General features: G+C 44.7%; 3 protein-coding genes across 3 annotated transcripts; 1 reads left to right on the forward strand and 2 right to left on the reverse strand.

Annotated features, from left to right (window-relative positions):
- Positions 1 to 19,590: 19,590 nt before the first annotated feature.
- On the forward strand, positions 19,591 to 25,138 carry LOC127335864 (uncharacterized). The gene is made up of 6 exons (XM_051362599.2): positions 19,591 to 19,809; positions 19,898 to 20,089; positions 20,178 to 20,354; positions 20,455 to 21,487; positions 22,267 to 22,574; positions 24,811 to 25,138. Exons 1-6 carry the CDS (start codon positions 19,706 to 19,708, stop codon positions 24,863 to 24,865), a joined length of 1,869 nt encoding a protein of 622 aa, XP_051218559.1. The 5' UTR covers positions 19,591 to 19,705; the 3' UTR covers positions 24,866 to 25,138.
- LOC127335865 (probable pectinesterase 68) lies at positions 24,952 to 27,133 on the reverse strand. The gene is made up of 5 exons (XM_051362600.2): positions 26,694 to 27,133; positions 26,426 to 26,615; positions 25,798 to 26,004; positions 25,458 to 25,696; positions 24,952 to 25,371 (listed from the first exon to the last, which is right to left on the reverse strand). Exons 1-5 carry the CDS (start codon positions 26,951 to 26,953, stop codon positions 25,218 to 25,220), a joined length of 1,050 nt encoding a protein of 349 aa, XP_051218560.1. The 5' UTR covers positions 26,954 to 27,133; the 3' UTR covers positions 24,952 to 25,217.
- A 20,837-nt stretch (positions 27,134 to 47,970) lies between these two features.
- LOC127335866 (serine carboxypeptidase-like 19) lies at positions 47,971 to 89,688 on the reverse strand. The gene is made up of 13 exons (XM_051362601.1): positions 89,430 to 89,688; positions 89,145 to 89,290; positions 88,694 to 88,770; positions 88,506 to 88,628; positions 88,286 to 88,388; positions 88,046 to 88,083; positions 50,505 to 50,606; positions 50,332 to 50,415; positions 49,047 to 49,229; positions 48,773 to 48,966; positions 48,518 to 48,631; positions 48,384 to 48,429; positions 47,971 to 48,293 (listed from the first exon to the last, which is right to left on the reverse strand). Exons 1-13 carry the CDS (start codon positions 89,585 to 89,587, stop codon positions 48,210 to 48,212), a joined length of 1,452 nt encoding a protein of 483 aa, XP_051218561.1. The 5' UTR covers positions 89,588 to 89,688; the 3' UTR covers positions 47,971 to 48,209.
- Between the last annotated feature and the right edge of the window lie 54,491 nt (positions 89,689 to 144,179).

Raw genomic sequence — 144,179 nt, forward strand, 5'->3', positions numbered from 1 at the left:
TGTAGACAGTGTTGGGCCTCCAAGAGCAGAGGTTTGTAGAACAGCAACAAGTTTTCCCTTAAGTGGATCACCCTAGGTTTATCGAACTCAGGGAGGAAGAGGTCAAAGATATCCCTCTCAAGCAACCCTGCAATCACGATATAAGAAGTCTCTTGTGTCCCCAACACACCCAATACACTTGTCAGATGTATAGGTGCACTAGTTCGGCGAAGAGATAGTGAAATACAAGTGGTATGAATGAATATGAGTGGTAATAGCAATCTGAATAAAATATGGCAGCGAGCAAACATGCAACATAACAGTAAACAAACGGAGATTCGATGTTCGGAAACAAGGCCTAGGGATCCTACTTTCACTAGTGGACACTCTCAACATTGATCACATAACTGAAACTACTCTACACTCTCTTGTTGGATGATAAACACCATTAATTGTGTAGGGCTACAAGAGCACCTCAATGCCGGAGTTAACAAGCTCCACAACATTCGATGGTTATATTTAAATAACCTTAGAGTGCATGATAGACCAACGCAATTATACCGAGTACTAACATAGCATGCACACCGTCACCGACAGACTATGAAAGGGGGAATAGCTTGCATCAATACCATCATAGTAATAGTTAACTTCATAATCTACAAGAGATCACAATCATAGCTTATACCAAGTACTACATGATGCACACACTGTCACAATTACATCATGGAGGAGGAATAGACTACTTTAATAACATCACTACAGTAGCACATAGATGATATTCAACTAGATCACAAAGAGAGAGATGAACCACATAGCTACGGTAGAGCCCTCAGCCCCGGGGGTGAATTACTCCCTCCTCATCATGGAGACAGCGATGGCGGTGGAGATGGCGGTGGAGATGGCTTCCGGGGGCAATTCCCCATCCCGGCAGGGTGCCGGAACAGAGACTTCTGTCCCCGAATTGGACTTTCGCGATGGCGGCGGCTCTGGAAGGTTTTCTGGTGTTTCGTCAATCCGTATCGATGTTTTAGGTTAGGGAGGCCTAAATAGGCGAAGAGGCGGAGTCGGAGGGGCTGCGGGGCAGCCACACAGTAGGGGGGCGCGCCCCCCCTGGGCCGCGCCGCCCACACGTGTGGTGGCCCTGGGCCTCTCCTCTGGTGTCTCTCCGGTGTTCTGGAAGCTTCGTGGAATTATAAGATGTTGGGCGTTGATTTCGTCCAATTCCGAGAATATTTCCTTACTAGGATTTCTGAAACCAAAAACAGCAGAAAACAGCAACTGGCACTTCGGCATCTCGTCAATAGGTTAGTTCCGGAAAACGCATAAAATCATCATAAAGTGTGAACAAAACATGTAGGTATTGTCATAAAACAAGCATGGAACATCAGAAATTATAGATACGTTGGAGACGTATCAGCATCCCCAAGCTTAGTTCCTACTCGTCCTCGAGTAGGTAAACGATAAAAGAATAATTTCTGAAGTGACATGCTACCAACATAATCTTGATCATACTATTGTAAAGCATATGAGATGAATGCAGCGATTCAAAGCAATGGTAAAGACAATGATTAAATAACTAAATCATATAGCAAAGACTTTTCATGAATAGTACTTTCAAGACAAGCATCATCAAGTCTTGCATAAGAGTTAACTCATAAAGCAATAGATTCAAAGTAAAGGCATTGAAGCAACACAAAGGAAGATTAAGTTTCAGCGGTTGCTTTCAACTCGTAACATGTATATCTCATGGATAGTTGTCAATACAGAGTAATATGATGAATGCAAATATGCAAGTATGTAAGAATCAATGCACAGTTAACACAAGTGTTTGCTTCTAAGATGGAGAGAAGTGGGTAAACTGACTCAACATGAAAGTAGAAGAATGGCCCTTCAAAGAGGGAAGCATGGATTTCTATATTTGTGCTAGAGCTTTTATTTTGAAAACAAGAAACAATTTTGTCAACGGTAGTAATAAAGCATATGTATTATGTATAAGATATCCTACAAGTTGCAAGCCTCATGCATAGATTACCAATAGTGCCTGCACCTTGTCCTAATTAGCTTGGATTTACATGGATTATCATCGCAATACATATGTTTTAACCAAGTATCACAAAGGGGTACCTCTATGCCGCTTGTACAAAGGTCTAAGGAGAAAGCTCGCATTGGATTTCTCGCTTTTGATTATTCTCAACTTAGACATCCATACCAGGACAACATAGACAATAGATAATGGACTCCTCTTTAATGCATAAGCATTCAACAACAAATAATATTCTCATAAGAGATTGAGGATTGTTGTCCAAAACTGAAACTTCGACCATGGATCATGGCTTTAGTTAGCGGCCCAATGTTCTTCTCTGACAATATGCATGCTCAAACCATTCAACTCATGATAAATCACCCTTACTTCAGACAAGACGAACATGCATAGCAACTCACATGATATTCAACAAAGGATAGTTGATGGCGTCCCCAGAAACATGGTTATCGCACAACAAGCAACTTAATAAGAAATAAGATACATAAGTACATATTCAATACCACAATAGTTTTTAGGCTATTTTTCCCATGAGCTATATATTGCAAAGACAAAGAATGGAATTTTAAAGGTAGCACTCAAGCAATTTACTTTGGAATGGCAGAGAAATACTATGTAGTAGGTATGTATGGTGGACACAAATGACATAGTTTTTGGCTCAAGGATTTTGGATGCATGAGAAGTAATCCCTCTCAATACAAGGCTTAGGCTAGAAAGGTTGTTTGAAGCAAACACAAGTATGAACTAGTACAACAAAACTTACATAAGAACATATTGCAAGCATTATAAGACTCTACATTGTCTTCCTTGTTGTTCAAACACTTTACTAGAAAATATCTAGACCTTAGAGAGACCAATCATGCAAACCAAATTTTAGCAAGCTCTATGTATTTCTTCACTAATAGGTGCAAGGTATATGATGCAAGAGCTTAAACATAATCTATATGAGCACAACAATTGCCAAGTATCAAGTTATTCAAGACATCATACCAATTACCACATGTAGCATTTTCTGTTTCCAACCATATAACAATTAATGAAGCAGTTTCAACCTTCGCCATGAACATTAAAAGCTAAGAACACATGTGTTCATATGAACCAGCGGAGCGTGTCTCTCTCCCACACAAGCATGAATTTATTCAAACAAAACAAAAATAAAAACAAACAGACGCTCTGAGTAAAGTACATAAGATGTGACCGAATAAAAATATAGTTTCAAGAGAAGAAACCTGATAAATTGTTGATGAAGAAGGGGATGCCTTGGGCATCCCCAAGCTTAGATGCTTGAGTCTTCTTGAAATATGCAGGGATGAACCACGGGGGCATCCCCAAGCTTAGACTTTTCCACTCTTCTTGATCATATATCATCCTCCTCTCTTGACCCTTGAAAACTTCCTCCACACCAAACTCAAAGCAAACTAATTAGAGGGTTAGTGCATAATAAAAAATTCACATGTTCAGAGGTGACACAATCATTCTTAATACTTCTGGACATTGCTCAAAACTTCTGAAAGTTAATGGAACAAAGAAACCCATTCAACATAGCAAAAGAGGCAATGCGAAATAAAAGGCAGAATCTGTCAAAACAGAACAGTCCGCAAAGACGAATTTTTTAGTGGCACCAGACTTGCTCAGATGAAAATGCTCAAATTGAATGAAAGTTGCGTACATATCTGAGGATCACACGCAAAAATTGGCAGATTTTTCTGAGTTACCTACAGAGAACCCTGCCCAAATTCGTGACAGACAGAAATCTGTTTCTGCGCAGTAATCCAAATCTAGTATCAACCTTGCTATCAAAGACTTTACTTGGCACAACAATGCAATAAAATAAAGATAAGGAGAGGTTGATATAGTAGTAACAACTTCCAAGACTCAAATATAAAATAAAAGTGCTGTAGTAAAATAAACACATGGGTTATCTCCCAAGAAGTGCTTTCTTTATAGCCATTAAGATGGGCTCGGTAATTTCAATGATGCACTCCCAAGAAATAAGAGTTGAAGCAAAAGAGAGCATCAAGAAGCAAATTTAAAACACATTTAAGTTTAACCCACTTCCTATGCAAAGGAATCTTGTACACAAATGAATTCATGAAGAACAAAGTGACAAGCATAGGAGGATAAAACATGAGTAACTTCAAGATTCTCAACATAAAGAGGGGAAACTTAATATTATTAAGATGCATATAACCATGTTTCCCTCTCTCATAATAACTTTCAGTAGCATCATTGATGAAATCCACAATATACCCATCACTTAAAACATTCTTATCATGGTTCATATGCATAGAAGTATCATTAATTTTGGCATAAGAAGAGTTCTTCTCATTAATGGTAATTGGAGCGAGATTATTATCAAGAATTTGAACATGGTAAACAAGTTGCATATTAAGGGAATTGTTTTTGGCAATCCAATCATAACTATGACAAGTTTCATAAGGATAGTTATAACCTATATCATAGCATTCTTTATAATAATCATTAAAGGTCGGAGGCACAGTGTCATTATGAGAAATAGATAGTTATCTTTCACAGTAGGTTCATCTGTGACCATACCATCATTGTTACTAGAAGGAGATGTATCAAACATATAATGATCAGTAGCAAAAGGATTTTCAAACACCTCATCCCCAAGCTTAGAGCTCTCTATATCATTATGGGAGGAAGCATGGATAGTACTGATACTATGGCAATTATTATCATCATCATTTTCAGAATTAGTTTCCCAGAGATTTGCAATATCAAAAGTAGTGTGCTCTTTCAAATCATGATCACTAATGTATGTAAAGGGCATAGTAAGATCATTGTATTCAGATTCATTATCATAATAGTCATTAGGAGCAACATACTTACGGTTACCTATCATTATCTCATTCACGCGGGGATATGCTGTTACCTCTTTCTCTTTATTCCCCTTCTTCTTCGTTCCCTTCTTCTCTTCCTTCTCCCCGTTCCCTTCTTTAGGAGGAAGAGGCTTGAAGGGAGGCTTCTCCACATAACCTGATTTATTTCTAGAAACAATAGAAGAAACTTGGGGGATTCCTCCATTTCATTAATAAGTTCAAAACACAAAGCGGTCCTATCATATTTTGGCAAGGTATCATCTTCTAAAATATTTTGTATGTAAGTATTTGTATGGCAATTATCAATGCAATAAGAAAAACACCCATGCAGGACATCATCAATATCAAGATCGTTAATATCTAACAAAGAAATTTTCCTTGATAACTCTTCACACCACAAAAATAAAGTAAGTTCATCATGCTGATTAGGAGTAATTTCATCATCACAATACAAATTTGCAGCACTCATGGGGTTCAAATTATCATTGGAGGAGCATTGGAAATTAAAATGACCCACTCTATGGCAAAGTTCACAAATAAAAGGATAGAGGGCACAATTTTTTTTACCAAGATCATCTAGAGCCATAGACCACTTTCTAATTTTTTCATTAATATGATGGATACAATATTCATCTTCGATTTGATTAATTCCACAAGGTCTATGCATTCCACAAAAATTAACATGCTTATAGGAAATAGCATTCTTAGGAGTTTGAGCATGTTTATTGCAATCATTAACAACAAATTCGTCCTTCATGCAAGCATCTTTAAAAGGTTCATGATACTTATCAAAATTCTTCTTAGGCAGTTCAAAATGAGAGGCAAAAGCTTTATAAAGATTTGCAGCAACTTGAGAGTCAAGACCATAAGTAACACTCATATTTCGAAATTTACCAGTATCCATAAAAGTTTCAATGCATTCATAATCATAATTTATACCTGACTCTTTACCTTTGTTGTTCTCCCATCCTTCAGTGATCTCCTGAATCCGATCAAGAAGGTCCCATCTAGCTTGAACCTCCTTGCTTGTGAAAGATCCCTCCAAACAGGCATCTAGATAGTCCTTGTGATGTCCTGAAAGCCTTGCATAAAAATTATTAATAAATAATAACATTACGGGGGAGCTCATGAATGGGACATTTGAGCATTAGTGACTTCAATCTCCCCCATGCTTGAGAAATACTCTCTCCATCATGAGGATAAAAGTTATAAATGTAATTTCTATCAATATGCACTTCATGAGGAGGATAAAATTTAGAATAAAAGAGAGGCACAATTTCCTCCCAACCAAGAGAATGACTATTCTTCAGCAATTTATACCAATGCGCCGCTTTACCAGACAGCGACATAGAGAATAGTTTCTTCCTCACTTCATCCATAGAGATACCTGCACACTTGAATAACCCTCATAGTTCATGCAAAAACAGTAAATGATCTCCAGGATGGACAGTTCCATCCCCTTCATAGTGGTTATCCATAACACGTTCAATAATTTTCATGGGTATCTTGAAAGCAGTACTTGCAGTAGGTGGATTTAAAATATCACAAGCATCATTAAAGTTATTGCATATGGGAGATAAAGTATTATCAGAGCAAATTTTCTCCCCTAAAGATGGGAAGCCAAAAAGATCATAAAAACTAGCTTCCCCAAGCTTAGACTTCTCCATAGCATTAGCAGTGATTGCGTTCATACTAATAACATTGCTACTAGCATGCAAATAAGGTTCCATAGGTTTTTTAATTTTCGCATCACACAATTCATATCTTAGCTTAGGAAATAAATTAAAAAGCTCACAGTTGTTTTCCATTATGCCTTACTAGTGTAAAACAAGAAACAAAAAGATGCAATTGCAGGATCTAAAGGAAATAGCTTCGAGCACTTACCCAGAAAATAGCTTAGTTGCCAGGATCCGGAGTGTGAGTGCCTTTTACCTTTCCTCCCCGGCAACGGCGCCAGAAAATAGCTTGATGTCTACGCACGCTTCTATTCCTGTAGACAGTGTTGGGCCTCCAAGAGCAGATGTTTGTAGAACAGCAGCAAGTTTTCCCTTAAGTGGATCACCCAAGGTTTATCGAACTCAGGGAGGAAGAGGTCAAAGATATCCCTCTCAAGCAACCCTGCAATCACGATACAAGAAGTCTCTTGTGTCCCCAACACACCCAATACACTTGTCAGATGTATAGGTGCACTAGTTCGGCGAAGAGATAGTGAAATACAAGTGGTATGAATGAATATGAGTGGTAATAGCAATCTGAATAAAATATGGCAGCGAGCAAACATGCAACAAAACAGTAAACAAACGGAGATTCGATGTTCGGAAACAAGGCCTAGGGATCCTACTTTCACTAGTGGACACTCTCAACATTGATCACATAACTGAAACTACTCTACACTCTCTTGTTGGATGATAAACACCATTAATTGTGTAGGGCTACAAGAGCATGATACGTCTCCGACGTATCGATAATTTCTTATGTTCCATGCCACATTATTGATGTTATCTACATGTTTTATGCACACTTTATGTCATATTCGTGCATTTTCTGGAACTAACCTATTAACAAGATGCCGAAGTGCCAGTTGCTGTTTTCTGCTGTTTTTGGTTTCAGAAATCCTACTAACGAAATATTCTCGGAATTGGACGAAATCAACGCCCAGGGTCCTATTTTGCCACGAAGCTTCCAGAAGACCGAAGAGGAGACGAAGTGGGGCCACGAGGTGGCCACACCCTAGGGCGGCGCGGCCCCCCCCTTGGCCGCGCGGCCCTATGGTGTGGGCCCCTCGTGCCGCCTCCTGACCTGCCCTTCCGCCTACTTAAAGCCTCCGTCGCGAAACCCCCAGTACCGAGAGCCACGATACGGAAAACCTTCCAGAGACGCCGCCGCCGCCGATCCCATCTCGGGGGATCCAGGAGATCACCTCCGGCACCCTGCCCGAGAGGGGATTCATCTCCCGGAGGACTCTACGCCGCCATGGTCGCCTCCGGAGTGATGTGTGAGTAGTCTACCCCTGGACTATGGGTCCATAGCAGTAGCTAGATGGTTGTCTTCTCCCCATTGTGCTTCATTGTTGGATCTTGTGAGCTGCCTAACATGATCAAGATCATCTATCTATAATCCTATATATTGCGTTTGTTGGGATTCGATGAATAGAGAATACTTGTTATGTTGCTTATCAAAGTTATGTCTATGTGTTGTTTATGATCTTGCATGCTCTCCGTTACTAGTAGATGCTCTGGCCAAGTAGATGCTTGTAACTCCAAGAGGGAGTATTTATGCTCGATAGTGGGTTCATGCCTCCATTGATATCTCTGGGACAAGGATGAAAGTTCTAAGGTTGTGGATGTGCTGTTGCCACTAGGGATAAAACATTGGTGCTATGTTCAAGGATGTAGTTACTGATTACATTACGCGCAATACTTAATGCAATTGTCTGTTGTTAGCAACTTAATACTGGAGGGGGTTCGGATGATAACCTAAAGGTGGACTTTTTAGGCATAGATGCATGCTGGATGGCGGTCTATGTACTTTGTCGTAATGCCCAATTAAATCTCACTATACTCATCATGATATGTATGTGCATGGTCATGCCCTCTTTATTTGTCAATTGCCCAACTGTAATTTGTTCACCCAACATGCTGTTTATCTTATGGGAGAGACACCTCTAGTGAACTGTGGACCCCGGTCCAATTCTCTATACTGAAATAGAATCTACTGCAATATCGTTTCTACTATTTTCTCGCAAACAATCATCTTCCACACAATACGGTTAATCCTTTGTTACAAGACAAGCCGGTGAGATTGACAACCTCAATTTCGTTGGGGCAAAGTACTTTGGTTGTGTTGTGCAGGTTCCACGTTGGCGCCGGAATCCTCGGTGTTGCGCTCGCACTACATCCCGCCGCCATCAACCTTCAACGTGCTTCTTGGCTCCTCCTGGTTCGATAAACCTTGGTTTCTTTCTGAGGGAAAACTTGCTGCTGTGCGCATCATACCTTCCTCTTGGGGTTCCCAACGAACGTGTGAGTTACACGCCATCAAGCTCTTTTTCTGGCGCCGTTGCCGGGGAGATCAAGACACGCTGCAAGGGGAGTCTCCACTTCCCAATCTCTTTACTTTGTTTTTGTCTTGCTTAGTTTTATTTACTACTTTGTTTGCTGCACTAAATCAAAATACAAAAAATTAGTTGCTAGTTTTACTTTATTTGCTATCTTGTTTGCTATATCAAAAACACAAAAAAATTAGTTACTTGCATTTACTTTATCTAGTTTGCTTTATTTACTACTGCTAAAATGAGTAATCCTGAAGTTGAAGTTCATACGTTTAAGCAACGAGGGGGAGAATGTTTAAGAGATGCTTGGTATAGAATTAGTGATGCCCATAATAGGTGCACTAAGAAACACTCCACCACTATCTTACTCAGGAATTTTTATGTTGGTATCTCTAGCTGGAATAGGTATGTTCTTGATAGTCTCGCAAAAGGTAACTTCCTAAGTACTCCTGCATTAGAAGCTAGTTGCATTATTGAGAGTCTATTTGGAATACCTCCTGTTGATGAAGTTAAAACTGAAATCTCTCTTGAAGATGTTATGAAAAAATTGGAAACCATAGAGAAAAATTTTCCAAGTATTGAAGCTAAATTGGAAATGTTACTTGATAAAACTGATGAACTTGATAAATCCTTAGGAGGAATTGATGAAAGAATTAGTGTCCTAGGAACTTGTGTTGTCCATGACGATCAAAGCAATAGGATTGACGAACTTGAAAAAGCTATGGGAACCTTGGGTTCAACATTTTCTTCTCTTAAATATAAGGAGAAAGCTTATGTGGGTAAGGAGCAAAAGTTTATGTATGTCTCTAAAGTGCCTAAACCAAAGAAGTATTATTATAGGCCTAAAATTGACAAAGCCCTTATTGCCACTACGAATGGGGGAGCTCATAATAACGACACACCTTCTCTTGATAATACTTGATACACACTTTCTGCGCCTAGCTGAAAGGCGTTAAAGAAAAGCGCTTATGGGAGACAACCCATGGTTTTTACCTACAGTACTTTGTTTTTATTTTGTGTCTTGGAAGTTGTTTACTACTGTAGAAACCTCTCCTTATCTTAGTTTAGTGTTTTGTTGTGCCAAGTAAAGTCGTTGATAGAAAAGTTCATACTAGATTTGGATTACTGCGCAGAAACAGATTTCTTTGCTGTCACGAATCTGGGCTGTTTTCTCTGTAGGTAACTCAGAAAATTATGCCAATTTACGTGAGTGATCCTCAGATATGTATGCAACTTTCATTCAATTTGATCATTTTTATTTGAGCAAGTCTGGTGCCTCGATAAAATTCGTCAATACGAACTATTCTGTTTTGACAGATTCTGCCTTTTATTTCGCATTGCCTCTTTTGCTATGTTGGATGAATTTCTTTGATCCATTAATGTCCAGTAGCTTTATGCAATGTCCAGAAGTGTTAAGAATGATTGTGTCACCTCTGAACATGTTAATTTTTATTGTCGCTAACCCTCTAATGAGTTGTTCTAAGTTTGGTGTGGAGGAAGTTTTCAAGGATCAAGAGAGGAGTATGATGCAACATGATCAAGGAGAGTGAAAGCTCTAAGCTTGGGGATGCCCCGGTGGTTCACCCCTGCATATTCTAAGAAGACTCAAGCGTCTAAGCTTGGGGATGCCCAAGGCATCCCCTTCTTCATCGACAACATTATCAGGTTCCTCCCCTGAAACTATATTTTTATTCCATCACATCTTATGTGCTTTGCTTGGAGCGTCGGTTTGTTTTTGTTTTTGTTTTGTTTGAATAAAATGGATCCTAGCATTCACTTTGTGGGAGAGAGACACGCTCCGCTGTAGCATATGGACAAGTATGTCCTTAGTTTCTACTCATAGTATTCATGGCGAAGTTTCTTCTTCGTTAAATTGTTATATGGTTGGAATTGGAAAATGATACATGTAGTAAATTACTATAATGTCTTAAGTAATGTGATACTTGGCAATTGTTGTGCTCATGTTTAAGCTCTTGCATCATATGCTTTGCACCCATTAATGAAGAAATACATAGAGCATGCTAAAATTTGGTTTGCATATTTGGTCTCTCTAAAGTCTAGATAATTTCTAGTATTGAGTTTGAACAACAAGGAAGACGGTGTAGAGTCTTATAATGTTTTCAATATGTCTTTTATGTGAGTTTTGCTGCACCGGTTCATCCTTGTGTTTGTTTCAAATAAGCCTTGCTAGACTAAACCTTGTATCGAGAGGGAATACTTCTCATGCATCCAAAATACTTGAGCCAACCACTATGCCATTTGTGTCCACCATACCTACCTACTACATGGTATTTTCCGCCATTCCAAAGTAAATTGCTTGAGTGCTACCTTTAAAATTCCATCATTCACCTTTGCAATATATAGCTCATGGGACAAATAGCTTAAAAACTATTGTGGTATTGAATATGTACTTATGCACTTTATCTCTTATTAAGTTGCTTGTTGTGCGATAACCATGTTCACTGGGGACGCCATCAACTACTCTTTGTTGAATTTCATGTGAGTTGCTATGCATGTTCGTCTTGTCTGAAGTAAGAGCGATCTACCACCTTATGGTTAAGCATGCATATTGTTAGAGAAGAACATTGGGCCGCTAACTAAAGCCATGATCCATGGTGGAAGTTTCAGTTTTGGACATATATCCTCAATCTCATATGAGAAAATTATTATTTGTTGTTACATGCTTATGCATAAAAGAGGAGTCCATTATCTGTTGTCTATGTTGTCCCGGTATGGATGTCTAAGTTGAGAATAATCAATAGCGAGAAATCCAATGCGAGCTTTCTCCTTAGACCTTTGTACAAAGTGCATAGAGGTACCCCTTTGTGACACTTGGTTAAAACATGTGCATTGTGATGATCCGGTAGTCCAAGCTAATTAGGACAAGGTGCGGGCACTATTAGTATACTATGCATGAGGCTTGCAACTTGTAAGATATAATTTACATGATACATATGCTTTATTACTACCGTTGACAAAATTGTTTCATGTTTTCAAAATCAAAGCTCTAGCACAAATATAGCAATCGATGCTTTTCCTCTATGGAGGACAATTCTTTTACTTTCAATGTTGAGTCAGTTCACCTATTTCTCTCCACCTCAAGAAGCAAACACTTGTGTGAACTATGCATTGATTCCTACATACTTGCTTATTGCACTTATTATATTACTCTATGTTGACAATATCCATGAGATATACATGTTATAATTTGAAAGCAACCGCTGAAACTTAATCTTCCTTTGTGTTGCTTCAATGCTTTTACTTTGAATTATTGCTTTATGAGTTAACTCTTATGCAAGACTTATTGATGCTTGTCTTGAAGTGCTATTCATGAAAAGTCTTTGCTTTATGATTCACTTGTTTACTCATGTCATATACATTGTTTTGATCGCTGCATTCACTACATATGCTTTACAAATAGTATGATAAAGGTTATGATGGCATGTCACTCCAGAAATTATATGTGTTATCGTTTTACCTGCTCGGGACGAGCAGAACTAAGCTTGGGGATGCTGATACGTCTCCGACGTATCGATAATTTCTTATGTTCCATGCCACATTATTGAAGTTATCTACATGTTTTATGCACACTTTATGTCATATTCGTGCATTTTCTGGAACTAACCTATTAACAAGATGCCGAAGTGCCAGTTGCTGTTCTCTGCTGTTTTTGGTTTCAGAAATCCTAGTAACGAAATATTCTCGGAATTGGACGAAATCAACGCCCAGAGTCCTATTTTGCCACGAAGCTTCCAGAAGACCGAAGAGGAGACGAAGTGGGGCCACGAGGTGGCCACACCCTAGGGCGGCGCGGCCCCCCCTTGGCCGCGCGGCCCTGTGGTGTGGGCCCCTCGTGCCGCCTCCTCACCTGCCCTTCCGCCTACTTAAAGCCTCCGTCGCAAAACCCCTAGTACCGAGAGCCACGATACGGAAAACCTTCCAGAGACGCCGCCACCGCCGATCCCATCTCGGGGGATCCAGGAGATCGCCTCCAGCACCCTGCCGGAGAGGGGATTCATCTCCCGGAGGACTCTACGCCGCCATGGTCGCCTCCGGAGTGATGTGTGAGTAGTCTACCCCTGGACTATGGGTCCATAGCAGTAGCTAGATGGTTGTCTTCTCCCCATTGTGCTTCATTGTCGGATCTTGTGAGCTGCCTAACATGATCAAGATCATCTATCTGTAATCCTATATGTTGCGTTTGTTGGGATCCGATGAATAGAGAATACTTGTTATGTTGATTATCAAAGTTATGTCTATGTGTTGTTTATGATCTTGCATGCTCTCCGTTATTAGTAGATGCTCTGGCCAAGTAGATGCTTGTAACTCCAAGAGGGAGTATTTATGCTCGATAGTGGGTTCATGCCTCCATTGATATCTGGGACAGTGACAGAAAGTTCTAAGGTTGTGGATGTGCTATTGCCACTAGGGATAAAACATTGGTGCTATGTTCAAGGATGTAGTTACTGATTACATTACGCGCAATACTTAATGCAATTGTCTGTTGTTAGCAACTTAATACTGGAGGGGGTTCGGATGATAACCTGAAGGTGGACTTTTTAGGCATAGATGCATGCTGGATGGCGGTCTATGTACTTTGTCGTAATGCCCAATTAAATCTCACTATACTCATCATGATATGTATGTGCATGGTCATGCCCTCTTTATTTGTCAATTGCCCAACTGTAATTTGTTCACCCAACATGCTGTTTATCTTATGGGAGAGACACCTCTAGTGAACTGTGGACCCCGGTCCAATTCTCTATACTGAAATACAATCTACTGCAATACTGTTCTACTATTTTCTGCAAACAATCATCTTCCACACAATAAGGTTAATCCTTTGTTACAGCAAGCCGGTGAGATTGACAGCCTCACTGTTTCGTTGGGGCAAAGTACTTTGGTTGTGTTGTGCAGGTTCCACGTTGGCGCCGGAATCCTTGGTGTTGCGCTGCACTACATCCCGCCGCCATCAACCTTCAACGTGCTTCTTGGCTCCTCCTGGTTCGATAAACCTTGGTTTCTTTCTGAGGGAAAACTTGCTGCTGTGCGCATCATACCTTCCTCTTGGGGTTCCCAACGAACGTGTGAGTTACACGCCATCAGAGCACCTCAATGCCGGAGTTAACAAGCTCCACAACATTCGATGTTTATATTTAAATAACCTTAGAGTGCATGATAGACCAACGCAATTATACCGAGTACTAACATAGCATGCACACCGTCACCGACAGACTATGAAAGGGGGAATAGCTTGCATCAATACCATCATAGTAATAGTTAACTTCATAATCTACAAGAGATCACAATCATAGCTTATACCAAGTACTACATGATGCACACACTGACACAATTACATCATGGAGGAGGAATAGACTACTTTAATAACATCACTAGAGTAGCTCATAGATGATACTCAACTAGATCACAAAGAGAGAGATGAACCACATAGCTACGGTAGAGCCCTCAGCCCCGGGGGTGAATTACTCCCTCCTCATCATGGAGACAGCGATGGCGGTGAAGATGGCGGTGGAGATGGCTTCCGGGGGGCAATTCCCCGTCCCGGCAGGGTGCCGGAACAGAGACTTCTGTCCCCCGAATTGGAGTTTCGCGATGGCGGCGGCTCTGGAAGGTTTTCTGGTGTTTCGTCAATCCGTATCGATGTTTTAGGTCAGGGAGGCCTAAATAGGCGAAGAGGCGGAGTCGGAGGGGCTGCGGGGCAGCCACACAGTAGGGGGGCGCGCCCCCCTGGGCCGCGCCGCCCACACGTGTGGTGGCCCTGGGCCTCTCCTCTGGTGTCTCTCCGGTGTTCTGGAAGCTTCGTGGAATTATAAGATGTTGGGCGTTGATTTCGTCCAATTCCGAGAATATTTCCTTACTAGGATTTCTGAAAACAAAAACAGCAATGACAAACAATCGGCACTTCGGCATCTCGTCAATAGGTTAGTTCCGGAAAACGCATAAAATCATCATAAAGTGTGAACAAAACATGTAGGTATTGTCATAAAACAAGCATGGAACATCATAAATTATAGATACGTTGGAGACGTATCAATCTACCTTGCTGGTAGAGATAACGTCCTTCATGGGAGCCGCTCTTTGAAAGTCTGTTTGACAAGGGGGTTAGAGTGCCCACTACCATTCGTTGACAACAACAAACACCTCTCAAAACTATACTTTTATGCCCTCTATATGATTTCAAAACTTAAAAAGCTCTAGCACATGATTTAATCCCTGCTTCCCTCTGCGAAGGGCCTATCTTTACTTTATGTTGAGTCAGTAAACCTATATCCCTCTATCTTAAGCAAGCAATTGAGTTGTTGTGATCCAACCATTTATATTGTGATCTATTTAATCATGTCTTTTATTCTTCCTTGTTTAGTACAGATTTTATCTGAATGAATATGACTTTGAAGGTTATCAATGATTATGAGGAGATTGTTATGATTGAGCATGTAAGTTTTGCCATATAAGCTCTAATATAAAGGCTCTACTTGGAAGATAAGTACAATCTGTTCATTGTTCTTTGACCAAGAACGAAGTTTGCCATCACCAATTATGATTTCCTATGCACCTTTAGTTGTGATTTCCCTCTACTTGTTTCAAGTTGAGTTATATGAGGAAGTTGTTCACTAGAATGTCTTGTGTGAATTAATGTGATGCTTCTTGTCCGTATTTCATTTATCGACTCTTCACTCCATAAACATGTGGTCTTGTTTACTGAGTTCAATTTCGCTTGGGGACAAACGAGGTCTAAGCTTGGGGGGAGTTGATACGTCCATTTTGCATCACTATTTTATATCATAATTTACTGTTATTCATTGATATATTTCATATTTAGAGATGATACTTATGTTATTTCACCTGTTTTGCATGTTTCATGATTATTGGAGAATTACTCACCGGAGTCAGGATTCTGCTGGAAAAAGCACCGTCAGGATACAATATTTCGGAAGATCAACAATTGACGGAAAATATACCGAAGCTCTTATTTTTCCAGAAGACGGAGCCAGCCAAAAGGGGAGGCCGAGGAGGGCCGCCGTGGGCCCTCCCCATAGGCCTGCGCGACCACCAGGCCAGGCGCGCCGCCACGCGGGGAGGGGGCCCACGACCCCCCTCGGCCATCTCCCTTTCGCGTACTTCATCTACCCGAAACCCTAAGGTGCGGAGAACAATCGAGAATAGACACAGCCGCCTCTGCGGGGCGGAAAACACCAGAGAGAAAAGAGCTCTCCGGCAGGCTGAAATCCGCCGGGGAAATTCCCTCCCGGAGGGGGAAATCATCGCCATCGTCACCGTCATCGAGCTGGACTTCATTGGGATCATCATCATCATCTCCACCACCGACACCGTCATCTCCACCGTTGCACCTCGTTTCCACCGACACCGTCATCTCCACCGTTGCACCTCGTTTCCGCTGTAACATCTAGGGTTGAATCTTGATTATTTCATAGGGGAAACTCTCCCGATGTTGATTACTCCTTGTTATTGATGCTATTGAGTGAAACCATTAAACCAAGGTTTATGTTTAGATTGTTATTCATCATCATATCACCTCTGATCATGTTCCATATGATGTCTTGTGAGTAGTTCGTTTAGTTCTTGAGGACATGGGTGAAGTCTAAATGTTAGTAGCGAACTATGTTTAGTAATATTTAATGGTTTGATATTTAAGTTGTGGTGTTATTCTTCCAGTGGTGTCATGTGAACATCGACTACATGATACTTCACCTTTATGGGCCTAGGGGAATGCATCTTGTATTCGTTTGCTAATTGTGGGGTTGCCGGAGTGACATCAACCTGAACCCCCGTTGGTATATCGATGCAGGAGGGATAGCAGGATCTCAGAGTTTAAGGCTGTGGTTAGATTTATCTTAATTACTTTCTTGTATTTGCGGATGCTTGCAAGGGGTTTAATCACAAGTATGTATTAGTCCTAGGAAGGGCGGTGCATTAGCATCGGTTCACCCACACAACACTTATCAAAACAATGAAGATTAATCAACTATATGAAGCGAAGGCACTAGACTAAATTCCCGTGTGTCCTCAAGAACGTTTGGTCATCATAAGTAAACAAACCGGCTTGTCCTTTGTGCTAAAAAGGATTGGGCCACTCGCTACAATTATTACTCTCGCATTTTACGTACTTGTATTTTATTTATCTGCTATATCAAACCCCCCTGAATACTTGTCTGTGAGCATTTACAGTGAATCCTTCATCGAAACTGCTTATCAACACCTTCTGCTCCTCGTTGGGTTCGACACTCTTATTTATCGAAAGTACTACGATACATCCCCTATACCTGTGGGTCATCAGTGTCCCGGTCATGGCCCGGTCACAGGCCCGGTTTGGACTGGCCTGGTCCGGCATATGGCCCGGTCTGACCGGCACCTGGACCGGACGGCCCAGCCCCAGGCCCGGTTGACCGGCCTCCTCGAGTGTGCTGAGCTGAAACTCACCCAACGGTTATATTTCTCCCTAGACTATAAATAGGCCTTCTTCCACCTTGGGCTGGATAAGTTCTTCCACTCTCTTTCCTCCATTGTTGATTTTGAAGAACTTGCCCTCTCTCTTGATTCCCCTCATGATTCTTGCTCATTCTTGAGGGATCTAAGAGAGGAGATCTAGATCTACAATCCCCACCAATCCATCTCTCCTCTAAGTGAGGGGAACTCTTTAGATCTAGATCTTTGAGTCATTTGTTGATTTCCTCTTTGTTCTTCCTCTCTAATCTAATCCTAGCATTTGTTGCTTTGGTGGGATTTGAGTGCGAAGGATTTGGACACCTCTAGTGTTCTTGCTTTGCATCATTGCATAGTGTTGAGCTCTCCACCACGATTAGTTCGTGTGAGAGACCGTGAGCTTGTTACTCTTGGAGGGAGACCTCCTAGTTGGCTTAACGGTTGGTGCTCCGGTGATCTCTTCAAGGAAGATTGTGAAGAGGCCCGGGCTTCTCTCCTTTGTGGAGCTTGTGAAGTGGTTGTGGAGCTTGCCATCTCCGGAGTGGAGGAAAAGCTAACCATAAGGAAAGGGCCATTATCCTTCGTGGGTTTGGCTCGGAGAATAGGGCGAGCCTTCGTGGCGTTGGTAATCCTTCGTGGGACCTCCACTCCTCCAAACGTGACGTACCTTCTTGCAAATGAAGGAAACACGGGAATACATCCTCGTCTCCGCGTGCCTCGGTTATTTCTATACCCGAGTTTTCTTTCCTTGTGATAGCCATCATGCTTGAAGTACATATATCTTGCTATCACTTGTGCTACATATATGTTGTGCCTATCTTGCTTAACTCTAGTTGTTGTTGTTGCACTTAGTTGAGCCTAGCATATTTAGGGGTTGTGCTTGTAAACTAAACGTTATTTTAATTCCGCATTCTTACAAGCCAAATTCGTAAGAGTTTTTAAACACCTATTCACCCCCTCAATGCGACATCTCGTCCTTTCAGAAACATTTCAAAAAAATGAAAAAATGTTCGGATTTAAAAAGTACAAAAAAGTTAAAAATTCAAGATTTGAAAAAAAGTTCGAAAACTGGTCAGAAAAATCGGAAAACGAGTGAAAACCGAAAACCAGAAGAAAAACCTGAGCAAACCGCCTAAAACAGAAGAAAATCTGGGGAAAAAACACACCGCTGCCGCTAATGGGCCCGCCCACCCCGTCCGCCGCTTCAGGCGGGAGCGAATCGCTCCCGCAATGAGCGGGGAATAGGGATCGCCCCTGAGCCCGTGTGCCGACACGACATGGCACGGTAAGTTGTGGGCCGGGCCAGGCACGGGACGACATGGCACGGTAAGTTGTGGGCCAGGCCAGACACGACACGCGGCCCGTTAAGCGGAGAGACCAGATTTGGGCCAGAATATGACCGTTTAGGGCGTTTTTTTCGATTTTCTGGCCGTTGGGAAGCCTATTTTGATCCGAATTTAGTCAATTTTTGCTATAAAAAAGCAGCTCACCCGTCCCATCTCACACAACCACAACACCTCTCTCATTGAAGATTTAGTTCTAGACATGGATGCTCCTGTAGTGGTTGCTCGTCCCAGACGACGGAGCCTTGTCTGGGTTAACTTCGATGAAGAAGCATACGAGGAGCATGGTGTGCAGAAAATAAGAGCTAAGTGCTGAAGGTGCAACAAGATGTTTATCTGCACAACGGCAATGGGAACTGGGCATTTGCATCGCTCATGAAGGCTAGGTGCAATGAACTAATTAGTTGTAGTCGTTGTAATTTTCTATTTCTTTTAGAGCGAGTTGTACTCTTTTCCCTTCTGGGATGGAAAGTTTTGATGAGGCATCTATTAATAAAGGTTATTTTAAATCCCATAGAACAATTAAACATATTTTTCTTATTTTTCTGTAGTTTTTTTTAAATTTTCTGAAACTATTTGGGCCAAAACACACACAACGTGCCAAAACGGCACAACAGTGCTAACGTGCCGTGGGCCGGCACGATAAGGAAAGCGGCGTGCTCTGGCCTGTATGTCAAGCCCACGTGCCGGCATGGCACGGCCCATTATCTTAGCGTGCCCTGGTGGGCTGTGTTGTGCCAAGCACGGTAACTCCTTATCGGGCCGTGCCGTGCTGTGGGTGGGCCCGTTGGCCATACCTGGTTCGACCTGACCTGACATATAGGTAGCCAGCCATCCGAGTCGCATTAATTTCGCCATCCGAGTCGCATCCAATCCCCACTTCGCCCGCCCGCCTCCGCCTCTCTCCCGCCGTGATAACCGAACGCAACAAACCAAATCCCCAAACCCATCGCCACCCCAACCCTCTCCAGCCATCGCCGCCTCCATGGCCTCGGCCGCCGCCTCCGTCGACGCCGCCGGCGACCACAACCCCCCGGAGATCACCCCGGCGGACCTCACCAGCCTCGACCCCGCGGCCGATCCCCAGAGGTCGGAACCTATCCCACCCCCATTCCCCCCAAACATCTCGAGCCCCGCTACCAATCCGCGTAACCCTAACGCTTGCTCCCTTCTGCAGGAACGGCGAGCCCCCAGCCCCGCCGTCGGGCGACGACGGCACGTCGGCGATGGGGGTGACGGAGATTCCGGACCCGGCGCGGGCGGAATGCGGGGCGAAGCGACCGCGACCGCTCCCGTCCCGGGCACCTCTGTGCAGCAAGTGCGCGCGCAGGAAGGCGATCCTCCGCGGAACCGATCCTGCTCCCCAAAGGTTGGAATCTATCTACCCACCCCCAAATTAACCTCGAGTTCCTTCCTCCACCAATTCGCGTGACCCTAGTTCTGCCTTCCCTCCGCAGGGACGACGAGCCATCAGCGTTGCCGTCAGCGTCGGCGTCGCCGCCGTTGACGGGGACGGAGCTTGCGGACCCGGGGGCCCTCGGGGCGAAGAAGGGGCCGCCCTCGCCCACGGCGACGACGTTGTGCGGCCGGTGCGAGTTCCGCGAGAAGATACGCAACGAAATGCTTCTCCGAAGGTCGGGATCTTCATCTGCCCATGCCCAGAGATCTCTCGAGGTTCCACCACGAAACCGCGCGCGTAAGCCTCACGCTAACTAGCTCTCTCTCTCTCTGCAGCACCAGGAACCGCGAGGCCCCCGCGCCGCCGCCACCAGGGACGCCGCGTTTGCACATCCCGCCTGACGCTGACATGGGGTGGGTGATGCGGCAGCTGCACCTGTGGGAGCCGGAGAGGGCGCCGAAGCTGAAGCGGCGCGCGAAGGAGCGGCCTGCCCCGGGGAAGCCTCTCACGGCGGAAGAGGAGAGGGGGTACCGCGAGTGCGACGTGGGCAAGAAGCTGATGCGCCATAAGTGGGATGGGCTGCAGCACAAGTGGGGCGGGATGCGCCGGATCAAGTGTATTCCAAGGAGCCGCCGCCAGGGCGCCGCGGATGGAGGAGCCAATCTGCTCGCGAAGATCCAGGCTGCGCAGGAGTTTTTCAAGGAGCCGCCGCCAGGGGCGGAGGAGGTGATGCGCAAGAGCTGGGCTGAAACACGCGGTATGCTGGATAGGATGGAGCTGTCTGTGAAAGAGTTTGTGGACTTGGGCGATAAGAAGCTGCAGCTGCGGCAAGGGCCGCAGAAGGTGCCGAAGCTGGACGACTTGGACTTCACTTGTAGAGGAGTTGATCCGCTGCCGAGCACGAGGCTGGGTGTGCGGAAGCCGTTGCGCGTCGACGATGCGAAGCTGGCGCCGCCACAGGGGGCGCAGAAGGGGCTGCGCAAGGACTCAGTGTGGGAGATGGCCCGCTTCGGCGCCATCTCGGCTGGACGACGCAATCCGCTGGAGAACACGATGCTGTCTGTGCAGAAGGCGTTGCGTGTTGATGATGCGAAGTTGGCGCCGCCGCCGCAAGGGCCACAGAACCCCAGCTCCAGCGCAGCGGCTAGAGTGGATGTTTTGCATGACAAGTTGGCGCAGATGACCAAAGTACTAACAAAGGTACTCCATGAGGCGGGCGTCCTACAGGTCTCAATGAAGCTCCTGCGGTTGCTATGCCCAGGTGTCGGTTCTAGCGCCGCAGCTGGAGGCGCTCTGGATGGGAACGATTGGGGGCTGGTTGAGGAGACGATAGACAATTTGGTGAATCAGACCGGGGAGGGCATGCAGGTATGTTGTTTTCTTGTATACGTTTCATGGAGATATGAAGTGATACTGGGGGAGAGTTTTTATGTTGTGCAGCTCTGTTTTGCCCTTTAACTCTTGCAGTGGAGTCAGATTATATGCTATATAATGCGCTGTGGTGAAATGCTGAAATCCAGCATCTGGAATCAACTTAATCTTTTCAGGGAAATGTCTTTGTGATATATTGAGAAGGACTTTCTTGCCCTGTTCTGGTATATGTACAAATTGATGGTATCCCTGTTAGATTCTAGAACAATTTCCTAGATGACAGCCACAAGAACAATTCTCTACTGCTTAAAGGAAAAGAATAATTCTCTAAGTTTACATTTATAGCATACAAAGAATGTGTTGTGATAGTACATAGCACGGCTGCTACTTATCTGGGAGAAGCATAATTGACCTGGCATGTCAAGTAGATAGGCTTCTTCTGACATTTGAATAAGTTTTTTGTACTTTTGCTAGACATCATGGCCTTTGTTTTAATATGGACAGTGTTTGCTTACTTCAGTCCTATAAAATAAATGGCTAATTCTTCCGTCCCTCAATAATTACTTTTGCTTATCTACACATTTGTAAGTTCCTTTTTGTACAATAATTCTGTTAGTAGCATTTCTGTTTTAAGTTTTCACTCGTTGCCTATGTTGCGGATTTCTATCATAATTTTGATTCTTCTTTTATACATAAAGTCCTATATTTTCAGAACTAGTCTTTGAGTAATTTAGTATACTCCAGGCAGGACAATGACATATCATGCAACTTTGTAGGACATTGTCAAGACAGTGATACCAAAAGTTTTTTCCAAGGAGATTCTTTATGACCTCATAATGGCGTGTGTTGGACGATACCCAAAGTTGTTAGAAGATGATAAAGGCAAGTTAACTGCAAAAAAATATGAGCAGTACCAGAAGCAGCTTGACCTCATGGTGAACCTTACTACGGTTTATGATAACGATCCTGAGAATTTCCCCAAGATAATGAAACTCATGTGCAAGATCGGAGGATGTGGTCCACTTCCCAGTGAAGTCATTGATGATATATCTCCTGGTCTTGATCTGAGTACCATGGAGCAACTGTAAGCATTTAAGCTATTTGCTCATTTTCGTCATGCTTGACTGTTGGTTGACTCTATGTTACTATGGCTTAATGCTAGGAGGGGTTTCACCTCTGTATTTACTATTTAATTTCGATTTTATTTATGCAATAATTAACTTGAGTTTAGTTGAATAATTCTGGTTTGTAAAAAAATTATATCCCCATCAAATAGCAGTAATAAAAATAATATTTCTGGGAACAAATATGGTCCATACCAACCTTAGTCTCTCGGTAGTAACTACATTACCTGATCAGCAGCCTACAATCTTACTTTCTGGAATGAAGGCTTTTCACCTGGCTTTATAAATAAGTCCTTGTAGATAAAGCCCAACTGCAATCTTACTTGCAATTTTTTTTTCCTGAATAACTAGGATATGCTTGCCAGCTTAGTTTTCAATAAACTGTATTTATTGAATGTGGCGTCGGGATGCTACGTAGATTTGTGGAATTACAAAACTCAAAACTTGCTTCTAGTGAGGGTTATTGTACTGTTTAGCATTTTCTAATGGCTTGGTCATACTTAGGTTCTACCAAACTGAGGCTGGATTTATTTTCTGGGAATATCTGGCTTACCAAGTTTTTCGTGACCTAATAACCACATATCGTGTTACAGAAATACTTGACAACAATAAAGCAATCTTTGCTTTACACTATTAGTTTTTGGAGGACCAGAGTAATTGACACACACTTAGGCCTACCTTGTAATGGGTGTAAGATTAGTGTGGTCAACTTTGAACTAATTACCAGTGTCCACACTATTTTTACATCCACTTCAAGCAGGCCTCAGGCTTTCGCAGATTGTTTTTACTGTATTGGCTTCTAGGGAAACCAGTGCCAAACTGCCAATTGCCAAAACTTTGTTGTAGCAAAGCACCTAGGTTGTGATAAGCTAATCCCTATGGCTCGTTAAATATATGAACCAGAAATATAGTTTCGATAAATTTGAAATGCCAATTGCAACAATAGTCGCATTCATACTATGTTGAGCATATTTGTGAATACCTCTGTTCAGAAATGCATGGCCGTTTAAAATATGATGCATTCCAACTCCTAATATTGTTAAGTAAAAATGGTATTATTGGATTGCATGACTCTCAAACTTTTTATATAATCTTGATTTCATACTAACTTATTGAATCTATCTACCCATCACCACCAAACAGTTATCTGGTCTTTTAATAGAGTACTTCGCCGAGGGTTGAATATACTTATTCGAACTCCATCCCATCGAATTTAAAGGGATAATTTCTAAATTCTTGGTTCAACTGAAGGGATTGGGTACGATTAGACTGTATCCAAACTAGCCATAATGGGTTCATCTCACAATCACAATTCTCAGCTGTGTGAGACCAAACTATGATGTGCAGCTTGCTATCATGCATGTCAGCAAAGACAACAACAACAACAAAGCCTTTTGTCCCGCCACTAATTGGTATTCAAGAAAGTTGTGCCTCACTCCAACCTACAGCGCGGTTTTATTCTCTTTTGGGCAGGGGAAGAAGAATCATGTGGTCTTCGGAAATTTTTGTTTACAGTGGGGTTGTGCTCAAGAGCACCATTGTTTTCCTATTTTCTTTTCTTTTTCGTGAACATAAGACGTGATCGAAGATGAGTTAATACGTCTATTCATTTTCTAGGGACACGTGCTGATGTTTATTCTTCTTAATAACAATGGTATTAGTCTGTACTCCAGATATCAAATATAACCATTTACAGTTTGGCTTCACCATATTGAGGGCCAGAACGTACTTGTTTCAAGTCTTAGCGTTTATAACTAAGATTCACCAAATTCAGAGCCATAGGTTTATTTTATTTAAGATTTTCTATCATACTTCTCTTTGTTCTTAGAAAATTTTCCTCGACAGTAATAATAATTAATACTAATCTATAATAAAGAGGCCAAACCTATCAGTTTGTAACTAAGTGTCCATCATATTGAGGATGAGGGGGTGTAGCATGGGTGTATGAAGTCTGAGACCTGAGTTATTAGAGTCCAGTGAATTTGGCCACCACGAACAGATATTAGATTGATTTCACTGCTTTGTTTTCTGTAAGTAGATGAAGCATCCGTACTCTGAATGCTCTGTTTGCTAGGTTGCGCTAGCTTATGTCGTGCTTTACATCATGGTACCTTATTAATCACATATTACCTACAAACTATAGTATTTGTGCGTTACAGTGGAACTGACTTTCTAGGACCTCCCCCTACCTTGCAGGTATTCTGGGATGCTGGAGCTGCTGCATAATGTTGGACAGAGAGTCCCCTGTTGATACCAATCCTTGCTCTGAATGAAGCAGTGGCGACGTGCACCATTGAAAGAGTTACTGTCCTCTGTAAAGCATCATACGCAGACGAATAACGAATTCATTCTTAGTTTCCTGTTTAGTTCAGAAATTGGTACATGAACACTTTTGGTTAGCACTGCAGCTCTGGCACACAAATGTGTTTCTACTGAGTACTAGTAACTAGCGTTGGAAGTATGAAGTGACGAAATGAATCTGTACTCTACTATCTCCTTTATATCTGTGCTATTTTCTATGCTATGTTTCTATGTTTGTGATGTGTATCTTGACTATCTTGTGTGGTGCAATCTGGTGGTGCTGGAAGCAGTTGTTTGAGAGTTCAGGCATCCGGTGAGAGCCAGTGGAATCCGTTGACGAAGCTCTTGCCAAGAAATGGTCGGGCGGTGAAGTAGTCGAGCTCCCTCGCCCACGGCACGCCGTGCACGGCATCCGCACCGGGGCCCCAGTTCTTGTACATCCCGAAGAAGGCCGTCCTGTAGGTAACAAGTGCAGGTTAGTTTTGCTCTCTAAACTAGTTCACTGATTACGAGCCTGATGAATATGCAGTTAGCGTTGTTACATGCTCTTGTTGCTGGCGTGGTCCCAGTCGTCCCACCCGCGGGGCGCGATGACGTTGTCGAAGTAGGTGTAGGCGTAGACGATCCGCGAGTACTGCCCCATGGCTCGCCCGACGTAGAGCATCCCCGTGCCGGTCACCCGGCAGTTGACGAAGGCGAATCCGGTGCGCTCGCACGGCCCGTGTCGCCCGTGCGCCGCCACTGACCCGAACCGCTGCGCCGTCGAGTGCAGCTCGCAGTCCTGCAAACATTTTCAGAAGAAAAGAAGACCCCTCGTCGTCAGTATTGACATAGTACTAGGGACGTATATGTGCGTGCGATGCATTGTTGAGGCGTTTGTACCTTGTAGAGGGAGCGTCCGTTGCCGAAGATGAAGTCGATGGAGCCCTCGATGTAGCAGTCCCGGAAGTAGTGCCGGCCGGCGTCGTCGCACAGCGTGTCCTGCGCGCCGTAGAACCCGCAGCCGAAGAAGAAGGCCTTGTCGCCGGAGATGCGGAACGCCACCGCCTGCCACCCTTCCATGCCGGGCATTGGTGCTGGAGATGTGTTCTGTCATGATAGAGGAACCCAAGCGTCAGTCAGTTGACAATAGATGTTCAGTGTACATCCAAAAAAAAACGGGATGCATTGCTCGGCCCATTCTCCGGTCAGCAAGCTCTCGCCGTAGCCAGAAAATGCCACAACCTGTTAGCTTGTCTTTGGCCTGCTACAAGCAAAACTCGAAAAGCATGTATGTAAAAAATCAAAATCTGAAACGAACAAGGATAGACAGGAGCAGCAGCGGTTGCAAGATGTGGCTTGTGACCCCTGAAGTTTTCTGTCACATTGTCCGCCTCTGCACAGTGCACTGAGATGGTGTTGCATGCACCACGGGCGTCGCATCTGTCTGTGCATGCACCTTGTGACTCGTGTCGCGTTCGTTCATATGGACCACCAGCTGGGGTATAGACAGTGACGGCGCGCGGCTCACCTTGAAGCTGATGTTCTTAGCGGTGAAAAAGTTTGAGAGGACGGTTACGGAGGCGGTGTTGTAGGTGCGCAGCAGCTGCCCGTCGGCGCCGCGGTCGCCCGCCCTGTCGTGCCACTCCACCACCGTCGCGTCGCGCCCGGCGCCCTCGAACGTGATGTACGGCTTCGACGCCGGCACCACCACCTTCTCTCTGCATAATGCATGCACCCCAGTCAAAAAACTAGTCCGACATTGATAACTTTCAAGATCGAGCTAGCAATGAGCTTACATGTAGGTGCCGGCGTTGATCTGCATGATGACGCGCACGCTGTTGTTCACCGGCACGGAGTCCACGGCCTTCTGGATGGAGAGGAAGTCGCCGCCGCCCGCCGCGTCCACCACGATCCGCCGCACGCCCACCGGCTGCCGGTACTGGTGGTGCCCGCGCCTCGTCCCCTCGCACGTCGTCGCCGCCTGGCACGCCGACAGCGGCAGGAGGCTCGCCGCCGTCGCCGCCAGCACCAGCACTCGCACTAGCGCGCGAGCCATTCTGTCACAAGGTTATCTGGTATCTCCGTGTGCGCCTGTGTGTCTCTAGCTAGCTACCCTTGCCACTCTCTAACTAGCTTTCACTCGCACTGCTCTCTAGCTATCTCTTTCGCTCACATGCATGCGGTGTACTATATCGTTGAGTCCGTGAGAGCAAGATAGCTAGATAGGCTCTTTCCCACGGCCGAGGGGCCTCGAATATATAGAGCTGCGAGGGGGAGGAGCGAATAATGGAGGAGAGAGTGTGGACTCTCGAATGCACACCAAAGTCCAAATGCTACTGGCCTGCATGGAGCGGCCTGTTTTGGAACTTCTGTCTTGGGCGGACGCCAACGGTCATGCTCTGCCTAGGTCTCACCATGCTTTCACAGCCCATCTGTTTGTTTTACAGCCACCAGATCAAGCAATGCGCCTACTTCATGTGAGATGGTTACTCTGTTGTCAACCTTCAGCACGTAGTCAACATTAAATTAATTCTTAAATGAGTCTCACACTATTGGAGTGTGTCGTCGTTCGCTAGATATGAGCTGCAACCCATATTTTCTGGGCTGCACATGACCTAGGTAGCAACTGGAATTTCTGGTGCTTCGTGATCCATGCTAGCGATGAGTTGAAACTTAGAAAAATGCGAAATGTTGGATTGCTTCGTGCTAGTCAAGAGTTGCAACTGAAATTCGATTACGTCACCTTTAATTCTCTGCTCACTAAAAATCAGTTACTCCCAAAAAAAATTCTCTGTTCCTCTCCACAAAACAATTTTGGCTCCGAGCAACTTGATGCATCTCATCATACGTACGGTGGACTTCATTAGACATTATAATCTCGCCAAACTTTCGATCGATCAGCTATGTTTTTGCACATCGAGATGAGTAGGATATGCTACTCAATCAGCGTACGTATACCAAAACCAACACGGTGGTAGCAGTATGTTTTACAAGGTGCGCGGCATGTTAGCAAGCTTTTCCGGATCCCTAGACGGGAGGGATGGTCCCGATCGATGTACCGTGGGCCTCCAAAAAAAACGGCACTCCTGATTGGATGGAGACAAGAGCGTAGGCATCGATAGGAGGATCAACAGCAGCATGCATATGCACCGGCTATTGCCGATTTCCCCGCTGTGGAGGCTCGAGATTAAGGCCTTCCAGATTTCGTGTCCGTTGCAGGCATACTACAATCAACTGGGCGATCACTCTAAACTAATGGGAATTCCTTGATTAAGGCGTGGAATGCACTAAATTAAGCTAATGGGAGAGAGCCTGAAGCAGCATGCGATGGCCCAAGGACGAAACGGACGTACTGTACTACTACGATGCGCATGCCGGCGCGCCCATGCTGCATGCCATGCACGCACGCACACGCCGAGCTAAAGGAAACCTCGCGTTGGGATACGCGCATGCAGCAGGTCGTGTGTGCCCCGCCGCTAGTCGCAAAGTCGAGGTCCTTTCCCACAAGGATCCATTCCCTTTGTCCCTCCCCCGAGTGTGATTAGCATGCAGTTGATGAGAGATCAAAAGGCAAAACCTTTTCATCCTTGTCTTTGGTCAGTTCTGTGACATGGATCTATGGGAACCTCCTGGGTTATCAGAATGATTTGGTTTGTATCATACTTTTTCTTCACCACAACTTTTCGGATTTGGATTAGAGCGGACATTGACCGGTTGCGGAGACGTGCACGGATATACTTTGAACCGTGAATTGAATTTGGAATTGGGGCGAACTCGGACCGGAAAAAAAATAAGTCGGATAGATACTCCCCATGAGAAGATAGTTGTGGGCATAGCAAAGCTTTCAACCATGTAGGAGTCAATTAGTTAAGAAAATAGAGACAACTTAAATCTAGAACCCAAGCACATCGACGAGATGGTATACATAAAAATCGAATAGTTGCACCGTTGGTCTAAAACTAGAGCTAGACATGCTCACTGAGATTGTTCTTGGACTTCCACTCAAATATCAGAATATCCGGTTTTACGGATAATTTGTAATTTGTTTTAGGATAACCTACATCCAATTTTCTGCCCCACTTCGGATTCAAACATCCTTATTCGCCGGATTATTTAAAACCGGACATTGGCCTCAGAGCCGGATTCGCTGTGAAAATTGTCCTATCTTATTACAACTACAACTACGGGTCTACAACACGATACTACAGTACGATATATACAGGCTACACTATCTATATTGCGTGTTGATGAGTACCGATGGAGGATCACACATGGCGCGGTGCTGCCAAAAAGCAGGCGCGTTGCATGCCCTGAGAATAAACCCTGCCTTTTGAGGTTGGGATCCATGCATGCATGCGGCCTTACCTTTTTAGAGAGCAATTCATCAGGGACGTACGTACGAGACGAGAAAAGCTGTAGCCGTTGAGCGGAGAACCCGGCGGCGTCGATTGATGGATACATATCCCCCCGTTCAACCAGTACGTGATGTGAATGGGAAATGCGAGCAAGTGTTTCCTCAAAAAACGAGTGTTATGCATGCAGCAAGCAGACTGACAAGAAGGCAAAGTCTGGTCATGCAACGGGATCTCCTTGGAAGACGATGAGCACGAACCGCCATCCAGAGTTCCAGACCGCTCTATGTGCTGGCGCAACGGTCACTTTTACGCGGCTGCATGCGAAGGCGCTGGATCGAGGCGGTATGCATGACGCGCGCGGACGCGAGACGTGAGACCGCGCGCCCTTGCCCCGTGGTTTTGTACCGTAGCAGCGCGTCACCTTGCGTAGCTACCTAGCCTTGGAAAAGGAGACTTGGTTGGTTTTGAAACGTTTGAGAGAGTCGGGCGGCAATGCATGCATGTTAGCTAGCTTGCCGAGAATGACGCATCAGAGCTCCATCTCCGAAACAAACAAAATACAAATCATAACGATGGTGGGGCCACCAGCTTCGCTTTCCCGTTGAGCCCGTTTGCCCTGCCGTTGAGAGCACTTTTCCAATGAAAAAATTGGACAAATCACTTACTATTTCTACCTCTGTTGCACAAACTACTCATTTTTTAAGTCTTTTGCAAAGAATTACAGAGAGGTCCAAATCTAGGATTAGGCTACTTAATAGTAATCAACGATTCCGGACCACCTAAATTATGTCAAACTTTAACAGATTATTTAAGTCACATTGCTTCAAATACTAGAAAAAAAATTGGAGTTTTTTTGAAAAGTTTTTGTTCTCGTTGTATGTGGGAAAGGCTGGATGATGAGATGCGTATATGCGTATTTAATAACATATCCCTGAATAACGACCGCAATGACCTTCGACAAATTACTTATTGATCCACCACAATTAAATTTTCCATGATTATTTGTGAAAGCATAGTAAGTTCTTTCTTATCCCTCATTTCATACAAAAGCGAACTGTTCACGATATGTCACTTCTAGCCGTATACACTATCATACTTTCGAAGGTAGTTTTCTCTCATGATCTAACGCAAATATTACATGATCGACTTCATGTTATATCACGAGAGAAAACTAACACAGAATCATAATACAAAGCTATAAATCATCTTCATTCATATTAAAATATTGCTAGGGTTTCTCCATCTCAACCAAGAATGAGGTAAACTACTCGCACATGGAAATAATTAAGAACATCATCATAAGTACAAACCCACAATAACAATGGAGAGTATAATCTAATGGGATGAAAGGGATGGAGATGGTGATGGTGCAGCGGTTGATGACGAAGTGAATGATGCCTTGTCCTCCTATGATCCTGGTAGAAACTTGGATGATGCCTCCTCTTGTTCCTCCTTGAGATCTCTTCTGCTTGGATCTCAAATCCGTCTGCTTAAGGTGAGAGTATTTGACGAGGCGACCCTCCTAACACATCGTACAAGCGGATGGTACGGGCGGGACCCCCCGTACCGGTGTCCGCTAAACTTACTAGAACTTTTCCTCGCATTTCCCTTTCACACAGGTGCATGGTTAAGTGATTAATAATTTTTATCACGTTAAAATACCATAAGAATGATAGTTTTTATTGATATTTCATCATTGCCTTAATATTTTAAAATCCTGCATAGACAAGCATAAAAGAGCGCGGAAGTGCGGTAAATACAAAAATCATATTGCTGCTCAGAGATATCTAAATGAAATAACGGTGTAAAAACATGGTAAAAATACACTCATCGGTGCGTTACTTTTCACATAGGAGAACTTATTGTTGATGCTAACTGGACGTACTTTCTCATCCACACTTTCTTGGTGTGAGGTCCAATATAAGATCCAAGCAAATCACCGCCCTTCTCTATGACCCCGCATACCCACCCTTTAGTATTCATAGGGCCCTCGATCGCTTGCCAATCTTTGCGCTTGACCCTCAGCCATGATACAATCCCTGATAAACCCTATTGCACATGACGTCAACCTGGAACCGGAGAGCTTAATGGCCTCTCAACCTTATTGTGGGACCAGCACTACAACATAACTACGGCAAATAGGAATCCATTGATATGGGAGAGTAAAAATGTACAATTTACTTATCCATTCTATTAATGATCTTATGGTTAACGCGCAATACAGCCCTAGAATCACTAGAAGACATTAATTATTAATCCTAGATGATATAATATCCCTTGCAATGGAACCTCCACCATCATCAAATACCATGGTTTCATTTCCAGCCACATAGACATATTCATAATTGAAAAGTAACATTTTTTTTTATTTTTAATGCAAGAGTGATAAGTGTATTGCTTTGCAAATAAAAGGATATAAAGTAATAAAAGGAATAAGCAAGTGACGAACATGCCTGGATAGTGCGAGATAGTGTAGTTCAATGCGTCTGGTTCTGAAAAGAAAAATCATTCTCCGGTAAGGGCAATGTTTAAAGATCCAAATAATGCATGCTTATAGGAAAGTGTTGTTAACCCCCCCCCCCCCCGGTGTAATTCCCTATTTAAAGTTCATTTAAGGGTAATATTTTTTAAATGAATTTATCCAATTTCGAATAATTGGTTTAAGGATTTTCCTGAATTTCTTATTATTGTTAAATAAGTAAATTACAATTTTTAGATTATTGTATAATAGTTATTAATTCTTTTGGAAATATTATGTTACCTAATATTACAATAAATAGTATTTTGAAATTTAATTGGATTTTAGGATTTTATTAAATTCCTAAAAATATTTATTATTTAAGTAAAATATTTGCAATAATAATTGAAATTATTAAAAATAAGGCAATTTTTGTTTTGGACTTATTTTTTATAATTCCCTAATTTTATTTATTTTAAATTATTTTAAAATATTGTTTTTCTTTAATCCAAAAGAAATATATTTTAAGGAAATTTGAATTTTAGTTTTTTATTAATTTATTCCATTTTCTAGATTTTATTTGGGATTTTTAGAATTTCCAAGATTTAGTGTTTTGCAAAAAGTCAAAAATACCCCTTGGCCCCAAAGACCAACCAGCTAGTTAGATCGGACCAGCTCGGTCAGCCTCTCGCGTTCCCTCACTTGTTTCGACCCTAACCCTAATCCCCTAGAATGTTGGAGGTATGCCCAAGAGGCAATAATAAAGTGGTTATTATTATACCTTTGTGTTTATGGTAAATATTTGATCCCATGCTATAATTGTATTAACCGGAAACATTAATACTTGTGTGTTTCGTAAACATAAAAGAGTCCCTAGTAAGCCTCTTGTTAAAAATAGCTCGTTGATTAACAGATGATCATAGTTTCATGATCATGAACATTGGATGTTATTAATAACAAGATCATATCATTTGGTGAATGATGTGATGGACACACACCCATAGTAAGCGTAGCATATGATCAAGTCATTAAGTTCGTTTTTCTACAAGCTTTAAGATACAAAGTAACATAATCCTTCGACCATGAGATCGTGTTAATCACCTGCACCGGATGGATGCTTTGATGACATCAAACACTACTTCGTAAATAGGTGGTTATAAAGGTGCCACTAAGTATTCAGAAAGTATAGGTTGAAGCGCGTGGATCAAGAGTGAGATTTGTCCATCCAAATGACAGATAGATATACTCTGGGCCCTCTCGGTGAAATGTGATCCAATTAGTTTGCAAGAATATGACTGGATCACAAGGGATGTCATATCACGGTACGAGCAAATAGTATTTATCGCTAACGAGGTTGAACTAGGTATAGAGATACCGATGATCAAACCTCGTAAGGAAAATATCGCGCGACAAAAGGAATTGGCATCGTATGTTAATGGTTTCTTTCGATCGCGAAGTCATCGTTAAATATGTGGGATTCATTATGGATATATAGGTACCACTATTGGTTATTGATCGGAGAAGTGTCTCGACCATGTCAGCATAGTTCACGAACCATAGGGTGACACACTTAAGGTTCGATGTTGTTTAAGTAGATACAAAATTTGAAATGGAGACCGAATGCTGTTCGGAGTCTCGAATGGGATCCAGGGCATCACGAGAAGCTCCGGAATGGTTCGGGGAATAAGATTCATATATGGGAAGTCATATTCCAAGTTTGAGAATGGTCCGATGAATTTATACAAGGTTCTAGAATCGTTTGAAATATTTCACTATGGCAGGTGGAGTCCCTCTGGAACTCCACCAGCCCTAGCCGACCCACTAGGTGGGAAGGTGGAGTCCACTGGACTCCACCTCCATTGTCGGCCAACACCAAAAGGAAAGGGGGATTTCCTACCTTGACTAGGTTTTGACTTTTGCATATATGGTAGGTTTTCAATAGGACTCCCATGAGGAGTATGATTGGAGCCTAGGGTTTTCCACCTATATAAAGGGGAGAGGAGGGGAGGGACCGGCTACCACATTGCCGCACCACCCAAGGGCACCAAGGCCGGCGCCTAGCCCCTCTCTCCCAAACCCTAGCACCACCCTCATCCACCTCTGTCCCGCACGGCTACGATGAAGCCCTGTAGGAGATCTCCACCACCACCGTCACCACGTCGTCGTGCTGCCGGGATTCCGAGGAGGTTCTACTACTCCTGCTGCCCTCTGGAATGGGGAGAAGGATGTCTTCATCAGTACCGTACGTGTGACCAAGTGTGGAGGTGCTGCCCGATTGCGGCACAGTGAGGATCTTCTACTCGCTACTGAGAGCGGAAAGTGATCGACTACGTCATCCACGAGATTTATCTCGTTAACGCTTAGCGATCTTCGAGGGTACGTTGATCCCATCTCGTTGCTACCATTTATTAGATTAGATCTTGGCTTGTTATTCGTTCTTGCGATGGAATTTTTTTTCTATACTAAGAATCCCTACATCGAGCTCTCTCGACTCCTGTGTCACCTCCGCTGTCACCGCCATGCTCCGGCAAATTCCGGCTGTTCTGGTCGCCTCGATGGGTCGCAATCAACGCACCACTCGACGCTGCCTCTTCCTCTCCGCATCGATTTGATTTTCCTCTTAGATTTCCTCCTCGTGCCTCGGCCTCAAAAGCCTAGGGCTTCGGTGATGAAATACCTCCACCGCATCATGGCTCCACCGTGGCTGCTGTTTCCTAGTGGCCTCCTAGTGCTTGTGCATCACTCCTACTATATGGCTTCGCCGGCATAAGTGAAAGGATCGTATGCCGCACCTAGAGGGGGGGGGGGGGTGAATAGGTGCTAACCAATTTTTAGTTCTTTTTCAATTTAGGCTTGACACAAAAGGTAAATTCTCTAGATATGCAACTAAGTGAATTTACCTATATGATAAGGCTAACAACTAAGCAAGATATAGCTAAGCAATATAGAGATAGAAAAGGATAGAGGTAACCGAGAGTGGAGCACGCGATGACACGGAGATGATTCCCGTAGTTCCCTTCCTTTGCAAGAAGGTACGTCTACGTTTGAAGGAGTGTGGTTGCTACGAAAGCCAAACCAACAGCCACGAAGGCTTCACTCAGATCTCCGGTGAGCAACACCACGAAGGCCTAGCCCACTTCCACTAAGGGATTTCCTCGAGGCGGAAACCGGGCCTTTACAAGGTTCTTGGGGCACACATCCACAACCAAATTGGAGGCTCCCAAATCTGTTACAACACAACAATCAACAACAATACATCAACACAAATCAACTAGGGAACCAAATAGGAACACTAGCATGAGATCCCTCAAACAAGAGAGGGGGAAATGAAGAACGCTTCGGTGAGGATGTAGATCGGTGTCTTCTCCTTCGAATCTCCAAAGATCAAGAGCTTTGGTTGGGGGAGGAAGGAGATCTTGCAAATCTTGAGTTTCTTGAGGTGGCTCTAATGGAGGTGGCTTGGCAGATTTCTTGTGCAATGATTGAGCAAGCAACCAAGGTAGAAGAAGGGGGGTATTTATACCCCCCCCCCCCTCAAAAATGAGCCGTTGCAGCTTCCGGGGGGGCGGATATTCCGGCCTAAGTAAGGGCCGGATAATCCGCCCCCCCCCCGGATAATCCGGCCTTCGGGACAAAACCATGACATTATCCGGCCAAATGTCCGGCCCTATGCCAGACTTGTTTTTCTTCCAGTCCTTAGCCAAAATCGAGGGGCCCGGATATTTCCAAAATATCCGGCCCGGATATTCCGGCCCTGGTACAATACCGGGACAATATCCGGGCAAAAATCCGGCCCCTATACTGCGCTTCTTTTCCTCATTTGACTTACCCGAAATCAGGGGGCCGGATATTTCAACAATATCCGGCCCGGATTATCCGGCCTGACCAACTTTGCTGTTTTTCTTTCGACAGACCGACCATATCCAACACACAAGTATATGTATCTATGTAATCCCTGTACCACTTAAACAAACATTAGTGTATCACATATATTGACATCAAACACACAAAACATAATGTGAGAGATGTTCTTTCAATCTCCCCCTTTTTGGTGTTTGATGACAATATACGGATTTGCAAGAGAATCACTATAGAGACAAGCATGATGGCAAAACATAGAGGCACTCCCCCTACATGTGTGCATATAAGTAGTTTGCATTTGAATACAAATACACAACACATAGGAGTGAGGTGCCTCAACACAAGAGATATCCAACATGAGCTCTAACAATAGACATCGACAAATATGAAGTTGAGATAGGATGCAAGAAATCATACCCATGTGTAGATATATAATACGGAGATATAGCATCACACATAATGTAATATCCTTGATCTCAACAAATAGAAATCCGAAAACCATAACAATGTCTCACACCACATAGCATATAGTTTTGAACGGCACACAAACAAACCAAATAGTTCAAATAAGAGGGAACACAAGCAATATAAGAATGATAAACGCATATGCTTGTGCCCAAACCATGCAAATCCTCGAGAATCCTAATAGAACACTTCTCCCCCTTTGGCATCGAGACGCCAAAAAGGGGACAAGCGCGATGCTACACGTCCCATGGGAATCACTCGGAGGCGTCTTCATCATCGGACTGGTATGCCGCTTCCTCTTCTTCATCATCAGTGTCAGGTGCATCCGGAGAGCGGCGAGAGGTGTTGGACCTTTGAAGGCAATCATCAAGATCACTCCATGGAACCTGTGCAGAATGCCATCCACTGTAACCTTGGTGAGCTGGAGGCTGGGCGGGGGTCCTTGATCACCACTGAGCTTGTGTAGAATAACCGCATGAGTATGCTTTATCTCAGAACGCTCTCGGCTAGCCGCATAGTTCTCCTTATGGATCTCAATGTTCATGCAAAGGATGTGACGCTGAAACCAACTAAGCCAGCTCACTTGCTTCCTCATAGCCGGGACATCAGGATGGCGAGCAGGAGCAAAACCACTAGAACGAGCATCACCCATGAAAGTGTCAGGTGCAGGTACAGCAGAAGAGACCGGCTTAAGTTTGTAAGCCTTCTTGACACCGTGCTTCATCAAAGGGTACCCGCTCAAGTCTTCACCACCCAAAGCCACAGAGTTGTTGATGAGAAGCTGGATGTAGGGAGCATAAGGTATGGTGGTCCGGGAGACCATGGCATCATGGATCTCATGGAAGATGAAGTCCATGACATCAACAGTGTAGTTCCGTTCCTCATTAACATCACGAGCACACTTAAAGCTGAGGTGCATAAGGTCCACAAGGGCTCCCCGGAGAGCATCATTGTTACCACCACTTGGGCAAATGGTTGCCCGAAAGAACCGGAGCAACTGAATGTAGATGGGAAGCAGCCCCTTGGCATAACCAACTTTTCCCGCTGAGGTATAGAGATCCACCAGTGCATTCTTATCTGTCTTCTGTGGTCCATGAAGGCGACGACCCCCTTCTGCAGGAACTCCAAGAATACCAGCAAATCGGCGCAGAGTGGCACTACAGTGAGAGGAGCCAGTCATCCATTCCATAGTGTGTTCCTCATCTTTCTTGATTGCCAAAGTGCAAAGAATTGCTTCACCAAATCTGGGCTATAGTCACATTGAATCTTCATGATATCAACCAAGCCCAACCTGCCAGCTACCCAGATTGCATCTTCAAAGTGATTGTTGACAGCCAGAATGTCCACATCGATAGCTTGCATGGGTCTCAGCTTCTTCATGGGCTCATAGATGTCCCTGTAGATGAAATCCTGCTCCATGCACCAGTATCTCCTGCCCTCAATCTCTTCATCCCTTGGGAGGTCTTCATACCAGTTCTTCATGCGGATAGCGGAATAAGAGATAGGGTCCATGGCCTTGTAGTTCTCCCTCACTTCCTTGTTCTTCCGCCTTGAAGCGACGGACTTGCGAGGTGCATTGGGTGCAAACTCGTCACTAGATCGATCATGCCTTGAGCGCCTCCGACCACCCCGAGAAGCACCACCTGTGAGAAGCAAAGGCGGGTAGCAAAGAGAAGGACAGAAGGTAATGCTCATAAGTCATGTAAGATACAGTAATATACTCGAGAAACATACTATAAGTCGGTACAAATCTAGACATGATAGATTGAAGCAAAAACTGCAGCGGCGATGAAGCTCCAGGCCGGATAATCCGGTGTCCCCTGGGGGAGGATAATCCGGCCTGGCCGGATAATCCGGCCTGCGCGGGGGCCGGATAATCCGGCCCTGCGAAAATTGCAGTTTTCCAATCAAAAGCTTGTCTAAGACTAGATCGGCCTCATAGCATGCAAGAGGAGTACACTACACTTGATTTGGAACAACTAGACACCAATTCCACCAAGAAAATAGCACATATAAAACACAACATCTAGGGTTAGAGATTGTGAATCATACCCACATCCATTGTGGAAACCGCTTGGAGGAGAAGGTAGCTAGGAGGGAGATGCACCCGATCCACCCAAGAACTCCGAGAGGGAGCGGACGGAGCGTCTCCGGCGAGGAGGAAGAGGTCCGGTGAACTTGAGAGGAGAGAGAGGAGAGAGAGGCGCGTGGGGGGTGGTGTGAACCGTTTGCCCCCCCCGCGGCCTCGTCCTCAACCCTTTCAAGATCTGCCCAGGCCGGATAATCCGGCCCTAGCTTAGGGCGGATAATCCGGCCGGGCCGGATTTTCCGGGGTCTCCTGGGGCCGGATTATCCGGGGTTCTGGAAAATTCCAGAATCACCGGGAATCCGGCCCATCTTTCGTTGGTTATTTGCATGACCCATATGCGATGCAATAATGTATCACGTCACATATAAGGTGCAAATTTACCAATAAGATGGAGCAACCTAGATCATCCGACCGAAAAACCTCAAACTCCAAGTTTTTTTACCAAACATGACAAATGAGCAAGATGGAAATGGCTTATAGGAGAGAGTAGGCTTAGGTTTTAGAAGATACAAACTGTTAATGGTACATGGTCACTCAAGTTTGCAAGATATGAGCAAATAAGGCCAAACTAGAGTGATTTCCCATAAGAACATGGAGTTGTCAAATAAAAGGCGATAAGATCCAAATAACTCCAACTCTTCACAAAGAAGAGTGTGGTGGCCTAGGCCACCATATATGAGTGTTGTGGCATGGCACCGCGAAGATATATCTTGGGTCCAAGCCACTACTCATCATTGAAGCTCACATATCAACATATGATATAAAGAGAATGATTTCTTAATGTTGGCATTATGGGGGGAGGGATAGCTCAATAATTTAAACCGCACTCCCCCTATTTCCATGCCCACATCTAAACCAAATAAAGTTTTGAGACGAAGGTGTGTTTGCAAGATGGTCAAGCTATACTCCTTGAATCAATGATATTTAGCTCATTCCTCAAATAAGTGAACCTTGCTTCATCAAGAGGCTTCGTGAATATATCGGCAAGTTGATCTTTGGTAGGAACATAGATAAGCTCAATATCACCCCGGGCAACATGATCCCTAATGAAATGATTCCGGATCTCAATATGCTTCGTTCTTGAATGTTGCACCGGATTATAGGTAATCTTGATAGCACTTTCATTGTCACATAATAGAGGCACTTTGTCACAAATGACACCGTATTCCTTTAAAGTTTGCCTCATCCATAACAATTGAGTGCATCCACTTGCGGCGGCAACATATTCGGCTTCGGCGGTGGAGAGAGATATACAATTTTGCTTCTTAGATGACCAACACACCAAGGACCTACCAAGAAATTGGCAAGCCCCGGAGGTTGATTTCCTATCATCCTTGTCTCCCGCCCAATCCGCATCGGTGTATCCATTGAGAATAAAACTTGAGCCTTTGGGGTACCAAATACCATATCTTGGGGTATCAACCAAATATCGAAAGATTCTCTTGAGAGCTATCATGTGGCTCTCCTTAGGAGAAGCTTGATACCTTGCACACACACCAACACTGAACACTATGTCCGGTCTAGATGCACAAAGGTAAAGCAAGGATCCAATCATGGAGCGATATACCTTTTGACCCACCTCTTTACCATTGGGATCAAGTGCAAGATGACATTTGGTAACCATAGGAGTGGCAACACCTTTCATCTCGGTCATCTTGAACCTCTTAAGCATGTCTTGGAGATATTTTGCTTGATTGATGAAGGTTCCTCCTCTCAATTGCTTGATCTCAAAACCAAGGAAGAACTTCATCTCTCCCATCATAGACATCTCAAACCTATCGGTCATAAGCTTTGAGAATTCATCATTGAAAGCTTTGTTAGTAGAGCCAAAGATAATATCATCAACATATAATTGGCAAACGAAAAGCTCCCCATTGACCCTCTTAGTAAAAAGAGTGGGATCGATTAGCCCAACATCAAACCCACGGTCTACCAACAATTCCTTAAGGTGCTCATACCAAGCTCTAGGAGCTTGTTTGAGACCATAAAGAGCTTTATCGAGCTTGTAGACATGGTTAGGGAAGTTGAGATCCTCGAACCCCGGGGGTTTCTTAACATAAACCTCTTCATGCAAAGGACCATTAAGAAATGCACTTTTCACATCCATTTGTTGTAACTTAAAGTTATGATGCGATGCATAAGCAAGAAGGATACGGATGGACTCAAGGCGAGCCACGGGAGCATAGGTTTCTCCAAAGTCAATTCCCTCAACTTGAGAAAACCCTTGAGCCACCAATCTTGCCTTGTTCCTCACAACATTTCCAAACTCATCTTGCTTGTTCTTGAATATCCATTTAGTGCCGATAACATTGCGGCATCCCTTTGGCTTCTCTACTAAGGTCCACACTTTGTTGCGCTTGAAGTTGTTGAGTTCTTCGTGCATAGCTTCCAACCAATCCGAATCTTCAAGGGCTTCAAATACTTTCTTGGGTTCCACTAAGGAGATATAAGCATGATGGTTGCTAAAGTTAGCCAATTGCCTTCTTGTGGAAACCTTTGCCCTTATATCACCAAGAACCTTATCATGAGTGTGATCACGAACCTCAAGGTTTCTTTCTCTTCTTGCTAGACGATGGGCCTCGATCTCCTCCTTGGTTCTTCTTGGCCTTGGAGGTATCACTTGATCAACTTGATCTTTTGGGTCCCCGTCTTGACCTTCAACTTGAGCAACTACAATTTCTTGTGGGTGCTCAACATCATGTGCTTGATCTTGGACATCATTTGGTGCAGAGCAAATATCAAATGGATACTCCCCGGAACCATCATGAATTCTTGGTTGATCTTGACCTTGATCTTGTCCTTGATCTTGCCCTTGATCTTGTCCTTGATCTTGCACACTAGAGGGAGGGTTTTGTTCTTGTTCTTGGGTTGGTGCATCATTTGCTTCACTTGATGGGGTTTGTTGATGATGAGAAGATGAGGGCTCCACCGTGGTAGAGGCGTAGAGCATAGTCCTTCCCAAGACGCCACACCGTGTCCCTCAACGGGGCGGAAAAATCCCACACCCATTCCTACTATGGCATCTTGAGGTATTTCATCACCTGCACATACATCAACTTGCCCCACTTGGGAGCCATCATTTTCTTCGAACCTCACACTACAAGATTCAATGATAATCCCGGAGGCTATATCAAAGATTCTATAAGTGTGAGACTCGGCACCGTAACCAACAAATATACCATCCAAAGCTTTAGGAGCGAATTTAGATAAACGAACCCCTTTGATTTTGTAGAAACACTTACACCTGAACACCTTGAAGTATGAGATATTAGGCTTGTTCCCGGTGAGTATTTCATATGGAGTCTTGTTCAAGCCCTTGCGGAGATAGAGCCGGTTGGAGGAGTGACAAGCGGTGGAGATGGCTTCGGCCCAAAAGTTATAGCGGGATTTATATTCCGCCATCATAGACCTTGCCATATCCATAAGAGTCCGGTTCTTCCTCTCCGCAACACCATTTTGTTGAGGGGTGTAAGCATCGGAATATTGATGACGAATCCCCTCATCACTAAGAAAATCATTGAGTGTGTAGTTCTTGAACTCGGAGCCGTTGTCACTTCTTATTGCCATAATGAGGAGGTTGTGTTGGCGTTGCAGCTCGGTAGCAAAGTCAATGAATATTTGTTGAGTCTCATCTTTCGTCTTGAGAAAGTAGACCCAAGTGTATCTTGAGTAGTCATCGACAATCACCAAGCAATGTTTCTTCGCACCAAGACTTGCATGAGTGACGGGACCAAAGAGATCCACATGAAGGATCTCCAAGATCCTCTTGGAAGAGATGATGGTCTTGCTTGGGTGCGGAGAGTCATGCATTTTTCCTTCAACACAAGCCCTACAAACACGATCTTTGGCAAAAGACACATTTTCCATTAGTCCCACAATATGGTTCCCCTTGTGAAGACTTTGCAAAGTTCTCATGTTGACATGGGCTAGGCGGCGATGCCACAACCAACCCACGTCCGCCTTTCCGAATAGGCACATCGCACTTGTCGTGGTGGTCCCCGAAAAGTCCACCACATACAAGTTGTGTTCGCGATACCCAACGAATGCGACTTTTAGAGTCTTGCTCCACAAGAGGACCACAATATCATTATCAATAAAGACGGCGAAACCCATCTTGCCAAGGGCGGAAACGGAAAGCAAATTGTAACCAAGGGTTTTGACAAGCATGACATCCACAAGAGTAATGTTGTGTGCAACCACAACCTTGCCAAAACCCAATACCTCGGATGTAGAATTATCGCCAAAGGAGACGGTGATATGATTTATGTTGGGCCTCAACTCCTTGACGAGGTTCTTGCCGCCGGTCATATGACTTGTACATCCACTATCAAGTACCCATTTTGAACCTCCGGCGGCATAGTCCTACATGAGATCAATTCTTGGATTTAGGTACCCATTTTTCAATGGGTCCTCTTTTGTTAGCAACAAGGGTCTTTGGAACCCAAACAGACCAAGCAACATAACCATCATATGGGCCAACATATTTAGCATAAACATCACCATAATAATCTTTAAAGAGAAAATAGTGAGGGTTATCTATTCCCGCACCATCATCATTAATGGTGTTGCCCTTTCGGGTTTCACCATTAGCTTTCTCATGTGCGGGCTTGGTCTTTTTCTTGTTTGCCTTTTTAGCCTTGGTATTATAACCAAGTCCCTCCTTCCCATTGTTTGACCTTTGCTTACTCAAAAGATCATCCAAGGAAAGTTTACTTTGGGGAGATGAGGCCTTAGCAAGTTCATCCTTCAACCTAGCATTTTCCTCAATAATATTTGCATGATCACATGAAGGAGTAGAGGTACTAGGTATGTCATATGAAGCTAGCCTAATTTGAAGTTGCTCATAAGACTCGGAGAGGAGAGAGTATTCACTCTTCAAGGCTTTGTGAGCCTTGTCTAGTTCATCTAGATCCTTCACAAGTTTCTCATGATCAACACCAAATTTGGCATTTTCCTTTATAAGCACTTTAGTCTTAGCTCTAGCAAGATCTCTAGCTTTAGTGAGCTTGTTAAGTTTATCTTGAGGTTCTTCAAGACTTTCTAGCTTCTCTTCAAGAGATGCTATAGTTTCTTGACATTCCTCAAGAGCATTTTAAGAGCATGTATTTCTAGAGAGTCTTCTCTCTCTATTTGGCACTTTTTCTCAAGAGTATCATTTAGTTGAGCCATACGAACCATGAGACTTGAAACACGCTTCTTAGTGTTACCTTGTAGGTTACTAATGAAATCATCAAACTCTAGCATTTCTTGTTTCACTTTTAGACTAGCGGAATCAACCCCTAGATCATTAGCAATGTTAGGCATAGAGGGGTTAGGAGATGATACCTCGGAAGATTTAGCCATGAGGCAACTTTCTTCCTCCACATGAATGACCTCATTGGGAGATTCACTTGTTGATGAAGAGTTAGTAGCGAGGGAGGCAAGGGCAACCAATCCATTTGAGGTTGCATCTTCTTCATCATCAACATCTTCATCTCCGGAGGTATACTCTTCTTGAGTTGATAGCACAATAGATGTGTCCAAGGTGGACCTTGCCATGAAGCAATGTGCATTCTTGTGTTGAGGGTTCTCATTGGGTGAATCAAAGAGAGATGAAGAGGGAATGTTGGTGGTGACAATGGCGGCCACTTCTCTTGAGCTTTCCTCTTCATCATCACTAGCACTTGCAATCTCATCGGAAGAGTATTCTTCATTAGCCACTAGCACAATCCTTGAGGGCCTCTTGCCCTTCTTGTTCTTGTTATAGAATTTCTTGTTGGGGGGCTTTGAATATTTGCCCTTTGAGTCTTTGCTCTTGTCCTTGGGGATGAGCCTTCCACCATTAGTCTCCCTATTCTCATAGGGACATTCGACAATGAAATGGTGCTTGTCATTGCAATTGTAGCAAGATCTTGTTCTTGGGCCCGAGCTTGAGGGACCCCTTGAGTTGTTTCTCTTGATGTTGTCCTCCTTGGCCTTGGACGGATCAATCCAAAAGGTGTTTGCATGGAATGCCATGTGGTCATGGTAGTGGTGTTCCAAGTCTTCCGGGTAGGTCATGCTCCAAGATGCCCTATAAGATTCTTGAGGAATCACTTCTTGCACGGGGTTGACCACCAAGGCAAGGTTGGACCCTTTTGTCATCCCAATGGCACGATTGCGGGAATCATGAGAGTTTTGCTCAAGGACCTTGAGAGCTTGCATCTCGTGCACGGCTTGTTGAGAGGTGAGAGAGGCATAGCATTCTCTTCCGACAAGAGTCTTGACATCAATAGGCTCGAACGGCATCATGCACTCAATGTACTTCTCCTTGATCCAAGAGTCATTAATGTGAGAGGCACCAACAATCCGGAAGGCGTCGGCAACGGTGAGAAGTCTTCCATACATGTCTTCATGATCTTCATCCGGAAGCCTCATGAATCCTTCGGCTTTATTCCGAAGAGCATTATACTTGTTCCTTCTTGTGCTCTCGCTTCCAATGCAACCTGAGGCCAAAGCATCCCAAGCATCCTTGGCGGTGGTGAAATGCCGAACACGAGACAACTCCTTTGTCCCCACGGCGGTTTGAATCATGTGCAAGGCGGTGTTGTTGAGTTGACTATCAACCACTTCTCTTCTAGTCAACTTCTTGGGGTTGTAAGGATTGAAGCCTTCCTCGATGATTCTCCAAAGTTCATTGGAGGCACTGCGAACATGAGAGCTAAACTCAAATTGCCAAGTATCGTAATCATTAACGGAAAACTTAGGTGGGTCGCCTCGGATGTTTATATGAGGATGGGGAACCGGTATATCGGGTGATTGGAAAGGTGGAGGTACTCGATTGTAGCTCTCACTTCCACTAGTTCCCTTGGGAGATGCAATGGGGGGTTTGACAGTGTTTGAGTTATCACCATCCATGGGTGTGGTAGCGGAGGGTAATACCGAAGTATCACCCTCTGCAACCGCATCCGTGATATTAACCTCTATGGTGGGAGCCACGGGACGGGGAGGGGCCAAAAGCTCGGAAATCATTTTTCTCATGCTTTCCATTTGAGCATCCATGGATGATTTCAACGAGTTGATATCCTCCATGGTGACCGGCCTAGTCTCCCCTTCCGATGGTCCATCGTCCGGCATACTCTTAGGCGGTTAAGCCCGAAATAAGAGCCGAGGCTCTGATACCAATTGAAAGGATCGTATGCCGCACCTAGAGGGGGGGTGAATAGGTGCTAACCAATTTTTAGTTCTTTTTCAATTTAGGCTTGACACAAAAGGTAAATTCTCTAGATATGCAACTAAGTGAATTTACCTATATGATAAGGCTAACAACTAAGCAAGATATAGCTAAGAAATATAGAGATAGAAAAGGATAGAGGTAACCGAGAGTGGAGCACGCGATGACACGGAGATGATTCCCGTAGTTCCCTTCCTTTGCAAGAAGGTACGTCTACGTTTGGAGGAGTGTGGTTGCTACGAAAGCCAAACCAACAGCCACGAAGGCTTCACTCAGATCTCCGGTGAGCAACGCCACGAAGGCCTAGCCCACTTCCACTAAGGGATTTCCTCGAGGCGGAAACCGGGCCTTTACAAGGTTCTTGGGGCACACATCCACAACCAAATTGGAGGCTCCCAAATCTGTTATAACACAACAATCAACAACAATACATCAACACAAATCAACTAGGGAACCAAATAGGAACACTAGCATGAGATCCCTCAAACAAGAGAGGGGGAAATGAAGAACGCTTCGGTGAGGATGTAGATCGGTGTCTTCTCCTTCGAATCTCCAAAGATCAAGAGCTTTGGTTGGGGGAGGAAGGAGATCTTGCAAATCTTGAGTTTCTTGAGGTGGCTCTAATGGAGGTGGCTTGGCAGATTTCTTGTGCAATGATTGAGCAAGCAACCAAGGTAGAAGAAGGGGGGTATTTATACCCCCCCCCCCCCCTCAAAAATGAGCCGTTGCAGCTTCCGGGGGGCCGGATATTACGGCCTAAGTAAGGGCCGGATAATCCGCCCCCCCGGATAATCTGGCCTTCGGGACAAAACCATGACATTATCCGGCCAAATGTCCGGCCCTATGCCAGACTTGTTTTTCTTCCAGTCCTTAGCCAAAATCGAGGGGGCCGGATATTTCCAAAATATCCGGCCCGGATATTCCGGCCCTGGTACAATACCGGGACAATATCCGGGCAAAAATCCGGCCCCTATACTGCGCTTCTTTTCCTCATTTGACTTAGCCGAAATCAGGGGGCCGGATATTTCAACAATATCCGGCCCGGATTATCCGGCCTGACCAACTTTGCTGTTTTTCTTTCGACAGACCGACCATATCCAACACACAAGTATATGTATCTATGTAATCCCTGTACCACTTAAACAAACATTAGTGTATCACATATATTGACATCAAACACACAACACATAATGTGAGAGATGTTCTTTCAATAAGCCGGCATAACTTTGGCTCCGTCCCCGGATCATTGCAGTGGCTGCAGCTACGTGAGCACTGCCTCACCATGTCGTGGCTGCATCTCCCAGGCGCGCAGGCGACTCATGTCTCTCTCTCTCTTCCTCTTTGTACTCACTCACACACACACACACACACACACACACACACACACACACACACACACACACACACACACACACACACACACACACACACACACACACACACACACACACACACACACACACACACACACACACACACACACTTTCTGCTTTGCCATGCTCAACTGGTTGCTCTACTATCTAGGGTTCTATTCTTGGTTACTTGTTTGTTCTACTGGTTCTACTGGTATTGGTTTCCAGAGTACTTCCTCGTCGCTCTAGTACATAAAGCTATGCTACTGGTTCTTGTTCTTGCCCCACACTCACTGCGATCCAATCATTATACTGTCCCTTGTGGTGCTCATCTATACTTTTATTCTTTCTTTGGCTTGCATCACCGGAATTAACTGGTGTTGCTCATGTGTAGTACTACTTTTATTAATTGCAGATGAACATTTCATGTTGATTTGATTGGGTAATGTTCATTTTTCTCATTTAACTGAACTATGATTTGGAGTAATTCATTCATCTGTAAATGACCAATATCTAATATTTGGAGATTAATGCCTAGGTCTGAAATATTTTTTGGTAATGATAAACTGGCTATTATAATATTGGATTTATCTACCGTCCCCGGACACATGAATTGAGTGATCAGTAGTGCTTGCTTTCTACTGTTTAATTGCTCTTCATGGACATTAAAGATGGATTGAATTTTTGGCATATCTAACAATAGGTGATTTTACTTTGATTGCCACTAGGATTTAAATATGTACAAAAAGTCAAAAATAGGTTAAAAATATGAGATGCTTGTCATCCTTGAACCAGTACTGATGGTTGTCTAGGCTAGGTTTAATTAGGTGGCTTTTATAGCTCCTGGAGTATCTGGTGCTAGTCCAACTTTTTTTTTGCTGGAAAAAAGAAGCTAGACTAGCACCAAATACTCTGGTGCTAGTTTAGCTTGACTACTATTGTGCTATTTTTTTGTCACTGATGCATAACATAGTTGCCAATTAACCTTGGTCTAGGCCAAATGATATTAAAATTTGCTATATGCTTCTTCTGCTTGATATTTTAGATGATGCTGGGAAATAGATATAGATCCAGTGGATCTATTCCAGGGTATTTTGTATACCTTGATTTAGCTCCTAGACAAAGTATTTTGTGGTTATTGAGGCTGAGCTCTGGCTTGACCTGCCCTGCTCCTCCTTGCTCATGTGATGCTTGTGGTGATTTGAAGTATGACTAGGATGAACTCCGGTTGCCACTGATAAACTAATAGTGGTTTGATGTCTATTTTTCATGAAAACACAACATGTACAAGAGCACAATAGTAAGTCAGAAGCGGACCATATCGAACATTCGGGTTTTTTGACATACAAAGTGACCTACCTGGTTTTTTTTACCTACCATCACGTTCTATGGAGCCGGCCCTGATCATGTTAGGAAGCTCTTCCAAGTCTGCAGATTATCATGTAAACTAAAGAGACATCCAGATAAACGGTGGTACTAGTACATAATAGATGGAAATGATATTTGTGTATAACTACTAGATAACGTAGAATACTGTAGCCTAGAGTGGATGATCCAGTATCCAACGGCTGAACATGGCGAAGCACCTCTCGGGCTCGTACTGAGGGGCAGTATGTCCAGCTCCCTGCGGATCCAAATCAGAAGAGCAACTTAAAACATGTAATTCAGCAACCACGTGCACCACAAACTCAAAAAATGGTGTTAATTTGCCAACCTTCACCGTCGCGAATATCATGTTGTTCCAATAACTTATAGTGAATCTGCAAAACCGTGAAAGGGAAAACAGAGCCACCACTTTCAGAGAAATCGAAAGCCAAAACAGACAACAAGGAGAAAAGGTTGACCAACCCAGCGGACTGGCCATGGAGATGCCATGCCCTCCAGCCGTCGACAATGGGGAAGCCGAGCGACCTCACCCATGCCTGCGTCCCCAGGTGCGGCACAATTGCATCATGATCACCGCTGCCATTGACCATACCAAGTAAAAAAAAAAAACCCGTCAGATTTAGACTTTCAGTAGTATTTAACTTTCCAAAACATCTTAAATTTCGGAGCCGAGTTAATAACAGATAAACAAACACGAAACGATTTCAATTCGTGGACCTGTAGATCAGCGCACGGTAACCGTTGGCCGTGACGTTCCGGTGGTACTTGATGCTGCTCTTGATGTCTCTGGTGAACGGCATGTTGCCACTTTGGCACCTCAGCCACTCGTCCACGGTTCCCTTCTTGATTCCCAGGGCTTCTCGGGTCAGCTCGTTGTTTGCCCAGTAATACGACAGGTAAGCGGTGTAGCTCTGCGCCATCTCGTATGTCAACTGAGGGAATGGATAAACATGCAATGGTGACAGTGTACATGCATGATATGTTCACTTACAATACAGCCAGGTGGCACACGTGGTGGTGGATTGTTCACTTGTTTCCCCATTAAAATTCCAGCTTCCTCGCTTAGGATCTTTCGAGCATCACCATCTGATTTATCTGTGGCAGTACGTGGACCGCTAGATGCATAAGCGCATGTGTCCAGCAAAATCTGGGCGGACATAACTTCGGAGAGGAGCTGCAATTGGAATCGCATGTAGTACCTAGCCTTAAATAAGGTACTACTTGAGAGTTGAAACTCAGCTCGAAAGAGGATCAGGAGCTGTTCGCGGTCGCCACTCATGCGTCCATTGGTGACGGGAAGATTGCCTCCTTCTGGAAGGACAGCTGGGTCGACGGCCGCGCCCCCTTCCTCATCGCGCCTAGGCTCTTCAAAGCATCCCGCCGCAAGTGCCGATCTGTGGCGGCAGCCATTCTCGGCGACAGATGGATACTTGACCTCAGAGGGCGTGTCACGGCCGACTCCCTGTCGGAATTCGTGGACCTTTGGGACCGAGTGCGACGGGTTAGCTTGGTGCCGGGCACCGCTGACTCCTTCGTCTGGCGCTTCTCCACCGATGGTGTGTACTCCTCCAAGTCGGCGTACCGGCTGTTGTTTTGTGGCGCCATCTCATCCAACTTCGTCAAGCTCATTTGGGATGCGACGGCTGCGCCCAAGTGCCGCTTCTTCGGGTGGCTTTTCGCGCAAAACAGGCTGCTCACGGCTGACCGCCTCATGGCGCGACGGTGGCCAAACTCCTACTTCTGCCCCTTGTGCCGACGAAGCCTTGAGACGGCCATCCATCTGCTTGTGGAGTGCCCGTGGGCGCGGCGTGTCTGGGCTGCTGTGGCGGACAATCACCGCCTCCCTGCCCTCTCTCCGCCCACCTGGGGCATGCCCTCGACCACGCTCGAGTGGATTGCGTCCACTACCGCAGCAGCTTCTATGCGCGACCGCACGCGCACACGATCTGTCTTGCTGTTGGTGCTTTGGATGCTTTGGAAGGAGAGGAACCGACGTATCTTCGACAACAAGGATAGGCCGGTCTCTGTCATCGTCGCTGAGGTCGCCGATGAGCTATCCGTCTGGGCGCTGGCCACTGGCCGGCTTTCTGTAACGCGAGAGTGAGGGCTTAGCCCCAGCGTTTCAGCGCTGTCTTTTTGGTTTCTTCTGTTTTTTTATTTTGCTTTCCGGTTCCTTGTAGCCCGAGTCTTCTTCTAATGAATACCGCAGCTCTCCTGCGACGTTTCAAAAAAAAAAAACTCAGCTCGAAAGTATTTGAAGCGTATATCAATCTTACACTGTTGAAAGTGCCCAGAGCTTGAGCACATAATGCATTTGTAGGGCTGTTGTAGTCTTCACCTTGGCAATGCCTAGATATCGTCTAGAGCTAGCAAAGAATCAGTCCGCCGAGTGGAGCAAACAATTAATATATCACAAAGATACATGGTGATAACAAATGAGTTTGATTACCTCGTACAGTTGATCGGATATTATACCGAATCCATGAGCGTATGGCACCATGGAGCTTATATCAATGTTTTCCCCTGTCCGCGGGTTGCCTGCCAAATAGCCCTAGGAGCAAAAAATAAAGTACCATATGCTATAATAGCGACAAGTAAATAACGAAGAACGATAAAAGAAAACGCAATGAAGATACGAAATTTAACGTGGAAAACTCCTTTCAACACAGAAGGAGAAAAAACCACGGACACCAACCAGCAAAAATTCACTATATCTGGGAGTGTTTACAAATACCATGGGTTATCTTATAATTTGATAAACCCTAGCCGGCGGCTTGTGGCTTACAAGATGTGTATATAGACGGTGGCAACAATCCGTACCATGGGGGCTGCCGCCCTACCGGCGGCGACTGGCAGAAGTTAGTCTACCTTTAATGTATGAATTTGAATCACAATATAACACCATAAGTATGAATTTTGCAATATAATCTATGCGCACACAAATGTGTATCAAGCTTTTTCACTCCAATATAACATTATTTGTATTGTTTAACGTACGATGTAACATTTCACATGTATGCAGTGCGCTCTGTCTGGTTACTTAGCGCCATATTTTCCAATACCCTCTAGTCAGTATTTTAAACCATGCTCATTTGTACACATTTTGCACATGAATTCATATAACAATGTTGTATAAGAGATTCTTGGTACTTCCTCCCCCATCCTAAATTAATTAATTTAACTTTGTCTAGATACATAGGTATATAGAACGCCGTCTAGATACATGTGTATCTAAATAAAGTTGAATGAGGAAATACAACTTTCGAAGTAAAAAGACAATGAAGCTATAAGAGCATCTTCACCGGTGCCTCCCCCAAATAGGCGCCGACAGGGACGCCGGCACTGCATCCTCCATTTGGGGATGTTGTTTCAACACCGACGGCCCCATACAACGGTCCCAAAAAAAATTCTTCTTTTTACAATAATAATTTGAAACAACATATCAATCACATAAATTATTCACATAATATTTTAATTATTCATACAATCACACAAATAAAAATTAAATTATTCATACAATATTTAATTATTTATATAATCACACAAATAGGAATTAATTATTTATATAATAATTCAAATTAAATCATGTATTGCTGACAGCTACTCTCCTCACCCATAAATATGCAGCCCAGATCCGTCTGAAGTTGAGCATGAGCACCTACATCTTGGATTTTTCCTGATGCATGTGAAGGAAAGCGCTAAATTCCTGGGGTGCATGCTCTACCTCAGCAAGAGGCACTTGATAATTAAATGGTTGATCATCATGTACATGTTCATCATGCTCGCTCTAAATGATCATGTTATGCATGATCACACATACGTTCATCACCTCCCACATCTGAGACTCAGACTAGGTGAGAGCAGGTATCTGATAACGGCGAAACGCTGCAGAAGCACCCAAAAGCACGCTCAACATCCTTGTAAGCTGCTTCCTGGCATGTTGCAAAATAAGCGTCCATCTCCGAAGCTGGAGCCGAGATTGTCTTCACAAATGTAGCATAAATCGGGCAGATACCATCAGTTAGATAGTACTCCTTATCGTATGTGTGGCCGTTTACCTCAAAGTTCACGGCAGGACCTTGTCCCTCAGGCTAGGAAAACACCGGAAAGCGCTGCAGCACGTTGATATCATTGTTTGTTCCTGCCATGCCAAAAAAAGCATGCCAAATTCAGAGGTCATAGTTTGCCACCGCCTCGAGAATGACGCTGCACTCACCAGTACACCTCTTGCGGATCCCTTGCAAGAAAAAGGGTAATTCTTCCAACCCAATGCATACAATCAATGCTTCCAAGCATCCAAGAAAACCCTCGTGTTGGATTATGTCCAGGATCCGAGCTATATCATCTGCATTTGGTGCTCTCAATAGACTTTACCAAACACCGCTATGATTGCTCGGCAAAACATGTAGAGAGTTTGTGAACATGTTGACTCCTCCATCCGCAAATAGTTATTGGTTGTATCTGGAGGAGCTCCGTATGCAAGAAGCCCCACAAACCTGTAAAATATTGCTTCATCATGAAATAGTCATCGTACTCCCTGACACCAAAGACAATCTTCATGAACATGTCCTTATTCATCCTAAACCGGCGCCGAAATTCAATCGGCAAATGAGTCGCGTCATCGGTGAAGTAGTCGGCGTCAAGAAGCATGGCATCGACTTGACGATGCCGGTTGATGTTCCTTCTCTTGCCTGGATTTGATCCGCCGCGTCGAAGCATGCCAAACAAAGACTGGCAAATGCGGAGGAGGCTCGTCAGAATTAGCTGAATCAGCTGATGCCTGTGCCGCCTTACAGCTGCAACATTCTGCTCCTCCGTGAAAAGATACACCATCATCTCGTCATCGTTGTCTATCGCGGCAATCCGACGAAAAACTTGCGGGCGGGGCGGCTGTGCGATGGTGGCAGTGACCTCTGTTCCGGTCAAAACAACAGCCGTCGATCGAAAGGGTAGCGAACGTGTCGATGGACGGCGGTTCCTGAACGGGTGGCGTGTCTATTCCAAGCAGGGGCGTGATGGTGACGGTGGCGATGGCGATCTAGAGAGGTGGGAGTAACTCGGGCGTGGGTGGGAGGTGGGGAAAGCAGTGTGCCGGGCTTCTAGGCGGAGCCCACGTGCAGTTTCTAACGTGCCGCAAGGCGCCAGCGCGTCCGATCTGCGTCCTCGACGAAGAGATCGACACGAAGTTGCCGGCGCTTTATTGGACTCAAAAACGCATCGGTGCTTTTTGGGGCGCGCTGGTGTGAGCCCATTTTGACCCCCGCCCCACAAAAAATCTACCGGTGCCGCTATGTTGGCATCCCGGTGGAGATGCTCTAAAAAACAATCCCCACAATAGAAGGAGACATTATTGGCCTCGTGTAAGAATATATAGTGATGTTGACGAAACTGTAAAATTTATGCAAATAACTATTATTTTTGTTCTTTGTTGATTTTAAGTGATGCCATATCGTGGAATATATGTTGCTTTAAAAAAACTGAAGGCACAAAAGTGCCCGACGTTATATTAATAAAGCCCTAAACGGCGAAAGATACAAGATGTTGAGAGTGGTCAGCTTGCATCAACGCAAACAAGCAAAACAAAGAGTACACAGGACACAGCTTGATCATCGAAGTCCTCATCCAGCAACTAAAGCCTCGAGTTGATCCGTCTCCAAAGCCGAAAGGATCCCCTGCTCCCTCTCCCTTGTTCGAAGGGCGCCGCACCATCTGCTGGACTCACTCATGCTAGAGCTCAAACGGAAATCGAAGACACATTGATTCCAGGGAGCAGAGGCCAAGTAAGACCACCAAGATCAGCCAAGATCATCATCAGAACAACTCCACCACCAGAAACGATAGCTCACCAGGAATGGTGTAAGCAGCTGGTACACTGAAGGGACTGATACGTCTCCGACGTATCGATAATTTCTTATGTTCCATGCCACATTATTGATGATATCTACATGTTTTATGCATACTTTATGTCATATTTATGCATTTTCCGGCACTAACCTATTAACGAGATGCCGAAGAGCCGATTCTTGTTTCTGCTGTTTTTGGTTTCAGAAATCCTAGTAAGGAAATATTCTCGGAATTGAACGAAATCAACGCCCAGGGGCCTATTTTCACACGAAGCTTCCAGAAGACCGAAGAGAAGATGAAGTGGGGCCACGAGGCGGCGCCACACTAGGGCGGCGAGGCCCAAGACCTGGCCGCGCCACCCTAGCGTGTGGGACCCTCGTGACTCTCCCGACTCTGCCCTTCCGCCTACAAATAGCCTTCGTCGCGAAACCCCCAGTACCGAGAGCCACGATACGGAAAACCTTCTAGAGACACCGCCGCCGCCAATCCCATCTCGGGGGATTCAGGAGATCGCCTCCGGCACCCTGCCGGAGAGGGGAATCATCTCCCGGAGGACTCTACACCGCCATGGTCGCCTCCGGAGTGATGAGTGAGTAGTTCACCCCTGGACTATGGGTCCATAGCAGTAGCTAGATGGTTGTCTTCTCCTCATTATGCTTCATTGTCGGATCTTGTGAGCTGCCTAACATGATCAAGATCATCTATCTGTAATGCTATATGTTGTGTTTGTTGGGATCCGATGGATAGAGAATACTATGTTATGTTGATTATCAATCTATGTGTTGTTTATGATCTTGCATACTCTCCGTTACTAGTAGATGCTTTGGCCAAGTTGATGCTTGTAACTCCAAGAGGTAGTATTTATGCTCGATAGTGGGTTCATGTCTCCGTGAATCTGGGGGAGTGAGAGAAACCTCTAAGTTTATGGATGTGCTGTTGCCACTAGGGATAAAACATTGATGCTATGTCCGAGGATGTAGTTATTGATTACATTACGCACCATACTTAATGCAATTGTCTGTTGTTTGCAACTTAATACTGGAAGGGGTTCGGATGATAACCTGAAGGTGGACTTTTTAGGCATAGATGCATGCTGGATAGCGGTCTATGTACTTTGTCGTAATGCCCAATTAAATCTCACAATACTCATCATATCATGTATGTCCATGGTCATGCCCTCTCTATTTGTCAATTGCCCAACTGTAATTTGTTCACCCAACATGCTATTTATCTTATGGGAGAGACACCTCTAGTGAACTATGGACCCCGGTCCATTCTTTTACATCGAATACAATCTACTGCAATACTTGTTCTACTGTTCTCTGCAAACAATCATCATCCACACTATACATCTAATCCTTTGTTACAGCAAGCCGGTGAGATTGACAACCTCACTGTTTCGTTGGGGCAAAGTACTTTGGTTGTGTTGTGCAGGTTCCACGTTGGCGCCGGAATCCCTGGTGTTGCGCCACACTACATCTCGCCGCCATCAACCTTCAACGTGCTTCTTGGCTCCTACTGGTTCGATAAACCTTGGTTTCTTACTTAGGGAAAACTTGCCGCTGTACGCATCACACCTTCCTCTTGGGGTTCCCAACGGACGCGTGCTGTACGCGTATCAAGCTCTTTTTCTGGCGCCGTTGCCGGGGAGATCAAGACACGCTGCAAGGGGAGTCTCCACATCCCAATCTCTTTACTTTGTTTTTGTCTTGCTTTATTTTATTTACCACTTTGTTTGCTGCACTAAATCAAAACACAAAAAAATTAGTTGCTACTTTTACTTTATTTGCTATCTTGTTTGCATACTCTATATTAAAAACACAAACAAATTAGTTACTCGCATTTACTTTAATTTTATTATCATGACTAGTCCCGTAGTTGTCACTCTATCACCAGAGGAATCAATCTTCACTTTTAAACAAGGTGGTGAAGAGAATTTTAAAGAAGCTTGGTCTAGAATTTTTGATTCTTATAGTAAAACTGAACCTAAAATGACCCTAAGTTTGCTTCTTAGTAACTTTTATTTTGGGCTTATTCTTCGCTATAGATATGCCTTAGATGCTGTAGTGGGAGGAGATTTCCTTCATTGTGATGGGGATCAAGCTTTTAATGCCATAAGGAAATTGATTACATCATTTAGCTCCGATAATAATTTTGATCCATCTCATGCTAGCATGCATAATAGATTAAACACTATTGAAACAAATATATCCTGTTTAAAAGAAGTGTACACCCAAATTCGCGAATATTATGATTATGTTCCATTAAGCTTCGAACCTTCAATGTGGGTGCCTACCGTTAAAGTTGCTATTGGTGGTGAAACTTTTCCTGCTCGTTGTGATATTATGTCTGAGTTTTGCCTTATGCCTAAAAGTATTTATGAATCTTTGACACTTTGGGAACTTACTGAAGGGGGAGAAGAAATAACTCTTACTGATAACTCTGTTATAATTCCTAAGGGTATAGCTGAAGGTGTTTTCACAACCTTTCTTGGAAGGACGGTATCCACTGATTACCTCGTTATTGAATGTGTAGGGACAGGACAAATCACGCTTGGAAGATCCCTGCTGAAACTCATGGGAGCAGTCATAGATGTGGGGAAAGGCACTCTAAATTTTACCTCTACACCCGGATGCGGTCATGTATTCCCTAGACCAAAGAATAGGAATAAGAGTAAGAAGGGTAAGAGCAACGCCCCTGGTAAGAATGTCAACGCATCATCTCTTGATAATACTTGATATACACTTTCTGCGCCTAGCTGAAAGGCGTTAAAGAAAAGCGCTTATGGGAGACAACCCATGTTTTTACTACAGTACTTTTATTTTATATTTGAGTCTTGGAATTTTTTTACTACTGTAGCAACCTCTTCTTATCTTAGTTTTGTGCATTGTTGTGCCAAGTAAATTCGTTGATAGTAAGGTTCATACTAGATTTGGATTACTGCGCAGAAACAGATTTCTTTGCTGTCACGAATCTGGACCTAATTCTCTGTAGGTAACTCAGAAAATTATGCCAATTTACATGAGTGATCCTCAGATATGTACGCAATTTTCATTCAATTTCAGAATTATCATTTCAGCAAGTCTGGTGCCTCAATAAAATTGGTCTTTACGAACTGTTCTGTTTTGACAGATTCTGTCTTTTATTTCGCATTGCCTGTTTTGCCATGCTTGATGGATTTTTCGATTCCATTGACTTTCAGTAGCTTTGTGCAATGTCCAGAAGTGTTAAGAATGATTATGTCACCTCTAAACATATAAATTTTGATTGTGCACTAACCCTCTAATGAGTTGTTTTGAGTTTGGTGTGGAGGAAGTTTTCAAGGATCAAGAGAGGGAGATGATACAACATGATCAAGGAGAGTGAAAGCTCTAAGCTTGGGGATGCCCCGGTGGTTCACCCCTGCATATATCAAGAAGACTCAAGCGTCTAAGCTTGGGGATGCCCAAGGCATCCCCTTCTTCATCGACAACATTATCAGGTTCCTCTAGTGAAACTATATTTTTATTCCATCACATCTTATGCACTTTGCTTGGAGCGTCTGTTTGTTTTTGATTTTGTTTTTGTTTGAATAAAATGGATCCTAGCATTCATTGTGTGGGAGAGAGACACGCTCCGCTGTTGCATATGGACAAATATGTCCTTAGGCTTTACTCATAGTATTCATGGCGAAAGTTTCTTCTTCGTTAAATTGTTATATGGTTGGAATTGGAAAATGATACATGTAGTAATTGCTATAATGTCTTGGATAATGTGATACTTGGCAATTGTTGTGCTCATATTTAAGCTCTTGCATCATATACTTTGCACCTATTAGTGAAGAAATACATAGAGCTTGCTAAAATTTGGTTTGCATAATTGGTCTCTCTAAGGTCTAGATAATTTCTAGTAAGGGGTTGAACAACAAGGAAGACGGTGTAGAGTCTTATAATGTTTACAATATGTCTTTTATGTGAGTTTTGCTGCACCGCTTCATCCTTGTGTTTGTTTCAAATAGCCTTGCTAGCCTAAACCTTGTATCGAGAGGGAATACTTCTCATGCATCCAAAATCCTTGAGCCAACCACTATGCCATTTGTGTCCACCATACCTACCTAATACATGGTATTTCTCCGCCATTCCAAAGTAAATTACTTGAGTGCTACCTTTAAAATTTCTATCCTCTACCTTTGCAATATATAGCTCATGGGACAAATAGCCTAAAAAATATTGTGGTATTGAATATGTACTTATGCACTTTATCTCTTATTAAGTTGCTTGTTGTACGATAACCATGTTCCTGGGGACGCCATCAACTACTCTTTGTTGAATATCATGTGAGTTGCTATGCATGTTCGTCTTGTCTGAAGTAAGGGAGATTTACCACTAAAATGGTTAGAGCATTGCATAATGTTAGAGAAGAACATTGGGCCGCTAACTAAAGCCATGATCCATGGTGGAAGTTTCAGTTTTGGACAAATATCGTCAATCTCATATGAGAAAATTAATTGTTGCTACATGCTTATGCATAAAAGAGGAGTCCATTATCTGTTGTCTATGTTGTCCCGGTATGGATGTCTAAGTTGAGAATAATCAATAGCGAGAAATCCGATGCGTGCTTTCTCCTTAGACCTTTGTACAGGCGGCATAGAGGTACCCCTTTGTGACACTTGGTTAAAACATGTGCATTGTGATGATAATCCAGGTAATCCGAGCTAATTAGGACAACTGGACAAGGTGCGGGCACTATTAGTATACTATGCATGAGGCTTGCAACTTATAGGATATAATTTACATGACACATATGCTTTATTACTACCGTTGACAAAATTGTTTCTTGTTTTCAAAATCAAAGCTCTAGCACAAATATAGCAATCGATGCTTTCCTCTTTGAAGGACCTTTCTTTTACTTTTATTGTTGAGTCAATTCACCTATTTCTCTCCACCTCAAGAAGCAAACACTTGTGTGAACTGTGCATTGATTCCTACATACTTGCATATTGCACTTGTTATATTACTTTGCATTGACAATATCCATGATATATACATGTTATAAGTTGCAAGCAGCCGCTGAAACTTAATCTTCCTTTGTGTTGCTTCAATGCCTCTACTATGAATTATTGCTTTATGAGTTAACTCTTATGCAAGACTTATTGATGCTTGTCTTGAAGTACTATTCATGAAAAGTCTTTGCTATATGATTCAGTTGTTTACTTATGTCATTTACATTGTTTGGATCGCTGCATTCATTACATATGCTTACAATAGTATGATCAAGGTTATGATGGTATGTCACTCCAGAAATTATCTTTGTTATCGTTTACCTGCTCGGGACGAGCAGAAACTAAGCTTGGGGATGCTGATACGTCTCCGACGTATCGATAATTTCTTATGTTCCATGCCACATTATTGATGATATCTACATGTTTTATGCATACTTTATGTCATATTTATGCATTTTCCGGCACTAACCTATTAACGAGATGCCGAAGAGCCAGTTGCTGATTTCTGCTGTTTTTGGTTTCAGAAATCCTAGTAAGGAAATATTCTCGGAATTGGACGAAATCAACGCCCAGGGGCCTATTTTCACACGAAGCTTCCAGAAGACCGAAGAGAAGACGAAGTGGGGCCACGAGGCGGCACCACACTAGGGCGGCGCGGCCCAAGCCCTGGCCGCGCCACCCTAGTGTGTGGGCCCCTCGTGACTCTCCCGACTCTGCCCTTCCGCCTACAAATAGTCTTCGTCGCAAACCCCCAGTACCGAGAGCCACGATACGGAAAACCTTCCAGAGACGCCGCCGCCGCCAATCCCATCTCGGGGGATTCAGGAGATCGCCTCCGGCACCCTGCCGGAGAGGGGAATCATCTCCCGGAGGACTCTACACCGCCATGGTCGCCTCCGGAGTGATGAGTGAGTAGTTCACCCCTGGGCTATGGGTCCATAGCAGTAGCTAGATGGTTGTCTTCTCCTCATTATGCTTCATTGTCGGATCTTGTGAGCTGCCTAACATGATCAAGATCATCTATCTGTAATGCTATATGTTGTGTTTGTTGGGATCCGATGGATAGAGAATACTATGTTATGTTGATTATCAATCTATGTGTTGTTTATGATCTTGCATGCTCTCCGTTACTAGTAGATGCTTTGGCCAAGTTGATGCTTGTAACTTCAAGAGGGAGTATTTATGCTCGATAGTGGGTTCATGTCTCCGTGAATCTGGGGGAGTGAGAGAAACCTCTAAGGTTATGGATGTGCTGTTGCCACTAGGGATAAAACATTGATGCTATGTCCGAGGATGTAGTTATTGATTACATTACGCACCATACTTAATGCAATTGTCTGTTGTTTGCAACTTAATACTGGAAGGGGTTCGGATGATAACCTGAAGGTGGACTTTTTAGGCATAGATGCATGCTGGATAGCGGTCTATGTACTTTGTCGTAATGCCCAATTAAATCTCACAATACTCATCATATCATGTATGTGCATGGTCATGCCCTCTCTATTTGTCAATTGCCCAACTGTAATTTGTTCATCCAACATGCTATTTATCTTATGGGAGAGACACCTCTAGTGAACTGTGGACCCCGGTCCATTCTTTTACATCGAATACAATCTACTGCAATACTTGTTCTACTGTTCTCTGCAAACAATCATCATCCACACTATACATCTAATCCTTTGTTACAGCAAGCCGGTGAGATTGACAACCTCACTGTTTCGTTGGGGCAAAGTACTTTGGTTGTGTTGTGCAGGTTCCACGTTGGCGCCGGAATCCCTGGTGTTGCGCCGCACTACATCTCGCCGCCATCAACCTTCAACGTGCTTCTTGGCTCCTACTGGTTCGATAAACCTTGGTTTCTTACTGAGGGAAAACTTGCCGCTGTACGACCTTCCTCTTGGGGTTCCCAACGGACGCGTGATGTACGCGTATCAGGGACGCACGCACGCGCGCACACACACACAAAAGATATGACACCCTTGCCGGAGAATCGAAGAAGGACGCCGCTAAAGCATCCAACTACTATTAGCCAACCAAACTTAGAATATCACAGCTTCGCCCCTTTTACCCAAAGAGACGCCTAGAAGGACACCACACCGAGGGCGTCGATGCCTCCCATTACACGGGGGGGGGGGAGGGGGGTTCACCCGGGCAGCAAGGGGATGGTAGGTGGGAGGGGAACCACAACGGTGCCTCCATCGAGGAAACAATGACCATGGGCTTCGCCACTGTTGTGGCCAACCAACCAAGGATTTCACCCGAAGACCCCATCCCCCGACCTACCGTGACCCACCCAGCCAAACTCCGATGGCCTGACGAGACCACTTGGTGATGTTGATATCTGATGCGAACGATGCCGGAGGGCCTTGTGCGCCAGACCAGCACCTGCTGCCAAGAAGCTGCCCTCACAGCCGAGGATGGAAGCCAGTGTCCACGCGAGCGTCAACCCGCAGGGCAGACATCTCCCATCCGAGGATGCCGACTCAACGCATGCTGCCTACCACAGGAGACATGGCGTGACAATGAACCACATATCCGCCTTCCTTGGCGTCAACCAAGGCTTGCCCAACAACCATCTCCGGCACCGAAAAGGAAGGGGGACTCGGAAGGTGGGGCGGGGAGGGGGAGGTTGGTGGAGGTGCGATCTAGGGTTGGCGCCCTCAAGTCGCCCAGAGGGAGCGACACAAGAGAGGGGAAATGTCGAATGTATGTTGCTCGCTCATGCTTATACCTTTGAGCCATGACATTTATTGCGCCAGTAACAAGAAAAATCAATGAAATAGAAATGAGATTTTTACACGTGCACATTTACTAGTGATTCCTAAGTTGCTAAGTACAACATTTTTGAGGCTCCCACTCTATTGCTGCCGCCAGACACAGTGTCAGGGTTTATTTGATTCAGAGGAACTGGGTAGGATTAGGATTCATAGAATTTTTTTCTTATAATGGTTGTTTGATTCGTAGGATTACAACCCTTTGAAATTCCTACAAAGTATTGTTTGCATTCTGTTTTGAAGGAAAAACTTCCTTCACACCAACTTTTTACAATTCCTTCAATTTTCCTATGCAATCAAACCCTCTTGGATCCAAACTCCTTTAGTTTTCTCATCCCGTAGGATTAAAGAGACATGCCATTCCAATCCTTTATTTTCGATCCCCGCGTTCTGATACGTCCCCGACGTATCCATAATTTCTGTCGTTCCATGCTTGTTTTATGACAATACTTACATGTTTTGCTTGCACTTTATGATGATTTCATGCATTTTCCGGAACTAACCTATTAACGAGATGCCACAGTGCCAGTTCCTGTTTTCTGCTGTTTTTGGTTCCAGAAAGGCTGTTCGGGCAATATTCTCGGAATTGGACGAAATCAACGCCAAACCTCCTATTTTTCCCGGAAGGCTCCAGAACACCGAAGAAGAGTCGGAGAGGGGCCAGAGGGCCACCACACCCTATGGCGGCGCGGCCAAGCCTGGGCCCGCGCCGGCCTAGGGTGAGGCTGAAAGAACATTTCCCGCCCTTTTGGGTTTTGTGTGTTTGACGTCAACACTATGTATAATTTTATGTGTGTTGATGTAGACAGGTACAAGCCATCAAAAATTATGTTGGATCGGTGTATTGGTTTTGCTGTTCTGAAGTTCTGCAGGTTTTCTGGACCTGGCGGAAGTTCCGGCCTAATCTGGCGGAAGTTCCGGCCTGTCATTTTTCAGCAGAAGCTTCTCAGCGCAGTCTGTGCTCAGTTTTCTCTTCAGGGGCGGAAGTTCCGGTGGAGTTGGCCGGAAGTTCTGGCCAGCGGAACTTCCGCCCAACTTCCGGGCAAGTTCCGGAATTCTGAGTTTTCGGCTCTGTATGTTCCAGTAAGGTATTTGCCATTTTCCGGAACTTGGCCGGAACTTGGCCGGAACTTCCGGCCACCGGAAGTTCCGCCCAAGTTCCGCCCGTTCTTTTGCTTTGCAGGATTTTTATGAAGGGCGGAAGTTCCGGTCCGAGCGAGCGGTACTTCCGGTGGAAGCCGGAACTTCCGGCCATCCTGGCCGAAACTTCCGGTGTTAGTGGATTTCGTCCCCAACGGTCAGATCTGAAAGCTCCACCCATATAAATAGCTTTCTCCTCCAAAGGGACAAGTTGCTCAATCATTGCAAGAAAAATCTGCCAAGCTTCATCACCATTAGAGCCACCTAAAGAACACAAGATTTGCAAGATCTCCTTCCTCCCCCAACCAAAGCTCTTGATCTTTGGAGATTCGAAGGAGAAGACACCGATCTACATCCTCACCGAAGCGTTCTTCATTTCCCCCTCTCTTGTTTGAGGGATCTCATGCTAGTGTTCCTATTTGGTTCCCTAGTTGATTTGTGTTGATATATTGTTGTTGATTGTTGTGTTGTAACAGATTTGGGAGCCTCCAATTAGGTTGTGGATGTGTGCCCCAAGAACCTTGTAAAGGCCCGGTTTCTGCCTCGAGGAAATCCCTTAGTGGATGTGGGCTAGGCCTTCGTGGCGTTGCTCACCGGAGATCTGAGTGAAGCCTTCGTGGCTGTTGGTTTGGCTTTCGTAGCAACCACACTCCTCCAAACGTAGACGTACCTTCTTGCAAAGGAAGGGAACTACGGGAATCATCTCCGTGTCATCGCGTGCTCCACTCTCGGTTACCTCTATCCTATTATATCTCTATATCTTGCTTAGTTGTTATCCTTGTCATATAGGTAAATTCACTTAGTTGCATATCTAGAGAATTTACCTTTTGTGTCAAGCCTAAATTGAAAAAGAACTAAAAATTGGTTAGCACCTATTCACCCCCCCTCTAGGTGCGGCATACGATCCTTTCAATTGGTATCAGAGCCTCGGCTCTTATTTCGGGCTTAACCGCCTAAGAGTATGCCGGACGAGGAGTCCTCGGAAGGGGCCGCCAAGATGGTCTCCGTGGAAGACTTCAATTCGTTGAAGTCCTCCGTGGAAGCCCAAATGGAAAGCATGAAAAAGATGATTGCCGAGCCTTTGGCTCCGGCCCTTCCCAAGGCTCCTAGTGTAGAGGTAAAAGACACGGGTGTGTTACATGAGGGAGAGGCTTCGGACTTACCCTCATCTACCAAACCCGTGGAAGGTGATAACTTAAACACCATCAAATCCCCCATTGCATCTCCCAAGGGAACTAGTGAAAGTGAGAGCTACAATCGAGTACCTCCACCTTTCCAATCACCCGATATACCGGTTCCCCATCCCCATTTGAACATTCGGGGCGACCCACCTAAGTTTTCTATTGAAAATTTCGATACTTGGCGATTTGAGTTCCACTCTCATGTTTGTAGTGCCTCCAATGAATTATGGAGAATCATCATGGAGGGCTTCAAGCCATACAACCCCGACAAGTTGACTAGAAGAGAAGCGGTTGATAGTCAACTCAACGTCACCGCCTTGTACATGATTCAAACTAGTGTGGGGACAAAGGAATTGCATCGTGTCCGGAACTACACCACCGCCAAGGAAGCTTGGGATGGTTTGACCTCGAGTTGCATTGGAAGTGAGAGCACAAGGAGGAACAAGTATAATGCTCTCAAGAATAAAGTCGAAGGGTTCATGAGGCTACCGGATGAAGATCATGAAGACATGTATGGAAGACTTCTCACCGTTGCCGATGCCTTCCGGCTTGTTGGTGCCACCCACATCAATGATTCTTTGATCAAGGAGAAGTACATTGAATGCATGATGCCATTTGTACCCATTGATGTCAAGACTCTTGTGGGAAGGGAATGCTATTCCTCTCTCACCTCTCAACAAGTCGTGCACGAGTTGCAAGCTCTCAAGGTGCTTGAGGAAACCTCTCATGATTCTCGCAATCGTGCTATTGGGATGGCAAAAGGTTCCAACCTTGCCTTGGTGGTCAACTCCGTTGAAGAAGTGGTTCCTCAAGAATCTTATAGAGCATCTTGGAGTATGACCTATCCGGAAGATTTGCAATGCCACTACCATGATCACATGGCCTTCCATGCAAAATCGTTTTGGGTTGATCCCTCCAAGGCCAAGGAAGACAACATCAAGAGGAACAACAAAAATGGGTTCACTAGCTTTGGTCCAAAGACAAGATCATGCTACAATTGTGATGACAAGCGCCACTTCATTGCCGAATGCCCCTATGAGAATAGAGAGCTTCATAATGGGAGGCTCATTCCCAAGGACAAGAGCAAAGACTCAAAGGGCAAATATTCAAGGCCCCTCAACAAGAAGTTCTACAACAACAAGACCAAGAAGGGCAAGAGGCCCTCAAGAGTTGTGCTAGTAACAAGGGAAGAATATTCTACCGATGAAGTTGAAAGTTCTAGTGGCGATGAAGATGAAGAAAGCTCAAAGGAATTAGCCGCCATCGTCACCACCAACACACCCTCTTCATCTCTCTTTGAATCTCCCAATGAGAACCCTCAAATCAAGAATGCACATTGCTTCATGGCAAGGTCCTCCTTGGACACACCTATTGTGCTATCAACTCAAGAAGAGTATACCTCCGGAGATGATGATGTTGATGATGAAGAAGATGCAACCTCTAATGGATTGGTCGCTCTTGCCTCCCTCTCCACCAACGCTTCATCACCAAGTGAATCCCCCAATGAGGTCATTCATGTGGAGGAAGAAAGTTGCCTTATGGCTAAATCCTCCGAGGTATCACCCCCTAACCCCTCTATGCCTAACTTATCTAGTGATCTAGGGGTTGATGATGCTAGTCTAAAAGTGAAACAAGAAATGCTAGAGTTTGATGATTTCATTTTTAACCTACAAGGTAACACTAAGAAGCATGTTTCTAGCCTCATGGTTCGTATAGCTCAACAATGTGATATGCTTGAGAAAAAGGGTCAAATAGAGAGAGAAGACTCTCTTGAAATCCATGCTCTTAAAAATGCTCTTGAGGAAAGTCAAGAAACTATAGCTTCTCTTGAGGAGAGGCTAGAAACTCTTGAAGAGCCTCAAGATAAAATTAACAAGCTCACTAAAGCTAGAGATCTTGCTAGGGCTAAGTCTAAAGTGCTTAAAAAGGAAAAGGCCAAATTTGAGGTTGATCATGAGAAACTTGTGAAAGATCTAGATGAACTAGACAAAGCTCACAAAGCTTTGAAGAGTGAATTCACTCTCTTATCCAAGTCTTATGAGCAACTTCAAATTAGGCTTGCCTCTTATGATGTGCCTAGCTCCTCTACTCCTTCATGTGATCATGCAAATGTTATTGAGGAAAATGCTAGGTTGAAAGATGAACTTGCTAGGACCTCCTCTCCCCAAAGTAAACTTTCTTTGGATGATCTTTTGAGTAAGCAAAGATCAAACAATGGGAAGGAGGGACTTGGTTTTAATTCCAAGGCTAAAAAGGCAAACAAGAAAAAGACCAAGCCCGCACATGAGAAAGCTAATGGTGAACCCCGAAAGGGCAACACCATTAATGATGATGGTGCGGGAATAGATAATCCTCACTATGTTCTCTTTAAAGATTATTATGGTGATGTTTATGCTAAGTATGTTGGTCCATATGATGGTTATGTTGCTTGGTCTATTTGGGTCCCAAAGACCCTTGTTGCTAACAAAAGAGGACCCATTGAAAAATGGGTACCTAAATCCAAGAATTGATCTCATGTAGGACTATGCCGTCGGAGGTTCAAAATGGGTACTTGATAGTGGATGTACAAGTCATATGACCGGCGGCAAGAACCTCGTCAAGGAGTTGAGGCCTAACATAAATGATATCACCGTCTCCTTTGGCGATAATTCTACATCCGAGGTATTGGGTTTTGGCAAGGTTGTGGTTGCACACAACATTACTCTTGTGGATGTCATGCTTGTCAAAACCCTTGGTTACAATTTACTTTCCGTTTCCGCCCTTGGCAAGATGGGTTTCGCCGTCTTTATTGATAATGATATTGTGGTCCTCTTGTGGAGCAAGACTCTAAAAGTCGCATTCGTTGGGTATCGCGAACACAACTTGTATGTGGTGGACTTTTCGGGGACCACCACGTCAAGTGCGATGTGCCTATTCGGAAAGGCGGACGTGGGTTGGTTGTGGCATCGCCGCCTAGCCCATGTCAACATGAGAACTTTGCAAAGTCTTCACAAGGGGAACCATATTGTGGGACTAATGGAAAATGTGTCTTTTGCCAAAGATCGTGTTTGTAGGGCTTGTGTTGAAGGCAAAATGCATGACTCTCCGCATCCAAGCAAGACTATCATCTCTTCCAAGAGGATCTTGGAGCTCCTTCATGTGGATCTCTTTGGTCCCGTTACTCATGCAAGTCTTGGTGCAAAGAAACATTGCTTGGTGATTGTCGATGACTACTCAAGATACACTTGGGTTTACTTTCTCAAGACGAAAGATGAGACTCAACAAGTATTCATTGATTTTGCTACCGAGGTGCAACGCCAACACAACCTCCTCATTATGGCAATAAGAAGTGACAACGGCTCCGAGTTCAAGAACTACACACTCAATGATTTTCTTAGTGATGAGGGGATTCGTCATCAATATTCCGCTGCTTACACCCCTCAACAAAATGGTGTTGCGGAGAGGAAGAACCGGACTCTTATGGACATGGCAAGGTCTATGATGGCGGAGTATAAATCCCGCTATAACTTTTGGGCCGAAGCCATCTCCACCGCTTGTCACTCCTCCAACCGGCTCTATCTCCGCAAGGGCTTGAACAAGACCCCATATGAAATACTCACCGGGAACAAGCCTAATATCTCATACTTCAAGGTGTTCGGGTGTAAGTGTTTCTACAAAATCAAAGGGGTTCGTTTGTCTAAATTTGCTCCTAAAGCTTTGGAGGGTATATTTGTTGGTTACGGTGCCGAATCTCACACTTATAGAATCTTTGATGTATCCTCCGGGATTATCATTGAATCTTGTAGTGTGAAGTTCGAAGAAAATGATGGCTCCCAAGTGGGGCAAGTTGATGTTTGTGCAGGTGATGAAATACCTCAAGATGCCATAGTAAGAATGGGTGTGGGATTTTTCCGCCCCATTGAGGGACACGGTGTGGCGTCTCGGGAAGGACTATGCTCTACCACGGGGGAGCCCTCATCTTCTCAACATCAACAAACCCCATCAAGTGAAGCAAATGATGCACCAACCCAAGAACAAGAACAAAACCCTCCCCCTTGTGTGCAAGATCAAGGACAAGATCAAGGACAAGATCAACCACGGATTCACGATGGATCCGATGAATATCCTTTCAACATTCTACTCTCACCGGATAATGTCCAAGATCAAGCACATGAGGATGAGCAACCTCAAGTACTTGAGGAAGCTCAAGTTGAAGGTCAAGACGGGGACCCAAATGATCAAGTTGATCAAGTGACACCTCCAAGGCCAAGAAGAACCAAGGAGGAGATCGAGGCCCGTCGTTTAGCAAGAAGAGATAGGACCCTTGAAATTCGTGGACACACTCATGACAAGGTCCTTGGTGATGTTCGAGCAAAAGTCTCCACAAGAAGGCAATTGGCTAACTTTAGCAATCATCATGCCTATATCTCCGTAGTGGAACCCAAGAAAGTATTTGAAGCTCTTGAAGATTCGGATTGGGTGGAAGCTATGCATGAGGAACTCAACAACTTCAAGCGCAACAAAGTGTGGACCTTAGTAGAGAAGCCAAAGGAGTGCCGCAATGTTATAGGCACTAAATGGATATTCAAGAACAAGCAAGATGAGTTTGGAAATATTGTGAGGAACAAGGCAAAATTGGTGGCTCAAGGTTTCTCTCAAGTTGAAGGGATTGACTTTGGAGAGACCTATGCTCCCGTGGCTCGTCTTGAGTCCATCCGTATCCTTCTTGCTTATGCATCGCATCATAACTTTAAGCTACAACAAATGGATGTGAAAAGTGCTTTTCTTAATGGTCCTTTGCATGAAGAGGTGTATGTTAAGCAACCCCCGGGGTTCGAGGATCTCAACTTTCCTAACCATGTCTACAAGCTTGATAAAGCACTTTATGGTCTCAAACAAGCTCCTAGAGCTTGGTATGAGCACCTTAAGGAATTGTTGGTAGACCGTGGGTTTGATGTTGGGCTAATCGACCCCACTCTTTTTACTAAGAGGGTCAATGGGGAGCTTTTCATTTGCCAATTATATGTTGATGATATTATATTTGGCTCTACTAACAAAGCTTTCAATGATGAATTCTCAAAGCTTATGACCGATAGGTTTGAGATGTCTATGATGGGAGAGATGAAGTTTTTCCTTGGTTTTGAGATCAAGCAATTGAGAGAAGGAACCTTCATCAATCAAGCAAAATATCTCCAAGACATGCTCAAGAGGTTCAAGATGACCGAGATGAAAGGTGTTGCCACTCCTATGGTTACCAAATGTCATCTTGCACTTGATCCCAATGGTAAAGAGGTGGATCAAAAGGTATATCGCTCCATGATTGGATCCTTGCTTTACCTTTGTGCATCTAGACCGGACATAGTGTTGAGTGTTGGTGTGTGTGCAAGGTATCAAGCTTCTCCTAAGGAGAGCCACATGATAGCTCTCAAGAGAATCTTTCGATATTTGGTTGATACCCCAAGATATGGTATTTGGTACCCCAAAGGCTCAAGTTTTATTCTCAATGGGTACACCGATGCGGATTGGGCGGGAGACAAGGATGATAGGAAATCAACCTCGGGGGCTTGCCAATTTCTTGGTAGGTCCTTGGTGTGTTGGTCATCTAAGAAGCAAAATTGCATATCTCTCTCCACCGCCGAAGCCGAATATGTTGCCGCCGCAAGTGGATGCACTCAATTGTTATGGATGAGGCAAACTTTAAAGGAATACGGTGTCATTTGTGACAAAGTGCCTCTTTTATGTGACAATGAAAGTGCTATCAAGATTGCCTATAATCCGGTGCAACATTCAAGAACGAAGCATATTGAGATCCGGAATCACTTCATTAGGGATCATGTTGCACGTGGTGATATTGAGCTCATCTATGTTCCTACCAAAGATCAACTTGCCGATATATTCACGAAGCCCCTTGATGAAGCAAGGTTCACTTATTTGAGGAATGAGCTAAATATCATCGATTCAAGGAGTATAGCTTGACCATCTTGCAAACACACCTTCGTCTCAAAACTTTATTTGGTTTAGATGTGGGCATGGAAATAGGGGGAGTGCGGTTTAAATTATTGAGCTATCCCTCCCCCCATAATGCCAATATTAATGATTTCATTCTCGTTATATCATATGTTGATATGTGAGCTTAAATGATGAGTATTGGTTTGGACCCTAGATATATCTTCGCGGTGCCATACCATAACACTCATATATGGTGGCCTAGGACACCACACTCTTCTTCGTGAAGAGTTGGAGTTGTTTGGATTTTCATTGGATCTTATTGACATCTCCTTGTTTATGGGAAATCCCTCATTTTTGGCCTTCATTTGATTTATTTGCAAAAATGAGTGATCATGTACCATCTCACAGTTTGGCGTATCTGTCCTAAGCCTATCTCATCTAAGACATATCCTTCACCTTCTCCTAGTGCATCTCATTCATGTCAAAATCCTGTTTGTGGGCACTTTTTCCTGTTCGACCGGAAGTTCCGGTCGTTTCGACCGGTACTTCCGGCCGGCATCCGTTTCGCCTGTTCAGCCTTTCCTGTCCTGCCTGGGTGGCTTCTGAGAGACCGGAAGTTCCGGCTCCAACGAGCGGAACTTCCGGCCTTAAGTGGCCACTATATATAAGGGCCGAACGGGTGAGCAGTTCAATCTTCCCCTCTTTTCCCCTTTCCAAGATCTATTTGGTGGTGCTCCTCCCTTGTGACGGCTGCTGCTCCTCCGGCCGGATCTCCCTCCTCCGGCGCTCCCCGCCGGATCATCTCCGTGGATCGGCATCCTCTCCCTCTTCTCCTCCATGGCCCCCCCCGGTTTGTGCCCTCTCCCTCTCTATGTGTGGGTAGACCTCACTAGATGAACTATAGGGCATACTCTAGGCAAAGCTATGGTAGAAATCCTCTAGATGCCTTTCCTCTACTAGATCGTGCTTAGGATGTCGTGGTAATGCGGGTCTCTTAGCCATTGCCTCAGATCTGGTGAGAAACTACCGCTGTTTTCGAACAGCCGGAAGTTCCGGCCCTTCACGCCGGAACTTCCGCCCAGGGCGGAACTTCCGCCGGTTCTCACCGGAACTTCCGGCCTGGCGAATTTTTCTGCTGTTACCCAATATCCTGTGCATGCTCTGGTGTTTGGCCTCCTTGCTTATGTGTTCTCTTTCATCATTCCTATCATGTTGATTCCGTCATCAGGTAGTTCCAAGAAGAGAGGCAAGGATCATGTGGATGAAGTTGAGGAAGAGCTTGAGCAAACCCGACCATCCAAGCTCACCGCTCGTCAGCAAGCTGCTCAGAGGCACAAGTCACCGGCTGTTCGTGGGAAGAACGTACACATATCCGTGAAGGGCATGCAATACAATGAGTACAAGGAGCTCCGTGACATGAACCCTTACCTCACCCCTCGGAGCAATAGGGTTGGGGATAAGCGGTTCCACAACAAGACCCAAGAGGAGATATTCTATGAGATCTACATACCATTCAAGAAGGGGGTCGCTCCTCAACATGCTATTGACACCGGGAAGATGGCCGCCAACAAGTACTTTGACGAAGCCTATGCCTTGTGTGGAGAGTTTGGGCTCTATCCCATTATGGAGCTCAACAAGGATTATGATGTTGGTTTGATTCAACAATTCTATGCCACCATCCACTTTGAGCAAGATGAAGCAAGAACATTTCGGTGGATGACTCATGAGAAGCTCCTTGAGTCTAACTTGGCAAAGTTTGGTACCGCCCTTGGATATCCTCGCTACCCGGGTGTGAATGCAAATGGTTGGAGGTGCCATGATAGCTCATGGGCTCAAACAAGGGAAGTCTTGGAGAACCTCTACATCCCCGGTTGGGGTATAGCGGGCAAGAGTGCGGATCTCCTCCCTACTTGGGATATTATGCTTAGAGTCTACAGGGAAACCATTGGACCAAAGGGTGGCAACCTTGATGAGATACATCTTTATGAAGTGGATCTAATGGCAAACTCGTTTGCTAAGAAGGGCACCGGTGAGAAGCTTGATGTGATGGACTACATCTATCATGAGATGTGGGCATGTATGTATGAGAAGAAGCTTCCCGCCTTTGCTCCGTACATTATGAAGCTCATTGAGGACACTTGGATGGAGACTTACAATGCTAGACTTGTTCAATCTATTCCACTCAATCTCACAGCCCATGAAGTGAAGACATTGAGGACCAAGCGCCACAACTCTCCTCTTGAAGCTGTTAACCCCATGGATGAGAAGCCACCAAGTTGGGCCTCCAAGCTAGCACGCCGCTTGAGACAGATTTTTTGCCTCACTTCTGCAGTCAACCATCGTCAGTATCAGCAGCATGTTGAAGCCAAGAAGTCAAGGCTCCGTCAGAAGAGCATCATGAGGGCACTTGAGGTGGAAGTGTCTCCTCCCGGATCCGAGGAGAACATCACTCCGGAGGCAGAGTGGGTCTCTCAGCATGGCATGCCTCTCCCACCAGATGGTCTTGAGATCGAGTCTCCTCCGCACACTCCTCCCTACCCCGGCGCTACATCGAACCTCCCTCCCGGCTGGGCTAACGCCGACCCTTGGGACGCGTAGACTCTCTTTTTTCCTTTTTGGTGCTTTGGTGCCAAAGGGGGAGAATGAGACCTTGTTAGGGTGCTCTTCGGTGGGTATTTGCATGGGGGAGTCACAAGCTCGTGTTGGCTTTGGTTTTTATTGCTTGTGATTCTAGTTATCTTTATGGTGTCGAACTATGTCTTAGCTATTTGGTTTGTAAACTCTATCTATGTGCTTGGAACCTTATTTGTGTATGGTAAACTCCGTATGTGAGTCTTCCGTGGTTATCTATGTGTGCATGATCTTATTATACATATGCTTATCACTATGTTGTATTGCTAACCCTTGGAAGACGGGTGCAAGATATAGGGGGAGCTTCTTATGTACCATTGCTCACATCTAGGGGGAGCTCCTCTATATCTCTCACATTGTTGTTTACATTGTCTATTCCTTGCAAATACTTGTGTTGTCATCAAACACCAAAAAGGGGGAGATTGAAAGAACATTTCCCGCCCTTTTGGGTTTTGTGTGTTTGACGTCAACACTATGTATAATTTTATGTGTGTTGATGTAGACAGGTACAAGCCATCAAAAATTATGTTGGATCGGTGTATTGGTTTTGCTGTTCTGAAGTTCTGCATGTTTTCTGGACCTGGCGGAAGTTCCGGCCTAATCTGGCGGAAGTTCCGGCCTGTCATTTTTCAGCAGAAGCTTCTCAGCGCAGTCTGTGCTCAGTTTTCTCTTCAGGGGCGGAAGTTCCGGTGGAGTTGGCCGGAAGTTCCGGCCAGCGGAACTTCCGCCCAACTTCCGGGCAAGTTCCGGAATTCCGAGTTTTCGGCTCTGTATGTTCCAGTAAGGTATTTGCCATTTTCCGGAACTTGGCCGGAACTTGGCCGGAACTTCCGGCCACTGGAAGTTCCGCCCAAGTTCCGCCCGTTCTTTTGCTTTGCAGGATTTTTATGAAGGGCGGAAGTTCCGGTCCGAGCGAGCGGTACTTCCGGTGGAAGCCGGAACTTCCGGCCATCCTGGCCGGAACTTTCGGTGTTAGTGGATTTCGTCCCCAACGGTCAGATCTGAAAGCTCCACCCATATAAATAGCTTTCTCCTCCAAAGGGACAAGTTGCTCAATCATTGCAAGAAAAAATCTGCCAAGCTTCATCACCATTAGAGCCACCTCAAGAACACAAGATTTGCAAGATCTCCTTCCTCCCCCAACCAAAGCTCTTGATCTTTGGAGATTCGAAGGAGAAGACACCGATCTACATCCTCACCGAAGCGTTCTTCATTTCCCCCTCTCTTGTTTGAGGGATCTCATGCTAGTGTTCCTATTTGGTTCCCTAGTTGATTTGTGTTGATATATTGTTGTTGATTGTTGTGTTGTAACAGATTTGGGAGCCTCCAATTAGGTTGTGGATGTGTGCCCCAAGAACCTTGTAAAGGCCCGGTTTCCGCCTCGAGGAAATCCCTTAGTGGATGTGGGCTAGGCCTTCGTGGCGTTGCTCACCGGAGATCTGAGTGAAGCCTTCGTGGCTGTTGGTTTGGCTTTCGTAGCAACCACACTCCTCCAAACGTAGACGTACCTTCTTGCAAAGGAAGGGAACTACGGGAATCATCTCCGTGTCATCGCGTGCTCCACTCTCGGTTACCTCTATCCTATTCTATCTCTATATCTTGCTTAGTTGTTATCCTTGTCATATAGGTAAATTCACTTAGTTGCATATCTAGAGAATTTACCTTTTGTGTCAAGCCTAAATTGAAAAAGAACTAAAAATTGGTTAGCACCTATTCACCCCCCCCCTCTAGGTGCGGCATACGATCCTTTCAGAGGCGCCCCCAGGTGCCCCCCTGCGCCGCCTCTTCGCCTATAAAATCCCTTTCGACCTAAAAACACCGTACCAATTGACGAAACTCCAGAAAGACTCCAGGGGCGCCGCCGCCATCGCGAAACTCCAATTCGGGGGACAGAAGTCTCTGTTCCGGCACCCTGCCGGAAAGGGGAAGTGCCCCCGGAAGCCATCTCCATCGACGCCACCGCCTCCATCATGCTCCGTGAGTAGTTCCCCCATGGACTACGGGTTCTAGCAGTAGCTATGTCGGTATACTCTCCCCCATGTACTTCAATACAATGGTCTCATGATCTGCCTTACATGATTGAGATTCATCTGATGTAATCGGTGTTGTGTTTGTTGGGATCCGATGGATGATACATTATGATTAGTCTATCTATAAAGTTTGTGAAGTTATTGTTGCTGCAATCTTGTTATGCTTAATGCTTGTCACTAGGGCCCGAGTGGCATGATCTTAGATTTAAGCTCTATATGAATTGTTTAGATTGTATCTACAAGTTGTATGCACATGTCACTGTCCGGAACCAAAGGCCCCGAAGTGACAGAAATCGGGACAACCGGAGGGGATGGCGGTGATGTGAGGATCACATGTTTTCACGGAGTGTTAATGCTTTGCTCCGGTACTCTATTAAAAGGAGTACCTTAATATCCAGTAGTTTCCCTTGAGGCCCGGCTGCCACCGGCTGGTAGGACAAAAGATGTTGTGCAAGTTTCTCATTGCGAGCACGTACGACTATAATTGGAAAACATGCCTACATAATTAATGAATTGATGTTCTTTCTTAATGCTTTATCAATCCTGTCAATTGCCCAACTGTAATTTGTTCACCCAACACTTGTCACTTGTTATTGGAGAGTTACCACTAGTGTAGATCGCTGGGAACCCCGGTCCATCTCTCATCATTATATACTCGTTCTACATGTCATTGGAAGTAGTATCAACTATTTTCTGGTGCCATTGCTCTCATATTGCTATTACCGTCATTGTTATCGTTACTACTGCTCTCATATTAATGCTACTTTCACATCACCCCTGTTACTAGTGCTTTTCCAGGTGCAGCTGAATTGACAACTCAGTTGTTAAGGCTTATAAGTATTCTTTACCTCCCCTTGTGTCGAATCAATAAATTTGGGTTATACTACCCTCGAAGACTATCGCGATCCCCTATACTTGTGGGTCATCAAGACTGTTTTCTGGTGCCGTTGCCGGGGAGGCATAGCTCTACTCATAAGTTCACCTGGGGAGTACACTCTACCTCTCTCTCTGTTTTTATTTTGTTTTCTTTTGTTTTGCTTAGTTTACTTTTGTCTAGTTTATTTGTGCTTAGTTTATTTCTGTCTAGTATTATTTTCCTTAGTTTACTTCTGCTTAGTTTATTTTTGTCTTGTTTTATTTTCCTCATATACCCAAAAATCCATAAAAATTTGAAAAACCGAAAAATTAAAAACTGCTATTATGGGAGAACCAACAACCTACTTGGAGCTTATGGAATGTTATAATTGTTATAGAGAATCAAGAACTGGTAAAATAATGAGTGCTATGATAGAAAAATTAAATACAATTGCTAGAATCTTGCTTAGACGCCATGATATAAACTGTTGCTCTCAACAGGATACTAAACATCTTAAATTTCAATGTGGCTTTAGTGAGGAATATTTTATTAAGAGCTATAATCGGAATTGCTATATTCATTATGGGTTCGAAGAGGTAGAACAATTTGTCTTATTTATGGGAGCCTCCGAGATAGAATCCTTCATGGTTGAGAATTATGAAACTTGTGCTATTTGTAAGGACCTTAAAGATTATGTCTCTACTATCCTTAATTCTTGCATAGAATGCTACAGTAGGAATCCTTATATCCTTGATTATAAAGAGAGACACATTAATGCACAAGAATGCACTCACAATTTGCAGGAACTGGCGGAAGAAGAAACTGATGAACCTCAAAGCTCATTGGATGAAAAAGAGGAGGAAATTGATGAACCTGAAAGCTCATTGGATGTAAAAGAAGAGGAGAGCGACGAACAAAAGGAGGAAGAATGGATTAGCTACCCATGCCAACCTTCTAATGAGAGTAACTCTTTATCTCTTACACTATTTGATTGTCCTCCATGCTTACCGAAAGAGGTTGAATGTTATGTTCCTGTGGATTCTCTTGAAATACTACTTATGAGTAAAACTTGTGAAAATAATAATGCTACTGTTATCTATGATAATCCATGCTACTTTGATAAATCTTATGATAATGCTTTGTTTGTGCCTGATGTCGAAATGCATGGTACTAAAGAATTTTGCTTGGCAAATGTTTATGATAAAGCTCTAGATGATGGTCCTATGTTACTTGACAATATTAATTGTGTTACTAATCAAAATGGGATTGGAGAATTCTTGACTTATTCTATGAGTCCCATATCTCTTGAGATTGATCAATCATCATATTATGTTATTGATAAAAGTGAGTTTGAAAGTTTTAATCCCGCTATTCTTGAACTTGATAAAAATTATATGTTTGAGGATCATGAAAAGTATGCTGCATGTGATAGTTATATTGTTGAATTTGTTCATGAAGCTACTGAAAATTATTATGAGAGAGGAAAATATGGTTGTAGAAATTTGCATGGTACTAAAACACCTCTCTATGTGCTTAAAATTTTGAAGTTACACTTGCTCTATCTTCCTATGCTTGTTACTTTGCTTTTAATGAACTTGTTTATTTACAAGATTCCTTTGCATAGGAAGCATGTTAGGCTTAAATGTGTTTTGAATTTGCCTCTTGATGCTCTCTTTTGCTTCAAATACTATTTCTTGCGAGTGCATCATTAAAACTGCTGAGCCCATCTTAATGGCTATAAAGAAAGCAACTTCTTGGGAGATAACCCATGTGTTATTTTGCTACAGTACTTTGTTTTATATTTGTGTCTTGGAAGTTGTTTACTACTGTAGCAACCTCTCCTTATCTTAGTTTTGTGTTTTGTTGTGCCAAGTGAAGCCTCTAATCGAAGGTTGATACTAGATTTGGATTTCTGCGCAGAAACAGATTTCTATCTGTCACGAATCTGGGCTGTTTTCCCTGTAGGTAACTCAGAAAAATATGCCAATTTACGTGCGTGTTCCTCAGATATGTACGCAACTTTCATTAGTTTTGAGTTTTCTGATTTGAGCAACGTAAGTAATTTATTAAAATTCGTCTTTACTGGCTGTTCTGTTTTGGCAGATTCTGTCTCTGTTTTTTGCATTGTCTCTTGTGGACTTTAAGCGAGCTTTTCTAGACATAGAGAGCTGTAGCTAATGTTTTATTGAGTTCTTGCAATGTGCCACTACAGGACCAAGGTGGATTCAAATTTTTTGAGTACTAACCCCTCTAATGAAGTTTATGAGAAGTTTGTTGTGAAGGAAGTTTTCAAGGGTCAAGAGAGGAGGATGATATATGATCAAGAAGAGTGAAAAGTATAAGCTTGGGGATGCCCCCGTGGTTCATCCCTGCATATTTCAAGAAGACTCAAGCGTCTAAGCTTGGGGATGCCCAAGGCATCCCCTTCTTCATCAACTTATCAGGTTCCTCCCCTGAAACTATATTTTTATTCGGTCACATCATATGTGCTTTACTTGGAGCGTCTGTGTGCTTTTATTTTTGTTTGTGTTTGAATAAATTCGGATCCTAGCAATCCTTGTTTGGGAGAGAGACACGCTCCGCTTTTTCATATAAACACTTGTTCTTCGTTTTACTTTTAATGTTCAATGATAAAAGTTGGAAGCTACAATACTTATCTTTATTTGGTTGGAAGCAGAAAATGCCTCATATGTCTTGGATAATTTGATACTTGGCAATTGTTTTGAGCTCTCAAGTAGATCATAAGTTTTTGCATGTAGTTTAAACCTATTAGTGGAGAACTACCGTAAAGCTTGTTAAAATTGGTTTGCATAATTGATCTCTCTTAAGGTCTAGATATTTTCTGGTAAAAGTGTTTGAGCAACAAGGAAGACAGTGTAGAGTATTATAATGCTTGCAATATGTTCTTATGTAAGTTTTGCTGTACCGGTTCATACTTGTGTTTGCTTCAAACAACCTTGCTAGCCTAAGCCTTGTACTGAGAGGGAATACTTCTCATGCATCCAAAATCCTTGAGCCAACCACTATGCCATTTGTGTCCACCATACCTACCTACTATGTGGTATTTCCTGCCATTCCAAAGTAAATTGCTTGAGTGCTACCTTTACACAATTCAAAATTCTTCTCAATTTGTGTTAATGTTTTATAGCTCATGAGGAAGTATGTGGTGTTTTATCTTTCAATCTTGTTGGGCAACTTTCACCAATGGACTAGTGGCTTCATCCGCTTATCCAATAATTTTGCAAAAAGAGCTGGCAATGGGATTCCCAGTCCCAAATTAATTAAACTAAATAGACACTCCTCCATGGTATGTGATTGTTGGACGGCACCCGAAGGATTCGGTTAGCCATGGCTTGTGTAAGCAAAGGTTGGGGGGAGTGTCATCATAATAAAACTAAAATAAAAAGGCACTCCTTCATGGTATGAGATTGTTGGCAGGCACCCGAGGATTCGGTTAGCCATGGTTTGTGAAAGAAAGGTTGGAAGGAGTGCCACACAAAAATAAAAATAAAATGGGAGCCGCTCTTTGAAGGTTTGTCTGGCAAGGGGGTTAGAGTGCCCACTACCATTCGTTGACAACAACAAGCACCTCTCAAAATTTTACCTTTTATGCTCTCTTTATGTTTTCAAAACCAAAGCTCTAGCACAAATATAGCAATCAATGCTTCCCTCTGCGAAGGGCCATTCTTTTACTTTATGTTGAGTCAGTTTACCTACTTCCTTCCACCTTAGAAGCAAACACTTGTGTTAACTGTGCATTGATTCTTACATACTTGCATATTTGCATTCATCATATTACTCTATGTTGACAATATCCATGAAATATACATGTTGAAAGTTGAAAGCAACCGCTGAAACTTAAATCTTCCTTTGTGTTGTTTCGATGCCTTTACTTTGAATTTATTGCTTTATGAGTTAACTCTTGTGCAAGACTTTTGATGCTTGTCTTGAAAGTATTATTCATGAAAAGTTTTGCTATATGTTATCTATTTGTTAGCAACTATAGATCATTGCCCTGAGTCACTTCATTCATTTCATATGCTTTGTAATAGTATGATCAAGGTTATGTAAGTAGCATGTCACTACAGAAATTATTCTTTTTATCGTTTACCTGCTCGGGACGAGCAGGAACTAAGCTTGGGGATGCTGATACGTCCCCGACGTATCCATAATTTCTGTCGTTCCATGCTTGTTTTATGACAATACTTACATGTTTTGCTTGCACTTTATGATGATTTCATGCATTTTCCGGAACTAACCTATTAACGAGATGCCACAGTGCCGGTTCTGTTTACGCTCTTTTTGGTTCCAGAAAGGCTGTTCGGGCAATATTCTCGGAATTGGACGAAATCAATGCCAAACCTCCTATTTTTCCCGGAAGGCTCCAGAACACCGAAGAAGAGTCGGAGAGGGGCCAGAGGGCCACCACACCCTATGGCGGCACGGCCAAGCCTGGGCCCGCGCCGGCCTAGGGTGAGGCGCCCCCAGGTGCCCCCCTGCGCCGCCTCTTCGCCTATAAAATCCCTTTCGACCTAAAAACACCGTACCAATTGACGAAACTCCAGAAAGACTCCAGGGGCGCCGCCGCCATCGCGAAACTCCAATTCGGGGGACAGAAGTCTCTGTTCCGGCACCCTGCCGGAACGGGGAAGTGCCCCCGGAAGCCATCTCCATCGACGCCACCGCCTCCATCATGCTCCGTGAGTAGTTCCCCCATGGACTACGGGTTCTAGCAGTAGCTATGTCGGTATACTCTCCCCCATGTACTTCAATACAATGGTCTCATGAGCTGCCTTACATGATTGAGATTCATCTGATGTAATCGGTGTTGTGTTTGTTGGGATCCGATGGATGATACATTATGATTAGTCTATCTATAAAGTTTGTGAAGTTATTGTTGCTGCAATCTTGTTATGCTTAATGCTTGTCACTAGGGCCCGAGTGGCATGATCTTAGATTTAAGCTCTATATGAATTGCTTAGATTGTATCTACAAGTTGTATGCACATGTCACTGTCCGGAACCAAAGGCCCCGAAGTGACAGAAATCGGGACAACCGGAGGGGATGGCGGTGATATGAGGATCATATGTTTTCACGGAGTATTAATGCTTTGCTCCGGTACTCTATTAAAAGGAGTACCTTAATATCCAGTAGTTTCCCTTGAGGCCCGGCTGCCACCGGCTGGTAGGACAAAAGATGTTGTGCAAGTTTCTCATTGCGAGCACGTACGACTATAATTGGAAAACATGCCTACATAATTAATGAATTGATGTTCTTTCTTAATGCTTTATCAATCCTGTCAATTGCCCAACTGTAATTTGTTCACCCAACACTTGTCACTTGTTATTGGAGAGTTACCACTAGTGTAGATCGCTGGGAACCCCGGTCCATCTCTCATCATTATATACTCGTTCTACATGTCATTGGAAGTAGTATCAACTATTTTCTGGTGCCATTGCTCTCATATTGCTATTATCGCTTTGTGTTACTGTTACTACTGCTCTCATATTACTGCTACTTTCACATCACCCCTGTTACTAGTGCTTTTCCAGGTGCAGCTGAATTGACAACTCAGTTGTTAAGGCTTATAAGTATTCTTTACCTCCCCTTGTGTCGAATCAATAAATTTGGGTTATACTACCCTCGAAGACTATCGCGATCCCCTATACTTGTGGGTCATCACGTTCTAAAATTCATGTGAATCAAATGAGCCTGGAAGGTGGCGGCGGGCCTCACGGCATGAGGGTTGGCCTCTAGTTATTTTTTTTGAACGAGGGCAAAAGCTTTGCCCATTTATTGATTAAGAAGGAGTTTACAAGAAAGTAAAAGGTTCAAATAAAATATTACAATCACTCTCGCGGCATTAATTGACTCAAATTCTTAGCACCGGCTAGAACCCAAAGCTTTGCCTCTTTTGTGATCCTCTCGAAGATGACTTGCAAAGTGGCACGCTTGTTCTTGAAGACCCTATCATTTCTGTCGTTCCAAATCTTCCAAATAATTAGCATGGCAAGCGATGTCATCCCCTTGCGGTTTTGGCCCGAGGATATCAAAGTCCACCACTCCGTGAAGGTTAGACCCGCCCAAGAGTTTGTATGAATAGAATGAATATCAAATCTCTCTTTAGCCTTGTCCCAAAGACGTAAGGAGACACGGCAATGGACAAGAAGATGGTCGACGGATTCAAGACATTGGTTGCAAAGTGGACAAGCTCCACAATTTGGCCAACCCCGCTTGGCCAAACGGTCGGCGGTTCAAATTCTATTTTGGTAGACAAGCCAAATGAATAACTTAATCTTGCGAGGTGCCCACATCTTCCACATTGACTTGTATAAGCTTGAGTAAGTGAGTCCCATGAATTTCAAATTGTAGGCGGACTTGGTGGTGTAATGCCCACTCTCGGTGAGCTTCCATGAGATCTCATCATCAACGTTTTCATTGAGGTTGAAGTTTTGAATGAGAGTCCAAAGCTCAATGAATTGGGCAAGGTGCTCGAAAGTAAAGTCTTCCCCTAGCGCCACTTTATTCACCCAAGCATTGTCATGAAGAGCTTGTGCCACCTTCCAATTTTTTCGCTTTGAAGAGGCGAAAATAAGCGGTGCGACCTCAATAGGCTTTTTCCCCTTATAAGGGTACATTGCCCCTATGTGTGGTTTTGGTAATTAATGACAACCCCTATGGACTAATGTTTTCATTGAGTTTATATAAAGGAATATTCCATAGGTACTACTTGCTCTCCATGTGTTAGATTCAAGTATGGATGCCATGAAGATAAAGATATACCTTGTGTATTGGCATCAAGATCATCAATTTGAAGATACATATGTGATATGATCAAGAATAAGAAATGAAGATGGAGTTCTTATGTCGAACTCAATATTAGCCATGCTCTATCTTATGTGAGTATGAGAAGATACAAGGTTGAGTTGGGCAAGTTCATGATAAGCATCTTTAGTAGATCACATGCTTGAAGCTTGCCGTCCATTTGGTGATAATGGACTTGTGAAGATGTGCATCAGTGGAGCTTTCCCATCATAGTGTATGGGGGAGCATTTGTGAGTCTTCACAAAGCAACAGTGATCAAGTGAGGCATTCCGGCTTGTGTGGAGCTTGAAGTGTTATCATCAAGATCAAGCGGGATGCGCAAGGCAAAGGTATGACCTTGATAGGTTTTCCTTTTACCGGTCTCGAGGTGGTTGATGGGAGACCGGATTATAGTATAGATAGCCGCACTATCAAGAGGGGCTTTCGGTTGGGTAACTTCATCACATCGTCTTAGGGAGCTCAATCCTTTGCATACTTTGCATATCCTTATTGCTTCTTGGTGTTTCTCTGTGTGAGGTTCTTGAGCTTGTTGCTAGCTTTACAACAAGCCCAAGTTCATCGAAAACGGAATCCGCATGCATCTTTTATTGCGTTTTCGAGTTTGGACGTCTTCACCGTTTCTTGACGGTGGGAGACTTCCTCTCTAAAATCATCTAAAAATGTTCTGTGAGGAGTCTCTATTCGTCGTTATCTTTCGAACAAAATTGGTTTCATTCGAATCGGAGTTCGGGAGCATTAGTTATTAAAGAAAAAGGAAAAACGGAAAAGAATAAAAAGGGAAAAGAAAAAAAAGGAGGAGGGGCAGCCGGTCGGCCACCCGGCCTGCCGGACCATGCGCCGGCCCACCCGGCCATGATCGGCCCGGGCGCCTTTGCCATCCGGGCGGCGTCCAGTGGGCTTGGCCACCCCATCCGGCCCAGCGCCGGTCACCGACCGGCCCGCCGGCTGCCACCTCGGCGACCGGCCTCCGGCCGGGCTGGGCCTCACCGCCCGCGGCCCACCCGCGGCCTGCGCCCCCGCTCGCCCCCGCGCGACCAAACTGCCGCCCGGTGCGGCGCGCTATTCCCCCCGGTTGCTCGGCCGGTCCGGCTGAATCCCCTGCTGGGCTCCTCAGTGCCAAATTCGGTTGGCCGGCCTGGCAGCCGGCTGGGCCACTTTTTGGAGCCGTTTTCCTGCGATTTTCACACAGCTTTTTCCCCAACGGTTATTTTTCTCCTTGGACTATAAATAGCCCTTCTTCCACCTTGAGAAAGTTAGTTCTTCCTATTCTCTCTCCTCCATTGTTGCATTTGAAGAACTTGCTCTCTCTCTCTTGTTCCCCTCCATGATTCTTGCTCATTCTTGAGGGATCTAAGAGAGGAGATCTAGATCTACACTTCCACCAATCTATTTCTCCTCTAAGTGAGGGAAACTCTTGGGATCTAGATCTTGGAGTCTTTTGTTGACTTTCTCCATTGTTCTTCCTCTCCAATCTCATCTTAGCATTTGTTGCTTGGGTGGGATTTGAGAGTGAAGGACTCGAACACCTCTAGTGTTCTTGCTTTGCATCATTGCATAGTGTTGAGCTCTCCACCACGATTAGTTCGAGTGAGAGACCGTGAGCTTGTTACTCTTGGAGGGAAACCTCCTAGTTGGCTTGGCGGTTGGTGCTCCGGTGATCTCTTCAAGAAGATTGTGAAGAGGCCCGGGCTTCTCCTTCGTGGATCTTGTGAAGTGGTTGTGGAGCTTGCCATCTCCGGAGCGGAGGAAAAGCTAACCATAAGGAAAGGGCCATTATCCTTCGTGGGTGTGGTTCGGAGAATAGGGTGAGCCTTCGTGGCGCGGGGAATCCTTCGTGGAACCTCCACTCCTCCAAACGTGACGTACCTTCTTGCAAAGAAAGGGAACACGGGAATACATCCTCGTCTCCGCGTGCCTCGGTTATTTCTATACCCGAGCTCTCTTTCCTTGTGATAGCCATCGTGCTTGAAGTACATATATCTTGCTATCACTTGTGCTACATATATCTTGTGCCTATCTTGCTTAGCTCTAGTTGATATTGTTACACTTAGTTGAGCTTAGCATATTTAGGGTTTGTGCTTGTAAACTAAATGATAGTTTAATTCCGCATTATTACAAGACAAATCCGTAAGAGTTTTTAATTGCCTATTCACCCCCCCCCCCCTCTAGGCGACATCTCGATCTTTCACCCCTCAAGCCAAGGAGCAAACCAAAACGGTGTTTTGGACCCATTGCCAACCGTGATTGTGGTGGCAGCGTAGAAGAGCTCCATATCTTGGTCGGAGCATGGGTTACCGGAGCCAATCCAAATTTTGTTGGGGTCTTTCCATTCAAACCAAGGCCACCGGAGACGTAGTGCCGTTGCGAATTTTCCGGTATGGAGGATGCCAAGGCCACCAAACTTCTTTGGTCGACATACAATCTCCCAATTTACTTTACATTTTGCACCCGTAGTGTGTTCTTTAGCCGACCAAAGAAAGGCTCTTTCAATCTTGTTGATGAAGGAGATAGTTTCCACCGGGATGGATAGAGGTGTCAAGTGGTAGATGGCTTGGGAGGCGATGACGGATTTGATCAACGCGGAACGGCCGGCCATATAAATGTACTTCCCATTCCAAGTAGGTAGTTTGCCGGCGCACTTATCTTCAAGGTGTTGGATATCCTTCTTCTTAAGGCATCTAACCGTAAGGGGCAACCCAAGGTATCTCATTGGGAAGGACTCTCTCTTAGCAGGTATGTCAAGGAGGATGTCATCGAGGTTGAGATCTCCACAACGTATTGGAACAACGGAGCTTTTGTGGAAGTTTGTACAAAGACCGGTAACTTTCCCGAAGTCATAGAGGATGTGGGCAAGATTTTGGACATCTTCCTTTAAAGGCGCAACAAAAATAGCCGCATCATCCGCATATAATGATGTGCGGAGGATGTGGCCTCTACCCCGGAGCTTGTGAAGAATGTCGTGGCTAGTCGCTTTCTCCAAAATTTGGGCTAAGGTGTCTATGGCAAGAACAAAAAGTAGTGACGAAAGGGGGTCTCCTTGCCGTAGCCCGCGGCCAAGCCTAAAAGGAGGGCCGGCCACCCCATTAAGAAGTACCCTAGAGGTGGCGGTGTTGAGTAGAGCAACAATCCAATTCCGGAAGCGAGCCGGGAAGCCCCTTTTTGCAAGAAGATCAATAAGGTACACCATCGGATGGAGTCAAAAGTTTTCCGAATGTCAAGCTTGAAAAGTAGGGCCTCTAGTTGTGACTCACACAGCAGAGAGGACAAGTTAGGGTGGCGGCCCTGATATCCATTGAGTTGGCGGCAATATCCTGTGGCGGGGCTTCTGGAAGGCGATGCAGGTGGGCATTCACGGCTATTGCTGTTGGGTCTAGCAGATGTCATTGTGGATGTGGTTAGTTCTGGAGCTCGGTGGCTCTGATCTTTTGTGGATGGAGGCTCCTTATCAACCATGCCAACTGCTTTGATGTCGAGGTTGGATGTGCCATGGTTCTGTGAAGTGAATTGGCTTAGGGCATCTCCATCTCCAGCTGCACGCAGTGGCGGAGGCAGGAATAATTTGAGGTGTGGCGAAATCTAGATCTTACTTTAGTCGATGACAAGATTTATTCCAATTCGAAGTGTAATTTCAATTTCAGAATACCTTTTGTACTGCTCTTCTTCTTCTTCTTCTTCTTCGGCACCATCTCCATACTCGTCATCGCAGCCTCGTCGTCTCGATGGTCGCGATCACATCTCGCCGGACGGTCGTCTCGGCTCTCCGCTTGTAGGCTGTTGTCGTGCCCAACTGCCTCGATCCTCTCCAAACACGATCAAAACTTCACGATTATAGGGGTTTTTGGAATTTCAGAATTAGACAGTTATTGGCCGGATCGTATACTATATGTACTATCGTGGAGACTGAGGTCTACATCGGCACGCTGCCCACGCATAGCCCAAGGAATATTAGCGATCAGGCTTGGACCAGGAGAAGACAACATGCACCCTTTTTTTTTGTACGTGAACACTACATTTCGTAGTACTTGCGCATGATTTTAGGTATGGCGCCCGCCAAACCTAGCCAGATTGCTAGCTCCGCCCCTGGCTGCACGTCACATTTGGAATATAATTTGTGTCTATTTGATCCATTTGCGTGGGACCACGGGCAATTTGTTTTTGCCTTTTTTCTCAACTTGATCGTTTTGTGTCCATTTCGTTTTGTGTCCAATTCTGCCCTAGCGGCAATGCTCTTTTTTTTAACCGCATAGGCACATCGGCAAGGGGAAAAGAGGTAGGCTCATATGGACCATGCATTAATTTGGAGAGGTGAGAAAGAAGACATGTATTAATTGTGGCTCCCATATGGGTCATCCCATGGAAGGCCGAACACAGAGAATCCCGCGGACATGTCTGTGTGGATGCAAACCTGTCCCAAATTTGGTCCAGAAATGCGCCCAAACGGACATGCCGATCATTTTGATCATTTTGGGTCGCTCCAATGGGCTGGGGGCTTTCCCCTTTTTGTCCACGAAGACCAAAATGGACATAAAATATCTGTTTAGTCCAGATATTCAGTTGGGTTCTTCTGTATTCGGTGGTCGGGATTTTCTGGTGCTTCTTGTGTAGCGCGCGGCTTCAACAACGATTATTGCGGGAGTGCAGAGCCATGTGTTAAAAATGAAATCTACATTGGTTGGTGCGGACGATGGCGGCCGATGCAGACATCATTCCCCTACGTGGAGGGGTCGTCGTGGGTTCTCTCAGCTCTTTTCCAACTACCACTTTTGCTACTCCAGGCGAAAGCTCAAGTAATTGGTTCTACCAAAGAGGGTGATGACACTACATCTTTGCAGGTGTCACCTTTTGGGGACATGACCTAGCCAGACGAGATTCTGCAGTGCAGTCGGCACGGTCGTCAAGGGATGATGTCATGGTGGCGGCCTGGGGCGTGACGAGAGAGAAGTCGAGGAAACGACTGCATAAACGTTTTGGTATGGTTTTGGTGTTGTTGGGTGTTGGATCTTGTTACATGGTTAAAAATTCATTGGCTCAGCTGGTGCACGGCCTCGAACATCGCTATCATGGATAGGTTGTCGGCTCCATGCATATGCCTCATGATGCAAATTTTGCTTGTTTAGATGTGTGCATTGTGATTTTTGTTCTCACATAACCTTAACACTGTGACCTTACCTCTTATCTTGTCTACACAACCACACTTGTAAATACTCATAAACACTACGAGGGACCATCGAAATAAACAATTACATCATGAGAGTTGTGTGGAAAGAGTGTATGAAGGTATTGGTCAAAATAATTTGCATAAGATCCATCTTGTGCAATGACTTTGAAGAAAAATAATGTAAATACTCCATATATAAAGACCAGATTAAATAGTTAGAGTAGATCAGAATTGATTGTCGGAATAAAATCACATCATCAATGTGCTTCGGCTTGTGTGACGTATGATGTTGACATATCTTTGTTGAATAAAATATAATAAAAGCCGTATGAATCGGTTGATGCAGAGACATGGGCTTCCCCATTTCGAAAAAAATATGTTTTCGTGTCGAGATAACATGAACCGATATAGTTTTGATGATCTCTTCGCAACTAAGGCAACAATGAGAAAGAAACGTCAATTGGATTAGCAGTTATGATGTTAGAAGTTTTGATACTTTAAACCTAAGGGAATCTTGTTGATGTCATTGCATAATTCATCGCGTGGATGCATGGTAGTAGAGAAAAGGGGGGAACGGCAGCACCGGAAGTTTTGCATGCAGCAAGAACATGGTTGCCTCTATCCATGAATTATGACGGTTACCTTGAGATTAAGGATGGGGCTCCTTCTAGCTTCGATACCTAAAAAGGAGCAAAGATGGATATTGAGTTGAACTAGGTGCATCCAATCAAGTATATGATGAAAATATAAAAGAATCTATTATACAACTGTTCTCTGGGTTTCAAGTGCATGGCAGAATGAAGAACTGCAAATGGACCTGCCCTGTCAGTTTTTTTTTTTTTTTGCATATCGTATATACACATACATAGCGTCTCTACGTACCTTCTGAAATCTTCTGAGCTATAAAAGGTACAATTTTTGCAGCATACGAGTCTCCCCCGATGTAGAGGCGGCTTGCGAGGAACTTGGGATGGTCAATGAACCACTAGACGTTGTCACATGCATAGGGCAAATATAACAAATCAGTAATCAATCGAATTCCCATTTCGAAAAAGAAAATTCAATCGAATTGCAGTAATTAGTCGGTCAGAGTAGCTAGTACCTGGAGGAGTAGTTCATGGAGCTGCAACGAGGTAGATATTTCCCCCACATTGTATCCTTCGGGTTTCCTAGAAAAGGAAAACCCTGCCCCAACCGGTGTATCCACAAATAGGATATTTGCCACCTATAGATGATCATGGTCAACACAGTAGCTACCAAGCAAGTTGTCGTGTGCAGAACAAGACCGACCTTCGTCCATGAGTAAGGATTGATTTCCAGGCTAGGCACAGTGCCATTGTAAGGCTCTGCGACGAATTGGAATGGACCTACAGTTTTAAGAGGAGCCCTTTTTAGAGCAAAAGAGTGGATTTGTAGTGTACGGAATACTTCTGTTTTTATTTACCCTGCCTATTGGGTTTAGTCAAGGTCAAATTTTATGATTAAATAAGTAGAAAGATAGCAACATTCATGACACCAAATTTATATAATATGATCATGCATTTTATAAATATTGATAGACAATTTATATAATATGAAAATACATTTTATAAATGTTGACACTAAATTTATATAATATGAAAATGCATATATTTAATCAAACTTAACATGGAGTACTAAATAAAAACGGAGGGAGTAATTTGGTGTTGGAGAGCAATAATGGCGAGTTAACGCTTGAATGAGGAGGCAAATCAAAATGTACCGATCTCCAAGGCGAGGCCGCTGAGTACCGAGCAGTGGTCGCCGCCGGTGAGCCAGAGAAGGAAAGGGGAATTCTCACCGCCGGCCTCGGACTCCACGAAGTAGTAAAACAGCTCGGCGCCGTTGTCCTCGTCCACCTCCACATACCTTACAATTGAGTAACAGGTTAAATACGATGTAAGGGGGATTAGCTGCACCTCCTACCATACGCAGGGAACGCATTGGTGCGTATATATAAAAACTAACGGGCAAAACTAACCAAAGAAGAAAGTGGAGGAAGGCTTACCCTGTCTCGAGGTGGAAGGGAAGGCGGCCGGGGAACCCAGGGAGGCTGGTCACAATCTTGGAGCTGGATGCGGCGCCGGCGAGGGCGAGCTGCCGCCAGGTGCTGACTCCGACCGAGAAGAAGAGGCAGAGCAGCAAGGCGGGCAGCCACCCCGCCATTCTACGAGATAGCACTAGTCACCTGCTTCCTTGCGCTCTGGTCCCTTTCTTGTTCTCTGTAAGAGGCTGAGACCGAGAGAGATGGACAAGGATGCAAGTCCTTGGAGCTCTGCAACAGTGACACCAGTGAGCATGGTCTTCATTTTTTCGATAAAGGATGCTTTCATTACTTTTATAAGCAATTACATCCAGCCTCTGCATAACCAGGATGTACACAGCCGTTTATTGTTGTCTCAGGTTCGAAAATGATAAAAAGCAAAAACTAGGCGAGATACATATCAGGATGAAACATATAACGCCTAAGCCCGTAGACTATGCTGCCACCCATGTTGGGAAAAAGTATCCCTCGCCGTAGCCTCCAACCGTGTACAGACCTCCGTAAACAGGTATCGGTTCTCCACTTGCTGAAGAGGTAACCACGAACGGAGAATACCTGTACATCTGTAGATGACCTGCAACAAAGAGCAATTTATATCATTAAAAATCTTGTCATTTCTACATAGCCAAAGCGCCCAGATAACTGCTAGCGCCCCCACCCTAAGAAGCAACTTAAACCTTGAATCGACACCATGAAGCCAATTACCAAAGACATTGGCAACACTAGTCGGAGGATACAGGGTAGACGCTACTTGGATGACTGACCATATAGATCTCGCGAACTGGCACTGGAAGAATAAGTGCTTGATTGTTTCGTCCTGATGACAGAAAACACATCGAGTACTCCCATGCCAATTACCCTTAACAAGATTGTCTTTGGTGAGGATTACCCCTCGACGAAGATACCATCCAAAAATTTTAATTTTTAATGGTATCTTCATCTTCCAAATCTTTTTATTATTATCAACTGGTAGATCAGAAATAAGGATCGCGTTGTAGAAAGATTTCACAGAGAAAGCACCATTGGCATGAAGGTTCCATCTAAATTCGTCCGGTTCGTCCGATAAATGAATATCCCCGAGCCGTTGAATTAAGGTATTCCATGCCGCAAGTCTTTGTCCAAGTAAAACCCGTCTGAACGTCACATTTGGGGGTGAGGTAGCCATTACGGTAGCAATGGTATCACCTTGACGACGAGCAATCCTATAAAGAGCTAGATACTGTTCACTTAGGGGTGCATTGTCAAGCCAAGCATCCTCCCAGAAACGTATTTGTGCTCCATTTCTGATTGAGAAAGTGCCATGGCGAAAAAATTCATTTTTTGTCGCCATTAGCCCGGCCCAGAAGTGAGAATCCCCTGGTTTCCAAACCATTTGGGATAATGTCTTCGAACCGATATACTTTCGCCGAAGGATAGTCTGCCAAGTCCCATCCTCAGTGAGGAGCTTAAACAGCCATTTTCCCAATAGGGCCGAATTCTTGACTTCCAAATCATGAACTCCAAGCCCACCTTGGTCTTTGGGACTACAAACTATACTCCACTTAACCAGTCGATATTTCTTTTCTCATTTGTCCCCTTGCCAAAAGAATCTGGATCGATAATAATCGAGTTTATGCAGAATTCCTTTTGGTAGGATGAAAAATGATAACATATACAGTACCATATTTGTGAGTACCGAATTAATGAGTACCAATCTTCCACCTAGGGACAGCAACTTGCCTTTCCAACTACTAAGGCGTTTTTGTAGTCTTTCTTCCACTAATTTCCATTCCGCGATTGTAAGTCTCCGATAATGAATCGGAATACCCAAATAATGAATCGGAAATTGGCCTTGCCCACAACCAAACAACTCTGTGTACAGAGCCACATCATTTTGGGCATCACCGAAACAGAACAATTCACTTTTATGGAAATTGATTTTCAATCCTGACAATTGCTCAAAAGCCGCCAAGATTAATTTCAAGTTTTGAGCTTTTTCAAGATCATGATCCATAAATAGAATTGTATCATCGGCATATTGAAGTATAGATAAGCCACCATCAACTAGATGTGGAATCACTCCTTCAATCTGGCCATCAGCCTTAGCCCGCTCTATGAGTATAGCCAGAATATCCGCTACAATGTTAAACAACATCGGTGATAATGGATCCCCTTGGCGTAACCCTTTTCGTGTTTGGAAATAGTGACCGGTGTCATCATTAACCCGGATTGCGACACTACCTCCATACACAAAATCATTTATCAGAGCGCGCCACTCTGGAGAAAAACCTTTCATCCTGAGTGTTTGCTGTAGAAACGACCACTTAACTTTATCATACGCCTTTTCAAAATCTAGTTTTAAAATAACCCCATTTAATTTCTTAGAATGCATCTCATGTACCGTCTCATGCAAGACCGCCACTCCATCAAGGATATTTCTTCCTTGCATAAAGGCCGTCTGTGATGGCTGGACAACATGATCCGCAACCGTATTAAGTCTAATGGTGGCCACTTTCGTGAAAATCTTGAAACTTACATTTAATAGGCAGATAGGTCTATATTGTTGAATCCTTTCTGCCTCATTAACTTTCGGTAACAAGATTACTTCACCAAAATTTAGACGAAATAATTCTAGTTGTCCAGAGTGTAGGTCACTGAACAAATCTAGAAGGTCCGATTTAATCGTGTCCCAGAAAGTTTGATAAAACTCAGCTGGGAAACCATCAGGACCCGGTGCTTTGTTGCATTCCATTTGGAAAACTGCCTTCTGAACCTCTTCCTCAGTATAAGGTGCGGTTAGTAGACCATTTTCCTCAACGGAAACTTGGGGTATATCGGCCGTTAAGTCCTCATTAAGAGAGAAAGTACTTTCCTCCGGAGGACCAAACAAGCCTTTATAATAATTAGTAATGTATGATTTGAGCTGCTCATGGCCTTCAATCACCCCTTCATCTTGAGTAAGAGAATGAATACGTTTTTTCCGATGTCTCCCATTGGCTAAAGCATGGAAATATCGCGTATTTGAATCTCCCTCTAAAATGAACTGGGCTTTGGATCGCTGGTACCATTTGAGTTCCTCCTCACGAAGAAGACTCGCCATCTGCGCATTTGATTGATTTTTGAGTTCAATCTCCTGCGTCGACAACGGTCTAACCTCCGCAAAAGCCTCAAGCTCATCAATAACCTTTGATAAGCGAGCCTTCTCTTTTTTAAGGATACCAGCCGTATGGGCAGCCCAACCACAGAGATGTTTGCGCAATGACCGCATCTTATTGTTCCATCTCAGAATTGGCGAGCTGCCTCCGACCGGTCTCTCCCAAACCTTCTTAACCATATCATGAAAACCCTCTCGATGTAGCCAACCAAGTTCAAATTTGAACGGCCGCTTACACACAGGACGGGGATCCCCAGTGGTTAGAAGGATGGGGGCATGGTCAGACAGATTTACAATACGTTCTAGTGCACGGACATACACCATAGGGTATTTATTTTCCCATTCGGTGTCCATCAACACGCGATCTAGTTTCTCGTAAGTGGGTTCAGGCAAGCTGTTGGCCCAAGTAAACTGTCGACCAGACATGAACACCTCCCTTAAATCAAGACTGTCAATGACAGCATTGAATAGAAAAGGCCAATGTACATCAAAGTGGCCTTTACTTTTCTCGTGAGGAAATCTCAACAAATTAAAATCGTCTCCGATTAAAATCGGATAGGGATTATCTTTTGTAAGATTTACCAATTCACGTAAAAAGTCAGCCTTAAACGCATCCTGAGCGGCACCATACACAGCGACCAGACTCCACTTGAACCCGTCTGCTTTATTCTGAATGTCGAGCTTAATGTGATACTCTCCATCAGAACTAGCTAAGACAGTCATGGTATCAATACGGACGCCAAGTAAAATGCCACCGGATCTACCACGAGGTGGGCGAGAAAACCACTGAAAGTTGATTCCGCCTGACAATCGGTCGAGAAAACTTTGTGTGAAATTTCGCCTACCCGTCTCCGATATAGCAATGAAATCTAAATCATAATCTCTACAACCATCGGCAATGTGAGAATGCTTAGCCAAGTCACCAAGACCTCTGCTATTCCGAAACATGCCGTTCATCGAGAAACTATTTTGGATTTAGATTTCTTGCCATATCTACGAGATTTCTTTCCAGCCGATGATCTAGAACCACGTTCAGAGGCAGAGAGGTCATAAACTGAACTAAACTCTGAGTGGTCTAAATCAACTTCTGTCACACTCCCAACTAAAGCCGAGAGAAGATGACCATCTAGGATGCCATCATCTTCGTCATCGTCAACAGTGGAAGTAGCCAGCTCAGTGGATCCATTTGGAGCAACCGTTAAACGGTCAAGCTCCGTCTGTCTCAACACATGAGTTGAAGCTAAAATCTCATCTGAACCTCTACCCAAAGAAATACCTACACTACTCAAATTCGAAGAAATTCTAGTATCAGAAAAAGAAGTGAAGGACTTGGATGAAATTCTAGTACCTGCCGTGTCGAGGTTCTTTTCCGCCTTGCGTCGCATAGCCCTCTGCATCACGTCTTCATCCGTAGCCTCCACGCCATCCTCCGTCGTAGCAAACCTCCCACTCCTCCTCACCGGCGGCTGCGCAACTGGTGGAGGAATAGTGGGGGGAGGATGCAAGACGGGGGCAACTGGCGGAGGCGGAGACAAGCGCGGTGAAGATGACGGTCCAGACGCTGGTGAAGAAGATCTCGATGCAGGGGTAGATGGCGATGAAGCCCCCTGCACCGAACCCGACCGCGACGCCAAAACCCCCTTAGGCGGAGAGGGCGCCGGGGATCGGCCATGGCGCCTCACAGGGGACCGGCTGGGGCGCCTCCCCAACCAGTCCTGCTCCTTCGCCTGAGGCGCACGGGGCGAGGACGGCGCCACCCCAGGCCCTCCGCACGGCGACGGAGCACCCTGGCCAGAGGCGGGCTGCTGCCCAGGCGCGCAAGGGGCTGCGTGCAGTCCCTCCTTGCCCGTGGCCGGCTGCTGCAGCGCCATCGAGCCCGGGGGCGGTGGCTGCTGCCCCTCCGTGCCGATGACCTGCTGCTGCGCCGCTAAGCCCCCGGCCAGCTGCTGAAGCCCCACCGGACCATGGGTCTGCTGCTGCGTCGCCGCATCAGCGGCAGGGAGCTGCGGCAGCGCCGAGCCCAAGGCCGGCTGCTGCTGCTCCACCACCACCGCGGCGTGGCGCTGCATCCCCGAGTCCGACGAGCCAACCGTCGAAGAAGAAGCCCTCTGAAGCCCCCTCTCTGTCTGAGGCGTGGTAGAAGACGGAGTGGGAGCAACGAAAGGACCACCGAGAGGAGTAGAAGACGAAGACACTGGGCGAGTCCTCCCCTGCATAAAAGTCCGAACACGCGACGGAGGCGGAGTTGCCACCAAGTGCGGCGACACCGACAAAGCTCTAGCCACAATCGCCTTGCCCCTGTCTGTCGTCGGCGAGTGGTTAAACGGGGTCATGGCGACCTGAGTAACCGGTACTGAAGCTGAGCCAGAAGGAGGCAAAGATGCATGGCCATCAACGTCCATATGTTAGGCCCCTGGTGCCCCCTCTGCCGCGGCATCATCAAAACTATCGTCATCACCATGAGCCGCATCGTCCTCATCCTCACCCTTCCAAAAAAAAGGACGAAACCTAGGGTCTGGCTTGTACTCAGAAGACTCACTTCGAAATCTGAATCTGTATCCATTAAGCTGTAAGCGAGCCAGCACCTCTAAGCATGGTGGTCCGTGTTTAGCCTTATCTTTCTCCAGAACAGAAGTATCTCTCATGGCCACCTGAATACGAACTAACCCTTGACTCCTCAAGGTGTACAAATCCACATCAATAGTAGTACCAATAAAAGTACCAACAGCCCATAGACCGAGGAAGTGACGTAGAGCATTCGGAACACCCTCGACATGCACCCAAACAGGCTCCATCACAAACTCTGGCATAACCTGCTGAGTCCAAGAAGAAACCATGGCCTGTGCATTAATCTTCGGCACGCTCATCTGCATACCATCAATCCTCGACAAGTCCTCAGCGGTAGGGATCCCAATCAGGAAAGCGTTATTACCATGAGGCTGCGCCTCCCACTTCCAAGTGGGGTTCCCCGGACACATGCGAGCCATGAGATTCTGAATATCTGCCGCTGCAACAGTCCCCTCCCCTGACACCTGTACCAAAGCTGTAGGTGCTCCGCTGGATAACATCTGTGGCTTATAAACTGAGTCAGGAACCTGGAGATCTAGCGTGGCGTCATTACCGCAACCCACAAAAAAACTCATAGGTCTCGGGGTCTTCAGCACAGGACAACGAATAGTCGGGTGTGCCCCAGAGTCACAAACTAAGCAGTAATGAGGAACCTTACAATCCTTAGAAGCATGCGTGTTGACCGCGCACTTCCAACAGCGACCCGCCTTCTTCGGCTTCACCACTGGGACAGTCGCCGCAGGTGCAGTAACCACTGGTGGAACAATCGGCATCGGCAGCGGTGCAGGAACCGCCTCCAACACTGGCGTAGGAATACCCGCCGGTTGCGGGTCCTGCTTGGGACCCTGCAGCATAGCTGGCGGCACAACATTGCCACCTCCCGCCATCCCCACCGCTGCGACAGGTTTCTTCTTCCTCCTCTTCTTCTGCTGTCCAGGCTGCGCCGGCGGGTTAACCTGCTGTGGTAAATGTGACACCGGCTGCTGTGTTGGGTTAGAAGCAGGGAAAAATTGACCTTGAAACTGAGCATACTGCTGCTGCGGCGGATACTGAGGGTACTGCTGTTGCGGCGGATACGACGGCTGTTGAAGAGGCATGAAAGGAGCGGTCGGCATGCGCGGCTGCGGCGGGCGATACCCCACCTGGGGCCGGGGCGGCGCAGCAGGGGCCGGTGGCATGAGGGCCCCCTGCGGCCATCCTTGGAACCCCGGAGGGCCTTGGTACCCTCCGGCGGCCGACGCAGCAGCCGCCGCCTGTGGACGAGCCGGCGCCGGAGGAGCAGGCGCCGTCCCCGGAGGAACGGAGCGGGGCGGCCCGGCCATGGCACCAGAGGCGCCCGACGCCACCACGTCGACGAAAGAGCGACGAAGCGGAGCGCGCACAAGGGGGGCAGACGACGGCGAGAGCCTCAGGCGCGGGTCAGGAGGAAGGGGCGGCGGCGAAGATGGGAACGAGGCGGTGGCGACGTGACTGCGTCGCGAGCACGGACGTGTGATCGTATGATCGCACGCCGTCACGCCCCCCCGTCTAACCCCTCGCTGCAGGCCCATCAGCGCGCGGCCCAGCCTGGCCCAACACGCCCGCGGCCCAAGGCGCGAAGATCCCGCCGCGTCCGTTTGAAACGGAGACGAAGAACTCGCCCCGCTCGCCGGCCGGTGCGCGTCGCCGGGCGTCCGCCTCGCTCCCTTGGCGGCTTCGTCGAGGAAATCGCCGAAGACAGCCGGCGGCGTGAACCTCTTGGGGGGAAGCGGGCCTTTCCAGCCTTTGAGGCGCACCGGCTGCCGCGGAAGCCGCCTCCCCGGCGGCGAGCTAGAGAGAGCCCGGCGAAGCTTCGCAGAGACGCGCGGAGGAGACGACGAACGTGCCCGCGGCACAGCCTCTGCCACCGCCGAAGCATTCCTCCCCCAAGACCTGGTCGCCGCCGCAGGGAAGCCGATCTTCACCCAAAAGTCCTCCAGGAGCGCCGCGCGATCTAGATCCTTGTCGATCGGCAACACCTCCGAATCATCTTCAAGGCCAGCCCACGCCACCTCCTCCGCCACCGAGCACCCATCCTCCACGTCCAGGCCATCGAGCGGATCGAAACGGCCGCTTGACGGAGAAGGGAACTCCGTCGGAGGGAAAGAAGAGCCTGGCCGCCGGCGAGCCAGGTGTGCCTGAGTCCGCCAGGGCTCCTCCGCCACGGCCGACGGCTTAGCCGCCGCCGCGGACGTCGTCCAGGTCATCGCCTCAGGGTCGCCAACCTATCTCTTACCTAATCTTCCTCCCATATCCAGATACAACACTGCACAGCCCGCATGGTCTTCATGGGACTCACTTTCATATTGTTCGTCATTATGCGGCCACGCGCCCCTGCTACGCGCCGCCTGCACCATGCACACGCCACGTGCTCTGTTCATAAACACCGCTCGCCACCTCTCTGCGTACGTGTGCTAGTCTCTGCTTGAATATCGACTCCGCCACCAGAGTGACCGAGCAAGCAGAGCGCATGGATCCAGATGAGCAGGATGCTAAATCAACCGGAAAATAATCCTACCAGGCCGGGTCTATCCACAAACGAATTTAGACTAACTCTAGACTATGCCACGTGTGCACACAGATCTCAAAGCACTTTGGCCTCTTCTTCAATTTTAGCATCCCATCAATCTAAGATAGGTCATATGGACATCTTTTGACCTCATTTACTGTTTTATTTCACTAGTAAAATTGCCCGTGCGTTGCAACGGTTACTAAAATTATTAAATATATGTGCTCACAAACCTAGATAATAAAATGTCTTTAATATTCTTGTGTACATCATGGTTATCTAGAAGTGCAAAATGTCATGTATATAAAGCTGAAAATTTTGATTAATGTCATTTTATTTGCATGCCGGTGTTATTTTGTCCTTGCTCATCTAAATCTTGTGAGGTTACTTCATAAGCAGCAATCTTATCATCCCAATAAAAATCGCCTGACTCCCTCACCCACCTCCATTGCAATGCTACTATGCTAGCATCAATTTTATCTAGCCGTGCCTTACTATTATTTGCGGGAATCGATGTGACATGTAAACATAATGTTTGTCGCAGCCAAAAGCACGCATCTAGATCAGAAGCCTCGGCCAGCGGTGTGGTAGCGCACTTCTACGTGCCCATCCGTCTACTCCAGCTTTTCATGATGGAAATCAGTCAGCATTTGATTAGTCTTAAATACCCGACAGGAGAGCAGCTTGTCTTTGAATCCCTCACGATGCTGATTTTTTCAGCATGTCCAAACCTTCAGAAACAATGTTCATCCAAACTAAGATCACCTGAGCTAACTCTGCCTCGTCCTTAAGAAGATGTGTTTCTTACAATTAGATGTGGCTGCGGCGGCGCGCGGGAAAAACGGGTGGGGGAACTGAAATGTCCGCGCGCTGTTTCGGATTTGCGATACTGGTTTCGCCCTCTATCCCCGCTCCCACCCCGTACAAGTAGGGGGCGAAGACCCGCCCTGTAATCGAAAACAGGAAAAATCTCAGCGGGGGCCGTTTTTATGGAGCCTGCTAGACGGCCGGGTAGAGCCGTGTATTTTGGCGATTATTATACGGGTTTGGCCATTTTAAGGGGTCTGTTAGACATGCTCTAAGACATGTGCAGCGGTAGGTGAATCGAATTGGATCATGAAGAACTTTTTGCATGGGCCAAAGTGCGCGTTCTGACCGTAGAATCTGATTAATTGTTGTGCTGAACTGCTGATGGCTTTGCTGCCACGAAACTACTGAAGAGATCGGGAAAAATCTTATACGGCCTAATCTGGTACGACCCGACGAACGACCCAATCACGGAGACAACATGTAGCGGCCTGTATCGTGATCTGGTACTGGAAAGAACAAGTTGAGGCAGATGTGCGGTGCCTGATGTGGTCTACCACCGGGGGTCGCATGTGTTTGGTCGTATAGGAATGGAAAAAGTCTGTTTTAAACCTTGAATTGATAGATGAAGTCTGAAACAAACCTCAAACTCTTAATCCCTGAAAACTGAACCCTCAACTATTTGACCCGGTCAATCCTGGCTGATTTTCGCTATACGCTTGTTTGATCATCCGGGATGCTGACATGGCACTTAGAAATCAGGATTGGGGGAGGATTAGGGTGCCAAACTTGGCTGTACGATGGAGCCTGGGGGTAAGGCATCTTTAATCCCTCCCGCTAATCCCGCGCGAAATATAAACCTTGCCGTTCGGAGCCGCACTCCCTCGTCCCCAACCTCTCTTTTCTCTGCGTGATTCCTTTCCTTGATCTTGGCTGCAGCGAACTTGGCGATCGGTTAGTCCCTCCCGTTCCAATCTGCACCCTTTCTCCACTCATCATTGTGGCAGTGATGGTGTTCGGCTGACCGCGGTGCTACACAGGATCTGCGCAACGGAGAAGATCAGGTAACTGCTTCCATGTGGCTCCCCATTATGCTCGCGGAAGATTAGAATCTGTGACTTGTGTTGTCGTCAGCAATCAATTGGATATACATACAGGCTGCTAATTTTGGACTGGTCTGACTATAGTTTGGTCTTCCTCTGGCAATGGTAGACAGAGAGCATCTTGTTCTTGGTTGGCAAAAATAGACATTAGCATCCAACTATACGTACATGTTCATCTCTGTTGTCTTACTGTCAGCAGTTTCAGCATCCAGTTAGTTCTTACAAGGGTTGAAGTAAAATAACACATTATGTTTTTAATAATTCAGTTAACTTAAGTCTGACATACCAGGGTACATGCATACAGCCCCGAAGAGAGAGATAACGACATGTGCTTTAGTTATGTATAAAAGAGGCATCCAATAGGAAAAAAGAGAGTGTGGTGTTTGATCTGTTTTAATCTCAAAAACATAGAGTAGAGTGTTTGATCTATTTATAAAAAAAGAATGGAGCGTTTGATCTATTTGATCCGAGTGGAGTGTTTGATCTTTATGTAAAATAAAAAAAGTTTGGCGAATTTGATCTTAGTGAACATAAGTATTACAACAGATGCATTGTTCATTTACAACTTTCTCTTCGTTCTAGTTAAGGTCTGTGAGGCAGGGAAGGATTCGTGCGCCACCACTAAACTTAAGAACTTAATTAGGCACGATTTGTGTGGTTTATATATAGTATTTGTTCAGTTCGGTATGGAGTACTAAATTCGCGCTTTCTATGCAGGTGAGTTTTGCGTAAGCATGGCCCCGGTAGATTCATTGAATGTGTGTTTTCATTTTGGTGGAGAGTTTGTTCGCATTGGTCCTCAGTTGGAGTACATTGGCGGGGATGAGGAAATTTCAGTCATACCACGTCACAAGATAACTATGTCAGAGATCAAAGGCCATCTTGGCAATCATATGACTTATCGGGACTCAATGAAGTTGTATTATCACATTCCTGGAAAAGAACTCGTGAATGGGCTATTGTTTCTAGTTGATAATAGTTGCTGCTTCAAGATGTTAGAACACACCACTGGTAGTACAATTGCTGATGTGTATGTGGACTACCATGGGGAGGAGGAAGAAGGACATGGTAGTGAAGAAGAGAGTCAGAGTGATTTTGAAGATGAAATTGGTAGTGGTGAAGAGGAAGAGAGTGAATCATCAGCACCAGATGGAGTTATACATGCCGACGTTGAAGGCCTAGTAAATAATAATGAAGTTATCAGCAGCCCATCGAAAAAGAAGTTATCAAGAGACCGTGAAAATGGATCATTTCAAGATGCCATAACAGGGAACTCACAAATTATCAATCCTGGTTCACAAAGTTGTACTCAAACACTTGTTTGTAGCAGAAGGATTGGACAAGCTGGGTCAAAACCAGTTAGAGCACAACAACAAGCACAAGAACCAGAAGATTCAGATAGTGAAGATGATGAGTTTGTGCCACATTCAGATGATAGTGGAGAAGATGATGAAGCACTGGAACTAAGGAAGTTTGCAAAAGAATATAAGAAGAAACTTAGAGATTCTCAGATGTTTGTTGAGATAGATGCATCTGGTATTGTGCCAATTGACCTAGTGGCAAATGTGGAGGAAGTAGTGGAGCAACAAAACATTGAGCATGAGTTTGACTCAGGGTCAGAAGATTTTTCATATGATGATGCCAGTGATGAAGAGGGCCATATTGTGCGGAGGAAGAGCAGGTTTGTAAGATATAATCCGAAATCAGAAGTTCCACACTTTAGTCTTGAAATGGTTTTCAGGAGTAAGAATGACATGAGAAAGGCACTGATAAAATATGGGCTAGTCACATATAGAAGCATTGTATTCATGAAGTCAGAAGAAGACCGAGTTAGAGCTAAATGTGGATGGCCTGGTTGTCCATGGCTTATATATGGCGCAAAGACCAGCAGATGCTCCAGGTTTCAGGTGATTACTTATGAATCCGAACACCATTGTGCCCCAAATAGAGATAACAAGTTAGTAACCGCCAAAGTGATAGCTAAGAGATATGAACACTTTATCTTGGCTAACCCAACATGGAAAATTGATAGCATTAAGTCTACTGTCCTCAAGGATTTTTTTGCCGATGTGTCTACATCAAAATGTAAGGCAGCAAAGAAGATAGTCATGGATAAGTTATTAGAAGGGTTGAAAGGAGAGTATACTAAGGTATTTGATTACCAGTTGGAGCTGCTCAGGAGCAACCCTGGAAGCACTGTTGCCGTGTGCCTGGATGCTAGTATAATGGACAAAAATATTTTTCAGAGATTCTATGTTTGCTTTAAGGCATTGAAAGATGGATTTAAAGCTGGATGTAGAAAAGTCATTGGCCTCGATGGTTGTTTCTTCAAAGGAGCATGTCAAGGTGAACTTCTATGTGCCATAGGAAGAGATGCTAATAACCAGATGTACCCCGTGGCTTGGGCAGTAGTGGAGAAAGAGACTACAGAGAACTGGGAGTGGTTCATTGGCCTGTTGATCAAGGACTTAAATATCAATGATGACGGAGTTGGCTGGGTATTCATTTCCGACCAACAAAAGGTAAGCATTCTCAATTATCTATTCTTGTATGTCATATATGAATTTCATTTCATTATTTTTTCTGTAATTTTGATGTTACATGAAAATTAATATCATAAGTACCTGTATGTAGGGATTGATCAATAGCATGAGAAATTATCTTCCAAGAGCAGAACATAGGATGTGTGCTAGGCACATCTATGCCAACTGGAGAAAGAAACATAGAGCACATGATTTACAGAAGAAATTTTGGGCCATTGCAAAGGCTTCAAACATAGAAGATTTCAACTATTACAAGGCCAAGCTTGCACTTGAAACACCACAAGGTGCCAAAGACATCATGAATACAGAGCCAAAACATTGGGCAAGAGCATTTTTTGTAGTTGGATCGATGTGCGAGTCCATAGACAATAATTTGTGCGAGTCATTCAACCATGCAATCGTTGAGTCAAGATTCTATCCTATCATCTCTATGCTTGAGAAGATCAGAAACAAAATAATGACTAGAATTCAAGAAAATAGAACCAAGTGTGAGAAGTGGCATGGTACAATTTGCCCTAACATTTTCAAAAAGCTCAAGGTGATTATCCAAAGGACACAATTTATGGATGTGCTATGGAATGGCAAGGAGGGGTTTGAGGTGAAACTTTTAACTGGAAGAGGCAGGAGGTACACTGTGAACTTGGAGAAGAGAACATGTTCTTGTGGGTATTTTCAGTTGGCAGGGCTACCGTGCTCCCATGCTGTAAGTGCTATCTATAAATGTGGTAAAGATGTTGATGCATTCATTGACAAATGCTACTCGATTGAAGAGTTCAAGAAAATTTATGAACATTGCTTGCAACCTGTCGAAGGGGAGGAAAAATGGCCAGTGTCTCAGAACCCAAGGCCAGTGGCACCTGGTTATGTCAGAATGCCTGGTAGGCCAAAGAAGAATGACCGAAAGAGAGAAGAAGGTGAAGCACCTAAAGGGAAAAAGATGAGCAAGCATGGTGTTGTGATCAAGTGTGGTAGTTGCGGTACAAGTGGACATAATAAGAGCTCTTGCAAAGAGAATCCTGACAGAGGAAAAAAAAAGAATGCTTTCCTTGCCAAGGCTGGAAGAAAAATGAAGGCAGATGAGGTAAATTGATCATTATTCCTAATGTTCACTTATTTCCTTCTGCTATAGTCTCAAACTATCTCTTTATTTTCTTTTCATTGTGCAGCAAGCACAAACAGATGCACATGTTACTGAAACCCAACAAGAATCTGGTAGAGGAAAGAGAAAAGGTACCAAACAGCAGAATGTGCAAGCCAAGAAGAAGCCAAAGAAGTGATCGCTGTAGTAAACATGATGTTGAGGTTCTATTTTCTAGGTCATGATGTCGAAGTTCTAGTCGGTAGACATGAACGCAAATGATATGCCCTCTTATTTAAAGTCCAGTTCCTTTCCTATATTCATTATGCATGTTACACCTCAGGTCTTGGCAGCAGTAGCAATATATTTGCAAGGAATGTACACACCTGTAAGTGGCCTGCTTTGTTATTCATCTTATGTCACTGACCACACTCATGTACATAAATGTTTTGAGGGACGGAAGAATGTCCAATCATTTCCTGCCAAGCCAGCACGTAAACAAACAAAAACATATTAATGTTCCTCTGCGAATATCATTGCATAGAACAAACTGAACCTATGAGCTTGAAAGTTGTGAGTTTGGCACAACTGTACACAACCTGCTCTCTACATGCAGCACCAACGCCTCCTGTGAAGCAGTACTGATGCTCGCCTCTGCTGCCTCCATCAAGTCGCCTCCTCTGTCTCCGCGCCTCCATCAAGTCGCCTCCTCATTTCCTCTGTGTATATTTACCCCTATTCCTGCCAAGCCATCCATGTAAACAAGCAAAGACACAGTATTAATGTTCCTCTGTGTATATAATAGTGAGAAGATAGTATACACACAATCATTTTTAGACAATGTGAGATGCCAACTCATTCAGCCGATAAATAAATGTTACGCCATATGTGCCCCTGATCAGAAGCATGAACACATATGTGAAAACGAGCCAAATTAGCAACAACCTACTATTTCACATGGGAATGAATGCTTCCGACTCTTTTACATAGATCAGAACTCAAAATCTGCAAACACGGTGATTGCATTTGAAAACAATTGGATACATAACATTACTGAAATATTCAGTATTTGAGTGGTTGCATTTGGAGACAATTGGACACATAACATTACTGAAAGAGAATATTCAGTATTTGAGTCGCTGTATTTGGAGACAACTCCAGTACATTGTCATTGCACAGAACAAACTCATGCACATTCTATTCCTCTTTCTTCTCACTAATCTGAACCTATGAGCTTGAAAACTGAGAATTTTGGTAGCAGATGTACAGAACCTGCTATCTACATGCAGCAACGGTGCGTGTTGGAAGCAATACTGTTGCTCGCCTTTGCCGCCGCGGCGACCTTGCTCCCTATGCTGCTGCGATGACCTCGCCAAGTAGCCTCCACTGACTCCGCGCCTCCTTCTCCTCTCCGCCGCGAGGCCCTGGTGCGGGTCCTCTCCCTTCGCGCCGTCCTGCAGCATGTCGCGCCGTCCTGCATCGCATCGCGCCGTCCTGGCATGCAGTCTCCTCCGCCTCCCTGAAACTGCGACGGGCTCTGAATCGAGTCCATGCGACACCTCGGAAGCCTCTCCTCGCTCGCTGGTGGAAATCAATTCTATCCCAAAATCCCTAATTTGTCCCAACCCTGCTGTCTTTGAACGGGAAGAGAGGAAGAAATGAGATGAGTTCTATGTTTCGTGTGGGACAAACGAGTAGAGGAAGAAAGTGCACAGCCGCTCGCACACACTCGGGTCCCACGTTCAGGCCAGCGTGCATCCTCTAATCCTCCCTAATCCTTGTTTCCCGTTGGCACGTCAGCATCCCCGGCGATCAAACGAGCATATAACAGAAATCTGCCGGGATTGACTGGGATCAAATAGTTCAGGGTTCTGTTTTCAGGGATTAGGAGTTTGGGGTCTGTTTCAGACTTCACCTATGAATTGAAGGTTTAATTCAGACTTTTTCCTATAGGAATTCTCTCCGCCTCTGGTCGATTTCTGCACAGCGCCGGCCCCCTCGCTCCCTTGTCGCCCCCTCCCCTGGCAGGCAAGGAACGGGTCATTGTCCCGAACTGCTCCTTCCCCTTGCACCCCGCCGCTGCGCCCTGTCTGAGAAGCCAGAACTGATCCATTGATACGCCCCGCAACCGACGGGTTGCTGCTATGTCCTGCCACTTAGCTGCTACTCATCCGGATGATGACGCGAGGCGATAGACGCACACCCTAGGAAGCACTGAGGTGCAAAGATGCGGGCGAGCAGCGTCTTCCTGGACCCGAACGGACCCGAACGAGCCGACGAGCATGAATCCTTGGAGATATTGGATTGAACGTGGTGTGCTTGTCGGGATTCTTGACGAGTTCGACAACCTCCTGTTGCTCGAGTATGGTGTCGTCGACGATGCTTGGGCGAGGCGAAGAACGGCTCGTCGAGAGGTAGGAATGTAGGATCATCGGAACTCACTTCCTTTGATTCGCGCCGCCACCAGAAAGGCCAACCAGCTTTCCGCCGCCTGCTTCTGCCCGCCGCCGTTTCCACGATCGCGGCGATAACGCCGGACGGATCGTGCGGTGGTGAAAGGCCACGGCCTAGTGAGCTCCTCGCACAACCAAATCGAGCTCCGCGGCAATAGACCTCCAGGGAAGCGTCACCTAGCAGGCAGCACATAGAAAGAAGGGTCTCCGTAGAGGCGGGGAGGAGGGCGCCGAGAGGTGCAGGGATTGGGTTCAATCTAAAGAGGAGAGCTCGCAAGATGACTCTGAATTTGGGATCGTGATGTTTCTTTTTCGGCCGTGGTTCCGGTTCCAATTCCAGCTCCAAGTCGCTTCATGGTAGACCTGCAACCGGCGAAACCAAAGATGGACGACGGAAAAAAATCCTCTCTAGATGCGATTGTGCGATCTGATCGGGGAGGGCCGAGCGAGGCACACATATATCAGATCGGCAATTTTATGTCGGATCAGACTTTGCTCGAGGTCAACGTGCCCTGCCTGGAAAACGTCCTAGCGGGGCTCAGTATTTTTTCCGTTCGATAGATAACGTTTTGGGAAACGCCGGTGGCAATAGATGTAATTTAGATTGAAATTTAGGGGTAAAAAAAGGTGGAACAACAAGAACCTCTTTTGCTTTTATTATTAGGTATAGATTTTAATCGGATCGTGGACGTAAAATCGATCACGTCATTATTGTTTGTTTGAGCTGGGATAGACTTGGACGTAAAATCGATCACGTCATTATTGTTTGTTTGAGCTGGGATAGACTTGGCAGGCTGACCCAATTTAGTTCGCGGGTATATAGCAATATATGAAAGAAAGATGTCACAAAAACTGAATATAGTGGTAACAAATTTTCACAAAATAGGGAATCACCTACTTACTCCCTCCGTCCTAGGTCCTCTAATATCTTGATCCAAGGCGTAACATGATTGGGGCAGAAATTGTGACTAATTAGGCCGGATTGTGATGTTTCATAACTGCAACAGCCAATAAAAACAGCCTCATAATTATTGCATGCATGGTGGAGTGAGTCTCCCGCATGGCTGCATGTGGAGGAGAGGGAGGTGCGGGCTGCATGCATGCGGTAATTAACTCCAATTAATGCAAAATTGTGCTTATTTGCCTCATACGTGGACAATCTGAAAACGAGATTGTGACTTACACTCTAGGACGGAGGGAGTAACACACAATAGTACCGATCAAATTAGTGTAAATAAACATAAATGTTTCATAGGAACTAGACACATTAAATATAGATTTAAGTTACCCGCAAAAAAATAGATTTATGTGATCACACATTCGTTAGAATTAGTTTTCACCTAAACAACTAGATATGTAAAGATCTTTCGGAAATTCAATAATTGTGTGTGCACTGCTATATAAACTGGAGCCCCACGTGCCTACCACCGTGTGTGGTATTCCCCAAAACCCTATCTCTCTACTACCTCCATGCCAAGGCTTAAGGCCTATATTTTTTTCATAAAGTCAAACTATGTCAAGTTTGACCAAGTTTTTATCAAAAATCATTAAAATGTAAAATAGAAAATTAATATTATTAGATAGATAATGAAATATATTTTCATGTGCTATCTTCGAAATATCATATTTGTTGATAGATTATTCTGAAAATTTGGTCAAACTTTACTTGCTTTGACTTTTTCCAGAAAAATATAAGCCTTAAGCCTTGGGATGGAGGTAGTATTAGTCTTGCATGCATGGCATCAAATTTAAGATTCAGTCTAGTTTTCCGTTGCCACCATGACTTCCTTGGCCATCATCGTCACCACGATGCCCTCCTCCTCTTTCGTCTTTGCTCTGGGCGGTCATGGAAGTACTCCAAGTGGAGGATGTTCTTCCGCGCCCACCTCACTAAAAACTGCCGCCTCGATCGATGACACCAAGGCCACCAAGCCCACCAATCCAGATGAAAGGACATTTCATGATCCCTAGAGTTTTGTGTGTTTGACGACAACGATGTGCTGAGTGATGAAGAGATACTAATCATTTATCGTCATCGGGATCGACTCCAAAAAGAACGAAAAGAAGCCCTCAGTTTTTTCCAAGATGTGCCAAGACAGGACGGCACTGCCGCCGGTCAGGGCGGCACTGCGCGCTGTCACAGAGAGGTACTGCCGCTAGTCCAGGCTACCGTGCTACTACATACATTGGAAGTGCCGCCCTACATACATCGGCAGTGTCGCCCAGCACGGTAGCCACCCAAATCCATTGGAGTCGGACGGCACTTCCGATGTATGTAGTAGCACTGCCGCTGCTTCTCGGCAGCAATTCCGCTGGAGTTCATCATATGCGATACATCAGGGCTCATGTACAGGGGCGGTAATGTCGCCTATTTGCAGCGGCAGTGCTGCTGGAATCGCTCTAACGGCATGAATCTATTGAGGGGTGATGTCTACGCACGCTTCTATTCTTGTAGACAATGTTGTGCCTCCAAGTGCAGAGGTTTGTAGAACAGCAACAAGTTTCCCTTAAGTGAATCGCCCAAGGTTTATCAAACTCAGGAAGATAGAGGTCAAAGATATCCCTTTCAAGCAACCCTGCAATTACGATATAAGAAGTCTCTTGTGTCCCCAACACACTCAATACACTTGCCAGGTGTATAGGTGCACTAGTTCGGCGAAAAGATAGTAAAATACAAGTAATATAGATGTTTATAAGTGGTAATTGCAATCTGAAATAAAAATAGCAGCAAGCAAACATGTAGCAGAACTGGTTGTAAACACTGTTTCAATGCTTAGAAACAAGGCCTAGAGATCTTACTTTCACTAGTGGACACTCTCAACAATTATATCATAATTGAATACATAAATATCATCTCTTCCCTATGCTACTCTGAACCACACTCCGGTTGGATAACGAACACAAATTCATCGTGTAGGGCTCCAAAAGCACTCCTTAAAGTTCGCGTTTCAAACCTAGGGACACCCCACTCTGTCACTGTGAGCATCCAAAGGTATTACTAACAAACACCATAATTTCATAGAGACATTCAACTCAAATTATAACTCATGATAAGTATTTATGTAATCTTTAGCTTAAGAGACACACAATGCACACACTGTCACCTTCACACCGTGGGACAAGGTGTCTCCGGATATCACAATAATAAAACCACTTGAATAGCATAATAGATGAAGAGTAACATCTACTTATTCAACTAAATTACAAAGCTCGTGATCATATAAAGATCACACCATGGGAGAGAGAGATAGACCACATAACTACCAGTAAAGCTCTCAGCCTTGAGGGAGAACTACTCTCTCCTCATCATCGGAGTCAGCAACATCGATGAAGATGGCGGTGGAGTCGATGGAGATGACTCCGGGGGCAATTCCCCGTCCCGACAGGGTGCCGGAACAGAGACTTTTGTCCCAAGAAACTTGTCTTCGATGGCGGCGGAGTGATACGTCTCAAACGTATCTATAATTTCTTATGTTCCATGCTACTTTTACGATGATACTCACATGTTTTATACACACTTTATGTCATTATTACGCATTTTCCGGCACTAACCTATTGACAAGATGCCGAAGAGCCAGTTGCTGTTTTCTGCTGTTTTTGGTTTCAGAAATCCTACAAAGGAAATATTCTCGGAATTGGACGAAATCAACGCCCAGGGTCTTATTTTTCCACGAAGCTTCCAGAAGACCGAAGGGATTACGAAGTGGGGCGACGAGGCGCCGCCACCATAGGGCCGCGTGGCCTAAGGGGGGCCTGCGTCGCCCTATGGGGTGGGCCCCTCGCCAGCCCTCCGACTCTGCCCTTCCGCCTACTTAAAGCCTTCGTCGCGAAAACCCAGTACCGAGAGCCACGATACGGAAAACCTTCCAGAGACGCCGCCGCCACCAATCCCATCTCGGGGGATTCAGGAGATCGCCTCCGGCACCCTGCCGGAGAGGGGAATCATCTCCCGGAGGGCTCTTCATCACCATGATCGCCTCCGGATTGATGTGTGAGTAGTTCACCCCTGGACTATGGGTCCATAGCAGTAGCTAGATGGTTGTCTTCTCCTCATGTGCTATCATTGTTCGATCTTGTGAGCTGCCTATCATGATCAAGATCATCTATTTGTAATGCTACATGTTGTGTTTGTTGGGATCCGATGAATATGGAATACTATGTTATGTTGATTATCAATCTATCATATATGTATTGTTTATGATCTTGCATGCTCTCCGTTGCTAGTAGAGGCTCTGGCCAAGTTGATACTTGTGACTCCAAGAGGGAGTATTTATGCTCGATAGTGGGTTCATGCCTCCATTAAATCTGGGACAGTGACAGAAAGTTCTAAGGTTGTGGATGTGCTGTTGCCACTAGGGATAAAACATCAATGCTTTGTCTAAGGATATTTGTGTTGATTACATTACGCACCATACTTAATGCAATTGTCTGTTGTTTGCAACTTAATACTGGAAGAGGTGCGGACGCTAACCTGAAGGTGAACTTTTTAGGCATAGATGCATGCTGGATAGCGGTCTATGTACTTTGTCGTAATGCCCGATTGAATTTCACACTACTCATCATGATATGTATGTGCATTGTTATGCCCTCTTTATTTATCAATTTCCCAACTGTAATTTGTTCACCCAACATGCTTTATCTTATTGGAGAGACACCACTAGTGAACTGTGGACCCCGGTCCATTCTTTTACATCTGAATATAATCTATTGCAAACATTGTTCTTTACTGTTCTTCGCATACAAACATCATTTTCCACACCATACATTTAATCCTTTGTTACAGCAAGCCGGTGAGATTGACAACCTCACTGTTAAGTTGGGGCAAAGTATTTGGATTGTGTTGTGCAGGTTCCACGTTGGCGCCGGAATCCCTGGTGTTGCGCCGCACTACACTCCGTCACCAACAACCTTCACGTGCTCCTTGACTCCTACTGGTTCGATAAACCTTGGTTTCTTCGAGGGAAACTTGTCGTACGCATCACACCTTCCACTTGGGGTTCCCAACGGGCGTGTGCTTTACGCGTCAACAAGCTAAATTTCTGGCGCCGTTGCCGGGGAGATCAAGACATGCTGCAAGGGGAGTCTTCCACTTCCAATCCTCTTTACTTTGTTTTTGTCTTGCTTTACTTTATTTTATTTACTGCTTTGTTTGCTTTCTTTATATCAAAATACAAAAAAAATTATTAGTTACTTTCTTTACTTTATTTATTGTCTTGTTTGTTTTCTTCATATCAAAAACACAAAAAAATTAGTTACTTGCATTTACTTTATTTTTTTTATCATGACTAGTCCCGTAGTTGTTACTCTATCACCTGAGAAAATCGATCTTTACTTTTAAATAAGGGGGTGAGGAGAGTTTTAAAGAAGCCTGGTCTAGAATTTTTGATTCTTATAGTAAAACTGAAACTAAAATGACGCTAAGTTTGCTTCTTAGTAACTTTTATTTTGGGCTTATTCTTCGCTATAGATATGCCTTAGATGCTGTAGTGGGAGAAGATTTCCTTCACTGTGATGGGGATCAAGCTTTTAATGCCATAAGAAAACTGGTTACATCATCTAGCTCCGCTAATAATTTTGATTCATCTCTTGCTAGCATTCATAATAGATTAAACACTCTTGAAACAAATATATCCTGTTTAAAAGAAGGGTACAACCAGATTCGCGAATATTATGATTATGTTCCATTAAGCTTTGAACCTTCAATGTGGGTGCCTACCATTAAAGTTGATATTTGTGGTGAAACTTTTCATGCTCGTTGTGATATTATGTCTGAGTTTTGTCTTATGCCTAAAACTATTTATGAATCTTTGACACTTTGGGAACTTACTGAAGGAGGAGAAGGAATAACTCTTACTGATAACTCTGTTATAATTCCTAAGGGAATATCTGAAGGTTTGTTCACAACCTTTCTTGTAAGGACGGTATCCACTGATTATCTCGTTATTGAATGTGTAGGGACAGGACAAATCACACTTGGAAGATCCCTGCTGAAACTCGTGGGAGCAATCATAGATGTGGGGAAAGGCACTCTAAATTTTACCTCTACGCCCGGATGTGGTCACATATTCCCTAAACCAAAGAGTAAGAATAAGAGTAAGAAAGGTAGGTGCAACGCCCCTGGTAAGAATGTCAATGCATCATCTCTTGATAATACTTGATTCACACTTTCTGCGCCTAGCTGAAAGGCGTTAAAGAAAAACGCTTATGGGAGACAACCCATTATTTTACTTCTGCACTTTTGTTTTATATTTGAGTCTTGAAAGTTTTTACTACTGTAGCAACCTCTTCTTATCTTTATTTTATTGCATTGTTGTGCCAAGTAAAGTCTTTGATAGTAAAGATGATACTAGATTTGGATTACTGCGTAGAAACAGATTTCTTACTGTCACGAATTTGAGTAGGATTCTCTGTAGGTAACTCAGAAAAATCTGCCAATTTACGTGCGTGATCCTCAGATATGTACGCAACTTTCATTCAATTTGAGCATTTTCATCTGAGCAAGTTAAGTGCCCCAGAAAAATTCGTCTTTACGGACTGTTATGTTTTGACAGATTCTGCCTTTTCTTTCGCATTGCCTGTTTTGCTATGTTTGATGGATTTCTTTGTTCCATTAACTTTCAGTAGCTTTGTGCAATGTCCAGAAGTGTTAAGAATGATTATGTCACCTCTGAATATGTGAATTTTTGATTATGCACTAACCCTCTAATGAGTTTGTTTTGAGTATGGTGTGGAGGAAGTTTTCAAGGATCAAGAGAGGAGGATGATACAATAGGATCAAGGAGAGTGAAAACTCTAAGCTTGGGGATGCCCCCGTGGTTCATCCCTGCATATTTCAAGAAGACTCAAGCATCTAAGCTTGGGGATGCCCAAGGCATCCCCTTCTTCATCGACAACTTATCAGGTCACCTCTAGTGAAACTATATTTTTATTCCGTCACATCTTATGTGCTTTACTTGGAGCGTCTGTATGTTTTTATTTTCGTTTTTGTCTGAATAAAATCGGATCCTAGCATTCTTTGTATGGGAGAGAGACACGCTCTGCTATTGCATATGAACACATGTGTTCTTAGCTTTACTCTTAATGTTCATGGCGAAGGTTGAAACTGCTTCGTTCATTGTTATATGGTTGGAACCAGAAAATGCTTCATGTGGTAATTGGTATAATGTCTTGAATAATTTGATACTTGGCAATTTTTGTGCTCAAATAGATCATGTTTAAGCTCTTGCATCATGTACTTTGTACCTATTAATGAAGAAATGCTGTAGAGCTTGTTGACATTTGGTTTGCATGATTGGTCTCTCTAAAGTCTAGATATTTTCTGGTGAGGGTTTGAACAACAAGGAAGACAGTGTAGAGTCTTATAATGCTTGCAATATGTTCTTATGTAAGTTTTGCTGTACCGGTTCATACTTGTGTTTGCTTCAAACAACCTTGCTAGCCAAAGCCTTGTATTGAGAGGGAATACTTCTCGTGCATCCAAAATCCTTGAGCCAAAAACTATGCCATTTGTGTCCACCATACCTACCTACTACATGGTATTTCTCTGCCATTCCAAAGTAAATTGCTTGAGTGCTACCTTTAAAATTCCATTCTTTGTCTTTGCAATATATAGCTCATGGGAAAAATAGCTTAAAAACTATTGTGGTAAAGAATATGTCGCTTATGTATCTTATTTCTTATAAGTTGCTTGTTGAGCGGTAACCATGTTTCTGGGGACGCCATCAACTATTACACCTTTGTTGAATATCATGTGAGTTGCTATGCATGTTTGTCTTGTCTGAAGTAAGGGTGATTTATCATGATCAAATGGTTTGAGTATGCATATTGTTAGAGAACAACATTGGGCCGCTAACTAAAGCCATGAACCATGGTGGAAGTTTCAGTTTGGACATTAATCCTCAATCTCTTATGAGAATATTATCTGTTGTTGAATGCTTATGCATTAAAGAGGAGTCCATTATCTGTTGTCTATGTTGTCCTGGTATGGATGTCTAAGTTGAGAATAATCAACAGCGAGAAATCCAATGCGAACTTTCTCCTTAGACCTTTGTACAGGCGGCATAGAGGTACCCCTTTGTGACACTTGGTTGAAACATATGCTATGCAATGATAATCCATGTAAATCCAAGCTAATTAGGACAAGGTGCGGGCACTATTGGTATTCTATGCATGAGGCTTGCAACTTATAGGATATCTTATGCATAACACATATGAATTATTACTACCGTTGACAAAATTGTTTCTATGTTTTCAAAATAAAAGCTCTAGCACAAATATAGCAATCCATGCTTCCCTCTGCGAAGGGTCTTTCTTCTACTTTTATGTTGAGTCAGTTTACCTACTTCTTTCTATCTTAGAAGCAAACACTTGTGTCAACTGTGTGCATTGATTCCTACATACTTGCTTATTTGCATTCCTCATATTACTTTGTGTTGACAATTATCCATGAGATAAACATGTTGAAGTTGAAAGCAACCGCTGAAACTTATATCTTACTTTGTGTTGCTTCAAAACTTTCTACTAAGAATCTATTGCTTTATGAGTTAACTCCTATGCAAGTCTTATTGATGCTTGTCTTGAAAGTACTATTCATGAAAAGTCTTTGCTATATGATTCAGTTGTTTATTCATTGTCTTTACCATTGCTTCGAATCACTTCATTCATCTCATATACTTTACAATAGTATTGATCAAGATTATGATAGCATGTCACTTCAGAAATTATCCTTGTTATCGTTTACCTACTCGAGGGCGAGTAGGAACTAAGCTTGGGGATGCTTGATATGTCTCAAGCGTATCTATAATTTCTTATGTTCCATGCTACTTTTATGATGATACTCACATGTTTTATACACACTTTATGTCATTATTACACATTTTCCGGCACTAACCTATTGACAAGATGCCGAAGAGCCGATTCTGTTTCTGTTTGTTTTTGGTTTCAGAAATCCTACAAAGGAAATATTCTCGGAATTGGACAAAATCAACGCCCAGGGCCTTATTTTTCCACGAAGCTTCCAGAAGACCGAAGGGATTACGAAGTGAGGCGACGAGGCGCCGCCAGCATAGGGCCGCGCGGCCTAAGGGGGGCCCGCGTCGTCCTATGGGGTGGGCCCCTCGTCAGCCCTCCGACTCTGCCCTTCCGCCTGCTTAAAGCCTTCGTCGCGAAAACCCCAGTATCGAGAGCCACGATACGGAAAACTTTCCAGAGACGCCGCCGCCGCCAATCCCATCTCAGGGGATTCAGGAGATCGCCTCTGGCACCCTGCCGGAGAGGGGAATCATCTCCCGGAGGGCTCTTCATCGCCATGATCGCCTCCGAATTCATGTGTGAGTAGTTCACCCCTGGACTATGGGTCCATAGCAGTAGCTAGATGGTTGTCTTCTCCTCATGTGCTATCATTGTTCGATCTTGTGAGCTGCCTATCATGATCAAGATCATCTATTTGTAATGTGATACGTCTCCAACGTATCGATAATTTCTTATGTTCCATGCTTGTTTTATGACAATACCTACATGTTTTGTTCAAACTTTATATCGTTTTGATGCATTTTCCGGAACTAACCTATTAACGAGATGCCGAAGTGCCAGTTCCTGTTTTCTGCTGTTTTTGGTTTCTGAAATCCTAGTAAGGAAATATTCTCGGAATTGGACGAAATCAACACCCAACATCTTATATTTCAAGGAAGCTTCCAGAGCACCGAAGAGGGGCCAGAGGAGAGCCAGGTGGGCCCCACACGGGGTGGCGGCGTGGCCAGAGGGGGGGCGCGCCCCCCTGTTGTGTGGAGCCCCCGTGGCCCTTCCGACTCCGACTCTTCACCTATTTAAGCCTTCCTGACCTAAAACATCGAGACGAATAAGCCACGGTACGAGAAACCTTCCAGAACCGCCGCCATCGCGAAGCCAAGATCTGGGGGACAGGAGTCTCTGTTCCGGCACGCCGCCGGGACGGGGAAGTGCCCCCGGAAGGCATCTCCATCGACACCACCGCCATCTTCATCACCGCTGCTGTCTCCCATGAGGAGGGAGTAGTTCTCCATCGAGGCTGAGGGCTCTACCGGTAGCTATGTGGTTAATATCTCTCTCCCATGTACTTCAATACAAAGATCTCATGAGCTGCCTTACATGATTGAGATCCATATGATGAGCTTTGTAATCTTGATGTCGTTATGCTATTCAAGTGGGTTTTACTTATGTGATCTCCGGAGACTCCTTGTCCCACGTGTGTAAAGGTGACAGTGTGTGCACCGTGTGGGTCTCTTAGGCTATATTTCACAGAATACTTGTTCACTGGATTATGATTTGAGTTCGATGTCTCTATGAAATTGTGGTGTGTTAGTACCTCCTATGAATGCTCACAGTGACAGCGTGGGGTGTTTATTAGTACTTGGGAATACATCTTTAAGGTTTGCCTACATGATGAATTAGAGTTCGTTATCTTGCCAGAGAGTAATTCAGAATAGCATAGTGAAGTGCTTATTTATATTCCTTTATGATTGCAATGTTGACAGTGTCCACTAGTGAAAGTATGATCCCTAGGCCTTGTTTCTAAGCATTGAAACACCGTTTCCAACAAGTTCTACTGCATGTTTACTCGCTGCCATATTTATTTCAGATTGCTATTACCACTCATATCCATCCATATTACTTTATTTCACTATCTCTTCGCCGAACTAGTGCACCTATACATCTGACAAGTGTATTAGGTGTGTTGGGGACACAAGAGACTTCTTGTATCATGATTGCAGGGTTGCTTGAGAGGGATATCTTTGACCTCTTCCTCCCTGAGTTTGATAAACCTTGAGTGATCCACTTAAGGGAAAACTTGCTGCTGTTCTACAAACCTCTGCTCTTGGAGGCCCAACACTGTCTACAGGAAAAGAAGCGTGCGTAGACATCAAGATATTTTTTGGCGCCGTTGCCGGGGAACGAAGAAAAGCTACACCACAGAGATTTCTACCTCCCACGTCAACCACGCGCCAGTTGTGGACAGTAAGTTATTTTCTGGCGCCGTTGCCGGGGAGGAAAGGTAAAAGGCACTCACACTCCGGTCCCAGGTAACTAAGTTATTTTCTGGCACCGTTGTGAGTGTTCGAAGCTATTTCCTTTAGATCCTGCTGTTTTGCATCTTTTTGTTTCTTGTTTTTCACTAGCTAGACATAATGGAAAGTAACGGTGAGCTTTTTAAGCTATTTCCTGAGCTAAGACATGGATTGTTTGATGCGAAAATTAAAAAACCTATGGAACCTTATTTGCATGCTAGTAGCAATGATATTAGTATGAACGCTTTGAACACCATTGTTGCTAATGATATAGAAAGTTCTAAGCGTGGGGAAGCTGGTTTTGATGAGCATGATATTTTTAGTCCCACAAGCATTGAGGAGAAAATTTTCTTTGATGATACTTTGCCTCCTATTTATGATGATTATAATGATAGTGGTCTTTTGGTGCCACCTACTATGGAGGATAAATTTAATTATGATTACAATATGCCTCTTATATTTGATGATGAGAATAATAATGATAGCTACTTTGTTGAATTTGCTCCCACTACAATTAATAAGAATGACTATGCTTATGTTGGGAGTAGTAATAATTTTATGCATGAGACTCATGATAAGAATGCTTTATGTGATAGTTATATTGTTGAGTTTGTTCATGATGCTACTGAAAATCTTTATGAGAGAGGAAAATATGGTTGTAGAAATTTTCATGTTACTAAAACACCTCTCTATATGCTTAAAATTTTGAAGTTACTCTTGTTTTATCTTCTTATGCTTGTCACTTTGTTCTCCATGAATTTATTTGTGTACAAGATTCCTATGCATAGGAAGTGGGTTAGACTTAAATGTGTTTTGAATTTGCTTTTTGATGCTCTCTTTTGCTTCAACTCTTATTTCTTGTGAGTGCATCATTAAAATTGCTGAGCCCATCTTAATGGCTATAAAGAAAGAACTTCTTGGGAGATAACCCATGTTTTTATTTTACTACAACAATTTTGTTTTATATTTGTGTCTTGGAAGTTGTTACTACTATAGCAACCGCTCCTTATCTTTATTTTATTGCATTGTTGTGCCAAGTGAAGTCTCTAATAGAAGGTTGATACTAGATTTGGATTTCTGCGCAGAAACAGATTTCTTGCTGTCACGAATTTGTGCAGGGTTCTCTGTAGGTAACTCAGAAAAATCTGCCAATTTACGTGAGTGATCCTCAGATATGTACGCAACTTTCATTAGTTTTGAGTTTTCTCATCTGAGCAAGTTTAGTGCCCCAGAAAAATTCATCTTTACGGACTGTTCTGTTTTGACAGATTCTGCCCTTTATTTCGCATTGCCTCTTTTGCTGTGTTGGATGGATTTCTTTGTTCCATTAACTTTCAGTAGCTTTGGGCAATATCCATAAGTGTTAAGAATGATTGTGTCACCTCTGAACATGTGAATTTTTGATTATGCACTAACCCTCTAATGAGTTTGTTTCGAGTTTGGTGTGGAGGAAGTTTTCAAGGGTCAAGAGAGGAGGATGATATAAGATCAAGAAGAGTGAAAAGTCTAAGCTTGGGGATGCCCCCGTGGTTCATCCCTGCATATTTCAAGAAGACTCAAGCGTCTAAGCTTGGGGATGCCCAAGGCATCCCTTTCTTCATCAACAATTTATCAGGTTTCTTCTATTGAAACTATATTTTTATTCCGTCAAATCTTATGTACTTGGAGCGTCTGTGTGCTTTTATTTTAGTTTTGTTATTTTCATTCTCTGAATAAATGCTTGTGTGGGAGAGAGACACGCTCCGCTTGTTCATATGAACACTAGTGTTCTTAGCTTTACTTTTAATGTTCATGGCGAAGGTTGGAAACAGAAAATGCTACATGTGGTAGTGGTATAATGAAACACTTGCATAATCTTGTAGATCATTGAGCTTTGATAACTTGATTCTTTGCAAACGTTTTGAGGTATTTAGATGGTAAGGCTTGTTGTTTAAATAACTTAAAATCAGTAGTGGATTGTTGTCTTTAAGCTTGTGACGTACTACAAACTCTATTTAAATAGTTGAAGGTGTAGTTGGACTTGATAGCTTTCCATGTCTGAGAGTTCATCGTAATAACTAAGTTGTGCTGAAGGTCGAGGGAGCTAGCGGGGTACTTGTGCCACCGTGAACGGCCCTCCTTGGAGTAAATTTTAATCATGCTCTTAATGTTGAACCTGCTAGTTGTTTGCAATAAGCTTGTGAGTTCTTTTTGACTAATGTTAAGCTACGGTTTTTGGCACTTCCACCATCCAAATTTGCTAGCCTCTTGATCTTGTGCATTGCCTTTTGCTCACATTGAGAATTGTGCATACTTCGCCAGTACATCCAAACCCGTGGGAGGACTTTATCTTGTTCTCCTACACATAAGCCATACATCTTCCTCAAAACAGCCACCATACCTACCTACCATAGCATTTCCATAGCTGTTCCGAGATATATTGCCATGCAACTTCCATTTTACATGCCATGTTGTGATTCATTATTTATATATTGCTTTGCATGATTCTATACAGCTGATGTGTGGTTTACCCATGTTACGCTAGATCATTGCACATCCTGCTACACTGGCAGAGGCATACAGTTTTATACATCATGTTTTATTCATTATGAGTTATTTGTACCAAAAAGTGTGTTGTCATATTAGGATGTTGCCCCTAAAAGTGAAAAGAGCCATGGAGGCCATCAAAAAGAGAAAAAGAAAAGAAAAAAAAAAAGAGAAAAGAAAAAGAAAAAGGAAAAAAAGAGAATAAAGAAAAAGGGGGCAGCATTACTATCTTTTATCCACACTTGTGCTCATGTTTTAGCACCTGCAGTATTCATAGTCATCATTTGTGCTCATGTTTAGCACATATATTCCATATGAGAGAGTTTTCATGTTTTACTAGTATAACTATGTGGGGAATTTACACTATAGAACTTGGGTTGTATATTCCAATGATGAGCTTCCTCAAAAGTGCTCTAGGTCTTCGTGAGCAACCAAGTTGGATGCACCCCCACTAGTTCCATTGGAGAGCTTTCATACACATATAGCTCTATGTGCATCCGTTGCATGGCAATCACTAATCCTTGCATAGCTTCAATCATAAGACTTCCTCTTGTCTAATGACCACTTATAGCTTTGTAAGACTTTCTTCCATTTGGCCTTCCAAACCCCCATTAACGTTCTTTATGCCATAACATCTTGGTGCCAATGCCAAATACTTGCGCTCACCGGTTGAGTAGACTTCGAAACAGTTGATTCATGACGTTCATGTTTATGTTTACTTGACTGAATCCTTCTTATGTTGTGAAAATTTACTTGATGCTTGGAATGAAGGATAGAACTTCTACGCTGAATACTTAACACATCTTTAATGAACTTTGTACGGTTTCATGTCTTTAAAGCAATAGTTCATGAAAACTTCTAGCTTGTTTAACTCTTGCATTATCATCTCTTATATCAATATAGACATTTGCTTTGAGTGATTTGATCTCAGTTCATATGCTTTACATCATTATTGGATCAAGATTATGTTGGTAGCATGTCACTTCAGAAATTATCTTTGTTATCGTTTACCTACTCGAGGACGAGTAGGAACTAAGCTTGGGGATGCTAATACGTCTCCAACGTATCGATAATTTCTTATGTTCCATGCTTGTTTTATGACAATACCTACATGTTTTGTTCAAACTTTATATCGTTTTGATGCATTTTCCGGAACTAACCTATTAACGAGATGCCGAAGTGCCAGTTCCTGTTTTCTGATGTTCTGGGTTTCAGAAATCCTAGTAAGGAAATATTCTCGGAATTGGACGAAATCAACGCCCAACATCTTATATTTCAAGGAAGCTTCCAGAGCACCGAAGAGGGGCCAGAGGAGAGCCAGGTGGGCCCCACACGGGGTGGCGGCGCGGCCAGAGGGGGGGGCGCGCCCCCCTGTTGTGTGGAGCCCCCGTGGCCCTTCCGACTCCGACTCTTCGCCTATTTAAGCCTTCCTGACCTAAAACATCGAGACGAATAAGCCACGGTACGAGAAACCTTCCAGAGCCGCCGCCATCGCGAAGCCAAGATCTGGGGGACAGGAGTCTCTGTTCCGGCACGCCGCCGGGACGGGGAAGTGCCCCCGGAAGGCATCTCCATCGACACCACCGCCATCTTCATCACCGCTGCTGTCTCCCATGAGGAGGGAGTAGTTCTCCATCGAGGCTGAGGGCTCTACCGGTAGCTATGTGGTTAATCTCTCTCTCCCATGTACTTCAATATAATGATCTCATGAGCTGCCTTACATGATTGAGATCCATATGATGAGCTTTGTAATCTAGATATCGTTATGCTATTCAAGTGGATTTTACTTATGTGATCTCCGGAGACTCCTTGTCCCACGTGTGTAAAGGTGACAGTGTGTGCACCGTGTGGGTCTCTTAGGCTATATTTCACAGAATACTTGTTCACTGGATTATGATTTGAGTTGGATGTCTCTATGAAATTGTGGTGTGTTAGTACCTCCTATGAATGCTCACAGTGACAGCGTGAGGTGTTTATTAGTACTTGGGAATACATCTTTAAGGTTTGCCTATATGATGAATTAGAGTTCGTTATCTTGCCAGAGAGTAATTCAGAATAGCATAGTGAAGTGCTTATTTATATTCCTTTATGATTGCAATGTTGAAAGTGTCCACTAGTGAAAGTATGATCCCTAGGCCTTGTTTCTAAGCATTGAAACACCGTTTCCAACAAGTTCTACTGCATGTTTACTCGCTGCCATATTTATTTCAGATTGCTATTACCACTCATATCCATCCATATTACTTTAATTTCACTATCTCTTCGCCGAACTAGTGCACCTATACATCTGACAAGTGTATTAGGTGTGTTGGGGACACAAGAGACTTCTTGTATCGTGATTGCAGGGTTGCTTGAGAGGGATATCTTTGACCTCTTCCTCCCTGAGTTCGATAAACCTTGGGTGATCCACTTAAGGGAAAACTTGCTGCTGTTCTACAAACCTCTGCTCTTGGAGGCCCAACACTGTCTACAGGAAAAGAAGCGTGCGTAGACATCAAGCTATTTTCTGGCGCCGTTGCCGGGGAACGAAGAAAAGCTACACCACAGAGATTTCTACCTCCCACGTCAACCACGCGCCAGTTGTGGACAGCATAATGCTACATGTTGTGTTTGTTGGGATCCGATGAATATGGAATACTATGTTATGTTGATTATCAATCTATCATATATGTGTTGTTTATGATCTTGCATGCTCTCCGTTGCTAGTAGAGGCTCTGGTCAAGTTGATACTTGTGACTCCAAGAGGGAGTATTTATGCTCGATAGTGGGTTCATGCCTCCATTAAATCTGGGACAGTGACAGAAAGTTCTAAGGTTGTGTATGTGATGTTGCCACTAGGGATAAAACATCAATGCTTTGTCTAAGGATATTTGTGTTGATTACATTAAGCACCATACTTAATGCAATTGTCTGTTGTTTGCAACTTAATACTGGAAGGGGTGCGGACGCTAACCTGAAGGTGGACTTTTTAGGCATAGATGCATGCTGGATAGCGGTCTATGTACTTTGTCGTAATGCCGATTGAATTTCACACTACTCATCATGATATGTATTTTTATTTGTCAATTGCCCAACTGTAATTTGTTCACCCAACATGCTTTATCTTATTGGAGAGACACCACTAGTGAACTGTGGACCCCGGTCCATTTTTTTACATCTGAATACAATCTACTGCAAACATTGTTCTTTACTGTTCTTCGCATACAAACATCATTTTCCACACCATACATTTAATCCTTTGTTATAACAAGCCGGTGAGATTGACAACCTCACTGTTAAGTTGGGGCAAAGTATTTGGATTGTGTTGTGCAGGTTCCACGTTGGCGCTGGAATCCCTGGTGTTGCGCCGCACTACACTACGTCACCAACAACCTTCACGTGCTCCTTGACTCCTACTGGTTCGATAAACCTTGGTTTCTTACTAAGGGAAACTTTCTGTTGTATGCATCACACCTTCCTCTTGGGGTTCCCAATGGGCGTGTGCTTTACGCGTCAACACGGAGCTACAAAACTTTTCGTGGATGGAGGCTTGGGTGTTTAGGTATTTCCCGAGGATGTGAATTTATAGGCGAAAGGGCGAGGTCGGTGGATACCCGAGGGCCCCACACAAAACCCCTAGGCGCGGCCAGGGGGCCGCGTCTAGGGGTGGTGTGGCTGCCTCCTGGCTCTTCTCCGTCTCACCTTTGGACTCCGTCTTCGTGACAGAAAAATAGGAACTTCGGCTTTTATTTTGTCCAATTTCGAGAATATTTCCATAACAACTTTTTTGAAATAAAAAAATAGTAGAAAATAGGACCTGGCACTGTGGCATCTTGTAATAGGTTAGTTCCAAAAAAATGCATAAAAATGGCACGAAGTGTAAAAAAACATATAGCAATTGGTGTAAAATAAGCATGGAGCATCAAAAATTATAGATACATTTGCAACGTATCAAGGGGTATAAATAGGACCTTTCCCCTACCTTGGAAGGTTGCTCATTTTTCTCAAGAACACCACCTCAAGCTAAGCCACAAAAATCACTAGATCACCTCCTCAACCACCCAAAGCTCTTGATCTTTGGAGAATCGAATGAGAAGACCATGATCTACATCTCCACCAAAGCGATTTGCATTTCCCTCTCATTCACTTGAGGTCCCCTTTGGCTATTGTTTCTTTGGAAACCCTGGTTGTTGTTTACTCCATTGATAACTTGTTATTGTGTTGTAATAGCCTTGGGAGCCTCCAATTCAGTTGTGATGCGTGCCCCAAAAACCTTGTAAAGGTCCGATTTCCGCCTTGAGGGAATCCCTTAGTGGACAAGTGAGCTAGGCCTTCGTGGTGTTGCTCACCGGAGAATAGGGTGAGTCATCTGGGGTGTTGGTTAGGCCATTGTGGCAACCACACCCCTCCAACATAGACGTACTTCCCCTCAAAAGGAAGGAACTACCGGAATCGTCCATTGTGCCTCCGCGTGCTCCACTCTCGGTTATCTCTATCCTTTATTGCATTATTATATTTTGCTTAGTGGTGTCTTGCTTAGTTGTATAACTTGTCATCTAGGTAAATTCACATAGTGGCATATCTAGATAATTTACCTTTGTGTCAAGTCTAAATTGAAAACGAACTAAAAATTTGGTAGCACCTATTCACCCCCATCTATGTGCGACATACGATACTTTCACCGGACTAGGTCCTTGGAGACTATAGCTGAGCATTTCTCGGGCCGGGCCGGGCCTCGGACCGGGCCGACCAATGCCCGATGCGGAAACTCTTGGCCTAGGCCTGGCCCGGCCCGACCGTCGAGCCGAAAAAATGGGCCCAGGCCTGACCCATCACATAGAAATCACGTCGGGCCTCAGGCTGGGCCGCTTCACTAAATTTCACAAAATTATGGCCCAAGCCCGGCCCATGCTGACCATCGGGCCAAAAAATCAGGCCCAAGCCTGGCCCGGAGGCATGGTCGGGTCGGGCTTGGCTCGGGAATTTTGGGCCGGGCCGGGCTACCCATGGCCAGGTATATTGCAGACTACTCCGTCCTCTAGGGTCTCCATGGCTCAATCTTGGAGGACACCTTCAAGCTCGTCACGGAGCCTGACCAGCGTGCATGGGCGCTCTAGGTCGCCCTCGACATGATCTTCCTCGACAACAAAGAGAGCCGCACCATCTCTTCCTCGACAACAAAGAGAGGTTCACCATCTACCTTCTCGAAGAATTCCACAACCTCCTCAATGGATCTGTCTCTCACCTCGTACTTCTAGCACAACACGTTCCTTGTGGACGCTCTCCGTGGCGCCGATATCAAGGTGTATGACCGTGTCCTCGTCCTCAATGTGTTGCGCGGCCTCAACAAGCGCCTCGCTGGTGTGGCTACCTTCATCAACAGGACTAGACTCTTCCACACCTTCGCATGTGTCCTTCTCCATGTTGATACTCGAGGAGATGCACCTCACTAACGCCGAAAAGAACACTTGGTCCACTGCTCTCTGATACGTCTCCAACGTATCGATAATTTCTTATGTTCCATGCTACTTTATTGATGATACCTACATGTTTTATACATACTTCATGTCATATTTATGCATTTTCCGGCACTAACCTATTAACAAGATGCCGAAGAGCCAGTTGTTGTTTTCTGCTATTTTTGGTTTCAGAAATCCTAGTAAGGAAATATTCTCGGAATTGGACGAAATCAACGCCCAGGATCTTATTTTTCCACGAAGCTTCCAGAACACCGGCGGAGAAACGAAGTGGGGCGACGAGGCGGCCACACAATAGGGCGGTGCGGCCCAGGCCCTGGCCGCGCCGGCCTAGCGTGTGGGCCCCTCGCGTCGCCCCTAAACCTACCTCTTCGCCTATAAGAAGCCTTCGTCGATAATAGTTCCAGTACCGAGAGCCACGATACGGAAAACCTTCCAGAGACGCCGCCGCTGCCAATCCCATCTCGGGGGATTCAGGAGATCGCCTCCGGCACCCTGTCGGAGAGGGGAATCATCTCCCGGAGGACTCTTCACCGCCATGGTCGCCTCCGGAGTGATGTGTGAGTAGTTCACCCCTGGACTATGGGTCCATAGCAGTAGCTAGATGGTCGTCTTCTCCTAATTGTGCTATCATTGTTGGATCTTGTGAGCTGCCTAACATGATCAAGATCATCTATCTGTAATACTATATGTTGCGTTTGTTTGGATTCGATGAATAGTGAATGCTATGTTATGTTGATTATCAATCTATCATCTATGTGTTGTTTATGATCTTGCATGCTCTCCGTTGCTAGTAGAGGCTCTGGCCAAGTTTTTGCTTGTAACTCCAAGAGGGAGTATTTATGCTTGATAGTGGGTTCATGCCTCCATTAAATCTGGGACAGTGACAGAAAGTTCTAAGGTTGTGGATGTGCTGTTGCTACTAGGGATAAAACATCAATGCTATGTCTAAGGATATATTTATTGATTACATAACGCACCATACTTAATGCAATTGTCTGTTGTTTGCAACTTAATACTGGAGGGGGTTCGGATGATAACCTGAAGGTGGACTTTTTAGGCATAGATGCATGCTGGATAGCGGTCTATGTACTTTGTCGTAATGCCCAATTAAATCTCGCACTACTCATCATAACATGTATGTGCATGGTCATGCCCTCTCTATTTGTCAATTGCCCAACTGTAATTTGTTCACCCAACATGCTTATTCTTATGGGAGAGACACCTCTAGTGAACTATGGACCCCGGTCCATTCTTTTACATCGAATACAATCTACTGCAATACTCGTTCTACTGTTCTCTGCAAACATCATCATCCACACTATACATCTAATCCTTTGTTACAGCAAGCCGGTGAGATTGACAACCTCATCACATTACGTTGGGGCAAAGTACTTTGGTTGTGTTGTGCAGGTTCCACGTTGGCGCCGGAATGCCTGGTGTTGCGCCGCACTACACTCCGCCGCCATCAACCTTCAACGTGCTTCTTGGCTCCTACTGGTTCGATAAACCTTGGTTTCTTACTGAGGGAAAACTTGCCGTTGTACGCATCACACCTTCCTCTTGGGGTTCCCAACGGGCACGTCGACTGCGTGCTAGCATCACTCTCACCGCCGCCTCGACCACCACGCTCATGCGTCGCACCGACACTTCTTGTCGTGGAGACTTGAGTAATTCCTATTGCAAGTGAAAGCCATATCACAACAAAGGCAAGAGAAAGGACAACCGTCATGGAAACAACAAACTCCTTTAACAACATGGACCAGGGTTTGCACCCACACCTATCGAGTTTTGGTTCTGCTTCGGCCCTAGCCAACTTCCCTCTAGTGGTCCACCTCATGCCCTGATGGCTGTGAAATACAGCAATTTTAATCGTGTTAAACCTTTAGGTAAATCGAGAAATTGACTAAGTTTACCTCTAAATTTGTTACTAATGATTAGTTATTGGAAATATGTGCAATCTCTCCTATCTTTGAATGGTGTATAGGAAATCAAGTCATAATGGCAAATGGACCCGCGGTTACTAAAGAGAATAGCGTCACAAGTGCAGCAAAGTTGACCAGGCTTCAAAAGGCGGTTCCAGAAGGTTTAGCGGACACCGGTACAGACAAGCCCCGCCCATACCGTCCGCCCGTACTGCGTGCTGCAGCATTCACGAGGTCAAACCCTATAAGTTTTGTGAAGGACCCGACGCCAAAAAGAGAGCCATTTGTCGCCAAGCAGAGCCGACATCCATCAGATCCATCTACACGACACCGAAGGAGATCCACCACCATAGTTCATCCATTCCATCTCCTCCATAGCTATCACCATTGTAATAGAGACCTCCTTGAGAATTGGCGACCATTGTAAGAATATTGTGATTTCAATCTAAGTATTTGCAACAATGATTTATATCTTTGATATTGATCTTGATATTATGTGTGAGTAGTCCTCACGGGCTGCGGGTCAGGGTGAATCCTCGTAACGTTTATGTGCATCTGATCTTATAATATGTGTAAGGATTGAATAGAAGTTTTGCAATCTTGTATCCTTGTATTTTTGCCTCTATTCGATGATTTGCAGGTACCCATGTCTATCGGATTGATCAAAGAAAGAGGTGAGATGAGTGGAGAACGGCATGCTATTGCGAAACCTCAGTGAAGTAAGGGGAAAGTAACGGTACATGTTTAGTGATTCATTCGGGATCAACGACACAATTATGTAGCTTAATGCTTTGGTCTGTATTCATTTACTTAATAACTGTTGTTACTCACACCTGTTTTTTTTGACCCGGAACTGTGAGGCAAAAAGCCCCACAGCAAATTTTCATTTATATTAAAATAGCAAAAACAGAACTTGGTTCAAAGGAACAAAAAACATAAAGAAAAAATGAACAAATGAAGAGAAAACCTATGTACACAAAGGAAGAGGGACCTAAGGCAGGGACCTAATCCAAATTACTTAATAACTGTTGTTACTCACACCTGTGGGAACAGTGGTTGGACCAAGAGGCTCTTGTCACCCCTGGCTTTAGGGGCAAGAGTATTTACGAATGTGCTTCTCTCAAATCTCTTATCAATATTTTATTTACTACACATCTGCACTTCATTTCTATATGTATGCATAGCTGCAGGAGAATCCTTAACCCTGGCCTATTTTCATCATTGAACACAACCCATTTAAGAGTAAACTAGATAGGTCCGGTAAACATAAAATAAAATCAACTAGCAAGTCGTGTAGACGTTTCCTTTACACCATTTTAGCAGTGCTTCCCAAGATTCGATTAAACCTAGGTCTTCTAGGTAAAAGCTTATCATACTACAATCCATAATCCGGATCGAATGTATCAACCCTTTTTCTAGCGCCGTTGCTGGGGAAGCAATTTTGCTATTCCAGTAAGGTTAATAGAGACCTTGTTAGTTAGTTTCATTTTTATTTTAAATTTTTATTTACTGTTATTAGTTTACATTTTTGTTCTCTATTTTGAAAACCCAAACAAATAGTTACTCGTTCTTTATTCATCATAAGTAAAAATACCAAAAAGATAATAATCATAGCATAGAAGAAGCTTGGGGAATATGCTATCCTTAATGATGATCTTATTCGTGCACCCATAACTCAGCCCGCTATTGTAGCGAAGAACTATGAAATTAAGCCTAGCATTTTGAGTTTGGTTCAGTAGAACCAATTTGGAGGCTCAACCGCTAAGGATTCAACTATGCACTTGAATACATTTACTGAAATGTGTGACATGATGCACATTAAAGATGTCAACCCTTATGCGGTAAAACTATGCTTGTTTTCTTTTCCACTAAGAGGAAAAGCAAAAGATTGGTTGCTAGTTTTGCCTAAAGGCACTATTACTTCATGGGATGAATGTACTAATATATTCATGAGTAAGTTTTCCCCACCAGCAAAGACTATGCAGTCGTGTTCTAACATTACAGGTTTTAGACAAGAAGACCACGAGCCACTAGCGCTTGCATGGGAATGTATGAAAGAAGCCATCATGAACTGTCCAAGTCATGGAATGGAGGATTGGTTAATATTTCATTTAGTTTATAATGCCCTTAACCCAATGTCAAAGTTTGTGCTTGATAATGTAGGCGGAGGAACATTCATGAGGAAGCAAGTTGAAGTTGCTAGAAGACTTCTAGATGATATGCAAAGCAACCATGCCCAATGGCATGTAGAAAGATCCTCCTCAAGAAAGTAGAATTCAATCATCGAAGGTAATAATAAAGAGCTTACTTCAAAGGTAGATGGGCTTCTAAATATTTAGAAGGGTAAGGAAAATACCCAAGTTAATGCCATCACCAATTCTAATGTTGAGGAAGTAGACTTAATAGCAAGAAATTCTTATAACCTTGCATGGAAGAGTCAAAACTTTGGCTCTAACTTTCAAAAGCAATATACTAATCCTGCAGGAGTTCAAAACAATAACTACATTAATGGTAATGTTTCAACTGAAAACACTTTCAAAAGTTTTATGCATGCTCAAACTGAACAAAAAATACCCTTACAAAGCTTACTGAGAATCATAGCATCATGTTAGGGAATTTATCTAACCAAACTGTTTCTCTCAAGAATGATTTTCAAGTTCTACATGAAAGGATAAAGACCGTTGAGGCACAATTGGGAAAGATAGCTGAAAGCCAAACCATAATACTTGCAAGATTTGCAGGGCAGCCCAAACCAAACCATGTTGAAGATCTCAAGATGATGAGGATCAAGGAAGAAGACAGAGAGCCCGAAGAACTGGATTATAGCAATGCTCCATCACCGGACTATTCCGTGGAAGATCTAGTAAAGATGATGTTGCGGTCAAAACCCACCGGCGAGCAGCGACGGGCAACACAGTAGAGCCGGGAACAACTTAGGGCTGCGGCTAGCCCTGGTCCCTCCGAGCGACGGCCCGCAAAGCCTCTGGTACACACGTCCGATGCTAATGCAAGGGCGTGCCACCTGACCTATACCTGGTCAGGAAGGTGATGAAGATGCCTCGCTTAGTTTCCTGCATGGCATACACGTAAACATTAAATACGAGCCTCGATCGGCTCTCAGGTTATCCTGTGAATCGGCTCAAGGAGTCGATCCACCCATGATTCGTGCGAGGTGCACGAATATATGGTGGTCCTGCTTGATCAAGATAAAGCTAATGCGATCTACGACGATTTAGGGTTTTCACCGCATAATCGGATCATCCTACTCACGATTGGGTCTCGCGGCCACGCACGGTGATCGTAAGCCGATCCTAGACAAGGCCTAAAAACCAACACGAGGTTGATCCCCGGAACATCCTGTCTAGGACTAGCAAACGACACCCTACGTGCCGCTGGATCCTCCAACCCTTTGTAAGGCCTAACTATTGCAGATATTAAACTAATCCTTGAAGAACAAGGAGCAACCGTAACGGATCGGATCTACTAAATAATGATCAAGCGGGGTGCCGCCCCCACACCTAAGATAGGTGTGAGGGTGGCTAGATATGCAAGGGTTGCACTACGATAGCATATGATACGAAGAACAATGCTAACCCTAACATATCTAAGATAACTACGTTGCTCGCCATCAAAAAGGCTTCAGTACGAGCAACGCATGAACAACGTAAATAAGCTTATGCTGCCTAGATCGCAAGATGCGATCTAGGCAGCATGATGCTTACCGGTAGAAACCCTCGAGACGAAGGAGTTGGCAATGCGCCGAGATTGATTTGTGGTTGAACGTTGGTTGTTGTTTATTTCATAAACCCTAGATACATATTTATAGTCCAGGGGACTTTCTAACGTGGGAATAATCCCCACCGTGCACGAGACAAACTCTAACTAATCGATACGTATCCTACTATATTACAGATACACGGGCCAACTAGCCCAAACTTTGCATAACAGGCCGATTCACGTATTTCTTCCGTATATAATCTTTAAGCCCATCTTGATCGCGGCCCACCTCTGACTTGGTCAAATTCTGGTGATAACACATGCCCCCCTGGTTTTGGAATTAATAATTCCAAAATCACTCTGTTTTTCTTCGTCGGGTCATGTCATGGCAGAGCAGAATCGTCGCAGCATTCTTCATCATGATGCTCTACCTTCTCAACTATTCCGCGTGATTTGACCGCTGTCTTTGGGCACCGCCTCCTCGGAAACTGCTGTGGCATTGAATTTCTACTATAGCCCCTCTATTTAACCGCTCTGAGCAGTTTGCCACTTCATCCCTTTGCTCTGTTCTGGCCATCGGCACCCAAAAAACCCCCAATCTCCCATAGCCATGTCTTCCTCTTCTTCCTCCTCCACCTCGTCGGTCTTCTCTGACTCTTCCTCATCTCGCGAGCCGACACCGGAGTGGGGCTCGTTGGCGGCGCACGACATTCTCGCCCCAACGACGTGGGACAAGGAGGAACACGATTCCTCCGTCTGGTTTGAGGATGACAAATCCCTGACCGACGGAGAGGGCGACCTTCAATTCCTCGTCGAAGGGGAAGAGGAGGCGGAGAGCGAGGACGACCGCTTCTCCTGGGATGATTTCACCTCCTCCGAGGAAGAGGCGGAGGAGGACGACGACGACTCCCTTGAAGGGTACCCACCAGCAAAGCGCCTCCGCACCTGGTGGGACGACGACAGCGATGATGATGATGAGGAAGATGAGGCTCCCGTAGAAGGCTACGGAAGCTCCGATGAGGAGCCTATCAGCAGCTGCGCCGGAGGCAGCGACGACGAGGACAGCAACGGCCCCTAGATTAGGGACCAGTAGTAGTAGTTGGCTTTTGTCCTCTTCTTCCCTGAGCAATCGGCTCTTTCTTTGTAAGAAATCCCTCTATTAATGAAGAAAATATTCCTCAATTAATTTCGCTTCCTTGTCAATTTTGCCGATCGTCGAATGGAGTCGCTGTACAGAGAGCCGATAGCAGGACATCGGCTCACATTGCGATCTGAGGCCAAGCTGTTGCCTAAACATGCGGTCCAACAGGCCTCAATAGGCCTAATTCTCGTCCAAACCATCAGATTGAACTCCTCAGCAACCCCCTAGGAGATTCGTCCCACACATCATGATTTCTGGTCTGAACCGATTCCGTTAACTTGCTAATCTGAGCTTATTCCTCTAGAGTCGATATCAGCGTATCGGCTTTGTTATTCTGAAGTCGATGCCTGTGCATCGGCTGTATTTGCATACTGTTGTCTCCGTATGTTTTCTCAAGTCGATGCCTGCGCATCGGCTGTGATTTTTTTTTGCTGGCCGATTTTAAATCGGCCTCCATACCTTACTGCCCATCATCCCACATGCTTGGGAAATACTTCTTGAGGTGTTGACCATTGACGGCTACTGGGAACTTCTCGCCGTCCAATTCTTCCAACATGTATGCATTACCCTTCAAGGCCTGGACGACTTTGTACGGACCATGCCAATTAGGAGACCATTTGCCATATGCCTTGTCCCTGGTTCCTAACGGCAACACAGCTTCCCATACTAGATCACCAACTTGAAACTCCTTTGGTCTAACCTTCTTATTGTAGGCACGAGCTACCCTGGCTTTGTTCTCCTTAATCTTCTCCAACGACCAAAGTCTAAGTTCTGTTGCGTCCTCAATAGTGTCACTCATCAAAGCTGCGAATTCTTCAGCTGTCAGATCATTCTGAAATGTGACACGTCTTGATCCAGCTATAATTTCCCAAGGTAATACGGCCTCCTGTCCATAGACAAGCTGGTACGGCGAAGTCTTTATAGCTCCATGGCACGACATGCGGTAGGCCCATAACGCTTCTGATAGCTTCTCATGCCAATCCCTAGGGTTCTCGTCAATCTTTCTCTTGATCAGCTTGATTAAGCTCTGATTGGACGCTTCAGCTTGCCCATTAGCTTGAGCATAGTACGGAGATGATCGGATCAGTTTAATCCCCATGTCATCGCAGAACTTCCTGAATTCTTTAGAAACAAAGACCGAACCTCCATCGGTCGTAATAGTTTGGGGAATCCCGAACCTATGAATGACGTGTTCTTTCACAAACTTGATCACATCTTCTGATTTCACCTTCTTCATAGGGACGGCTTCCACCCACTTGGTGAAGTAATCTGTGATAACCAAAATCCATTCATGTTTCTTACTCGACACCGGATGGATTTTGCCGATCATATCCATGCCCCACCCCCGGAACGGCCAAGGCTTGATGATAGGGTTCATCGCTGATGCTGGTACCATCTGAATCTTCCCGAACATCTGGCACGCTTGGCACCCCTTGTAGTAATTGAAGCAATCTTCAAGCATGGTGGGCCAATAAAACCCTGATCGCCTGATTAGCCACTTCATCTTATGAGCCGACTGATGAGTTCCACAGGCGCCTTCATGCACCTCATGTAAGAGCCAATTAGACTCAGTTGGTCCCAGGCACTTGAGTAGCAACCCTTCCAACGTCCTGTAGAACATGTCGTCTCCTATGAGGACATACTTCATGGCTTTGTATCTTATCCGTTTAGGTGCCCCCCGAGCCGAATCTTTTAAGTAATTGAAGATTTCGGCTCTCCAATCATCCTGTTCCAGGAATTGTACCTGAACTTCTGACCCGTCAGCTATATCTATGTAGCCTGACGCCATTTGTGCGAGATTGTTGGCCTCGGTGTTTTGGGATCTTGGGACCCAATTAAAGTTGATGTACCGAAACTGTGTCATCAACTCACGGCATTCCATCCAATATGGGAAAAGCGATTCACTCTCGCACTTATATTCATCCGTGAGCTGGTTAATCACCAACTTGGAGTCTCCAAAAAGCTCTACTGCCTCTGCCCCGGCTTCCAGTAGCAACTCCATCCCCTTACGGATGGCCTCATATTCTGCTACATTGTTGGTGCAAGGGGTAGATAATCTGATGGAGAAGGAGTATTCTGCCCCCCGAGGCGACACGAGCAGAATGCCGATGCCACAACCATCGTCGCAAGCCGATCCGTCGAAGAACATGGCCCATGCACGTATAGATAGCGCTGCTATATTGGTACTGATCCGTTCAGCTATAAGATCGGCCAACGCTTGTCCCTTGACTGCTTTCGCAGGCTGATACCGGAGATCGAACTCTGACAACGCAAACATCCACTTACCAAGTCGGCCTTTCAAAACAGGGGCCGACAACATGTGCTTGACAACATCTGACTTGCATATAACGATGATCTCTGCCGTCAAAAGGATGTGATGAAGCTTGGTGCAGGTAAAGAACAGGCAGAGGCAAAGTTTCTCGACCTCAGGATATCTTGTCTCCGCGTCCAACATCCTTCTGCTGAGGTAGAACACGACCTTTTCAACGCCCTCGTAGAGTTGCACTACTACCGAAGCGATGGACGTGTCAGCTACTGACAAGTAGATGTAGAACGGCCTATCTTGCTGGGGTGGAACTAGCACAGGCGGCGTCGTCAGATACCGCTTAATCTCATCAAACGCCTGCTGCTGTTCTGCCCCCCAGTGAAACTCGTCATCGGATTTAGTTTTCACCAGCGCCATGAACGGCTCGATTCGTCCTGACAGATTAGATATGAATCGTCGGACAAAATTGATCTTGCCGATGAGACGTTGGAGCTCCTTCTTCGTGGTGGGCGGCTGCATGGTGCGCACCGCCTCTTGACTTTTCAGGCCGATCTCGATTCCCCGTTCATGAACCAGAAAACCTAGGAACTGACCAGCCGTCATGCCAAAAGCACACTTCTTCGGATTCATTCTCAGTCCGAACTTCCGAGTTCGGTCTAGGACGCGCCGCAAATCATCCAAATGTCCCTCCATGGAGATAGATTTGACTACCACGTCGTCGATATAGATTTCCACCAACTTTCCGATCAGATCATGAAATATATAATTCATGGCTCGTTGGTACGTTGCACCAGCATTCTTCAACCCAAAGGTCATGACTACATATTCAAACAAGCCTACCGCCCCCGGTACTCTGAATGCGGTCTTGTGTATATCTTCCGGAGCCATGAAGATTTGGTTATAGCCGGCGTTGCCATCCATGAAGCTCAACACCTTGTGGCCAGCAGCTGCATTGATCAATGTTTCTGCCACAGGCATCGGATACTCGTCCTTTGGAGTGGCTCTGTTGAGATCTCGAAAATCAATGGCCACACGCCATCGGCCGTCCTTCTTCTCTACAGGAACGATACTGGAGATCCACTCAGCGTACCTGCATGGTCTGATGAACCCGGCGGCCAACATCTTCTCGATCTCTTTCTTGACTTCTTCCAGAATTTCGGCCCTCATCTGATGGGCTCGTTGTTGGAACGGCCGAAATCCTTTCTTAAGGGGGAGCCGATGTTCAATGATGCTCCTGTCCAACCCAGGCATCTCCGTGTAATCCCATGCAAAGCAATCTGGGTATTCTTTTAACAGAGCTATCATCTGCCCCCTGAGCTGTGGATCTAACTTCTTGCTGATAAAAGTCGGTCGCGGCTTATCCCCAGGACCGATGTCGACTTCCTCTAGTTCATCAGCCGATGTAAACCCGTACCCTAGTTTTCCGTCACCCGTGAGGTCGACGCCACATACTGGGAGAGCAGGTGGTACGGATAATACGGGCCGATCGCTAGAATCGGCCTCCATCTTGATCAACACCAGGATCTTTTGGCAGTGTCGGGGCCGATCGCGTGGAGCAGCTTCCTCTTTATCTTCGCTATGAGAGCAGCTGCCCTCATATCTACCCTTGTCAGGGCGGTGCCCCAGTTCTACCATGTTGATGTTGAACGAGTATCCTGGCTGGCACCTCCCAAGGTAAATGTCCTCAACCCTGTCAACGGCGCATGCCGGTGAATTAGGCACTTCTGGTGTCGCCAATGCGAATGACGATGGTGGACGCACTAGTAGGAAAACCCTTATAGGCAAAGCTTAGTTCTGTGGCGCACCGTTTTGAATGCGCCACAGAAACTTGTTTTGTGGCGCACCAGCAAGTGTGCGCCACAAAAATAGCTTATTTTTGTGGCGCAGGGCTGAACCGTGCGCCCACGAAATTATGTGGGGCCCACATTCTCGCCACCACGAATTATTAGGGTAGGTATTTACGTGGCGCACGATGCTCTCTGCGCCACAGAAATAACTATTTCTGTGGCGCACTGGCTCTGGTGCGCCACAGAAGTAGTTATTTCTGTGGCGCACTTGTTCTGGTGCGCCACAGAATTAGGGTAAGTTATATCATCCCCGTACCCCTCCCCTCCCCTCCCCACGCCCGTACGTTCACCTCCCCTCCCCTCTCCCCCGCCGCCGCCGCCATGGTCGTCGCACTGGCCGTCGCCGCCGCCGCCTCCTTCCTCCGCGAGGGCCGCATGCCACCACGCTCCACCCATCCCCGCCACCTGCAGCACAAGCCGCTGCGGCGTGGAGGAGGAGGGGCCGCCGCATGGAGGAGGAGGGGCCGCCGCGTCAAGGAGGAGGAGCCGCTGCGTCTTCCTCCTCCTCCACCCCTGCCGTCGTCGTCAACCTCCTCCTCCACCCCTATCGTCGGTGAGCTCCACCTCTCCCCTCCCCTCCCTCCTCCACCCCTGCCGTCGTCGTCAACCTCCTCCTCGATCCACCCCAACCGTCGGTGAGCTCCACCTCTCCCCTCCCCTCCCTCTTCCTCTACCCCCGCTCTGGATGTGTTGATGTTGTGCTCGATCTGGATGCTCTTGTGCCGCTTGTTGTTCTCACGGATGTTGATGCTGCTCACGGACAAATATGGAGACAAACATTTTAACATTACTGGATCATCAAATGTTTCCCTTAATTTGTCCCTGGTTGCCTCCTTAATTGATGCCTTATGATCCAAATTACTATATTATTGGATTGAGTGATATGGCTACTGCTTGTTTGCTCTCCAAATTACCAAGTGATGAATATATAATCCCTTTGGAGCATCTGCCCCATGCTATATATGTGTATTTGACCATGCTTATGATGGATTTCTTTTAAGGACTAGCTAGATTAGAGGGGGAAAAGTTGCTGCTTTGTTGCCTATGATAATGGATCATCAAATGTTTCCCTTTGTCCCTGGTTGCCTCCTTAATTGATGCCTTATGATCCAAATGATCCAAGTCCCTTGCATGATCCCATTTGTCCCTAATGTTGCTTAATTAAGATGAATAAAGTCCCTCTAATCACCATTTGGAGATCAAGACTAGTTCTTGATATCCATTAGCTAGACTCAATATTAAAAATGTCTCCCAAATATGGAGACAAACATTTTAACATTACCCCAATGTTATTTCTCTCAAATTGACAGCTTCGATGGTATGCTTGCTCCTCACCGTACTTTATCAATTCCCTACTGATCCTAAGTACCCATGAATATCTGGTGGTGTTCTTCGCTGTTTAGTTATCACGTCAACACATGTGTTTGCATGTGTGTGTGAGCTGCTTGTAGTGTCACTTGACTATTCAAGTTTCAATGTTGGTTACTTTTCCTCTAGTGCAAGAAATGGTTGAGCAGATGTTTATCCACTGTTGGCCTTTATTCTTGGGTAGCTCAAAGTGTCATGCACTTACTGGATCATCAAATGTTTCCCTTAATTTGTCCCTGGTTGCCTCCTTAATTGATGCCTTATGATCCAAATTACTATATTATTGGATTGAGTGATATGGCTACTGCTTGTTTGCTCTCCAAATGCTATATATGTGTATTTGACCATGCTTATGATGGATTTCTTTTAAGGACTCTAGCTAGATTAGAGGGGAAAAAGTTGCTGCTTTGTTGCCTATGATAATGGATCATCAAATGTTTCCCTTTGTCCCTGGTTGCCTCCTTAATTGATGCCTTATGATCCAAATGACCCAAGTCCCTTGCATGATCCCATTTGTCCCTAATGTTGCTTAAGATGAATAAATTCCCTCTAATCACCATTTGGAGATCAAGACTAGTTCTTGATTTCCATTAGCTAGACTCCAATATTAAAAATGTCTCCCAAATATGGAGACAAACATTTTAACATTACCCCAAGTGATTTACTTGTCGATGATTAGATGGTTGGTCGATCACTCGTACACTCGGGGTGGAGCAAGTGAGGCTTGGTGTGATGGCACAAATATCAATATCTTGTGCATCCTACACGGCCTCACTTACTCCATCCCTGGATGTTAATATTTGTTTCGACCAACAAAGTATGAGGCATTCCATTTAGTTGATACCACTTGGCTCTTTCTTCCATTTTAGTGCCGATGATTAGAATGTTCGGTCAACTGTACACTCCGGGGTGTCGCTAGTGAGGCTTGGTGTGATGGCACAAATATCAATCTCTTGTGCATCCTACCTGGCCTCACTAACGCCATCCCGGGATGTTCATATTTGTTTCGACCAACAAAGTATGAGGCATTCCATTTAGTTCATACTAGCTACTTCTTAATTGCATTGGCCTTTCTTCCATTCTAGTGCCGATGATTAAATTGTTTGGTCACTTGTACACTCGGGGTGGGGCCATCGAGCACTGGTGCGATGGCACAAATATCAATCTCTTGTGCATCCTACCTGGCCTCGCCGACCCCATCCCCGAATGTTAATATTTCTTCGACCAACAAAGTATGAGGCATATGATATCTAGTTGAGATACCACTTGGCTCTTTCTTCCATTTTAGTGCCGATGATTAGAATGTTTGGTCACCTATACGGCAATATACTTTGTAGACGAGCCCCCTTTCCCTGGCCACCGTTCCGTGAACGAGTCCTTGACGAGACAACAACGCCGACATGCCTCTCCGGCGCAGCACCACTTTTCTTCTCTCGCCGTCCAGTACGTGGACAGCGAGGGACTGGCGTGGTTCTGCGCCGGAGATGCAGATCGGCGTTGTTGTGTCGTCAAGCACCCGTTGACGGAACGCCAACCGGGGAAAGGGGGCCCTTCTGCAAAGTATACGGCGGTGTATACTGCAACTATGGTTTACGACCATAGTATTTGTGTTGACCAACAATGTATGAGGCACATATTCTATTTTGTCATTCCATTTGCTTTGAGATTTTCAAAATGCCGATGATTAAAATGTTTGGTCACCGTACACTTGGGGGTGGCGTAAGTGAGCCTGGTAAGATAGCACAAATATCAATCTCTTGTGCATCCTACCTGGCCTCGCTTACACCATCCCTAAATGTTAATATTTGTGTTGACCAACAATGTATGAGGCACTTATTCCATTTTGTCATTCCATTTGCTTTGAGATTTTCAAAATGCCGATGATTAAAATGTTTGGTCACCGTACACTTGGGGGTGGCGTAAGTGAGCCTGGTAAGATAGCACAAATATCAATCTCTTGTGCATCGGACTTGGCCTCACTGACGCCATCCCTAAATGTTAATATTTGTGTTGACCAACAATGTATGAGGCACTTATTCCATTTTGTCATTCCATTTGCTTTGAGATTTTCAAAATGCTGATGATTAAAATGTTTGGTCACCGTACACTCGGGGGCGGCGTAAGTGAGTCTGGTAAGATAGCACAAATATCAATCTCTTGTGCATCGGACTTGGTCTCACTTACACCGTCCCTGAATGTTAATATTTGTGTTGACCAACAATGTATGAGGCATTTATTCCATTTCTCTTGTGCATCGGACTTGTTGGTCTCACTTTCTTCCATTTTCATCATAGTAGGAACTGGATGAAGGACCCCGATGCAAGCGAGCCTGGTGGGTAGAGATGACGGAGCAAAGGAGGAACCGGATGAAGACTACTTTGTATCTCGAAATTGTGAATTTTGTATGAATTAAGAGTTGTATGCAAAACATTTGACACTTGCCACTATATATGTATCTCGATCGGGCTCCAAGTAATGTGATGATGATGTCTATGTTATATCTGTGCAATGTACATGATATTTATATTATATCTGAATGTTGCTGTATATAACCTGTGTATCTGTATTGTGTATCTGTATTGCTATCTATTATAGCAGGCAGCACAAAATCGTGTATAATACAAGCAAATTCTGTGGCGCACTTAGAAACAATTCTGTGGCGCACGCTTTTCTGTGGCGCACCTAAGAACAAGTGCGCCACAGAAACCTTAATTCTGTGGCGCATGGGCAGGTGCGCCACAGAAACCTTATTTTTGTGGCGACGTTTCTGTGGCGCACCTCCCATGTGCCACAGAATCCATTTTTGGTGCGCCACTGATGAGGCTTTTCCTACTAGTGACGGGACTGAAGTGGCACTTCTCCTTGGTAGGTCCCGAGAGCTAGTCCTGACGGAGAGCGCTGGTGCCTCATGATTTCCTGTATCATCCGAAAAGCAACACGCTCCAATGTATTCACCAGGCTCTCGGAATGGCGATGCAACGAGTGAGTCACCATATAGCCAATCTCCTGACGCAGGGCCCTGGTGCGTTCTTCTGACGGGACGGATAGGTCCACTCCATCGAGCGCGCCTTCAGGTGAGAACCCTTTCCATCTGATGCCATGGGAACGGGTTCTGTGAAAAGAGCCGATGAGGTCGGCTTCGAGGATTGCTTTGACCTCGTCATACTTCTTCTGGAGCTCGTCGGTCAGATCCTCGTACGTGACTGGAGTGCCGTCCGCCATCTCAGATGTAGATGGCGATGTGGTTGATGTCGAAGCTTGTCCCACCGGGCGTGCCAGAATGTGTTGCGGTCAAAACCCACCGGCGAGCAGCGACGGGCAACACAGTAGAGCCGGGAACAACTTAGGGCTGCGGCTGGCCCTGGTCCCTCCGAGCGACGGCCCGCAAAGCCTCTGGTACACACGTCCGATGCTAATGCAAGGGCGTGCCACCTGACCTATACCTGGTCAGGAAGGTGATGAAGATGCCTCGCTTAGTTTCCTGCATGGCATACACGTAAACATTAAATACGAGCCTCGATCGGCTCTCAGGTTATCCTGTGAATCGGCTCAAGGAGCCGATCCACCCATGATTCGTACGAGGTGCACGAATATATGGTGGTCCTGCTTGATCAAGATAAAGCTAATGCGGTCTACGACGATTTAGGGTTTTCACCGCATAATCGGATCATCCTACTCACGATTGGGCCTCGCGGCCACGCACGGTGATCGTAAGCCGATCCTAGACAAGGCCTAAAAACCAACACGAGGTTGATCCCCGGAACATCCTGTCTAGGACTAGCAAACGACACCCTACGTGCCGCTGGATCCTCCAACCCTTTGTAAGGCCTAACTATTGCAGATATTAAACTAATCCTTGAAGAACAAGGAGCAACCGTAACGGATCGGATCTACTAAATAATGATCAAGCGGGGTGCGGCCCCCACACCTAAGATAGGTGTGAGGGCGGCTAGATATGCAAGGGTTGCACTACGATAGCATATGATACGAAGAACAATGCTAACCCTAACATATCTAAGATAACTACGTTGCTCGCCATCAAAAAGGCTTCAGTACGAGCAACGCATGAACAACGTAAATAAGCTTATGCTGCCTAGATCGCAAGATGCGATCTAGGCAGCATGATGCTTACCGGTAGAAACCCTCGAGACGAAGGAGTTGGCGATGCGCCGAGATTGATTTGTGGTTGAACGTTGGTTGTTGTTTATTTCATAAACCCTAGATACATATTTATAGTCCAGGGGACTTTCTAACGTGGGAATAATCCCCACCGTGCACGAGACAAACTCTAACTAATCGATACGTATCCTACTATATTACAGATACATGGGCCAACTAGCCCAAACTTTGCATAACAGGCCGATTCACGTATTTCTTCCGTATATAATCTTTAAGCCCATCTTGATCGTGGCCCACCTCTGACTTGGTCAAATTCTGGTGATAACAGATGATCACCGTCAAGAATCCTGGAATTGATCAAGGTAACTATGTACCGCCAATTTATTCATGAAGTACTATGCAAAGGTCGTGATTTAGAACAACAATATAAGAAGCTAGCTGAAAAACTCCCAGCTATGCTTGATGATATATTTGAGTCCACTATTAAAATTCATATTGGAGTGAATAAGGTAGCTGCACTTTGTACGTGATCTTGGTGCAAGCGGTCTCCACCATTTCGGAAAGGTTATTTGATAAGTTAAACTGGGGCCATTCAAAACAACTGAGCTAAGACTCCACTTAGCTGATTCGACCTATAATAAAGTTGTAGGCATTAAAGATAACATTGTAGTAGAAATTAAAGGATGTCTCGCTCTTATTGATCTTGTTATTTTGGACATACCTGAAGATCCTATAGCTCATATAATCTTACCAAGGCCATTTCTTAGAACTATTAAAGCTCTAATCAATTTCCATGAAGGGAATGTGAGAATTGGACTACCATCCAAAGAACCGTTTGTAGTTCACTTTCCTAGAAAGAAGAAGGCCAAGCATGATGACAACGGAATCATCACTTTAAAAGATAATTACTTTGGTGTGGGTCTTCAACTTCAAAAATCTAGATGATCACCATTTGGGTCAAGCTAATTGACCTTAACTAGAAGTGCTTCATGGGAGGTAACCCGTGTTTAATAATTTACCAGTTCTTGTTTTAGTTATATATTTGTTTGTTTGTTTTTATTTCTAATAAAGAGTGTTCATGGGATCCTTTGGAAAATAGGAGAAGAAATTAATGTTTATGCCTCTCAATTTTATATACTAACGCTTGAGCATTCTTAAAGTTTTATATACTGTTGTTTTTCCTTAGTCATTTTCGAGGGTATGTTGATGTGCAAAGGCATGTGTATGGTAAGATCTCATGCAATCGTGTGTTTGCACTATATATAAACCAGAGCCCCTCCTGCCTAGCGTCGTTTGAGGTATTCCCCCAAACCCTACCTCTATATCTGTCTTGTAGCCGCGTTGGCGGGTGATGGCTTGCTTGTTCTCGAACCTAGACCTCTGTTCCGGCTCTATGATGCTCAGATCAGCAAACATGATCTGATTCTCCTCGGAGAGCAATTTGGCCTTGGCCTCGTCATTAATGGTTAGTGATCGTTCCATGCTCTCTTCAACTTCTAGATATCTCTTTCTGAGGTCTATGAAGGTAGAACATGTGGCTTCTTCCTCACGGCATCACTTATCACCCCTCTTGGCAAGTGCGTCCTCTTTCTCAACCATGAACCTCTTCAAGGTCTCACTCAATGCAAGTGCGGAAGCATCACGCTTGAGATCGGCCTTAGTGCCCTTCTGCCCCCTTGAGCAAGATGGAAGTGCACCTTTGTTTGGGTCTTCCTCTTCGACATAAATTACGGACTATGAATTTCCCCATCCATTCGATCTTGAGACTCTTTTTGCATGTCGCATAGGCTAGCTTCCATCTGGGACCCTTGTTGAGCTCTCTCCAACAATGAACCAACGTGGACTTGTTTTCATGGCAAGTCTTGAAGTAATCCAAAGCAAAGGACACCTACAAATATGCAAACCATTAGAGGAACTCACATGTGCCAATGTATGTACCAAATTGTTGAGGTCTTACTATTTCCACGATGACGAGGCTACTCACGGGATGCTGAAGGACATCTCGACCGCACCACAAAACTTGTTAGTTGATGGCTGTGAAATACGCCATATTTTCTCGCATTTAAACCCCCGGATAAGTCAAGAAATTGACTAAGTTTGCCTCTCAGCCTGCCACTAATGCCTAATCAATGCAAATATGTGCAATATCTTCTATTTTTGGATGTTGTGCATGATATCATGTCATAATGGAAAATGGACCAGCAATTAGTGAAGAAAATCGCGTTATGAGCATGGCAAAGTTGAGTACGCTCGGAAAACGACATGCTATTTGCTATTTGCACTCTGTTATTGCTAACACCTTACTATTTGTACTATGTTATTGCTAACACCGATCAAGGGAAGAGGTGTAATGAGTGGAGAACGGCGTGTACACGCGAAACCTCTATGACGGAAAGGGGAAAGTACCGGTACATGTTTAGTGATTCATTCGATATCATAGCACAATCATCTAGCTCAAGGCTTTGGTCTGTATTTACTTAATAACTGTTGTTGCTTGCGACTGTGAGGATAATGGTTGAACCATTAGGCTCTTGTGCCCTCTGGCTTTAGGGCAAGGGTATTTACGGATGTGCTACCCACAAATCTCTTATCTATATTTTATTTTTTACACATATGAGCTTTATTTATATATGTATGCAAAGCTGCAGGTGGAACCTTAACCCTAGCATATTTCCATCATTGAACACAACCCCCTTAAAAGTAAACTAGATAGGCCTGGTAAACTGAAGATAAAATACACTAGCAAAGCATTGTAGATGTTTCCTTCATACACCATTTAGCAGTGCTTCCCAAGGTTCGATTAAACCTAGGTCTTCTAGGGAAAAATCTTACCATAATACAATCTGTAATCCAGATCGGAGGTATGATTAGTCTCAAGTTGTATGAACCCCCATCTCTTTTGAATTGACACTTGCTACGATCACTATGAACTTTGAAGGTGGCTAGTTGCGTCCTCCCATGGAAATATTGGGTAACTTCCCCCAATAGGCCAATATGATTTTCCTTTTGATCGGTGCTGCAAATTGGATCTTGGCTAATTGTTATCGAAGACCAACAAATGCATTGGAGCTCCTTGGTCATGTATCCTCCGGTTT

Source organism: Lolium perenne, chromosome 2 (assembly GCF_019359855.2).
Source record: "Lolium perenne isolate Kyuss_39 chromosome 2, Kyuss_2.0, whole genome shotgun sequence".
In the NCBI taxonomy this organism is placed as follows: domain Eukaryota; kingdom Viridiplantae; phylum Streptophyta; class Magnoliopsida; order Poales; family Poaceae; genus Lolium; species Lolium perenne.

What these genes read in the sequence shown, in the direction of transcription:
- LOC127335866 (XM_051362601.1), bottom strand. Translation starts at nt 89,587, where the DNA reads ATGGCGGGGTGGCTGCCCGCCTTGCTGCTCTGCCTCTTCTTCTCGGTC. An exon ending in TCCATGAACTACTCCTCCAG is followed by an intron (nt 88,389 to 88,505) that starts GTACTAGCTACT and finishes GACAACGTCTAG; the next exon opens with TGGTTCATTGACCATCCCAA. An exon ending in AGCTCAGAAGATTTCAGAAG is followed by an intron (nt 88,084 to 88,285) that starts GTACGTAGAGAC and finishes GCTCCTTTTTAG; the next exon opens with GTATCGAAGCTAGAAGGAGC.
- LOC127335865 (XM_051362600.2), bottom strand. Translation starts at nt 26,953, where the DNA reads ATGGCTCGCGCGCTAGTGCGAGTGCTGGTGCTGGCGGCGACGGCGGCG. An exon ending in CTAAGAACATCAGCTTCAAG is followed by an intron (nt 26,005 to 26,425) that starts GTGAGCCGCGCG and finishes CTATCATGACAG; the next exon opens with AACACATCTCCAGCACCAAT. An exon ending in ACGGACGCTCCCTCTACAAG is followed by an intron (nt 25,697 to 25,797) that starts GTACAAACGCCT and finishes AAATGTTTGCAG; the next exon opens with GACTGCGAGCTGCACTCGAC.
- LOC127335864 (XM_051362599.2), top strand. Translation starts at nt 19,706, where the DNA reads ATGGCCTCGGCCGCCGCCTCCGTCGACGCCGCCGGCGACCACAACCCC. An exon ending in ACCGATCCTGCTCCCCAAAG is followed by an intron (nt 20,090 to 20,177) that starts GTTGGAATCTAT and finishes TTCCCTCCGCAG; the next exon opens with GGACGACGAGCCATCAGCGT. An exon ending in AGACCGGGGAGGGCATGCAG is followed by an intron (nt 21,488 to 22,266) that starts GTATGTTGTTTT and finishes GCAACTTTGTAG; the next exon opens with GACATTGTCAAGACAGTGAT.